The following is a 110,401-nucleotide window of genomic DNA, read 5'->3' as shown; positions in this document are numbered from 1 at the left end:
GAGGAATGCAGCAGGCATGGCGTCAGATGGTGCTGCGCTGACGTCCAGCATCTGGTGAATACAGGCAGCCTCGGAAAAAGAGTCTATAATGGTAAGATTGGAAGGATAAGGAGAACTTATGCTCTCAGATGTGTTTCCATTTTTTCTCCGCTTGCTTCATACCTTTAGTTGCTTGCACAATGACTTGTTTTGACCATGCTTGCTTGCTGTTGTCAGCGTATGTAACCAGCCGTCTCATGAGGCTGCTTGGTACCCTCTTTGGCCCGTGCGTTAACAGCTGCAGAAAAGGCATAGACAACTGACAGCCACCTAAACGGTACCAGCTGGAAATCTCCCTGGTAAGCTTCACATGACTTCACCTCTACTTGTTTGGGCTCTTATTTTAGGCTTGTGTTCTAGTTTGTTGGGTTTTTTCAAAGCATTGTTTTCTCTAATTAAAAAAATGTTGATTACATGCAGTCACCAGCTGTGCCAGCCACAATTTTACAGCAAACAGAGCTCCGTGACAGATATATTCAGATGGATTGGTCACATTTGCCTCTAATAACCCATCAGGCTCCAGCTTTCTTGTTATGTTTTGATAGTCTTTGTGTTTACTGTAATGCTAAAGTAGAGTCGAAGAAAAGCATTATGGACATTCCTTCCATTAATTTGGTCATATTTTAAGTATATTTGTATTTCTGTAGCCATGAGTTTTGTTAACCATGAGTTCTGTTAAATTACGTGTTATTCTAAAAAGTACTTCCTCTTGCTTAATTTAAATCTCTCATCTGATCATTTCACGAGGTACCTTCCCTGTAGGTTATTAGAAGGAACGAATACTCAAATTTTTTCTGTGTTTTCTGTTTTGCTCGTCACTTCATGAATTAATACCCTCTGTGTTACATCAATTTTAAGCTGTACGGTTTTAGGCGATTTCACCTGCCTTCCTGTGGAAATCCCTGCATACCCCCTGTGCTACCCGCAGTGACTTTCCGTACGCACATTGGCAGCTGAAGTGGCCAAAAGTCGATGCTGTTGTAGGCTGTTTGGAGTCTTTTTCTCCATATGTGTTAACATTTGTATTTATCAATCTTCACTTTCTGCTCTGTGCTGTGTAAAGGTACTAGATAACTTTTTTTGGTGCAAAAACTAGTATTAACCATGTACTTCAGTTAATATTTAAAAAAAAAATTATAAATTATCAGAAAGATCCCAAAGTACCTGAAAAATAAAGGAGCAAACTTTGGCAACACTTTGCGCTTTCCCAAGTCGCAGGCGTATACCGAAGTGAAGGATAAAAATATTTCTGAGAACAGTTAGTACAAGGGGCATGTGCAGTGGCAGTTTTCTCTGGAACAACAATCACAATGTACTATTGGATTTTTTAATATTATCCTCTATTTGGAGAGTGATAAATTTAAAACACGGTCAGTCCTGAGAATTTTACTTGTTTGCTTAGCAATTTGAAGAGAATTATAGTTGAAGGCTTCAGCTCTTTGATGGTGTCCCTTGAAATGCAGGCTCCTCGTTTGTCATCTATTCAATCTTTCTTGTCGTTAGATCTTTATTTGTGTATAAAGAAAAAGACGTCCAGTACGGTTCTGTAGAAGAAAAGCCTTAAATACTTTTTTTTTCTGGTAGCATGAACAGAATTAATTTGACAGCAATTACAGAGCCGGGGCTCTGAGTAGGGTGGTACCGAGTGACTCCAGTCCTTTCAAACAGCATTGCTTCACTTTGAGTGGCAAAACAACAGCGTCCGGAGCAAAATGGGTGTGATATTTCTCGTGGGTGGTACAGCCCCCGGTAACTGTAGAATGCCATTTTTTTTTTTGCAGCTCCATACAAACATATCAGAGAAGAAATCGGAGAGGTGGGTGGATGACAGGCTGGCTAGCTCAAGGTCACACTGGGTGTTGTCCCAGAGGGAGAATCCCAGGAACACTGTAACAGCTCACCAGAGAGCTAACTCGTCTCTAACCTCCCATGCTTCTTTACAAGGAGAAAAATGCTGGAGTTTAAATAAAAAGTACTATGTCATATTGATAGTAGAAGTTTAAAAAAGCAATTATGGAAGGCAAGAGCTTGATTTGGATGTTTAGGATGCCTTGTAAAAATGCCAAGAATGCCTTACATAGAATTTAAAGTGAAAGCATATAGTCATGAATTCTCATTTCATATTTTCACGGTTAATATTGTAAAACTAAAGTCAGATCCAGCAAATCCCTGGCAAATTTTTGAGAGGGGGGAAAAAATGATGCTTTTAATGGGAGGAGCATAATTTTAGCACAGCTGCCACAGAAATACACAGGACCAAGCTCTACCCACAGTTGCCTTTGGAGATAGCTTGCTGGTTTTAATGCAGCTGCAGGAGCCACATGAAGAAAATATATGGCATGCTGTTACTAATTTCATTTGTGGAAGATGAGATAAATAGTAATGACTATAAACACCCATTAAATGTAGAATCACCAGTTAAATAACTATGCTGACTAAATTAATACACAAGGAGGTACTTTGTAGTCAGGATGACATTCAGCTGGAATGATGCTTTCTGAAAGGCAATTTCTGCGAGTTTATAATTTTATTGATGCTACCTGAACAACCTTCTGTTTAAATCTAAGTTGTGAGCCTGCAGACCTTTTTCTTCATGCCGAGGTCATTTCCATCCCCCTGTTCTGCTCCTCGCTGCTTCTCTGGCAGTGCCGATCAAAGCGTTTGAGGGATGCTCAGTGAGCAGCCCTTCATTATTTCAACTAGGACCAGTTTTTGGGTCCGGCACACTGCATGGCCTCAGAAACAGCTGCTGCAGCTCAGGGGAGGAATAGGAATAAGTGACTGAGGTTTGGGGGATATAGGAATGAGGACTGCTTAAGCTGCCTTGAAGTAAAATAATGTGCCGTTAATTCATGCTGCCATCTCGTGGCTCATGCTTAGGAAGATTTAAAAATACTGTAAATTGTCAAAACAATCAGAATCTATCATGCAACAGTAGGAAATACCGAAGCTGTTCTTTAAGCAGCCAGTGACACAGATTTTTGTGTGTTTTCCTAGGGGTTACTGTTCCGTTTGAAATCATAAAGTGGATGCCATTTTTTCCTTGGCCTTTCACGGTAGTGTGAATTAAAAGCTGGAGGTGTACAGTGTGTGTTTATTTATATCTTCTGTGATACTATACATATTATGGAGAACAGACATCACATAATGTGCGGTTATAGAAATTTTTATGCTTTTTAACAAATTCATAAACAGAAAATGGCATTTAACATGAAAGTCGGTTTATAGTGTTCATTTATTTATTTAAGGGAGAGACTTCAGGAGGCAATGCCTCCTGGCAGCTCCACAGGCTTATCCAAATCTATCTTCAGGGCCCTCTGAGGCTATACAAATGGTTAGCACTTAACTGTTGGCATTTGTCATTTATAACATTTAATCTAATATTTGATAGACGGTGTGTTGGACTGCGTTGCAGAGCCTGCATGGCCAAATGAGACTTAATTTTTTCCCCCCAGGTTTCTATTTCAGTATTACAGCTTGGCTTCTTCCAGGCTGCCTAACTCAGAGCTTGCCTCTTGAGCAAAGGGAGCGAGCCTTTGGTGACAGTAACCTGAAGTGCCACTAGTAAATGAATAACCACAATTCTCCCTTTGTACGCGTGGGATTAGTTTATATCTCTAAACCTGCAGGACAGATGCTTTTTCTTTTTGCTTTGTCACGATCGCTTAATGTAAGAAATACATGTTATGACTGTGGTAGCCCTTCCTTTCAGTAGTCCCGGTAAGCACGACAAATGAGCAGGTCAGCACTTTCCTTGGTCCTCCTCGTACTATTAATGTACGCGTGGGATAATCGTGGGAACAGAAAGACCTATTGAAAAAATGTCAAGAAGGCCGAGATGTTTAATGCTTTATTTTTTCGTGCTAGTCACTGTTGAAAAGTTCAAGAGAAAGAAGTGCTGACTAGCACTGCCGATGATAATGACAAATAGTGAGATCTCTGCTTAGAATAGAGGAAAAAAACCACATTCAAGAGGGCTCTTGGGAAATCAGGTGGCCTCAAGCTGTCTGGGTGTCAGGAATCTTATTAAAATTTAGCTGAAGTGATTTCAGAATCATTTGTGGTGATTTTTGACAAATTATGGTTGACAGGTGAGGCATCCAACTGCTGTAAAAGTTGTGCAGTACCTGTCTCTAGAAGGAATAAAGAGAGGACCTGGGTAATTACAGATCAGTTTAATTCTCAGTTACAGAAGGAAGAAATCTGAAACAAAAGCAGTCTGGAAGATGTTGGACAAGTAAACCTTGTGGTGTTTTTGGAGAAAAGTCATCTCAAACCAAAGTAATATCGTGTGACAAGGTTGAACGGTCTTACTGCTAGGGGAGAGGCAGTACGTGAAAATATACCAAGTTTTTTTGGCATAGTCATACCTAACGTGACTCTAGAAGAAACTGGGTAAAAAATGGTTAGATGATGCTACCCATGGACAAAAAAACCCATTTAAATGTGTATTTTCAGGTGCTTGTCCCAGGAACATTTATTTCAATTTTGGATGGTGAATAGAAAACATAGTTTCATATATTTATTAACAAACTAGTACAAATTTGGTAGCTGGGAGAATCTGTAGGCTATTGGGAGAGGGATACGGCTGAGATGCAAACCTTGACAAATGGAGAAATGGTCCTGGAAAAACTAGGATGCCATTCAGCGCAGATAAAGGCAAGTTGCTGTATTTAGGAGGGAAAAACAGCTGTGTAGACAGCAGCAGACGACCGGCTGTTCTGACAGCAGAAACTGCTGGTGTTTATACTGGGTCACAAGCTAAACACGAGTCAAGAAACTCGTCCTATTGTGAAAAAGCAAATACCATGCTGGGGTGTAAACAGTCATGCAAACAGCAAAACACTCGCTGCCGTCTCTTCGTTCTGCTCAGCGTGGTGTGGTCTCAGCTACAATACCTGATTTGGGGTTTGGAGCTGTGCCCTCGGAGAGAACCTGCACGCTGCCGTAATTCCCAGTCTGTGCTTCCAGACCGGGAAAGAGCAGTGCAGTTCGCTTGCTGCCTGGTGACTTGGGTGTCGAATGATCCTCTTTGATACAGAAAAGCTGTTTCCTCCTGTCTGCAGGCAGGGAAGGCAGAGACTGATGTGAGAGTTGACCGGGTGAACAAATTGGGTTCTCTTTTTGGTGTTGCGTGTGGTGCTGTCCTGAAGCTTGATTCCTGGCCCATGCAGAGTTGACCTGTTATGCCGATGTGCTTTGACAGTTAGTTCTACATTTGACCGCTCCATCTTGTTTCGTAGGCGTTGATGTTTTCCAAGAGGGAGAGATACTGATACTCAGGTTGTTGTGAAAGTCCATTCTTGTATTTTTTACTTAATCTCATTGCATATTTCTCTCAGATTTAACCTTACAGACCCAGTGGATGATCATGTTCCCAATACTGTATTTTTTTAAGAGCAGAGGGGCTGTTTGCATTGTACCTTTGTTGCAGATCCTGGGCACTGCCTGAAGTTCACGGGACTCCTGGAACTTGCATCCACACTGCCTTTGTAGGCAGTCTGAGCTCAGGATCATCTGGGTCTGGATCAACCTCACTTGCCCATGCAGCTGTGGGGACTCAGGGTCATCTCATCTGCCTGCTGCCAGTCAGACAGTGTCTTTGCAAAAGCAGATGTGGTAGATGGAAAATCCTGAAATATAACCCTCTCTCTGTGGGTCACCTTGTTTGGACATCTTTAGTCATGCATAAGGAGGCTACAAGCAGGATATGCACAACTTGGCTAATAAATATAGCTTCCTGGCTTTAGCACACAGTGAGGACGGGTAGGTTTTAATCAGCTGCTAGACCAAGCGTTAGTACAAGCTGCTAGACCAAATGTTAGCATGCTTCCACCCTCCTCTCCCTAAGACATCCGAAGAGTCTTTGCTGGCCCTGTAGGCATTGCGAGGAGCAGAAGGGTTGGCCTCCAATGCTCCCTGCAGCAGATCCTTAATGGTGCTCAGTTGCTGTCTTCTGCCTCTGTGAGTATTTCCTACAGAATTTTCAATATTGATGTTTTTCCCCTTGAATCTTTGAGCTACTGACTTTCCCTGCTGCAATAATCCTGTAACTTTGTCTTATCTGGCATAGCTCTGTTCAATATCTTTTTTTCACTTGTTGGCAATTTCCTCTGCCTGTTTTAGGGAGCTGGGTTGCATTGAAGTTAGGCGTTGGGCCCTTGGACACCGTTGAACCCCTTGGAGAGGTGGTGGAAGGTTACAGAGAGATGATCACACTATCCCCAGTCTTGGAGGCAGTGTGGGCGAAGGCTCAGCAGGTAGCAGTGTCGACGTCAGGCAAGTGATGGGTTAGGCTGGCAGGGAGGGAGTAGGGTAAAAGCCAGCCCCATCTCACCACCGGTGTTGATTCTGGGGACTGCCCTGCCTGCCTTCCCAGGGGACAGACCTTCCCAACTCATGGCTGCTTAGAAGGGACTTTCTGCTGCCTCACAGTATGGCTCCGGGTTTTGCTGGGCTGCAGTGATAGAAATCTGAAAGACAAATTAACCTGCGGGTGCTTAGTCAGAGCTGGCAAGTGATTTTCGAGGCAGGCAAGCCAGTTCTCAGGGTCAAAATGGCTGGACTGTTTTTATGTGTCTTGGCCGGTGTCATGAGAGCATCTAAACGCAAGTCTGGGCAGTGGAGAGGGATGACTTAGTTCTTGGGCCTTGTGTTCTTTGCCAAATAGTACTTGGGTCACACTGTCTTGCACAGAGGATACAGACATGGATGTCTCCTCTCCAAGTGCACCGCTCTTTAAATAGAGGCTCGGCAGTTTCCCCAGATGTTAGCTCAGCAATGCAAGGCCTAAATAACCACCAGCAGATGGGAGGTCCCCTGTTGTCGTGCACCACAAAGCCAGAATACGACTCCAAAACACATTTTGCAGAGTTGCTGCTCGCGGCAGGTTGGTTTGAGCGAGCGGTGAGCTACAGCCGAAGGAAATGAGAGAGCAGCAGGAACGTTGTTATATCCTTCTCAGTTGTGATTAGGAAGGAGTGTTGGAAGACGATGGCTCACCTCTGAGCTCTGTGTGTTGCTGCTGCAGCAAGGGTAAATGCAGAATTAATAGCAGGGGTTTTTAAGACTTTTTTCCTCCAGAAACGCATTACCAAGAGTGTTGCTCCCAGGGGCATTTACTTTAGGAGAGAGGGAGGTTATCTCAAAAGTCCTTTCCCAAAAGAGTTCTCTGTTACGTGATGTTTTAGCAAGAAAGACCTTCTCCAGAAACTATGCTTTCCCTCAGGACATTGATCTGTTCTGCAGAGCTTTTCCTTGTATGTTTCAGAAAAGTCATTTCTGTCTCCATTTATTCAAAAACAACACTTAATATCGGTTGTAGCCTCCGGTCTGTTGGTCCCCTGTGACGCGCTGGTCTCCCTTGCCTCCCAGGCTGGACTTCAGTCACATGGAATTTACGATACAGCCGTCTGCGGTCGATGCCTTTGTCCAGTACTGCTCCTGGCTTGGACTCTGCTTACAGACATTCAAAGCCCTGGGTCACCGTCCTTTCTGGAAGTCTCATCCCCTGCTGCTTTCGGGTAGGTGTCCAGGAACATTGGCCCCAAGATCGGGGACCAGTGGAACTAGAGGCTACACAAGCATCCCCAATTCAGTGCTTTTTCTCTTGGTTTCCCCATGGGAGTGAATTTGCCTTTTCTGCCGTTTGCAAGCCCAGTTTAGCCAAGAAAGGGCTTTACCAGAGTCCCAGGGTCACAAATTCAAAGCCAGACGAGTAGCAGTATTGTGCTGTTTCCCACCCAGCCCCAGCGCTGCCACTTGATGGTATCTGGAGCTAAAAGACCTCTTAGGGTGTGGGGCATCTGAAAAACACCTGAGTGACTAGCTCTGGGGTTTGTATTTCTGAGGCTGGGTATTGCTGGATTCATGACCTGGTTTAAGTAGGGTAGAATATGTGTGTGTGAGGGGAAGGGGAGAGAAATGTCATGGGCAGACGGAGTGCCGGTGAAGCTGTCTGCCCCTGCAGGGACCAGCGTTCCCAAGATGGATCCAAGCCATCAGTTTTTACAGCCAGGACGAGCTGCTAATTTCAGTAATGGCACTGCCCGGGCTGCCTGCTTTGAAAGATGCTTGGGTTTTGTTTATGCACAAGGGAGTCGTGTTTTGTGAGTGCCCCGTACACCACGGGGGATGTCTGTGTGAGCAAAGGGCCAGCACTAACGCCATCCTGCGTGGCTGTGAATGAATTTGCCCTTTATTCAGCGCTCTCCACCCCTGCTGAGCTGAGAGCCCTGCACCGCTCACAGGCGTGCATAGATGCTGCCATTTGCAGCACTCCTTCAGCCGGGCTTCCACACCCCGGTGCCTCTAATCCCGGACAAAACCGGGGCCGTGGAGCAGCAAACACAACGAGACCTCTATTCTTAGCCTGGAAAGCCTCAAAGCTGGTTCTCTGGGGTGCAGGGCGATGAATATGCAGTTGCTGGAGCTCTCACAAAGCCAAGTGAATAGCAGCGTTTGTCGTTAGCCCTGAATATACACTCCTCTCCCATTGGATCTGTAGCCTTCACTGCAGCTTTTCCCAGTTACATAAATATGGCCTATTTTCCCCTCACGAATTAACATCTTGCTCGCTAAGTTTAGGCTTTCGCACACATGCAAAATAAACCCTCTGATTTTTCACACGCAGCTGGCAATCCTGGCTCACCCGGGAAGAAGCCATCCCCACCCGTATAAAGCCTTCACAGTGGTGACAAACAGTAGCACTGACGGTGTCCCCTTGCGAGTGGCACGACCCTGCGAAGTCCTGGACACTGCATTGCAAATCCGAGGTGCCTTGTCCTTTCTCCCTGGGAAAGTTGGACCCAGGCCGCGTGGCTGGGAGGATGCCGGAGGGTCTGCCTCCCTGGCAGGCTGCACGGTGTCTTGGAGACTGGAAGGTTGGCTTTGGGGCACAGAGCAGATGGCTCCTCATACCCCAGAAAACACAGATGTGGGTATTATTTCCCCCAAAGATGGTTCACCCCCACCCCCCTGAATGTACCGGGAGATTGCACTGCAGAATATCTGCATTAAGAACAGCCCTGCAGAGAACGGATGTCATTTGGAAATCTCCCAGCCCCGGGGTGTAAGAAAGCTGACTTGCATCCACTGATACCCTGGGAGGCTTTATTAGTGATATAAGTAATACAGATGCAGAGGGCTGGGAAACAGAGGTCTGCGCACCCCCTTGCAGTGATAATACTCCCGACTTCAGCATCCAAAAGGGATCCAGCTCCCCAGTGCTGCTGGGGTCTCTCTGTGGTGGGGGAATGGCCGGGATCTTGACATAGCACCAAATCTCAGCTTCTTACTCCTGTTGTGGGGGAAATAAGGATACCTCATTGTAGGTCTTCAAAAGATCATCCCCTGGGCCAATGTATCTGCTGCTACAGTCAGAGAAGCCGTTTGTAGCTATGGATCCACAGCGAGACCTTTTCTGTTCCAGAGCTGATGGCATGCTGTGACTTGAAATATGTTCTGACAGCTCCTGGCTGAGTGACCCATGAGGGAGATGTTTCCTGGAGCTGGGCACCAACGTCCTGAGGCCAGCTGAGCAGGCAGGCGGTTGGGGTGGCGGATTTTGGCTCAGTAGGACTGGGTCCTATCCTGCTCTGCTGTAGACGTGTGTGTGTGATCTCAGGTGAGTCTTGAAGGTGTATTATTGAATATAGTCACTTACAGATAGAGATGGACCTGGCAACATGGTGCACTCTCAGGTTAACTGCTGTGGAGGGTACTGACTTGGAGACTTTCTGTACTTGTAATTCAGTGCATCACAGCTACCGATTTTTATTAAAGGCAACTGTATGGCTTGGTATCCATGCATCTCTGAAGTCACCAGTGGGAAACCTTAGAGTACGGAGCTGTGGTAAACGGGTGACGGGGGTTTCAGGGGAGGGTGTAATACCTTAAGCGTCTGACTTTGCTTTCATTTTAATCCTTGTGACCAAACTGAGCCCCCCAGGTGAGACCCAGCCCCTCTGAGTGTAAGCCACTAGGGCAGAAGAGGGGAAGAGGTGTGGGATCATCCAGAAAGCCGGCAAAGGCGTTAGGCACAAAGCTTCCTTCCAAAGGGGCACGTGCTTCCAAGCATGTGATGCTTTAGAAAAACACATTGTAAAAATCTATGGAGTGAGGAACTGGTGCCCCTTCGGGGAGGATTACGGCTAAATCTCTGAATCCCTGGTGGTTTTGGGTCTGTCACTGCAGCAGATCAGCAGAGTGTCAGGACTGCAGGCAGCCCTGCATGCAGCTTTCTGGGCAACGCGCGAATAGAAGGTGTTATGGCTGGAGTGTCATCCCACACCCTCCAACAGCCCTGCCAGGCCTTTGGACCTGGATTGGCATGACCCAGATAATGGGAAGGGGGGAGAGGCTGAGCTTTAAATGATGCTGGTGCTTTGGGTATGTGCAACCCACTTTCTGTCCATCTTGATGCAATGCCATCGTTAAAAGCCCTGGGTGAGGTTAGCCTTATGCCATCCCTCGGCGCAGCTGAGGAGGGCTGGGGTTGGGGATATTTTTATGTTCAAAGGACAAAAGGAATCATCAAGGAAAAGCTGAACTCTCTATCACTGCAATCCCTTTCTGCCCTCTGGTATGGCCCTTCCTCTCCCAGGTAAAAGCAAACAAAGACAGCAAAGCCCCCGGTGCCCAGGCGGTAGTTTTCCTTGCTCCAGTGGTCCATGAGGTCCTAATCTCTTCCCTTTCCTTTTTCCCCACCGTGCCCCTGGCCAGTAGCGGATGCTGGCGAGTTCTCCACGGGCAGCAGCCAGCCTGTGGCAATAATGAGAGCAAGTCAGGCAGTGCCATCCTATACAAGCCTCTGTCTGCTCTGCGTGTGTGCATCTGCGAGAGCGCGCGCTCTCGCTCTCCCTTCTCCCCCTTCCCTCTCTTTCGTAACCCCCCCTCCTTCCACCAGCTCTTGTTCTTTTCATGAGACGCAGGAAAAGTGGCACAGTGCTGCTGCTCCTCCAGAGATAACTGTGGCCGGGCTGGGTCCTTCGCCCTCCCCGATGCTCCGGGAGTCTGCAGACACTGTTCCTCAGGGTCCCAACCAGCCATGTCCATCAAGCACCAAAAGCCATGTAGCCACCACCCCGCTGCCAGCTGCAAGACAGGTAAGAGCTAGGAGGGCCTTGGTGGGTGAGGAAAGGCCCTGAGATCCTCCGTTTGGTTCCGAGTCCCCGGCGGAAGCGTTTTTACTTGCTCCTGCCCCAGTTTTCTGCGGGGAAGGATGGCTCTGCAAGCAAAGTGGGAGGGGAAGGGTGCTGCTCAGGTGTCACCCCTATTAATGTCATAGCAGAGCTTCCCCCGGTGCGTTAATCTTCCCGTGGCATCTTAAAAATGGTCAAAGGGACACAGACACGGCTTCTAATTAGCAGGCGGGGAAGGAGAGCGGCATACTTCTTACTTTAACCCCAGCCCAGCCCTGGCTGGGCTGATACAGGAGCAGGACTGGTTCTGGGCTGATCTCCGTTTCAATGGGATTAGCGGTGGGCCTTTGATGCTGGGAGAAAACATCAGTCTCTGCTGATGCCTGTAGCTCCGAGATCTTCATGGCCTTTTCTTTTTTTCCCCCCTTCGCTATTGTTGTTATTTTAAAATGGTGGATTGTATTTCCTTCAAATATTTGCGTCCAGGGTATCTGTGACATTGTGACTAACACATGGGCTGAACACTGGGCCTGAGCTAGTTAAAAATAAGACTAATTGGAGCAAAAGGAGAATGTGTTGGAGGCGAGAGAATTGAGCAGAGGTTGTAGCGAAGACTTGCAGAGGGCAGGAGCATGTGCACTCCTTGGGAGAAGAACGGGGGGCTAAACCCGAGGGGCTCGTTTTCCCGCAGCCCTGACTGCGGGGCTGCTGCAACTGGTGGAGACCCCGGCAGAGGCAAGGGCCGTCTCTTCGCTCTTTGATGGGTGGGGGGAATAAGCTGGTAATTTGGCACAGCTAAGAAATACAAGGGACCCATTGTGCTAGCATCTTCTCTCTGCAGCTGACTATCACTGCACCCAATCCCAGAGGAATGCGGTCGCATTCCTCCATCTGGGGAGCTGTACACATTGCATAAAGGGCTGTGCTTTCGCTGTCCTGTTGTGCTGCCCTTCTCTGAGACTTGTTCCTGCAGCCCCAGGCTCCTCCGAAGCAGCGCTGTCTGCACTGGCAGGAGAAGCCTGGCCTCTTGCCCTGCAGTCCTTCCCCGCGGCTCTGGAGACGTTGCCCAGTCCTTAGGGCTTGACCGGCGCAGGCGTTGGCAGAGCTCAGTGTGCATCTCTACCCAGACTGGCAGGACACAGGCAGGGCCAGTCTCCTGAGAAGGGATTGGTGCTGGATGCTGCAGACGTTTTTATGAAAGAACCACCGTCTGCTGGAGAAAGAGGGTGAGCCCATCTAACTCACTTCGTTTATGTTTTAATTAAGGCTAGAGCAGCAGCCTCCAGAGATGAAAGAGAAATCCCAGCTCGCCCATGCGGTTAACTCCGTTTGTATTTCATTCCATTCAACTGCTCACATGTTTGGAGTTAGACACGTGTTCAGGTGTTTTGCTGCAGTGGGAATGACCTCCCAGTGCCACGTTGTGTATCTGTATAGCAGTTAATAGCCCCAGTAAATCCTTGCTGTGGGACCTGGATGCCCTGTAAGCCCAAGTCTTTGAAATAGCAGCAATAACAGCAAAGAAGCACAGACCTTGTCCGTCATAAATGGATTTGTGACTGCAACCCCGAGATCTCGGGGCTGATTTCTAACATTCAATAAATGACCATTTTGCAGTGTTCAGCTCGCAAAATGCAGGCGGCTTGCAAGCACCTTGAGTGATCTCTCGGCAGAAAATTAACCCCATCCGTCAGCAAGCCTCACTCCCTGGCCCGTGTTGAGCACCAGATCTCAGTCAAAATATACAAGGGACGGAGCATCTGCGGTAGGGGATCTTTGTGGAGCTCTGTCTGTCGGGGCGGATCTGTCTCGGCTTCCCAGCCATACACACCAACTGCGTTACAGACGCTGCCATATTGACAGCAGCAGCGATGCTGAAAGCTGGGAGGACTCCAAGGCTGCACAGAGCAGCTCTGTCAACTCCAATCCTTTCTGCCTCCCTGCTCCACGCTAACAGCATCCTCTCCAACGCACACGCAGAGGCACCAACGTGCTTCTTTACGTGTAACTGCTCCTGGGCACAGGAGCATGTTTCCTCAGAGAACAATTATGAAATTGTAATAAAGTGCTTTAAAGGGGAAATTCTTCCCTTTGATTCCTGTCTCGCCCACTGCCCCTCTCAGCCTGGAGCTCTCCACGCTGCTTAGCTGTTGGTTTTGCGTCTTACCTGCCCGGAGGATTGGGGAGGGAGTCGGGAGCGCGCAGGCTGGGGCCAGGAGCCATCTCGCAGCAGAGGCATCTGTTCTGCTGCAGCAATCGCAACGCCCGAGAGCTGCAAACATGTCCAGGAGACACTTTTATCATTGACGCAGGGGAGAATTTAAATAGCTGCCATGCTCTCGAGCTAAGCTAAGAGACAGAACCGTGGATCACACTTTATGTAACTCATTTTTATTTTTAGACACAGTCTTTTATTTTCAAGGGGAGTTCAACTCAGTGGGTGTCTCGTATCTCCTGGCCTGCCTCGTTAGCACATGAGAGGTGGCTTCTTTTATCAACCCCCCATCCAGTATATCAGCTGCTTGGTTTCCTCACCTAGCCCTGAAACTCAAGCTCTCCTTATTTCACCTTTCCGGATTTCCTGCTTGCCTGGGCTGATGTGGAAAATTATTTAAGGTTTAAGGTGAATAGAAAAATTAACCCCTTACAAACATTCTGAGCTACATCGCTGGATGTTTCCTGATGGTACCGGAGCTCCCTTTTTAGAAGGGGGAGCTGTTCTCCTGGCTCTCTTCACAAGTAAGACAAGTCTGTGATTTCTTTTGCTATCCATGTCAGTCGTAATTCCCTCCTGCCGAGACAGTCACCTTGTGCTGGGCTGAGTGTGTTTTCCCCTGGACCCTCAAACAAGCAGGCAGGCAGCCTGGCACAGTGAGCAGGGCATTGCATGTCAGATGTCGGTTACAAACAATTTTCTTCCAGCTTTAATTGCAAACAGCGGTGGAGAACAGCAAGCTCTGGAGATAACTTAATTCCTAATTTGAATTACCTTGGGGTTGGACCCGTATAGGTACCGGTCTGGATTCTGGATAGATTTTGAATGACTGTGTGTCGGAGGAGATCAAATGACACTTCGTGTCATGAGAGATTTGCTGGGATTGTCATTCCAGGTCAAGGGGGGTTGTTCCTTCCAGTCTTCCAGCAAAAAACCAAAGCTCCCTTGGGTCACAGCAGAAGTGAACCATGGCTGGAGGCTTGCGGTTGAGCCAAAGGCAGGCTGTGCAGCGTGCAGGTCACCTGAATTCCCAAAACAGTGACTACTGTGGGAGGCAGCCGGCCCCATGTAATTGGCATTTTGCAGTCACAGAGCCTGCACCACCGAGCATCTTCCAGAGAGACCACAGAGGCAATAGCATCTCATGAAAACGTACCAAAGATTGACTTCAGCTGTGGGGATGTAGCTGCCAAACATCACAGCAGCCTGAAGAAGCACTCTCTTGGTGCTGGGAAAAAACCTCTTGGACTAGCAAGTCATGAAGCGCGCCTTCCAACAAGCTCCTTGCAGCACGGTACTAGAAAAGAGAGACGCTGGCACAGAACCAGGAAAAGTCGCAAAGTAGGAGTGGAGACAACCCCCAAGAAGTTCAAAGCCCTTTTGGTATGGATCACTGTAAATATGACAAGGCCACAAAGTCAGAAATGAGAAGTGGAAGCGACAGCGGCAGGCTCGGCATGACGGCTTGTTAAGCGTAAAATAATGGAATCCCAGAGCGGCAGCAGACCCCCGAGGAAACAAAGTAGGAGTGAGAAGATAGGGAGAAGTCTGCTTAAATGTCAAGGTGAAGGAGTTTATTTAAGGCAAAGCCTCTGGAGGTGTCAGCCAAGCAAATGAGCTAGTTGGTGTAGGCATCCTCTGATCTTCCAGCTCCAAACTGGGAAGGGTGGTTAACTGCCAGCCCCGGGAGGAGCATCCCTGTATCTGGAGAGGCAAAAGCCTCACAGCTACCAGTCAGAGCTGCCTTCCTGGTCCAGATGGATATGTGAGGGCAGCCATACTGGAAGGAACAGATGTCTTCAGGCCACGCAATTTTATCTAGCAGTTGGGTGGCAGAAACTGGGACCAGGCGAAACTGGTGGAGGTGTTTGGTCCAGAAGTTTTTGGGTAAAAACCACTTGAATGATGATCAATGGACAAAACACACAGAATAGGCAGGAAGGCAGTTAAAATAATAGGGAGGGTGAAAAGGACCCTGGAGATGGTGCAGAGAAGCTTAACGTCCCGGGAACAGGCGGGCAAATTCCCTTCTACCCCGCCCAGTGACAGCCAACACTCCCAGCGCTGCACGTGTTCACCGCTTGTGTGTTTGCTGTTAGCAGGTCATGAGGAAATTGCTTTAAAGTATTTCTTGGAGAGATTTAAAATTTTGGATGGGATTCAAGCCTAATATCAGAATGAGTTATTTTATTAAAAGCTTTTAAATAGAAGCTACAGAGTAGTCAGAAGCAGGAGGGCCATTTTAGAAGGAATTTGCTATAAACCTCTTCTCCTACTGCACAGAAGCTTTCTAAAATATTACCCTGTAAAAATATAATTCTCTTTATCTGCAATTTAATTACATTTCCCATAGTGCCTGTGTCAACACAGTTCACTTATTTTTGTTGTCTATTAACTCACACCTGGCCCAGGAACTAGAAGAAAAAAATGTTGATCTTCAGAGTCATTTGTGGGTTGCTCCAGGATCTCAGTGAGGTCACAAAAGGGTGTACTGGTGCACTGGAGAAATAGGGACTGGGGTCTCTGTCCATACTGGTGATGGCTATGAGGTGTCAATATACAAAACTGGTATAAAAGCAGGAGGAGCAGGAGCGCTCGCGTGGTCCTCTCATCTACCCTATCCAGAGTTAGCGGATCAGAATTGTTGGTCTGTTTGAGACTGCAGCAAAGTCCAGTTATCTGAATAATGGACCAGAATTATCTAGGGTTTTGTTGATTGAACATTTTGTTGACCTCCCCCACCTCACAATGCCTGTGTAAATGAGATCTGAGGGATGTCCTGGAAGTGTTATGACAACGGTGTCACTTGTGACATCCTGCAGTTGCCCAGAGAGAACGTGGAAGTGTGGAAATGCATTAAAACAAAAATGACATGTTAGAAGTTAAAACCTTGGTGATGTTGTATTAAATTTGGCTTGGGTTTGGGGCAAGGGCTGAAGCTGACTGTTATTTAACTTGAACAAACCAGACTGTTGTACCAGAGGCGTAAGATGAACCTCAACCTTTGACCTTGGCTGCGAGGAGATTGCATCAGCTGCGGCATTTTTCCAGTGCTTGTCTTCCGATAACTGGAGACATGGTTAATCCGAGTCAGGATGACCTGGGCTTTGCGATGGGAGGATGAGAAGGCGGTGAATATTTCCTTGCCAAGTTGAGCTGTGAAGGAGGGGATCCAAGATGATGGAGAGCTGGGATCACTGCTGCAGTGCGACTAAGCCCTGTGTTTTCGTAGTAAGTTTTGCAGGACTCTGTCTCTCCCCAGGGATGTTGCCTGGTGATAATGTGCTATCTCAAGACATGCTTCCTGCTAGTAGCACCAGGATGTTGGGCCCAGCAGTGTTTTAGCAGAGGAGAGGCGGGTGACTACAAGTTGCCAGCAAAAAGGCAATGACTTGCTTAACTGCAGAAGACTGGTTTTTTATTATTATCATTTTTGTATTTTTTTTTTAGTGAATTGACTTTGTCAGGATCAAAAAAGCAATGGAGATCCCATGGCTTGAGCCCTTGGTCAGTGACCCACCTTAGAGCTTCGGCAGCCTGCGTGACACCCAGGTGTTGTTGCTGATGGCTGAGCTAAGCCCAGAGCTGGGGGGCCGTGCTGCAGCCCCACCACGTCGGTGCCATGGGTTAGGTGGTTGTTAGAGCCACTGGGATGCACTGGACGCCCCATATACATCCTCTGGAGGATGGAGGTGTGGGTGCCGGAGAGAAAAGGGAATCGGAGCCTGTACCGTGGGGCGAGCACGCCGAGGGAGGTTGCAGGGAGCCTGCGGCAGGGCAGGGAGCGAGCAGGACTGCGCACCTCGGGTGAGGGAAGGGGAGATGGATGAAAAGGGCCGGTCACATCACTGACTTGCCAGGTGAATTTTTTTTTTTTTCTGTCATCCCATGCCCTGCAATAAGGTGCTCCATTGTTAACGATTTATTTGGCCCTGCTGACACCTGGGCTCTTTAATTAAACTCTCCCTTCCCTTCTGTCTGTGGCAACGCCTGATGATCTGAGGGCAGCAACCTTCCCTAAACCTCAGAGGAGCCGATTAAAGCGATGCAGGCGGATGCTTTATTCCAACACACCGAGAGCGACAACAGCGAGCGCATTCGCAGGCATCCCCCCCCCCCCCCCCCATGCTCCCTGCCAGCACTTGGCATCCGCCGGCCGTGCGGAGCGGTCCCCCATCTCCGGCGGGGGAGAAGCTGGGGTCTTGCTGCCAGGTGGGCGAGGAGGAGAAGCAGTGAAACGTGCGGCTCAGGTGGGCTCCTCGGCGGGGCCGCCCGCGGGCGGTGGGTGCCGGCCCCGGCCCCGGCCCCGGCCCGGCGGGCTGAGGCTGCGGTGGGGCTGTGGGAGCGCTGCTGGGAGCCGCTGCCGCTCGGGGAGAGGTGGGGAGGGAGGGAGGGAGGGGTGTCGAAGTGTGACTTTGGCCCCGTGCAGGGGGCTGTCTCTGAAGAAGACCGCTCCGCTCTCTCCCCAGAGCCCCTCTGACCGCGCTGGCAGCGCAGACCCACCGGCAGAGAGGAGAGGGCAAAGGCAGTGAGTATCTTCGTCTCTGTGTCTGTCTGTCTGCAGTGCCTCTGTGTTCGGGTTTTTCTGGCTTTCTCTGCATGTGAATGGATGCTCTTAATCTCTTGAAGCCCCGGAGATCTCACGGTGTTTTGGTGGGTGGTTTTTTGTTTTGTTTTGTTTTTTTAACCTTTGTGCTGCTAATTTTTTCTATTGGGATGGCTTCTTTGATCTTTGTTCAGGTGACCTCCTGGGGTGGTTTGATAACCTGAATATCATAATCGCACCCCTCCCTTTCTGTCTCCCAAGGAGAAACCCCCAAAACGCATCCCTGATGAGACTGGCAATTCTCCTTGGCCACCGGGGTCATTTCATAGGAGGGGGAGGTAGGATGAATGATGGAGCGGGGGGCAAAAAACCTCACCATCGACCCCTGCCAGGATGCCTTTGCCAGGCACCACAGATTAGATTTTTAAAGTCGTAACCGCCTGGCTTTATTTGCAACCAGGGGAAATATCCGTGGGTACGTCAGCCTAGCAGTGGGATTGCCTTCACGGGAAATAGAGGTCTCGGTGTCTGTGAAGTCAGATGGACTTTGGGATTACAGGGAAGTTCGGTGCTGCTCAGCTGTGCAGGTTGTTGTTGCGGGGGCTGGCGAGCGGGTGGGAGGGAGGATGAGCAGAAAACTGTTTCGTAACAGTACCCCAAAAAGCAGGCTGCTAGAGGAGGCTGCGAGGGAGAGGGCACCCAGCTCTGCTCCCAGCCGTCACCTTGGAGCAGCAGTGGGAAAGAGGAGTAAGGGCTGCTGGACTCTAGGAAATCATGTGCTGTGGCCCCACATGCGGGTGAGGCTGTTAATGAGGAAATTTAAAGGGGCTTAAGGAATTACAAGGATTGATTTCAGTTAAAGCGCATCGAAGCAGCCGGTCAGGGTAGGGATTAAGGAAATGCACTCACTGGCATGTAGCGCAATCCCAGTTCCATTAATTTAGTTGGGAAGAGGCTTTGTGTGTTTCTAATGTAATCAGGTTTTAAAGGGGATGTTGCAATGGGCAGCCCAAGCTCTGGGATCTCCCCAGGCCCCAGCAGAGCAGGGTCCTGGCTCCTTTGCACACAGTCTCTGCTCTCATCAGTTCCTTTGTCTCCTCCTCAGTTGTTCCTTCTGGGCAAGAGGACATGGAGGTTATCTGCAGCTTGGCCCTATCCTGGCAAATAAGAAACCTTTGCCCTTCGCTCACTGTACAGTCCTGCTCTCTGTCCCATTGGTCTCCCGGCTGGGGGACCTCGCCTTCACTCTCCGATGTGAGATTTGTTCAACCAGCTGCCTGTGTGCCAAGGCTCACGGGGACCCTGCCATCCCCTCTGTCCCTCCCTCCCTCCTTCCCTCCCTCCTTCCCTCCCCTTTGCAGACTATGCATCTCCTTGGTGGCTCCCAGAAGGCTCCCACCACCACAGAGAGGAGATGCTTTCTTTGAGTTATTTCTGTGTGAGTGCTTGAGCCTGTGGTGGTGAAAGGACCAGCATCTGCAGATGCATGAAGTCCTCCTGTTATTTTATTTGCAGTGCCAGCTTTTCCATGATGCCTGGCCAGTAACATCAGCCATGACCTGGAGGGACAGGGACAAGAGGTAGTTTGGTCTTCTTAGCGAGGTCAGCCCGGAGCTCTGCCTGTTGAGGAGAGACCTTCAGAGGTGTTGAATGATGAGTGCGATAACGCCAACTCCTGCTGCTCCGTGGTGAGCTGTGACGCCAAACTCAAACCACTTTAGACCTGAAGCTGGACTTAACCTGCGGTCCTGGTCTTAGAAGGACATGCTGTCTCTCTTCTGTGATCATCCCTCAACTCTGAACGTCTTCCATTGAAAAATCGACCTTCCACGCTAGGAGGCAAGGATCAAATGGGTTGAGAACAACTGGCCCTTCTTTTTTTTGCAAGGATTCTTTGAAATATTTTTAAGTGCCAGGACATGAACCAGTAAATCCCTCCTTTCCACACTCCTGCCTCCTGCAAGCAGCCCCGACTGCTGTCCAAGCCAGCCAGTTAAAGGGTTAACTATAACTGGATGCCTGAATGGCTGCCTTACTGATCCCACGGAGGTAACTGAAAAGACATGATGCATCCCTCACCCCTGCCCATCCTGTCGCTGTCTACCTCGTCCAGCGAGCCTTTCAGCTCGCTGCAGCGTCCCTTCTTCCCTCCTGCCCTTCCCTTGCCTCTCCACCTCCTGCAGACCCAGTTTCTTTCCCTCTCTTTCTCCTGTGTCCTGTCTTGGAAGTCTTCACCTAGAGATCGGTGTTCCATGAGAGACAAGCTCCTTGCTCGTGGCGCAGCATCCCTGTCCCCCATACGCTCTGATTCCCTGCTGCAGTCCCTTGATCTCAGGCATCAGAGAGAAATCTGAGCAGCATTGCGGTAATGCATGTCACACCTCTTGCTGAGAAACTCGTGAGCTTGCTAGAACAAACGGTGCAGGGAAGATAAAGGTTGGGGGCAGGAGGTATCAGGAAAGGTACCAGAAAGATCCTATAGCGGACTCCGTGTCCGTCTGGGCACAGCAGGTCCAGCATGCTCAGCTAGGAACATGACACTTTGCAAACGGTATTTTTGCATTGATGTTCGAGGCTTATGCAGCGGAGCATCCCGAGACCACTGGTCATGGGTCCATATTTTGAGGCTGTGCCACAGCTTCTGCGACTGAAGATCTCCAGGTTTTTGTGCTTGTTAAACGCTGTGAGCTGCCTGTGCTGCGCCAGGGAGACACTCATTGCATTTAATTAACATTTAATTTGCTTTAAGATTACATTAAAATGTGCAATAATAGAAACTCTCCAAAGGGCGGGAGGAGAAGGGGGAAACAGGCGTGCTAAAGATTGGCTCAGTTGCTGGTGCTGAAGTGTTCTGCAAGAATTACATATGGAAGGGAAAAATACTGTGCTTCCCTCTGCAGTCACAGAAAGTATTTGGCATCTGTTTGGCAGCAGGGCTCGGAGAAGGGCTTTCTCCAGCTCAGAAGTGAGTCCAGCAGCTGGGAAGTGGAGACTGAGTCGCTAAATCCTCCTCCCGTGGTCTGGAGGAGAGAATGGCCTTGTTCAATGTCTGGGGAATCTAGTAGAAGAGATGCCCTTGGGCTGGAGAGGCAAATCACAGGCTCTGCCCTTCTAGAGACCGTGTAAAACCATTAACTGGCACCTATACATTTTTGAAAGGAGACGATGCCAGGCCCATATAATGCATGTGTGTGTTGCGTTTCCCTCTCCCTTTGTGTTCCTCCCTGTCCCGGGGTTATGTAATGAAGGATGCTGCGGATGTGCCAGCTATCCCGGGAAGGGGCTGGCAAGGATGCGAGGGGCCAGCAGAGGAACGAAGGCTCTGGGGCTGGTTTGAAATTTAGAGGAAAAAGGCAATAAAGCCATTTTCTGCCTGGGTAAGCCTGTTGGGGAAGAGGCAGTTTTAGCTTGCTTATGTAACCCTGAGTCTAAAGAAGCTGCTTGGGATCCTGGCCGGGTCTCATGGCTCTGCCGCACAGGCTCACCTTGCAGGTGCCTTGCTCCCTTTCTTCTTCCTCCTGCCCTCAAGTCCTGGTACTTATGCTGTTTCTGGTGCTGCTGGATCATGGTGACTGATTTCTGGTATTGCTGCCCTTTGCTCTCCTCCGACACCTGATCAGAGCAGGTCTTTCCAAGAAACCATCCCAAAGCGCAGCCTTTAAAAGCCTTTTTGCCAGTCAGAGCAGCTGAATGACTGGTGTGGGTGAGCCTTTGGCTGCTCTGTGCTGTGTGTCCGTCCTTAGCATCTGCTTGGCATCTTACTGGAGATGTTTCAGGGTCCCTCCCACAGATGAGGGAACCAAGGATACAGGTCTGATGAAGCACAGAGCCATTGAGGTCTTTTGGTTTGGTTTTTTCCTTTTTTTTTTTTTTTTTTTCCTTTTGCCACTCTGGCGAGACTTATAATCGTCATCTTCTTTGGTTTTCCCCTGCTCACACCCCTGCTCCCCCACATCGACCACAGGAACAGAGGGATGAGGACTCGCCTGGGCTGCCTGTCTCACAAATCAGACTCATATAATGATTTCACAGCTATTCTTCCGGACAAGCCCAACCGGGCTTTGAAGTGAGTATAGCTGCAGCATCCCACCCCACTCCCATTTCTGTCCTTCCCCTCCCTACCCACCACCCCCTCTAGTATTATCTTCCTTTTATTGTACTTTGTATAAGCTTTGACTGGTTCTTTTAGCCACAAGGAAGGAGGAAAACAAAACAGCGCTGATACAGCAGGAACAGCCTCAGAAAATACCTGGATCATTGATACGAGCTCTCCCGTGAGACAGGACATGCGTACGGTCCCCACTGCTGTACGTGGGACATGTCTGCATGTATTTGAAGATGTAATTTACCCCTCCGTTGTCACAAATCAAAGTCTGAGCAGTTTACTCTGTATAAGAGGTGACCAGCAATTTCAGGTCACAGTTCCTCTTATCTAAGCCTTGTTATTAAACACTACCAAAAAGTCTGTATTAGTTTGCACAGCACTTAAGGAAGATGCTTCAGACAATCCAGAGTTCTGATTTGAGATGAGTGGGATGGAACTCATCTGATCACAAGTCACTGCATACATCTATGCTAAGAGTCTAACCTTCCCCTTAAAGTCAGGAGAGAGAAATAAACACTTCTGCAGAGGTGGGTTTCATTTCACTTAACTTTTGGCATTTACAATGTAAATGTCTACATCTGAACTTGTTCCCTGGGCCTCTGCTTAGAGTCAATGAGGAAAAATTGGTCCCTTTTTGGGTGTGATTCATCCAGCCTATTTTATCCGCCTACCTGGGGATGTGAGATAAAGAGAGTCAAGTCCCTGCAAGTCCCTTGGTATCTCCTCACTGACTCTCAAGGGAGCCCAGGGTGACTTGCTCACCTGGAGACCTCTACATTGTAGACCTCCAAAATTAGGTGAGAAGAATTCCACCCTTCCTCGGCGTCCTTGTCAAACAGCCCCAGAGGGGTTCAGTGGCCATGGGTTGTCTGTAACTTGCCTCTTCCTTTCTTTACAGAAGACTGTCAACAGAAGAGGCAACAAGATGGGCAGACTCTTTTGATGTCCTTTTGTCCCATAAATGTGAGTAGAGATCAAATTCTACCTTTTTTTTCCCTTTGTACCCTTAATACTGCTTGTAGCTAGGGCAAACAAAGTATTGTGCATCGCATAGCACAGGAATGGCCCCTTGGGTAGCTGCTTACTAGTCACCAGGCAATGGTCACAGTCATGTATAGGCAGGACTTGTCCTCTGGTTGAACGGCGAGGGAGAGAGTTTCTATGGGTTCCCTTCCTGGCTTTGCTCTTGACTGGGTGACCACAACCAATAAAGTCATCAACTCAAGGTCTAGCCTTCTCCAGCTCCTGGGGATGCACTGGAGGCAGGACCCCAAGGCTGTAGCCGTGCATACCGTCCTTTGGCAAGTGCCCGTGGGTCCAGTCTTTCCGCACAAGTGAATGGCAGGTTCTCAGCTTGCTAAAGCCCCCGGGATCCATGGCACCGGCCTGTCTCCCTCCAGCTGCTCTTCCGAGCTGCTGTGCAGCTACGCCGTCTTGAAGCGCAGCCTTTGCTGGGAGTGCTACAACGCAAGGCTGTATGTGGCCCAGTAACCTTGAACAACTTGCTCTGTAGCAGAGAAATCGTGCATGGTAGCCCTCAGCGGGATCTAATTTACAGTTACCAATGCAAACCCGAAAATTTCACATCCCGAAACCTTATGCAAACGTATAATCAGCGCACCTCGCTCCATTGAATAGATCAATCATATCAGTTCTGTTCAGAAAATATTATTCTGCTTCACCAACATTTTCATGCTGAGAGATTATAAACAAGACGGCGAAATTCACAGTATCAGTTCATTAATGTGTTTCTACTGAAGAATAAAACAAGAGCGAGTCAAGGTTGGGGAGAAGTCAATGTGGGCGGTGAACTATTTTATTGCAATAAGGAACTGTCTGGTTTTCTTAGAGATTCAGGTTTTTTCCACGCTTACATTTTAAAATATAAGTGTAGAATTATATTATTATTTTAAATAAAGTGTAATTTTGCTGGATTTCTACTGCGATGACAACAGTTTTGGCAGGGAATTAAGTGACATCTTTAAACAGGCTGGCTGTCCGAGGCAGAAAAAGCAATATATAATTTTAGCAGCAGTATCTTGTTGAGATCATTGCTCTTGCAGCCAGTAGGAAAAAAAAAAAAAGATATGGTGTAGCTGGGTATGGCTAAGAGGGAACATTTCTTTTGTCAAAATTCAAAACAAGAAGGGAAAAATGCACCAAAGAGACTACAGGGTGCCTGAGGGATGGGGAGGGGGGAGGACAGGATATTCACATCACTGTTACAATTCTGTGCTCGAGCCCCAGTTCCACCCTCACCAGTGCAAAAGGCAAAATTGTCCTTATTAGAGATGGACTGCAACAAAAGTGCTTTGGTTACAAAAGCCAGTGAATTTACGCATCTATGTGCTGACATTATACAGACTGTTCCCTCTTCACTTGACTGCTGCGAATGCTAAATCAAACCTTAGTTCAATTATTTCATCCAACAGCCTCCACAAGAGTGTCTGTTTTTATTAATAAATTAGCCTTAAAGAGTGATAAATGAATTATCAAAATTTTTCCTGTCTCCAGAACAGAAAGTAATTCTGATAACTCTCTGGCACCTAATGAAAAATACTCAGTTTCTAATAGCAACAGAAGTTGATCTTTAAAATTTAAATGAATCTTTTTTTTTTTTATCAGCAGTCATGGTGACATTGCCTGGTGATCAGTGACAAAAAAATTTGTTGTTTAATAAACTACTTTCTAAAGGAATATATTACTACTGCTCTGCACCTGAAGTTTCTGGAATTGCTAGCCTGGCAGTCAAAGGTTATAACGATGCAAATACAAAAAGCTCTGTTGAAACAGAAGTGTTATTTCAGTTACACTGGTTTAAAGGAGCGAAGAGCGTATATCAATGAAAGGAATTGTCTTGTAAAATCATTGTGGTTTTGCTTATGCATACTTGTATCCAAAACACAGAAGAATTGTCGAAGATCTGCTATGGAAACAGAACAAAAGCGTGTTGCATTTTTGCTGTTAGAAACATGTGCTGATGTTAGGAAAGGGAGTCTTGTGCCTTACCTGACCGAAATTTCAGAGTAAGAAAAGCAGTGCCTGGCTCGCCTGCATCTGTCTGTAGTAAAGCTGCCAGCTAATATTCTGTTTCTAGTGCCAAGAGAAGGACAGAACCATCTCAGTCTAATTTCTCTGTGACTGCCCAGGTGAACAATATTAGCCAGGGGAAATTTGAATTCATGCTCGGGGGCATGGGCTAAGCACCAGCTGGGCTCAGGGAGGATTTCCCCTGAGGCTTGCAGCATCAGCAGGTAGACCGCTTCTGCTTGACACATCTGTCATAAACTCTTCCTTCGCTAGACGGACAGCTCATCTATTTTGGAAGGGAGATTGTGATGCCAATTGCAGGGGGTTGAGTGGTGCTTTCTGCTGTGGTCAGTTGTTACGGTGGTTTTGGGTCCCTTCCAGCCAACCTATTCTTTGCGGGGGGAAAAAAACCCCGGAGTGCTCAAGTAGGACTCAGGAGCTGGATGTAGCAGCTGAAAATGGGGCAGTCTTTGGGGGTAGTATTGCAAGGGGTTGGCCAGATGCAAAAAAGAGCTGCAAGGAGCAAGACAGTGGATCAGAGCTCCCTAAAAGACTCTCTGAAGCGCCAAGGTGAGCAGGCTGCCCTTGTACACGGAGGAGGCTCGCAGGGCTGCAGCACTCTTTATGGGAAAGGCTTCTACTCTTCCACTTCCTATTTTCCTGAGTCTCCAAAAGGTCTCCAAATGGAAGTGACCTGAACAGGCGTTATGCATTATACAGTCTCTATGGAGGGTGTTGTCATGCTCATTTTTGTCAAATATCCCTTGAAGTGTGATGGCCCTGTGGAGCCCCCCCTTCCCTCTCCCCCCATTGTTTAATGAGTGATCTCTGTAGGTAATATTTGATCCTGACATGCTACTTCTGGCAGCATCTTGAGTGGAGTATTGGAAACCCCTGGGTTTTGGAGCAGTTGCATGTCTCCAGAGATTCCCAGGCTCGGTGACACCCCTCCGTATAGAGTGGTCTGGCTTGGATTAATTCCCCGGTCATTTAAAGAATAATTTGTGTTGACATAAGCAAGAGATTGTGAGTAGGAAGGGCAGAAAGGCTCTCTCTGTCACACCCCCACCTTCCTTTTGCACTGGTATTGGGACTCCAGCATCCCCCAGCCCAGCCCTCTTAGAGTAAGCAACACTGAATGGTAGGATGCAGCGCAGCTCCGTTTCATTGACAGCCCTAGATGAATAGGTCAATGCAGTGATATCTTACTTGGTTTTGTGAATGGGTGAAGCAAACGGACTTGAAACCATAGGGTCAGCCAGTTGATCCCCTTTTTACAGCAGAGCCTTCTCTGCAAGAGACGCAAGCACAGCGTAGCAGTGCTCCCTTGGGTCAGGGCTTCTGAGCATGGCAAGCAACAGGAGAGAGGAGTTTCATCCTGCTTTGCAGCAGGGAATTGAGAGAGCAAGAGACAGATCGTATGTAGTGTGCTTCCTTGGATGCTCAGGGAGCAAAAGCAGTGGGTTTAACATGCTAGATTTTGGCATCTTTTCCCATTTTGTGCCAGTGCGGATTAGCAATGGCTCCCAGGGAAGTGGAGCTCAGTGTGGTCTGTGGAGTGTGTGTGTGTGCACGCATGTGAGTAACAGAGGAGTAATCCCTGCTCTGTACCCGTGCCCAGGAGGTACAGGCTGGTCAGCCAGATGGAGATTTCTTTTGACAGGCTGCTGGAGGGAAATACAAGCAATGGCATGTCTCATTCTGCATCCCTTGCGGGGCTGGACACATGGCTCGTCATTTGTCCAGAATCCAGCAGGACAGTCTGTCCTCAACCCTTAGTCACTTCTCAATGAAGCATCCGATACAAAAAACACTTGCACTGAATTTTCATTTTTATCTCGAGTGATTTTTCCTACACCACACCCCCCCCGCCATGTTTTGTGAACTCTTTGCTCTTCTGCACAAACTTTATTGTCTTCCTCCCCCTTCTGTTGTCTACACATTGCTCCTCTTCCTACACAGCACAGGAATATCGCAACCTACTCCTGGTTCTTTCTAAGCCAGAACAGCATTAGCATTGTGCTGGTGACAGGCAGCTAACATTCACCAAAGCAATGCTAAGCAGCAGTGAGAGCATGTACATATGCTCTAGGGAGCGTTGTGGCCTTGTCTCTTCAGCCCTGGACCCAACATGCTCCATAGAGCTAATCCATTCATTTACCAGCCATAAGGACTCTACCTTTATTTCCTCCGTGAAGTGCCGATTGCCCTGATGGCGTGAAACGCATGCATTAAATACATGATTGTTGATCGCTTTCTTACTCTGACAGTCGCTATTGCTTGGTTATTAAGCTGCTGCCTGAATGATTTAAGCCACTAATCGCAGCTCTTCCTCGTGTTGCTGAAGCCTGCCTTAGTTAAGACCTGTGTTGTGTTTTGTGCTAGTCAGGTCAATCCCTTCCTCCACAGCCCTTAGGATCCGCTCTCCATGGCCTGAAGGACAACATTTGAATGGGATGTCAGGAGCATCTGAGTCCCAGTCCTCACGTAGTCATTCATCTGTCTGGCAGTCCCCATCCAGAAAACACAAATTTTTCTCATTGTCTAATTCACAGGTGACCTGCAGGGTTACAGCTGTATGGTGCGCTGCAAGATCTTGGGATCGGGTAATATACAAATACTTGCCCAATCCTTCCTTCCTGACGATCCTCTTGTGCATTCCTTTGGTCTATTTGAACCAAGGCAGGTTCATTCTGAGCAGGGCATTTTGAAACTTACATTTACACTGCAAAAGTAAAAAGCAAATGTTTTCCCCTTCTCTTTCAGACTCTTGACACTCAGTAGAAGAGCTCAATTTCTTTGCCTTCATCCTATCTGCTCCATCAGTACTGATTTACTCCTTTGGCTTCAAGCAAGGCTCACCACTCTTGAGTCAAATTCCCAAAGAAGTGTCCAGTAGTTGGCTTGAAGGGCTGTGCATCTATACCAGTACATCTCTGCCTTCTTGAATGGCCATGCCTTTAGGCTACACGTGTTAGGGCTATCTTGTGCTGCTGTATCTGAAGACTTCTAATCCTGCTTTTCATTTCTGTGCTTTTTCTGTAACGCATCCCTTTGGAATTGCACTTCTCAGGTGCTCCAGCCGTCTTCCAGAATATTTCAGGAGGCTAACTTAGTAGGTGATGCTCTCCTGCTCATATCGCACTGCAATAAAGTGCTGGTTGCCCCAGCAAAAAAAGCTGCCCAGTTGGGTGGGATGAGCTTTGAAATGCTGATCATTCATGAGTGATGCTTCTTTGATAGCATTCATGTACAGGAGGAGATGAAAGTCAACATCCAGGTCAAATTCCAGCTCAGGTGGTGACAGTCCCCATACCTAATTGCCCTCCCGCCCTTTCAATTAATTTGTCATTGTTCCATGATAACCTTGTGGGCAGCGATTTACTGCTACGCAGTCATCTGGGCTCCCATCGCTGAACTCCTGCTGCCAGGCACAGCTGTAAATGCTGGCAGGCAGTCAAAGGCTAAAGATGAAATCTGTGGAGAGCCAGGCAGCCTCGAGGCAAGGATGACCTCTCCTGCATCCAAGGCTGCCTCTGAAAGGTCCTCCCAGGTCCGGCCTCATCACTTCCAGCTCCTCAAAGGCTGTGAGGAGGGCACGACAGGAATATATAAAGAAGTGGAGAACAGCCAGACACTATTATCAGACACTATTGTTCATCTGTCCTCCATCTAAACTTACTTCAGGATAAAAAGGATCTGATTGACATGAGGGCAGAAGGCAGAGCATATGGAAACCTCCTGGTCGCAGGAGGGACCGGCTGCGGCTGCTCTCTGGGACGGGGCTGAAGCAAAGGCCTTTCTCACCTCATCAGTCATGAAGAAGTCCACTTCTTTTAGCAGATAGTATATTTTGCAGATATTATATTTTGCAGATACGTATTTGCCATGCAAAGATGCTATTTCTGCAAGTGATCCTCTGTCAGTGCTGGGGCTCTGGGGCTGTTGTAGAGAAAAGAGAGGGGAAAAAAAAGACCAGGACAGAGAAAGGGGAGCAAGACCTCTGCAGGGACACACAGCAGACACTGTATAGTTGTAACAGTGCGCTCGGGTGCTGGGTTATTTAACGTCAAATGTCCTAGGAGCTGATGATATATAAAATGACATACATCTCGGGAACTGCTGCTTTCTCCCTTTTGTACTTTCTTCTTTCTGAAACTGGTCAGCCTGCTGTTACGTCCTCTCCTTTTCCTCCTGCAAAGGCTCCCTGCTCTATTCTCAAGTCCTCCGCTTGCTCTCACACAGGCCCTATGAATTTTATAGGCATTAAGGGGGACACAGGTTTTGAAAAATTTTTCTGTCTCCTAGATTTCAGGAAGGGGAGAGCAGCCCTAAACCGTCTCTCTCATTCATCATATTTATCTACCCCCAGAGAGGCTCAAAGCAGCCACGGGCAGCCTGATCCTGACAGGTACCCTGCTCTTGGAGATGCCTTTGGCACTCTCTGCTCTGCAGGCTTCTCCAGGGCTAATGTCACATTATTGCCCGGGCTTGAACGCACAATTTGCCCTGTTAATTGCTCTGCAGTGCTCACGGACAGAAGCCCAGGTTTTGTCCCCAACAGCAGTCCAAAACCTGATCTTCTCCTACAAATGCATTGATTGAGAAGCTGCAGGACGAGTTGGTGTGATACAGCTATTTCTCTCCCTCCCGTGGCTGGCAGGAAGAAGCAAGCGTAGCTGAGACGGGACGTACCCCTTTTACTTGCCGATTGCTGTGCTGCAACAGCTCTTCGCAACGCAGCGTGCCGATGGAGCAGACAGCGGCGCAGAGCCCATTGATGAAGGAGCTTTGAGAAACAGAGAGTGGAGAGGTTTAGCCTGTAGTTTGGTCCTGTCTGGCCTAATATCTTTTTTGCCTTTCCCTTTGAGAATCTGGGAAGCCAGACATCTTCACTGACTTATGTGCAGCCAGAAATAGGATTTAGTTGCGGTTGAACACCAAGGGCTGTCTCTTAGGGCTTGAAGCTGAGGACCTAGAACTGAAAAATATCTCCATGACCTAAGTTATTGTCGGAAACAAGAGAAGCAGGAATAAGATTAGGACGCAAAAGGGAGAAAAAGGGCAGTGTTACATTCCTGCTTCTCCTCGCATACCTGGCACAGGCAAGAAAACAAGGACAAAGCTGTAGGGGAGTTTGGGATGGATCCCGTGCCATGACCAGCCCCTGTCCCCCGTGGGCCTGGCCTTGCTGTGGACATGTGAAAATGACCTGCACCAAGCTTCAGGCATCGCCCCTTGGGCTCCGTCCCAGCTCCCACACCCCCTGCCACGGGAGGAAGGAGGGAAGGCAGCACTGCCGAGATCTCGCACAGCAGAAAGGGGGGAGATGGAGTCCCCACCTTGCAGCGTTGCAGGAGTCCAAGTCCTACAAATCCTCATCAGTCTTTGTTTGTCCCTGCCACACACACAGGCACTTGCTCCCTCACCCTTTTGGGGAGCCTGATCTGGCCAAGTGCATTCCTGATTCTACCAATATTTTTAGCTACTGGCTTGGAAGTAGCCGGTGCTGACTCAGGAGGTTTCCAGTCATGAACTACGAATATTCAGATCCTATAGAAAAAGACCAGGTAAAGTTAGAAACATGTTACTGGAAAAAAAAAATTAGGAGCCAAATTTATCCCAAGGCTAAAGGAAGAAGAAAGGGCATGTGTGAAACCCTCAGCTACTTCAACTCTGCTGGTGCCATTCAGGGAAAGGAAATAAAAAACAATAGCTGTGTCCATAAATACGCCCAGGCAGGGGTTTAAGGGGACACAGATTGCCTAATAAATCTTTCCATATTTCTAATCTGCCCCGGCTGACTCAGATTACATTACTGAAATGTCACAATTGCTAAGCATTAACAAGCGATAAGAACACTTTTACCACCAACTAGACAAGTAGTAATTATGCTGTGTCCTTTCCCTCTCCCCTTTATTGTAGCTGTAACTGTTAGACTCTCCAAGATCCTTCCTCTGTTTAAATAACTAAAAATATGTCACACAGCAATAAAGCAAAGTGACAGAAAGCATACGAGACAAGTCCACAGACGCTATGTTTTATTAAAGGTTTTTCTTAATGACAGATAAGACATTACAAAGTGCTGTATTAACATGCACAAGATGCTGTGGCAAAGAGACCGTATCACTGAAGCTTGACATTTTCAAGAGGAACTTTTCAAAGGTTAGGTGCCTCAATCTCAAAGAAAGCCTTTTGCCATGTTAGCTGGCAAAATGCTTTTTCAGAGCAATAGCAAATGATGTTTGGCTTCATGGCAGCTCACTAGACTCCAGTTGAGGCAATGGTGTAAGTTATGGACACGTCCTGGCATCGCAGACCATGGGAGAAAAATCAAATGGTCTTTGGTAGGCAGGGGTGGATGGAAGGATGTCTATTAAAGAGACTGCTCCCTGCCCTCTTTCTTCTCCCGTTGTAACTCCCCGCGTCTCTCTGGCAGATGGGCTGGCTGCTTTCCGCGCTTTCCTAAAGACTGAGTTCAGCGAGGAAAACCTGGAGTTCTGGCTCGCCTGCGAGGACTTCAAGAAGACACGCTCGGCAGCCAAGCTGGCCTCCAAGGCCCAGCGGATCTTCGAGGAATTCATCGACGTGCAGGCTCCTCGAGAGGTGGGTATGCCCGCACCCCGGGCAGGCAGAGCATCCCTCCAGCGCAGGGAGCAGGTCCATCTCCTCCAGCTGGGACCTGCGGCGTGCCGGGGGTCGGGGAGCTCTCCCTTCCCTCCCAGAGGTGATGGTGAGGAGTGGATAAGGAGGATGGGAATGCCATCCTGCCTGCTACAGCTGCCTCTGCTTGCAGTGACTCATCCCCTGGTGAAGGCAACTACCTTGACGATACTAAATTACTCACAGCCAGTGAGTTCACTGGCAACCACAACCTACATTTCCTAACCTCTACGAGCTTCCTAGGAGTATTTCATCTTGTTCCTCTCATTTACTATCAATCCCCAAGCAGGCTATTGGGCTCATTTCTCATAGGACATTTTGTATAAGAGCATCCCACGAATGACTAACTTGTTGACTCTCCAGGGAGGAGTGTTTATCTGCTGACTAACTCCCAACTCAATCAAACCTCCTAAAAGATGCGAGCAATAACTCAGAGCTGAACAAAAAGTGCAGTCGCAACCCGAAGCCTGGAATTGTTAAGTCCGCTTTCAAGCACTGACAGGCTGATGCGACTGTCAGCTCCTGCGTCGTGATGCCGGGTTGTGTTATTGTATTCATAACGCAACCAGGAGGTTGCTTACTGCACTGGCTCTACCACAGCGGTCCTCCTGCGAGACTGCATGGGTGCTTGTCACCATCCAGGTGCCTGCAAGGGGATCCCCTTAAAAGGGCTCTCTTTACTCCATCTTTTAATTAGGAAGGCTATTGCGAGGCCACTGAGAAGCACCCAGATTTACACCAAGTGGTGGGTGTGTCTCGGGGCACGCTTCAATCCCTGTCATCCTCAATGGGCATCTTCCTGCTCTTACTCATGAAGCTGGCTGAGATTTTCAGGATTGTGGGGCTGAATCTGGATTAGAAACATGAGCTCAAGTTGGATGGGGTCTTTCCTAGAATTTGGTCCTGTTGTCATGATTTTGGCAAGCTAGAACGTGAAATGACCCTTAAGTGACACAGAGAGCTAATCTATATTGCTGTCATCTGAGTTAAGGCAGACAGCTTTACTTTCTAGACTCCTTTAAGTTTGGATGCTGGATTAATAACAACAAATAACATCTTTTCAGCCAGCTTTTAAATAATAACCCTAACAAACACTGACTGCTTTGCCAGGGAAAGAAAACAGGAAAACTCATGTTGTTGGCTTTGCAAACAAACGGCAGTCATAACATGAGGGTGGTTTATTTTTTCAAGTCTGTGCTCGAGATATTGTAACACGAAGCTGTTATGGGAAAAATCAAACCACTTATTTTATAACAGCAGAGTTTAAAAACATTTAATAAGAATGTACTAATAGTTTATACCCAACTAAAAGTTCGTTCACCCTTATACTGGACATGTAGTGAAGAATAATGGGACTAGAGAAACCTTGGTCAACAGGAGAGAGGTTAGGCTGAGTCAGCATTTTTAGAAGATGTGCTACATGAACGCATGTTTAAGAGCCTGAATAAAAGTAATTTGATTTCAGAAGTGCTCAGATCAATATAAATCTAGTTCAACTTTTCCAAATTTGGGGCAGGCTTTGTAACGCTGGATCGCTAAACCCCGCAGAGTTTGGGGGGCTCTTTAGGCATGGACAAGGGTAGGACTTTGGTTCTACAGCTACAGCTGAGACGAAATGAAGCGGGCAAACTGATTACTCAGTACCAAATTCTCTTCTGCTACTTTTCCCAGGTGAACATAGACTTCCAGACACGGGAGCTGACAAGAAGAAATATGCAGGAGCCCTCCCTCTCTTGCTTTGACCAAGCTCAGGGGAAGGTGCACAGCCTGATGGAGAAAGACTCTTACCCCAGGTTCCTGAGATCCAAAATTTACACAGACCTGCTGTCTCAAACCCAGAGGAGGCTCAGCTAGAACAGCGATGGGGCCCTCAGTACCATGTGCTTCCCACAACAGCCAAAACCCATGTCTAAATGTGAAACTTTCTTGGTGTTAAAAGCAGCGGGAATGAGAAAAGAGGGAGAAGGGGAAGAGGAGGCTTCCAGAGCATGATCCAGAATGTAGTACTAGGACTCTTTGAGTTTCTGTGCTTTTTTTGGTTAGTGGTAGCATCTTGCAGTTGTTGCCTCTTTCTAGCACAAATCCATAATCCTCTCTAGTCACGGGGTCATCTGTTGGGAAGGCAGGTTTCCTTTAAAATTACTACTACGTCGGTTTGTGTGTAAATAAAGCCACTGCACCTTGCCATCCTTCCAGACACCTCCCCGGCTCTCACCTCTCCCCTGTGTTTGGAGGGGCCCTAAGGGCAGTTCTGAAACTTGTGAAGCCGAGTCTAGTCCAAAGCATCGTCTCCCACACTGGCTGCTGGGGTCTGGATCCAGAAACTGTGAGGAGGGAGAGAGAAAGCAAAGGCATGTGATTCATGCTGCTTCCCAGAGTGGAAACCGTCAGCGAACTCAGCTCAGCTTTCAATTTTGGTTGCACACCTTACGACACCAGCTGCTACCCTGTCACAGCCCCTTATCTTCCAGGGGTGGAGACTAAGAGTTATTTGCCGTATGACTGTCAAGGAGCTGAGTTTTTCTCATGAGGAAGGTGGTCCCAAAAGCTCTCGCTAGACCTGGTCAGGCAAGTCTTCTAGTGCGAATGATTGTTTTTCATTAATGTTATTTATTTGTACTGTAGTTCAGCCTCAGGACCCCAGTCGTCACTCAGGCTTCATTGTGCTAGGCACCGTACCAAAACCTAACACAAAGAGGCTCCTGGCCGCCAGAGACATTAACAGGCTTGGTGGCTTCTCGGGAACGACCTGCTGGCTCTCAGGAAAGAGTCAAGAGAAGGAATGTCCCATCTGCCCCATGCTGAGATGTAAGAAGAACACAAGACCTGCCTGCTATGGCAGATAGCATTTTTCATGTTGTACCTGACCAGTGCATGGCAGGGAGAGGGAACATGAAAAAAATTGCAGTTACATTTTTGTTATTTACTGATTATTGACTGTTGTTGTAACCTACTGATTGTCCACTGTGGGTTCAATGCCATGTAAAGAACTACTAAAGACACAGACCCTGCTGCATGGTGCTTGCTTAAAAATAGGACACAGGGAAGCGTGCATTGAGCAGGACGAGTGTCCGGGTGTGCAGTGGTGTGTGAAGTGTACTTTGGCCCTATTCCCATAGCCTGGATAGCCGGCTGCAGGAGAAGACTCTGTGCAGATGTTAGTTGTGTAGCACCTCCTCTGTGCTGTGCAGTAATACTTAACATCTGAAGGTCCCATTTCTATGGCATTGCTGTTCCGACTTATCGGCTGTCAGATTCTTGCCATGTTTTCTAGTGGAGAAGCAGACAGCTTGTCTGTGGATTTGAGCCTCAGACCAGCGGACTATTTTCTGAGTTTTGTGAAGGCCTGGAAAGTGACCCCATGGATCTTTTCCTTCTCTCAATCATCCACAGATCAGAGGCTGTAAACCTCTGCTCTAGTTTAGGCTGGCGGGTAGGTTTGATACATCAGAAAGCTGGTGATAAATACTTACGTGTAATGTGGTGTAAGCTAGGTAGACTGAATTCTAAAGCTAAGCACAACGTGTTTGGAATGAGATACAAAAAGCCTGCTTTTGGATATTAAAAGTTACTGTCCATGCATTAGGTAGGAAGCAGGTTTTGAGGCTTTTTGTAAGGATGCTGTGCAGGACATGGCACAAATAGGTTTAGGATCAAGATAGGCATGGTAAGCACGTTTGGTTTATTCTGGAGGTGTATTCCTGTGGTCTCTAAGACACTAAAGCCTAAATACGGTGCAGGTGCAAAATTTATGTTCAGTAGGGAAACCTGCTTTTCAGTACGCGGTTGGTCAGCTCTAGAATTCTCCAGTTGTTTTGTAGGAAAAGATCAGTGAAAGGTGGGCACTGGGAAGTGCCCCAGATTCATCCAAGGAGTCTACAACATACATTGGCTCAACCAGCCGTGAGTTTAGCTGTTCGTGGGCCCACAGCCTTATGGCAAACAAGGTACCTGGCAAAGAAGGTCTAGTGGGACAGGTATCTGGGGAAACTTGTTCAAAGGCAGAAGCAAAGGATATTGAGCCACGCATCCAGTGGCTGTCCCTGGTGGTATCCGGGCTATACCAAGTGGAACAGAGTCACATCGCCTATACAGCTCCCTCCTGCTATAGGTGAAAGGGAAGATGGAGGGCAAATTATCCCACGTTGTGGTGAAACACTCTCAGTGCTTGACCTGCAAGTGAGGATGCAAAGCCACTGACTGTTAGGAGGGGCTGGAAGAACTCCCCTTTCCAAGAAACACTATGCCTACTACATCTGCATAACACGGATGGACTGGGATCTCTCAGGGGCACAGTTTGCTTTGGCTGAAATAGTTCCCCTTGAGATGGGCTGTGGTGCCAGTTGTACCCAGTGTCACTCCGACCGCAACATGGCACAGCGACGGTGATCCAACAGCTGCAACGCAGCAGCTCAGCTTCCCAATGCTGTGGCGTTGAACAAGCTGTGTTGCAAGGGATGAAGGGAGGCCACCTCGCCCAGCCCTGCCTTCCTCCGTTTCAGCCTCCTCTTGACCGCACATGCAAAAAGCATCCCAGTGCTGCCCTGGATGTGAGAGACAGCACCAGCAGGCTTATGCAGTCATTGCTTTTAAAGAGAAGGCAGAAGACCATGCTAACTGCCTTGTGGTGTTTCTCTTAAAGCCGCCGATACACGTTCTGGGTGGGCTGGGATGGTGCTGGCCTCTAGTGCCAGCTGATGTGTCCCAGATGAGACTCTGCAGCACAGTGCCCTGCAGGCACCCATGGCATGAGGGTCCCAGAGGCAACCAGGCCATGAGGAAACGGCAGAACAAGATGTTTTTGTTGAGGGATGAGGAACAGAAACTCAGGAGTGAGGACAATCCCCAGGCTTCCCTGATGGCTACAAAGGCTGGTCCTGTTCGGCGTGTGAGTCCAGAAAGCCCAGGAGGTAACATCTCTCAGCAAGCTCCTCCAGCATCAGTGCTGGCAGCCTTTCAGTTCATGTCAGAATTCATCGAAAAACTTCACAGTAGCCAACACCGTGTAAAAACCAAGCTCCCCTCTCTCCTCCATTGACCTGGGGAATGGTTTTGAGCAGGTACACTCAGAGACGCTGTAGCTGCAGTTGTGACAAGAACTGTATTCATGCTGGCTGATGTAGGAGAAATGTTTTGCCTGTTAAATTGGTGCCAGATGATATCCTCCACGGGAAACATCCTAGAGCATGGAGTGGACCAAAAGTATTGTCTGAGGCATATGAGTCTATCACGGTTATTTTTGTTGCTGCTCTTACAGTTTGTCTCTCTTGAAGGAAAGCAGACTAGTTATTTAAAGTAATTATTTTTTTTAAACAAGAAATTGGCACCAGCTGCTTCTTTTATGCCAAATGTCAGTCTGAAGTGAATTAAAATAGGCAGCTTATAGCTCTTCCCCTTAAACCAGGCGCTGATTAAGGAAATAATGACTGAGCTAAAGCTTCGGAAAGCACTGAGTGATGACTAATCCCCATCAAGGACAAATATCCTATCTTTGATTCATCTCTTACTGATTGGAAAGGGATATTCATAACTTACAAACCCCGTTTCCTCTCTCCACAAGCACACACCTCCAAGATTTTCCTTCTGTTTCAAGTAATGTCAGAGTGTGCCATCACATGAAGAGAGGGGAGAAAAAAAATCGGTTCGCTCAGCTCTTTTTATTCTGTGTGTTTGCTGGCACGTGCCCTGTCAGCTCCCAAGTCCTTTGACAGCAAAAGGGAAGAAGAGTTTACAAATTGCCTTTTCTATAGGCTTCAGATGTTGTTAACTCCAGAAGCAGATGCAGAACCCGAATCTGCTTTGAGTTTCTTTCTCCTGCTTTGGCCCGTCAGCCAGGTTTGGGATGATTTCCATCACTTTTACTGGACTTGTTAATGTACCGATGAGCTCCTGCCCTCCACGCTGGGAAGGTGTGAAGGGCAAAGTCCTGCTCGTCTAAGCAGGGGAGGGAAATAGGTGTGTGTGTCTGCAGGTGTGGGTGGGTGAGAGTGCATGTGAATTCATGTGTATGTTATTTAGTGTCTCCTACTAGAGAAGCTTTTCTGAGACATAGACGTGCATGTTAAAATAGGAGAATTAGGCATAAATGACATAAAATGAGATTCTTAGCCAGTGTTGTGTTTGCCTCATGCGTAAGTTTGACCAGTAATAAGAGACGTAAAATTCTGCTAGGCTTCCAGTTACCCATAAGAGCACATGTATCAAACTGAACTGAATGTTCACTGATAGACACAAAACCAAAATGTTTACAGCATTCAGAGCAATAGCAAAGCATACCTCATGCCAGTCCTGGAGTGCCTCTCACCCATCAGTGCGAGCTCTCCCCTCCCTGGGGGCCTCTTGCTTCTCCCTCCAAACCCCTCTCTCCTTCTCAGTCCTGTCCTCGTGGTCTTCCCTCCTCCTCCTCCTTACAGTTTCCTCCCTGAAGCACTCCTGTCCATACCCACCTTCCTCTCCACCAGCACTGTTTGTCCCCATGTATCTGAGCCTGGGTCTCACATAACCTCCTCCCATGCCCTCCTGTTTGCATACTCTCCATCCCCATCTATCCCTCCTCTCTTCTTTGCCTTTTACTTCCCCAGACACTGGTCTCAGCATCTCTCTCCTACATGCCTCCTACTGTCACTGTAAAGCTCCTAGTAGCTATTCCTTGCCCATTACATAAGAAGAAAATGCTTCACATAATTTATGCATTATCTTTCATTCCTGGGGCTGCTGCAGTCGTCTTCTTCCTTGGTACTGTGTTTTCTCCGGCATCGAAGCGTTCTATCGCAGAACTGGAATTAAAGTACATTTTGCTGCTAGACCAGAATGCTTTTCTCTGCCACGCACCTCTTGGGCTTTGCAGAGGCTCGTCTTGTCCCCAGTATCATGTCGTCTTCTTCCATCCACGCTCCACGTGCTGTGCTTGTGGCAGGGGCTGGCTAGTTGAGAGGGCAGCCGTGCTGCGCGGAGGCAGCGGCTGCTTCAGCAGGGTCACAGCTGTGCTTCCTCTTGGCTTTCTGATATAAAAAGAAGAGTGTAAATAAAGGTGTGTGTGTGTTGTATTTGCTTAGTAAAGTCAGTCGTTCTGCTCTGTGCCTCCTCTTGGTTTTACTGGAGGGATGTATCTCTGATTTGAGACTGCAGTAAACTCAACTGGAGTTCAGGGAACTGAGGGCATGGGAGGGAGGTGGCAAAAGGGGATGAGCTTACTACAGAAAAAAACTCAAAATTTCTGGCAAAAAGGCACAGAAGAAAAGGCACTCCCTTCTTCCGGAGGGACCTGGCATAGCAGGGAGGTATGGGGACCAGCCGTGGTGTGAATTGCTTGTCTTGAGTAGCCCCACAACTTCCAGTTTGCATCATGTGCTGTGTGCCCCAGGCTGGATCTAAAACATGACGGATGAGGAGTTGCTTGGCTTTGCATGCACAGTGTAGATAACGGTGTTATCCTAAGAGAAATGTCTTCACGTTGCTCTATCAGTGCCTGCAGTCACCAGCTAAAAAGCAATGAGGGGAAGGAGGCATCTTGTGTTGTGTTTACTTATGCAGTCCTCTGCGGGATTACCGGTAATGAAGAGAACAGGCTACAAGTACTCCCTGGGGTAGATCCCCCTTCCTTAAAAACCCTATAACCTCTCTCCCCCCTCCTCTATACAAGCAACCCAAATCAGACAGGCAGAGTTCAGATTTTTCTCTACGCTCTCTGGCACATCCATCTTCGGTGGGAGGGCAGTGTCCCACTGGCAGGAAGGGGCCTTGAGGACCCGAATCCAAACCCAAGCACCGAGTAAGGCTGTCTTAACTAATAAAGATGTCTTGTTCCTTGGGAAACATGCTTGCAGGTGGCTCAGAAGAGATTTAGGAGGGCATTACTGTACAGAGTGAACTCAGAAGTGAGCCATCAGATACCTGGGTGGAAAGACCAGCTCTTTTAAGACCTTCCCTATGCCACGTTTTTATTTTAATTAGGTCCTGATGCTGTAACTGCCTCCGCAGTGTCTGGGTGCTGCTGGTGTCGGTAGGTAACGGCAGGAGCTGTTTGGGCAGGACACACCGGCTGTTCAGTCTGATCCCTTCCCGTTCAGGGGAAGGCATGGGCTCGGGTTCGGGTTGACCTTCCCTCTGCATTAGCTGCTCGTTTGCTAGGCTCACCTACCCCTAATGAGGCTGGAGAAGCAACTCAGCCATACCAGATGTCCGACTGGCGATGATACCTCCCCTGAGTCATGTCACCTCATTGTAAAGTGTTACCTATACTGTATAGAGACCGTGAGGACGTAATAAACAGCCTGAGAGTACTTGCTCTGTGCCCGAGTGTCTGAAAAGGTGTGAGTGGAACACGTTTTCCTGCAGAGAGGAAAGTGGGAACTGCGAGCCCGGGGATGGAGAGGTGTCTCCTAGCAGAATTGCTGAGGAGGAAAAGGATGGGAGAAGCTTGTGTCTTCTTGGACGCTGCCGTCATCCTTCTGCATGCTGGTTTCACTGGTGCAGAAATGCTGGATGGGGCAGCGAAGAAGGGACGTGTTAACTCTAAGCAGTCGGTCTCCTCTGTTGAAGCAATTTAGATCCAGTCTCCCTGGAGGCATAGTTTGGGGACATGAGTCAGAAATATTGTCAGTAGGATCTAGGAGACTATAAGGAAGGTAAATCTGAAGAGCTTTCCACCAGTGCATTGCTGTCCTTTTCTGGGTACACCCCGCTGCTGCCTGTGATGGATTGCCCACCCCAAACCCCAAAACCAAGGACCTGAGTGCAAGCAACATCAGGAGCAGCCATTCTTGGAAAAGGCTGCAGCAAGGGTTCCCCGCAGCGAGGGGCTGCTGGTGCCTGCCCAGGGAGTAGCTGTGTTGAGAGCTGAGCAGGAGCAGGAGTGCTGGCCTCAGCCCAGGGAGGCAGGCGGCACGGAGAGCGGTGGTGGCCATTGCAGATGGGTGGTGTAAGAAGTCCTTCATCACAGACAAATTACCTGCTCCCCTGAACCAGATACCTCATTGAAACCATGCATAAATCTGCAGGACCTTCCTGGGGTGGGGGGAAGCCGGGGCTGCAGCAGCGGGTAACCGCTTGTTCAGCCATGCTCCGGGGGGAAAATGGAAAACCAAGCACTTCTCTCCCTGCCAGGAGTGTGGAGGGGAGACACGGGGCTGCTGAACCAGCTGGTCTGCTCTCTCCAGCCCGACCACCTCCATGCACATCCTGCTGTCCTGCAGGGAGAAGTGGCCATGGCTGGGGAGCAAACACTCTTTATCAGCCCATTAAACCCACTGACATGCAGCCAGAAGTGGCCGTGCCGAAGGTGGCACAGCTGGGGCATCAGGCTTTCCCACGGACCTGATGCCACAGGTGGCACAGCTCCCAGCTGCCCCTCTGGCAGCGTTTCGGTCACGCTGCCTTACTGCCAAGCGTGAAAACACGTGCTGGGTCTGCTCCCCGTACCAGGACCAGCGGTGGGAGATGCATGAGCAAGTGCTCCTGGTAAAGGGAGCAGTGCGGATGGATCAAGCATGATCAGGCCATGAGGAACAAACAAATGCTTTCTCCACATATAAAAAGCAGCCCCAGGCTCCAGCAGGCAGTTCGCATCGAGGTCTCAGCTTGATCCATCCTTGGGACATAAACTGGGGAGAGGCGAGTGGGATGAGGCTGGCCAGTCACTGGCAAAGCCCAGGGTGAAGGCTGGCAGTGGGGACGGGGGCAAACAAGTAAGGAATGGGAAAGGCAAGTGTTGGCTCGGCAGGCAGGGAAAGCACGTCTGGGGACCACGGTGTGCATGAGCTAGAGACAAGCAGCGAGAGCCAGACAAGTCAGAGCGACTTGGTGAGTCCCAAGGGCCAGTTTAGGAAGTCTGGAGGAGCCTGGGCTTGCTGGGGAAGTGTCGGGCAGCAGCTGAGGGCAATCCCAGGTGCTAAAGTGGGAAGGGGAGGTGGTAGCTGGGGTAGAGATCAGAGTGAGGGCAGCTGGGGGACATGGCGGGGTGGGTGGTGGTTGGGTGTTAGCAGAAAATTGCATGGTGGGAGGTCTGCTGCAGAGTGGGGTTGAAGCAATCCCACGGGGGGTTGCAGCTCTCCTGGAGAAAGGGCTTCAACGGGGAAGGGCTGAAGCCAAGCAGAGCATCTCCTGAGCAGGTCTGGCAAGTGAGGGAGAGCAGTGACCCGGATCCAGCCTGGCCCTGGGTGCACCGAGGGCACTCCTCACCCGGCGCACAGCCCACCCTCCCTGCCAAAATGTGAGTGTTTGTTATGTGGTCTTCACAGGGTTGCATTTAGAAACAAAAATTAAATGAGCTTGTTTTTCTCTGGAAATCAGTGCAGTGGAATTTATCAGTCCCTCTGTCTTCTTTCTATTCCCCTTTTTTTGCCCTAATTCCCTTCCCTTTTTTTATCATTTCTCCTTTTCATCTGCTACTTCTTCCCTCTAAGCCTGTCTCTGAGCCAAAACAATTTACATGCATCCAAGGAAGGATCTGCCATTAGTGCTGCTCTGTCTCTCCTCTTAGTTAGGATATATTTAGCCATCGTCTTTGGTTGGTTGGGTTTTTTTTTTTTTGCCATTCAGTGGCTTTAAAGAGCAGGTGCCGGGAAAAGAAAGAGAAGATTAAAAATACCTGCTGTCAGATACCTCTCCCTACGCAGATGTGCTCCGGCGCTGTGCAAAGCGAGCACATGAGCAGAGTGGATAACAGCTGCCCCTTGAAAAGCTCATTTGTAATTCTAATTTTTTTTTATTTCAATAATCTCTTTCCGCACTGCTACAAATTTCCAGAGCAGCTATTTCCTCTCGTGCTTCATGTGAACGCAGCGTGCGCTTTTGTTGGGAATCAATTAAACGCCCCGTGGGTTAGTCCGAGGGCCTGTTGTTGCACGCAAGCCGCAGAGGGATGAGCGCTGCTGCCTGCGCGGGCAGCTGCCCGTCCTGCAACGGGCTGGGGGTTACGCTGGGCGTGGAGGCATGGATGGAGTGAGGCTCACCTGCAACCACACGGGCACAGCCTCCCGCAGCAGCCCTTGACCGTCCCTGGCTCATAAGCTCATGGCCAAGACCCAGCTGCAATGTGGCTCCTCGGGGACCCCTTGCAAACGTCCTGCTGATGTCGCAGCCTCGGCAGCTTCCCCGTTCCTCCTGGGCAGCATCGTCAGCTTCCCAGTGATGCCGCGCTCCTGCCTGCACAGCAGCAACCTCCTGTCACGGGTGATCCCCTGCCAGCACCCCTTTCCCCGTCTCCTTTGCCTACATCTCTCCTTAAACACAACCAGAGCTTAACAACAGCATGCTGGTGGAGGAAGGGGCTGTCCAACACGAGCAGTGCCTTTAAGTCTCTCCCTTCTGCTCCTTTGCATTCAGCATCTCCCTGATTTCACGCAGACAGCGCAGGGGGACTCATCGGGTTTCTGGCAGTCTCTGCTGAAGCAATGCAGGGAGCGTACAGTGCTGTCTTCAGGTTTTACCGTTCCTGATTGCCGCCTCTGCGGTTCCCCATCGGTTTAGGAGAAATCAGGTGTCAGGTCCTCGGTGAGCCTGCCTGGCCCACAACTTCTGCGATGCAGCGAGACCCCAGCAGCATGGCTCGCCTTGACTCTTCCTTTCCTCCTCCTCGTCCTCCCCCCCTGCCTCCCCTTCCCACCCGTTTCTGTATCCTCCCTTTCTTATTCCCCTCAAACCATACAAAAATACCTGGTACCAGAAACTCTCCCCAGAGCTTGGCTGTGCTTTGGGAAACATGTGCAAGGGTGCTTTGCACCCTGTCACCAGTCCCTCCTTGTTTTCCTGTTACTTGCCACATTTGTATAGTTTTGGGGCTGAAAACTTTATTTTCCTATTTTTCAAGGTTGCTGGCACTTCACAAATACTAACCCAGAAACAACAGCTGCAATAACCGGGACTGGGAGGTTTTGCGTTTTGCTTCTGATGGGGAAGCCGGTAGCTGTACCCGTGCAAACACCGGGAAAGGACGGCTGCGGATGCAGGTCTCCCACCCCAGGTGCCTCCATGGTCCAGCCATCTCCCAGCCCAAGCACGCAGGGTCCCCCCAAGGTACTCTGCCTGGGTTGCCAGGACCTCCCTGGTGGAAATGAAACCCCGAGAGGGCTGGTCCCCATGGATGGGAGGTGGGCTTCGTGCCGGCAAGGCTGCGGCACGGTTACTGGAAGGGAGCCTGGCCCCAGGCATTGCGACACGGAGGAGTTTTTTGTGTTCCAAAACAAGGACTGATAATACAGGCAACCGAGCTGGAGCCGCGGGAGGCTGCTAAGCTAAATGAGACAGGAAGCACGTAATTAAATTAGATATAGAGCGGCGTAAAGACATCTGAGTACACATACGTCGTTGGGCTCCAGAGGCTATTGCATAACCCTACTGAAAAGCTCTGCATTATAAAATATTGCACCTACCGCATCCCATGCTGGCAAGCTGCCTATCCTTGAACAGCATCTCCCACCCCATCAAAGGGGAGAGCTAAAAAAGCGACCCCAAGGGAGCAAAGCTGCCAGCCGGTTGTTTGCGCAGGGGGCTGGTGGCCGCGGCAGAGCGGGCGGAGGGTCTGTCCTGGCCTTGGCGGGGAGGACGTCACCAGAACAGCCTGATCCCACTCGTGCGCCTGGGCTCAGACCCGCACGCGTGGTGCTGGCACTGCGCCGTGTCCCAGAGCCGCGCACCGGTTCAAACACCCAAGCGTGGGTCTCTGTCGTGAGCATGGCATTTCCTACGGCTTTGTGCATCTTCTGGCTGAGCGACTGTGGTGCCCAGGAAGATACAGCCTTTGATTGAGTCTTTCTCTCCCACTGAGGTTTTATAGGGGTCTCTCCCTCCCATGGGGGCTTGCAGGGACCAAGGCAGGCGTTTCCTCACTTCTGCATTGCCGTCAGCTTTGTCTCACCTGAGCCAAGTGCTTCAAAAGCTGCTAGAGAGTGGACAAGGTAAAACCACACATGCACTTGCCCAACACACTTTATTCTATGGGAAAAAGCAGTGGGGATACAGGGGCTGAAGCAAAGTGGAGGTTTCAGCAGGCTGTAATACCAAGGCAGAGATGTGCAGAGTTTCTCCGCTCCGACTCGCATCACCCATGCTTCTCTCCCACTGACTGTGGCTGTTGCTGCCGTCCCGGCTGTCTTTTTGCTGTACAGTTACATTTCCCCGGCTGCTTCAAGCAGCACATGGCTCCCAGCACAGGGGCTGTCTCAGGGACCATGGACTTATTGCCAGAAGTCATCTGTCCTGTGTGTCTGCAACACGTGCCCAGCCTCCTGGAGGTTTTCTTCTCGGCATAACCTGCCCGGGGGATGCCTCAAAGACTGGGGAGAGTCACCAGAGCATCCTGTGACTTTGCAAATCTGTAGGTGGGAGAACGGGCTGCAGCGCGTGAGCACAGTTTTAAAGGGAAAAAAGGACACAGATGAAGTCCCGCTTAACACCAGGTATGTCCCAAAATGATGAGACAAAACAACACCAGGGCATCGCTGAGCACTGCATCTGTGCAGAAAACCGGGGAGGAGGTGGAGAGGCAGGTAATGGAGGAGAAGGGACATTACCACCCCAGGCCCACGGCTTTTGCTGGCCCACCGCTACAGCTGGGAGGTGAGTGCGAAGGGTATGTGTGCGTGGTCAGTGCGGAAATACCCAGGTGTGACCCCCTCCTGCAGGTCCCAGGAGCCCATACCCACGTCAGCACGGCACTGCTGCTGCAGCACCAGTGCTCCCAGCACGGCAGTGAGCTGGGGTGATGTGGCCAAGCACTTCTCTTACTCTTCCCCTTCTTTCCTGAAATCCACAGCAAGGATCACAACTCTAATCATGGTTTTAAGGCAGAGGGAAGACATGAACAAGGGCTTTCTGTAGCTCCAAACATTTATCTGTAGCTGATTATCTGCTAACCAAGAAGCATTAAACTTGTTTGTTCAAGTGAAAAAAACAGAGCTGTTGGGAAAGAGGCTGCTCTTGTCATTAAAGCCGAGACAGGAGCTAAAAATGTGTCTTTGGTCATTAGTCCTGATGCCTCTTTTCTGGCTAGCCGTGGGCAAGACAATTCAGTGGCTTTTTCTAAGCGGTGGGAGAAAGACAGGAGTCCCTACTACACTTCAAGGGAGGTGAGGTGCTTAGTGCTCCTCCAAAAGCCCCGTCCCGAAATCCTCATGCTTCGGCTCCGCAGGGAAGCCTTTCTCCCCGGCCCGGGGCCAAGATGACTGTGTGCTGCCACCTCCCCTGGCATGGCTTGTCTCCCACAGGCGCAATGCTCCGGCAGTGTCCTGCATGTGATCAATGCAGGCAGCGGGGGTAGGAGACAACCTGGGCTCTGGAAAAATGCCTGTCCTGGCTGTGGAGCTGGTAATAGCAGGGACCAAGTGGGGAGGAAGGAAGGGGATGAGGAGTGGAGACAGCAGCTCTTGGCTTTGCCCTGGGATGGCTGTGGGCAGGGGGGTTTAGGGTCACTCCCCCCCACCATGGTGAGCTGCCTTCCAGAGCCACTGACCAGGGAATTGCAGGGAGGGCAGCTCTCCGGGACCCTGCGGGAGCCCAGCCTTGGCCTGGGGGACCTGTTGGTTGTCACGGACCTCTCTGTTTTTTGCACCGGACCTTGGGGTTCGCTGGTGCACAGTGTCTGACACTGGTTTAACTCTTTCTCTTCATTCTTCTGTTTTGTTGGTTCAATCCTTCCCCTCCAGTTTCCAGCCTCTCCCCTGCTTTTAGTCTCTTCTTTCCATCTTTGGTTCTCATTAGGGTTCACCTTTATCAGATACTTTCCCATGCTTTGCTCAGACTTTCTTCGATGCGCATCCCCTCCCCTTCTCTTCTCCTGCCCTAGGCCCAGCAGAGAATTTGTGATGAAGAAGTGCAACTTCTGCCAGCTCGTGGGGTCAGACATTGGTCCTTATTTATTCCGGCTGTGGACTGGCAGTGTAATCTGGGGGGATGTGGAAACATTACACCCTTCCGCTCTATCTGCAGTGCAAGGAGGGTGTATCGCATTGCTCTGGGGAGTGCAAATCCTTCCCCCGGGCTTTGCATCTGCCCCTGGGATGCTGCCAAAACAACCTGACTCTGCTGGGGACTGGCATCCCCTGCTTAAACCACCTGGGGAAAAGCGTGCTGCTGCGATGCCGCCACGCCAGCCCTTGCAGCGCCGGGAGGATTGGAAGTCCTCGGGCAGCAGGACGGAGCGATGAATTGCCGTGCATGACGGTGTCTGTCCTGTCCCTCTTGCTTTCCCCATCTGCGTACCCGCCCGCCGGCGGTTACTCAGCAGGCTCCGCACGTCGGTGGAAATGAGCCTGTTTTTTCCTGTTATCGAGGAAGCAGTTATGACTGTGATGCTCAAGGACAAGCCTGGGCCTCCCGCTCCCCCTCCCTTAACAGCACAAAAGAAACCTACCTAAGCCGTTATCTTCGCCGGGCGCTGCCAGAGCAGCTTGTGGTTGGCTGGAGGCTGGAGCAATGCCGGGTCCCCCTCCCAGCCCTCCCGCCTCCCACCCGATATAAAGCACGGCTCCTCGCTGCTTTTCCAGCCGACAGCACAGGACCGCGGGTGCAGGTGGTGCCGCAGCTGCCTGTTGCACGCCCCTGCTGCCGCCCTAAGGACCCGATGAGTTGCTGGATGCCTGGGTGCCCAGCTCTCAGCATGTGCCGGGGTTTAGCCGTGCTCCCCATCACTTGCCTGGAAAGGTAAGGGGCTTCGCCACGCCGCAATTCTGGGATGCAGAGGGTTAGCCGGAAAAGATGCACCTAACTTCGGAGCGGCCGGGCCAGCCTCTGCTGCTGCAGCCATGATGTTTCGGTAGAAATTGGGGCTCAGACCGCAAGGAAACACACAGCGAAGGATGGCCCGAGTGATTTGTTTTGGCTGCATCCCCAGGAAGGGAGCACAGAGGTAAAACATGCAGAGGGAGAGGAGGCTGGATAGGGCTGCCCTGCGTGTGTCCGGGCGGACAAACGCACGAGGCTTGTTTCTCTGGCTCTGTCTCTGCAGAACTTGCTTCAGGTTGACAGCAGCAGGACTATTTTTGTCAACACGGTTGACATGTTAAGTGACATGTTGCTCTTCCTGCCAAACATGGCTACAGAGCCCCACGCTGCTGGCTTGACATTTAAACACTTATTTTTGTATGAGTGCCTTGGGATGCCTGAATGAGCTGCAGCACACAAATAGCAGCGGGGCTGCGCGCTGCCTCGGGGGGACCCCGGGGAGAGGAGCCGATTTAGCAGCAGCTCCTGCTGTATTGCCGCAAAGAACTCCCGGCAGGGAGGTGCCTCCGTGCCACCGCCGCAGAGCTGCGGTGACAGGCAGCCGGGTCCCAGGCTCTCGCAGAGGGGGCTCTGGCACAGGAGCATCGTGCTGTCGCCGGGCTCGCTGGGTTTCGAAGGCATGGGGTAGGTGGATGGTGCCACTGAGGAGTGCAGCCGTCTCTGTGGCGTGGCGGCAGGCTCCTGGTGACTCAGCGGCACCCCAAAAAAAAGCGGGGGAGCATCAGCCCTGCTGCAGCAGCCTCGCAGCAGGGAGATGCTCCCGCTCTGCTGAGCAGAAAGCAATCGCTGTGTTTTTCCAGTGTTTTGAGAGCAGGGTAGCACTGCCGGGAGAGGGGGACGGGAAAAGAAGCCAGGTTAGCTCTAGGGAGCAGGGGTGGGGTGGCGGGGGCTCCAGCTGGGCACTCAGCAGCTGCTCTGCTACCTGCCCCAGAGGAAAAAGCTTGCCGTGCTTTATAAATGCATGCGGCGATACCTGGGAAGCAAGCGGGAGGAAATGGTCCCCTGGGTTTAATGTACTGCTGAGCGTGGTTGCCAGGGAGCAGAAAAAGCAAAGGGGGGGGCATTTATATCATACATCAGAAAGCAAAGAAGCAGCTGAAGCTGAGGAGCGAGGACTGCCCCTCCGAGCTGTGTCGGGTCCGTAGGGTGCAGCCCCTGTGAGGTGGGGCAGGGGGGTATGGCGGCAGCAGACCGGTGTTCCCGCAATCCCACCTCTCCCTTTTCTCCCTCCCAGAGCCAAGGATCTGAAGACCCGCTTAGGGATCCTGCTCCATAAACCAGAGCTGGGACACAGGATCGGGACCTCCAGCAAGTTGCAGCTGGGCTCCAGGCAGAGGTAAGCCAAGCAGTGCTATGTCCCAGGTTCAGCCCGGGACAGGTCCCTGTGGACCAGTCTGTCCTGGGGGATGCTCCTGCCCATCTGTACAGCAGAGAGGACAGAATGCAGCTCGCCCTCCCCACAGTCCCACCCCGGCAAGCAGGGAGGCGGATCACTTCCCAACTCCACCAGTTATAAAATCAGACTGGGGAACTGATGCTCTGACATTACGCACAAGCAAGCAGGTCTTTCTTTAGTAACAGGCCAGGAACTCAGAAGGGTCCTGCAATTCCTGGTGTCTCCGACCACTGCCTGGGACCCCCAGGGAATGCAGGCAGCATTAAAAACAAAATACTAAATATTGCTGCTGAAGGCAAGGCGTCTTCTTGCAGAGGAGGCTCTGCTCGGCTTGTACCAGCAGAAAAGGGCTCCTCTGAGTATTCTCTAGAGAAGCTACCTGGCCAAAGCTGCACTATGGATCTGAGGTCTGGTGAGCCATCAGGGAAGGTAAAAGAAAGGGAGAAAGGAAAGAGAGCCCACAGGTAATGGATACCGGGGTCTCACTCTGGTTTCATACCGAGTGCAGCTGCTTCCATTCTTGCACTGTCTCCCATTAACGGGACCGTTTGACTGAAGTGCTCCCATCCTTTGCCGTGGGGCAGGAGAAGTGTTGTCGGCGGGACAGCGAGCCTTACGTCCTTTTGTCTTTTCCAGAGACTCCTCACAAGAGGTACTCGAATGGAGGGAGTCCTTTGACCAGCTCCTGAAGAGTAAAAGTGAGTAGGACCTTGTTTTCTTCTCTTGGTGAAAGCGCGTAGGACGAACATGCTCCCAGTGAGCAAGAGGGCGACTGTACAGCTGCAGCCAGTGTACGAGGAAATCCTGTCTCCTCCTCAGACGAGATGGTTTAGGAATTAGAAAGATGCCCCTTTCCTGCCCTGACAGAGCTGATGCATGGGGCTCATTGCTGGGCTTGTGAAGCTGTTCCCTTTTCTTTTGCCTGGGTGCTTTTTCGGGGGCATAAGTGTGTCTCGCACCGCCTCGCTGCTTCCTTAGGAGAGGAGCATCGTTGTGGGCATCGTCATGCACAGCAGTCTGTCAGGGAGAACGTCACGCCATGCCCTGACGGTCCCTTTCTCCGGACTCAGGAGAAGGCAGCATGTCTGCTTTCGGTGTCCCCCTTTGCACAGCAACGCAGCCGCCTCCCCACAGGCTTTTGTTGCTCAGAAAACAGCATTGTTGCCCTCTGTCTGTCCGTGCCTCCAGGGATGGCTCTTCCACGGGGAGGAATTCAGCTGCTTTACTGACTTAGACGTAGCCACTTGTCCCTCCAATATTTGCTATACCTGTGGTGATGCACAAGGTTCCCATAAGGTGCTGTTTCCCTCTCCCCCACGGAGACAGCACCTCTGGACCCAGAGAGGGGACCTCTTTTTGAGTCCCACACATAATCCCTTCCTTACACTGGGCTTTACAGCAGCTACACAACAGCAGGAGTGCCAAATTTTAACACAGAACTAGTTGTCTGCTTTAAAAGCTATTCCGCAGCAAGAGAAAGTCCTTCCATAGTGTTAGTTTGGGGCAAGGCGTATTTTTTTTCCAGCCTTCCTCACGTGTTGTGATGGCTAGCAAGCATCTCTGACTTTGTAACTTAATATGTCCCCCTAGCCTGGCTCTGAAATCCTTGCTGCAATTACCCTCCCATACTCCTCAGCATCTCGTTTCCCCCTAGATTTCAGCTGAGAAATAAAAATAAAGCCATCGCTGCTTGGTTCCTGCAGGCGTACAGATACCTCAGTGGATTTCTCCTTAGGTAGAATTAGCTCTTTTCCGAAGCTGTAAAGAAAATACTCTGAAGCCTCATTAAGGAAAGGTCAGATAAATAAAACCAGAGGATTTTCCCATGTCTGTGGGAAAGGATTTTATTGGAGTCTAGAGGCCAATTAGTAGCGTCTCAGAGGGTGGAATTTGCCTGGAGCGAAAGGAAATCTGCAGATGTCATGGTCTGAGCTCCCAGGGCAATGCTCGCCAGCAGCGCCGTGCCTGGCAGCCCTCTTCTTCCTCCCCCACCTTCTTCCCCGTTAACTGCTCTTCTCTCCCCTCCCCAGGTGGGGTGACGGCCTTCCACACTTTCCTGAAGACAGAGTTCAGCGAGGAGAACCTTGACTTCTGGCTGGCGTGCGAGGACTTCAAAAAGACCCGGTCAAAAACCAAACTGGCCTCCAAGGCCAACAGGATCTTCGAGGAGTTTGTCCAAAGTGAGGCGCCCAGGGAGGTGAGAGCATTTTCTGCCTCTGTCCTGTGGCATCGAATAGGGTGGGAAAGGAATGAAATATCCTGGTGGGTTTTATTAAAGTGGGTAGATGTGCTCTTGTTCATGAGAGCTTTCATTTCTAACCTCGCGTGGTCTACCAACATGAAGGGATGTAAAGGCTTGCGAGCATCTTCACCCTCATCTGAGCACGAAGAAAAGAGTTTTCTTCCCCCCATGGGAGGGGATTTAAACAAGTTAATGTTTGTGGACGCTGCTTCCTCGCAGGTGAATATCGACCATGAAACCAGGGAGATCACCCGGAAGAACCTCTCAGGTGCCACCTCCGCGTGCTTCAACGAAGCCCAGGCCAAGACCCGCACCTTGATGGAGAAGGACTCCTACCCCCGGTTCCTGAAGTCCGCCTCCTACCAGGACATGACCAAGCAGGCCACCAGCCGCGGCATCAGCAAGCGGTCGCATACCTGACCCGAGCCTGAATCCGCCGTGGGGGGACGAGCCGGGGCACCAGGCAGAGGTTGAGAAACGGTTTGCGAGGGCTGAGGTCCGTGTGGCGGGGTTTCGGCTGAAGTCCTGGCATTTCAGCAGGATCCCTGGGACCTCAAGCACTTCCCGCTTCCCACCGAGCTGCTGGGAAGAGAGGTCCTTCCTCCCCAGAGGAGCGGAGCGGGTGGGAACCCGCTGCCTCCCCTTGCAGCACGGCTGGAGAGCTGCACCACCACGGGGACAAAAAGAAATCGGATTTGAGTTGCAAGCCCGGGAAAAAGAGACCGGATTCCCCTGAGCATCCGTAACCAGAGAGCTCCCGCCTGCTCTCGGGACCCTGCCTCTGACCCGCAGCATCAGCCGCCGGCTGCGGAGCCAGCACAGGAGCCTGCAATTCCCGCAGTACCCCGGGGCACCGCCCCAGACCTGCCTGCAGGGCTCTTCCTATGAGGCAACATCCAGAAAAAAAGTCCAAAGACTACGTGGCATTGTCAGCCGGAGGAACCCTGCGCCTGCCTTGCCCTGATCCCGAGATCCTGCTTCTGCAGTTTCCTATGCATGCTCTGCATCAAAGCTTTACACCTTCTTCCAGTACAGCGTGTCCCTAGCAGTGACGTTTTTATCCCTTGCTTAAGCTACATGACCTTTAGATTGCACCTGATCTTAGGTCACACGCATAACTTCTAATTACTATTATTGTTATTTATTTTATCATTATTATTTTATATATATATTTATTAGAAGAGCACTGCTGAAAGCGTACACACATCCCGTGCTCCGAGGAGCTTGTAAATTAAATTATTTCAGATATCGTAGCACTTAGCATGCCTCCCACCTTTTCTATATAGTAACTTCAGAGAGATGACCAGACAGATCCGTAACATGACCATGGAGCAAGGTATGCGAATAGCAGCAGCGAGAGCTGCGCTCCGGCGGGGCTGCTGGAGGGGTCTGAGGCGGCAGGTTTCCCGTGAGCTCAGAGGACCCTTGATGGCAGTGAAAGGATGCTTTGCAGTCCGTGCTGTTTCCTTTCTCTCCTTAAATAGAGCTTTGTGGACAGCATCTCAGCACAGAGAATTGCACTTTGTCCTAGACAGAGAATAGCGATGTAAAACATGCACTTTGGTGAGTGATCCTATGGAAAATATATTTTTTAAACACGTGGGAGAGGAAGCCTGGGGCTTACCCCTGGTTTAAAATTGGGTTTAGTGTTCCCTTGGCCGGTGAAACCAGTCTGCAGCCACAGCGCTTCACCAGGAACCTGGGGAGCCGAGCGAAACAGCGATGCGCGCTGTGAATTCAGCGTTTCGGGGGGGGTGGCAGGACATTTCATCACCTCAGACCTGTGGGCTGAGCTCTTCAGAAAGCCCTGCTGAGCAGGGATTTCTGGGTCCCGCAGCCGCCCCGGGAAGCTGTGGATCCCATTTGGCAGCAACGGTGCCAGCAGACCATGGGTGGGTGATGGGGAGCCCACGGGTGTCCTGTGCTGGGTCGCGGGGAACATGCCACCAGCATTGTTTCCGACTGATACAGCCAGGGGCTGCCACATGTACCTCCATTTATCCCTAAAGACCAAACCTGGAGGTCCTTATCCCGCTGGTACTCACTCCTTGCTGAGGGAACCATCCTTTGCCCCCCCCAGCATTAGCTGGAGCAGAGGATCGCTCGGGCTTTTCATGGCTGTTTGAGCAGAGCAAGGGACCAAGGACCAGTTTGGGGACGTCATTCTGAGTCCTCTTCCACTTTCCCCATCCCGGTTCTACCTCTGAGCCTCGGTGGGTCCCAGCTGTGTTTACAGGGAGATTTTAGCTGTTTTCTTATTTATTATTTATTTTTACAACTGGAACCACCTTCGTTGTGTTACTGAAGCGAATGACGCACAATGGTCTGTTTTCATTACTAACACAAGATTGTCATTACAAAATAAAATGTAAAGAGGAAAATACTGTGACAACATGGTTTTTTTGGTTGCGGGCTTTCAATTAATTTTTACATTCCAATTTTGGATGACTTGCAAAGCATACTAAAGAAAGCTGCTTGTGTTGGATGGCTCGAGGGGCTTTTACAGTCACTTTAAAAGTTGCAATGCTAGGAACAGGAAAGGAAGGGGAATGCTTGTGAAGAGTAAAGCTTCATGGTATTTGGCTTGTTGAAGAGAACTGAGCAGTTTGCAGCAAGAATGAAAGCAGAAGTTAAGTTTTTAATATACTAATTGCCAGAGTGTTCAGTACTGTTTGTATTGCTCACCATTTTCTGAGCACTTTACAGGACTGCAGCTCCCAATAACCTATTTAATATCAGTAAGACACCGTTGTCTTAAAAGCACAGGTGGATTCAAGTTAGGGCTGCTGTTTGCAAAAACTGCTTTGGAGTTGCTGTCATAAATAATATTTGATTTTTATTGATAACTCAGCTGATGACTGAATTCATTTACAAGGGGGGAGGTATCTGGCTCTAGAGGGGACATTAGAAAACGTCCTACCTCTGTAGCAACATCTGCTGTCTCTGGGGCCTGAGCAGTCCCCTGTGTCCCAACGGGATGCTCCGGGAGGGCAGAGGGGGGGTGCGTGATGTGTGCACCTCCAGGGACGGCGGGAGCACTGGAGGGCTGCCTGCGGCACGAGCGATGCAGGGAGGGGAGCATCCGAGTGTAGCACAGAGATGCTAATGCTCCGAATAAAAACCAAACAAAACATGTTTTTAAGTTGTCGTCTTTCTATTTATTGTGTGTTTTGGAAGCCAAAATTAACTGGCCTGCGTCAGCGGTGGAGAGCGTGAGTGGACTGCCGAGGGGGAGCTGGCATCACAGGTGACTGACGCAGGAGCACTTAGGTCCCAAGGTGTTGCTATTAGCGCAAGGCAGCCTCTGCCATTAAAAAGCCTTTTACAAGCAACTGCGTCTATAACAACACCTTATGTCCCCTCCAATGCAGCCATGCAGAGTCCAAGGATCATCGTTCTTTATAAAATACATCAAATCTTCTCCACCCCTATTCCCGACAGTTGTCATCCACCTAACCGCAGGAAGGCAGTTTAAACTTCCCTTTATCTTTTATTCAGTATTTCATTAAGCGTGGCCTTGTTTTACAAGACAGGTGGTTGGGAACCGCAGCAGTCTGCATGTATATCTGATCTTAGTGCATGTCAGCGGGAAGAAATGAGCTGAAGGGTGTCCAGGAAGTATTTAAATTATCTGGCATGAAAGACTTGGTGAGAGCAGCAAAACAGTCTGGAAGCAGGTAGAAACAAAATCATGATTTTTCTTTTTTTAACTACAGCTTCTAACTGAAAAAAATGAATATTTTGTCTTGCACACCTTGAAGTTAATTTCAAACCAATTCTTCATTAAAAAAATATTTAAATTGGCCAACAAAAAAAGTAAGAAACATTTACAATGAAAATCTTCTTGAGCTTTCTTCAGAAGGAGATTTGGAGCTGCGTCCATTCTTGATGCACCATGCATGGAAACGGATGGCCCAGGCCGAGTATTAGTCTCAGCGGTAGCGCTTAGACTTAACAGCTGATACCGGAGTATCCCATTTGCAGTGTAGTTTCATCTCTACAAGTCTGAGATGCTTCCCAAAGAGAAAACTTGGTCAATAAAACCATGCTTGCGTCCAGTGTGTCCTCTGCGATCGCAGGCAAAATCCAGTGGTAATATAACAAAACCTTTAAAGCCTTGGGGGGATAAAAAAACCCCAACCCACGAAACCACGTTGAGAAAGAGGAGCTGAAGCTTCCCGCAATCGCCTTCGGGCACGGCCGGCTGTGGTTGCTTCCAATAAACCATGACCAAAGTTTCCCAGGGTGGAGGCTGCAAATTTGGAAGCAGCAGAGAAGATTTGAGCTCCGGGGAGCAAACGTGGGGGCTGGCGCTGCCCGCCCCCCCGGGGCATGACACATACTTGCTCCAGGGCCAGGTTTCCATGAGCCAGGATAGGGGGGTGGATTTATTTGGTGGAAAAAAACCACCCGTTTCCCTCTGCCCTGGGACCCGGCATGTTCCCAGCAGCGGCTCGGTGGGGTGGCATCGCTGCTCCGTCGCCCCATCTCCTCCTGCGGCCGGAGGTCCCCACGCTGGCACGACCAAGCAACCTTAGGGCATGTGCATACGTGCATGAGTGGTCCCACAAAAACACATATTTGGGCAGGTGGATGTGCATGTATAGGTGTATGGATGCTGTGCTTTCTGTTGCATGCACCGCAATGGATGCACATGCGTAACAACACACATACGCAGGCAAATTCATACGTGTTTACATGTGCATGTGTGTACATCCATGATTTTTTTCTTTAAAGACAGTTTGCAAATAAATGCTGTAAAATGTTGTTCAAATGTGTTTTTGAAGGAGGCTCGCCAGCAAAGGGGATGCACTGAGCCATTTCAAATACTGCAAACCAGTATTTTCACAGAATTGCACAGAATCACAGAAGGTCTGCCAGCCCCTGTGCCAGCCAACGGGGAAGGAGCAGCTGTATCGCACTGCTTCCCACTCTGCGGCTTTCGCCTTCATGGCCTTGGCCCGAATAAAGCGCCAGAAATCACATGTGACGTGTTTCCATATGGCTCGTGTCCCTCTCGCTACGTGTGCGGCTAAATGCCAAGGTTGCCAAGACGGTCCAGCTGCGCGCAGGGATTCTTACCCCCATGGTGCCTCGGGAACCAAGAAAAAATTAATGATAATATTCATGCTTTCTGACACTGCTGGGGTGCTGAGGGCGGTTCCGGGCTCCACAGCCTTCCTGTCTCTCCAGGGTTGGGTTGCCTGTGCTGGAGGGCAGCTCTGACCCAGTGCAGCTGCAACCTGGGCTCAGCCTGTGGGGAGAAGCCAGGGATGAGAAACAGCTGGGAGAAATGCTGCTGGGGAACCGCCTCCGCTGCTCGGCAAACGCATTTAAGCTCAGGTCCTCAGCCTGGCTCCTTGTTTGACCTGCTTTGGCTGATCTGGGATGCTTTTGCTGGACCTGCTCTGCTCTCCTGGCCCAGGGACTGGGACATGGTGCCCTGCTCGGTGAGGTCCTTGCCTGCCTTGCTGTTGCCCTCACCTCTTCTTCCCAGCCCACAGCTGCTGGTGGATGTGCCGGTCTGGTTTTGTGGTGATGAGGATTGAGCAGCAGCCTTAAAAAGGCTAGCAAATGCAGATTAAAAATGTAAAAATACTTCACAGCAAAGTGAAATGTGGTTGATGCTCCTGCGTGGATAGCATCACCTATCAGCGTTTAAATTGCATCCTTCTGTGGACTATTTTCCAGGGCTGCGTTCCAGCACTGAAAGTCACATCAGTGTGGCCAAGCATATAAACGCTGGGACATTCCCATTTGGAAATATAATAAGGAAGCAAGTGCAGGGAACATGAAGAAAAAAGCCATCCTACTATTCATAGCTACTTTAAAGATTATTTTGACTTTGGCAGGCAGTTTTTGTTGCCGTGTTTTAGCTCATGTTTATTTGTGGCTGGTGGCCAGGGTGTAGATGCTCCAAAATGTTATCTCAGGGGATGGGTTGTAAAACGGGTGTAGCTCTACCAGGATGGAGGAAAAGGAAGATTTGCTTAATTGTGCCCTTGATTTCCCTGTTTCCCTTGATTTACTGGTCTCAGCAGCTCATCTACTGAGTCCCTGTGTGCGTGGGGGCAAGTAAGGACTCTGCAGAACTGCAAATACAGCAGGAACTGCATAGCCCAGAGGCTATAGGAATGGTTGTGGAGAGGAGCTCTATGACTCCCATGATTTAGAAAACCTTTGAGGCCCTTCTATTCCCCATAAACTGCCTGTCACAGGGACTAAGAGTTTAAACTTATGCTTCTCTGGAAAGCAGTTTTTATCAGGGATTAGAGATAGGGAAAGCGTTACCAGCAAACCCTTCTTTGCTGGGGTACAGTCACAGGGTACTTCTGCTACAGCCCTGCCAGTTGCAAACACCTCGTTCCTACCATCCTAGGGTTTGGGTTCCTACCATCCTAGGGTTTTTCATCTTCCCATCATATGATAATGAACTACTTTTAATTAAATCAGCAAGCTGAAGAAGACTTTTGTACTTGGGTGGCTGGGTGACGTGGTATTGTTGCAACGTTGACCTTTTTTTGGACGTTTTAATGCTGGCTCTGAGCCCGTGATGTGCCCCTGCTCTGATTGTTAGTCTCTTTTCCAGCCTGCAAATGGGTAGTTAAACACTGGCAGCTAGAGCCCCCAGCTCTGGTCGAACAGGGAGCGATGCTGTTGAGTTCAGCAGATTTCTGTGAATTAAAATGGGATCTTGACAGCCTTGAGAGTGATTTGAGATTGTTCCCTGGGTTTTCACAGTCTTTGTCCCTGTGGGGCTGTGTCAAGGTCTCCTGTGGCAACACAAACTGCATCCAGAGGCTGTGGGATGTTCCCAGACCTTGCAGATATGCTGCAGGCTGTGGAAAGCAGGATGCTCAATATGACAAAGATGCAAGTCCTGCATAGGCAGGGTTTTTGTGAAAGTTGGCATGCAGATGTGAGCAAGCAATGCTGGCATACATAAGGATTTGGATATGCATGTAAAACATGTGCAGGACTGCATCCACGCACCCCTTCAGGGTGTGCTTTTCTGCATTCGTGCCGTTGTGTTTGTATCCAGCCATGTCTCCGTGTACATATGCAGATGCCCAGTTTGTGCACATACCAACGTGCCGTGGAAAGCCAGGTGTGAATTCATTGTGATTTCAGCCCTCTTTCAAGTGTGATCTCAATCTTGCAGCTGGCAGGGTCCAGCGGAGGTGTCTGGGGAGGTTGCACGGGCTCTGCACGCTGGTGAGCTCATCTTATGTTACAGGGCAGTGTGGGAAACTGGGTGGCACGTCACAGCCTGGGTTCCTTCACGTATTTCCTGCGCACACTTTGCAAGCAGACGGGAAGGGCTGGAGGACTGGGCTCCCCCCGGTCACACTGTCTTTACAGAGAGCTGCCTACAAGGAGGCTGGTGCCTGGGCTGCGGGCAGCTGCCTGCTTGCCAGCGTGGGTGCAGGTAGGAACACGCCGGCTGTGGCATAAAGGGACCCGGAGCTCGGCAGTTCCCTGGGTGGAATTTAGCAGCGTGGCTAGTTTCCTCATGTGGATGGATTTACCAAAAGGTGAGGAAAAACTTAAAATAAAAAAACCCCACCAAACCCAAACTCTCACCCCCCCAAAAAACCCCCAAACCCCTGCTCCCCCAAAACCCCAGCACTGGTGCATTTAATGTCTCTATGCCTTCAGCTCCTGAACCACTGCTCAGCCTACGTTTGTAAACAGCGTCTATGTGTGGGGGACTGTACGAGGAGAGCTCTTTGCTCATGACCTCTCTGCTGTGTGCTGAAAAAAAAGTCACCAAACACCCCCCCAAAAACCCCAGCATCCCCCTGCAAGTGGATAAAATGCTCCCAGGGCTGCTCCTTCCTGCTGAGAAGCAAATACTGTCTGGGGATACTTGCTGGGAAGCAGCTGTGAAAAGCCGCTGGTGAGAAAAGCTGCTCCCTGGCTTTGAAGGCATTTAAAGCAGTGGCTGCGTTTCTGGCGGGGCAGAGGGGACCCCTTCCTCGCCTTCCCGTGGTGGGTGGTGGCGGGTGACGCCGGGCAGGCTTGCGTGACTTTGCACATTGGCTGGTGCCCGTGATGCGCAGACGCAAAGCGGCTCCTGGCCGAAAGCTAGTGGGACGGGACAGAAACGTTTGAACGTTTCCTGGGGTAGGGTGCTTGCGGCTCTGCTGCTCGGCGGAGGAGGAGGAAGGTGCACAGCCCCTGCCTTCTCCCTCCCTGGGCTTCTGCCTTCCCAACGGGGGCAAGGAATTTGAGCCCCACCGTGCCCAGGGGATGCTGTGCTGCTTTTCCAGTCAGGAAAGTAACATTTTAATTTTTTTATCTGTGGCAAAAGGCATAGAAATTACTACAAGGAAATGAAATGCATCTAAATCAATGAAATAGGGTATTCATTTCCTGCTGGGCAGGGGGAGAAACCATCCATAAAAGGTCCTTGGCTTTCCTGAGGGTAAATTCATGTGAATTTATACTTTGGCTTTATACCTTCAGACTTCTCTGTCCCTTTTCTGATTTGCTTCGATAATTTATTTCCAGTTCAGCTTGTCAGACAGTGACTCCTGAAAGCACTGATCACTTGAACCAGCCTTAGCAGTCAGGAAAATGGGTATTGGAGTTCCAGCTTTTCTAGGTACTAGATAGATATAGATAGACCAGGTCCTACCTGATTAACCTCTTAATGTCGTGAAAAGCTTAGGAAAGGCTTCTGGCCTTCTAATTGCCTATGGAAGCAGGAGGGATTAAGGTTGGCTTTCCGTCTCATTCCAGGTATTGGAACAGGGACTGTCCAGGACCGTGCATGTGGCTGCCATCCAAAACTGAAGGGGAATGCCCATCTCTGCTTCCCTGCTCTGTTCTCCACCTGAAAACATCCCTGGGGGCTGGCTTATTAGGTAACCTGTAATAAGTCTGAGGTAACGCCCTGGGTTCTCCCCCGTCCCGTCACGCAGATGCCCCAGGGGATGCCTGCCTGGGCTGCGATTAGTGCTGAGACCAGGCAAGCAAACACGGTGGGTGCGTATGTCTGGGTAAGTGCTAAAGCCGTGCTTCTCGCCAGGCTATAGTTCTGTCGGCTGGCACTGGCGTTGCTGTCCTTAGTTTTCCCTCACATAGACCTGCAGGACATCAAATGTAAATGGCGAGGTTTCACAGTCTAATAAAACAAGATTTTCTGTTTATTAATTAGGTGAAGACCACGAAGCCCTTAGAATAGCAGCCTATCCTACTTCGTGTGTTTTGTCAGCCGAACCCAGAGCATCCCCCACAACAAAGGCACTGAGCATTGCACCTCTCCCATCCTTCAGTGGGATCCCTGAGCTCAGGTAAGGAACATCAGAGGTACGGAGCCCTCCTGACCATCATGGAGCCCACAGCTCACAGACAGCAGGAGGCATCTACCCCTTCCAGCACGGAAACAGCAGAAGACCTTGCCTCCAAGTTAAATGCTGCTGTCAGGAACAATAATAAAGATGATGTGCTGGAGCTGCTGGAGAAAGGGGCAGATGTGAACTCCAAAGCCGAAAGTGGCTGGACACCGCTGCAGAGTGCTGTGCAAGCTAATGAGGAGGACATGGTCCGGCTTCTGCTGGACAAGGGTGCTTGTCCGCGTGCCAGGAAGGACAATGGTGGCACTGCATTTACTGAGGCAGCGATAACAGGAAATGTGAATATACTGGAGCTCCTCCTTGATTGTGGGTTAAATATTAATGACCATGACGACAACGGCTTCACAGCTTTCATGGAGGCTGCATGGTATGGGAATGAGGAAGCCTTGAAATTCCTGTATAGCAAAGGAGCAAATGTGAATTTGAGGAGGGCAGTTAGTGAGGAGAAAGCAAAACTGCATAAAGGAGGTGCGACAGCACTGATGGATGCTTGTAGGAGGGGCTACTTCTCGGTTGTAAAAACTCTCATCCAAGAGATGGGGGCTGACGTGAACATTTGTGACAACAAAGATAGGAATGCCTTGATCCATGCCCTCAAGGAGGGCTGTGCCAAGGAAAGATACGAGTCAGCCGTCTCCATAGGCCACTTCCTGCTGGAACACGGTGTTGATGTGAACAGCAAAAATGAATGTGGGAAGACTGCTCTCATCCTGGCTGTTGAAATGCAGAGCCTAGATTTGGTGAAAGCTTTCTTGGAGAAGAGTGAAATAGATATTGATGATGCTGATGAAGAGGGCAACACAGCACTGATGGTAGCTGTAGAGAAAAAGAATTACAATATAGCAAAGTTGTTGTGTGAAAAAGGAGCAAGGACTGATATTGGGAACCTTATTGCTGTTGCAAATAGGAACCGTGCTCATGACATAGCACGTCTTCTTCGCCAGTATCATGCCAAGTTTGTTCCAGAAACCCTCGAAGATTGGGAGCCAAACAGCAAATGCTGGAAGGACCAGCTGAAAAAACTTTATAAAATATATCGCCCTATGATTGGCAAACTGAAGACATTTCAATATATCCAGCAGAGAATTCAGAACACTTCCCAGGGTGGCATCTACCTGGGGCTCCATGGTGGGACAGAGGTAGCAGTAAGAATAAGCCGCAGTACAGAGGGTGACAAAGAGAAAAGGTTCTTCGAACAATGTGGTAACTGTGAACATCTTCTGAAGCTCTTCCAGTTTGAGAAGGCAAGAGGCTACACATACTTGTGCTTCCCCCTCTGGGAGAAAAACCTTGAAGAACATCTGCAGGAACTAGAAGACCAAATGGATTACAAAGATGCTCTGAGGATGATCTTCCAGGCAGTGAGAGAGCTGCACTCCCTTGGATTTGCTCACCAGGATCTGCATCCCCGCAATTTTGTCATAGGTTATCTTTTGCTTTCTCAATGTTTTAATTTTGCTTTCCTGTTGCCTGTGGTTTAGAGAAGATGCTTCATAGCTGTCTATAAAAAAAACAGATATGTAACACCATTGCAGATGTCTTTATGCAGAATGAGGTGTCTGTGGCATTAGCTCTCCTCTTTGAATAAGTATAGGTATGTTCACAGACAGCCACAGAGGAGTGAACAGAACAGCTTTACATGTCTCATTAGATATGCCCTCCTTTCCAGGGCTTTGCAGACAGATCAACCCATAGCAGATCTCTTCAGAGATTTGTTTTCTATAGAAGGGGCCATCCAGAAGTCAGTGACAGTCTGTATCAAGGTTTCCCACCATTATTTGTTAACAATTTATCTTATTTCCTCAGATTTAGGTGGCAAAATTTACTTGGCAGACTTTGATAATAAAAGAAAGTTGATTGAAGGCAAGAAAGAACCTGTAAACTCAGATTTAGAGGTAACTTCCCTGTGAATCAATGTACGGTTTCAAACTTCAGGTTCTCTCTGATATTTTCTGTTGCTGTGAATCCTAGGGGAAGCCTTTCTGCATCCTCAACTAGAAAACACTTTGATTTTTGGGAAAGCCCGTATAACAATAGACGCTGCACGAGAATGATAGTGATTAGGATGCAAGGCTGCGGCTGGTGCAGGGATATCCACAGATACCCTGTGAGCATGATTATGGTGCCTGTCTCCTCTGTCTGTGCACACAGCTTCAAAGTTTGTGTCTGCATGTATTTGTATACTTCTGCCCACCTATAGGTGCATGTGCGCGTTCACGTATGCAGTCTGCTCATTTTCGAGTATTAGTCCTCTTCCATTTGGTAAGAAGTTTTATGTATCTGGCACGTGAGCTGTGATGTGTTTCTTTGCAGGCCCTCAGCAGGCTGGTGCTGTATGTTTTAAGAGGGGGTAGGAAACCCCTTCAGCAAGTCAGTACCAAGGACTTGGCTGCTGATTCCCCAGATTACAAGGAGGCTCTGGACCTTGTAAGTAGCCTGGTCTCTCACGATGAACGAGGCTTGGAAGGTTTGAGCAAACATCCCTATTTCTGGAGCAAACAGACGTAAGTCATGGGAGTACAAAGGAAAAGCTTTCGGCACGGGAGTTGCCTGTAGTGCTGGGAACAGCTGTGTCCTGTTGCAGCTGATGAAGCTCCTCGTTCCACAGCAGGTTCAACTTCCTGAAGAGTATATGGAATAAAATCAAAGATCTCCGCAACCGAAAAGCTGTCTTTCAAGCTCCTAATGCTACTGAACGTTTTCCTTACCCGTCGTGGACCAAGGAGGTAATCCTCTTCTCTTTGGATGGATATGAGGTTTGAGGTAGACTTTCAGGCAGAAGCTTTTCCTGAGTGTTTCACAGGCCCTATTTAAAACCGTCACCGGAACAAGTAGCCCCACGCAAATACAGATAACTGGGGGAAACAATTAAATTTAAGCCACGTAGTCAAAATACACCAGGCTAAAGATGTTGATGCTAAAGGGATCTTCTGTTGACTAGGGTGGTAGAAGGGGATGGTTGTTATAGAATTAGCTGGCAAATCTTCAAGGGTGTCTATTGGTGACCCCTTAAGACAAGGGCATCTGGCCCTTGTGGCCATCAAATTTCTGGCAAAAATGTTTTGTTAGATTGGCTCAAAAGCAGTGAGACCAGGCCTGCTTTTGCAGGTAGCATCCTGGAAAGACATGCTGCATCATTTGAGGTCTGACGGTCTCAGTTCAGCATGGCAGTCCGTGTGGCCCTCTCAGCAGTGGCACAGTTGAATCAAGACTCCTGAGTCTCTCCTGCCCTCCAGGCGTGCATGAAAATCTCCTGTGCCATGCTGAGAGTCCTAATATGAATACCATGCCTTGGCAAGGCAGGAGGGGAAACACTTTGCAGAATCATGGGGGCTGTATGGCACGTGCCCTGCAGAGTGAACTCTTCTGCTCATGTTGGGAAATACACTTTTAAGGGTCACAAGATTTATTTGTGCAAGACGAAGTCCCCGCAGAAAGGCAGCGGCTGTGATGAGTGGAGGTTAGATGTGCCGCTTTCGTGGTGTGTGAAAGGCAGAGAATAATCTACGTGCTTTTTTTCAGATTGACAAAGACATTCTGAGTATCATGCAAAATCCCGGGAAAGGAAAATCATTCAAATATAACAACAACGTCACCGACCTGCTGAGGCTCATCAGAAACCTGGATGAACACCCAAATATCAGGTACATATTCACATCCTTGCCCCTGCCACAGCTGCATTACGGGGAGCATCTGGGTATCTGCAAATGTCAGAGAGTTTGAGAGCAAAATCTTCTCCAGAAGGGTGAACACAACCAGGATGTGGGAGATAGTCCATTAAAGCTCATCTCATTAGAGCTGCTATCTCCTCTGGCAGTGCAACAGTGTGTGAAAGATTGTGCGTCACGGCAGCAAGCAGTCTGGAGTCAGCCCTCAAAATCACCTTCCTGAGGGTAAGAAAAGGAAGTTAGCTCACAGGATTAGACCTTGGATTTAGAAGCAAAATCTGACTCCCAGATCATCTCCCACATCACTCCCAGAACATCCTCAACCAGAGCCTTCCACTCCAGAGGGATAGCAGCAGCCAAAGTGCTTTGACATATGGATCAGGAAGCACCAGTCCTGTTAGAAGATCCTGTTAGGAGGTCTTGACTCCTAACGAGCTGCCAGAGTCTCCAACCCTCTATAGTCATGGGCACTTACATGTGAGGTTAGAGGTGGTGTTAGCTCCCAGTGATGGTTTCACTGAGGCTGGTGGCCAGCACTGCTCTTCAGTGAAGATGCAGGTGGGATTAGGCAGATGGAGGTGCTGGAAGAATAGGGAAAAAAATGGATTGAGGCGCTTAGGGAAGGTATAGAAAAGTTGCAGCTCCAGGATTTCTTAGGAAACCTTCCCCTGTTATCAGAAAGCCTCTGGAATAGCTTTTTCTCTGCAAGGGAGGAACCAGGGTATCCTGGGCACTTGACTTCTTGGGAAAGCTTTAAAAATCCATTTTGGTTTTGTTCTCTTTCAGGATCAGCAACAAAATAGGAGATCACGCTGACTATTTCTTGAAGCTTTTTCCAGAACTTACCATTTATGTCTATAACAGTTTACGCCAGAATCCTGAATACAGTCACTTTGCAGACATTCAGGACCCTTCTCTGTAGGATGTCATTGCCTCACATCCCATGTCTGAACCCACCATCACTGCCTCCTTTTGTTCCCTATTTCTTCATCTGCAAAAGAGTTGAAGAAAGTGGGTAAGGAGATGGGAGAGAGCACATGCAGGGACTGAGCATGGAGGACTTAGACTAAGAAATGAAAGATGCTTCAGAAGTGTTTGGTGTAACCACCACGGGCTTTGAAAAGGAACCAAGCTGAGTGCCAGCCCAGGTCCCCCATGACTACCTCTGTCCCTCTGGGCTTATCTGCCTCTGTGAGGTGGAGATCAAGGCCCTGATCCTTATGGAGTCTTGTGTCCTTATGGAGATGTGGGACATCCCCCATATACCCAACGCATCTGGGAGGCAGAAGAAGAGCTTAGCCATTGCTAGATACCATAGGACTCTCTGATAAAGGAAAAGGAGCTTGAGCTCCCTGCTAGGGCCAATATTCCCTACAGCTTGCACAGAGGAACTGCTCATCTACCCCTAGAAAGACAGGGATTCTCTCTTGTCAGTCTTTTTGAAACACAGCAGCCAAAAAATGAGATGCCTAAGCGATGGTCTGGCTGCAGAGTTGCCCTTGGCCCGTTATGATCTGGTAGAGGTGAACACAGGCCAGCCTGCTGGGACCTGAAGGACTTCTTTTGGGGAACGCAGGAGATGTTTCCAGGAGGAACGGACGTAAGGAGCACGATGCCACAAATCTCTGCTACTATGCGTAGTTCTGACTCACCTGAAAAAGGTCGCTGACGTCAAAGGGACTGCAGGGACCGGTTCCTCCCGGAAAGGACAAGCTCTGCCATGGCAGGCTGGGTCTGCAAGGCAGGGCTACGCACAAGCAATCCCTGTCTCCAAAACAGTGCTGCTGGTGGTGCATCGCTGTCCTCCTGCCAGGCTCGCCTCCCTTGCACAGCGCTGGTGCTCATACATCCGTAGCATGCAGCCAGCTCAGAGCTTTGATATTGGAGGCTGGGTGGCACAAACTCATTTCCGAAATCCTACGGCATGCAATGGGTGTCTGATTGTCCAAGGGCTTGCTTCAGCTAGTGCTCTGATTTTCACAATGATTATATGTTGTTTACAGAAATATTTTTCAGCTGTTGAAAAGGTTTTTAATTTTTCTCAAACAGAGATTGTTGTTCTTTCAACCAGCCTGTGGAGAACCAAACCTGGAATAAATTTGCCTGGAAAACTGACTCTACACTCATTTATGAATGAGGTTCCCCCATCCCCTTTGCACAGAAAGAGGTAGTCTGTAGCACTATAAAACACCAAAAAGGCTGGGATTTTTGGCCTCCCTGTGGAGGTGCCTCTTGGTTGTTCAGGTAAGGTGGTGTACGGTTTTGTCACTGCTCAGATGAATTGCTTCTGGCCCATATGGGTGTCTGATGGGAAAAGATGTTGGGAAGCACTGAAGGCTTCCTGTCCTCAGAAGAAAGCTGTCTCTTGTGAAATAATGGGCTGAATGGTGGGGGTTTTCGCATTGCTTTTGTGGAGTGAGGGTGAGGATTTCGTGGAGGAGTTGAGGTGTGAAAATGAGCATCAATGCTTGCACGTGCATGTTTGTGTAAACATGTAGAACTCTGGGAGTGGATGTGTTTGACCCATCTCGTCTACAAATGGGTGGCTGCCAGAAAGCATCATTGAGACCTGCGCGTCTGTTTAGCTGAGTGTGATTATAGATGTATGTACCTGCAAACCAGCTGGCATTGCTGTGCATGAGTTTGATTGCAGACTGCCATGCACGTGCTCACGGCTCATGAGGTCTGTGTGCCAGCCTGCATAGTGGTCCTGGCTCAGAGCAAAGGTCCTTCTGATGGTCTTGGGAACTTTTTAAAATACATAAATGTGACAACAAGAAAGCTTGGCTCTGCAACTGTTGGTGAAATGCCACTAGAGAAAATGCAACCAGGAGAATGATGACTCCTCTTGTGTCAATATTTTTATTTTTTCCTTTCCTTCCTGCTCATTTTTTCTTGCTCACTGTGTCTTTCTCGTGCTCAGAATGCAGAAGGACACCCAGAGATGCGTGTCCAGGTCTCAGCAGTGTGGGGAGCAGGGGTGCTATGGGGAGCACGGTGGCTCCATGCTGTAGCAGCACGTTTCTGCTCTTGCATGAGGAGAGGTGAAGCCATGGGCTGGGCTCCTTCAGCCTCTTGTAAAACGCCACGTTTCCAGCTTGCTTTGACCTTTGCGTCGTCTTGCATCACTCTGCTGTTTTGCTAAAGGGCTGTGACTTGGCAAGCCTTAAAAGGCTGTGGAAAGGCCTTCCTGCAAGCAGAGAGCACTCAAGGTTGTCCAAACCAGAGCAATGATTAAACCCGTGGAGGCTGTGACTTGTCTCTCTGGGGCAATCAGGCTGCTGGGAAGAATTTCCAGGGAAGGCTCGTGTGGTCTGCAGGGCCATGTCCTGCTTTCTGAGAAGCCAGAGATGCCGGCAGACTGGTGTCAGAGGAGAAATTTGATCCACGCATGGCATCTGCAAAGTTAATGGCTCACAGAGCGTCACGCCACTAGAAGAGGGGGGGATGCAGTACTGGGACCAACGCTGAGGAAAATACCAGGCTGCCTCTCCTCCCGGCAGGGCCGGGGAGGATGGGCGAGTGCCCAGCGAGAGGCCAGGCAGGATGGATAACCAGCGGCAAGGACAGCTGGACAGTATTGCAACTGAGTGGTATGGCAGTGCCTGATGTCGCAGCCTGGGGGTAAAGGTGTCCTGGGGAGCTGGGGGCAGAGCCAGCTGCCAGAGCTAGTGCTGCTTAATGTGCTGATGACTCCCAGCATCAGTGCCCATCTGGGAGGTGCTGCCTGCCTTTGCCTGGTACAGGCGGGCTTGTAGACCACGCATGGTGTCCAAGGGCATGCTGATTTGGCCCTACACGCTTCATTCCCCTGCTGTCATGCCTGTATGTTGTGCATTTGCTGTGCCTCTGCCTTTTTGCTCCGCTACAGCTCGGTCACCCCAGGGGTAACTGGCTTGACCCCATGCGATGGCATCAGGTGCTCCCCATCCTGTCACTTGTGCGCTGAGGACATGCTTGTGTGCACAGGGATGGCCCCAGGCCCCCAGGTCAATGTGTCTCATCTGCTGCACTGGGGAAAAAAAAAAAGTCCGCAGAAGCAGTGGAGTGAAGATCGCTTTTAGCTGTGTTTTTGCTGTGATGAGCTTCAGGCGCATCCATGAAGCCTTCTAGGGACCGGGCTCAGCTGGGCTCAGACTGCGGAGCCCGAAGTGTTAGTGCAAGGCACACAAAAATGCAGCTAGCTTTTGGGGCTGAAAGCTTTTGGGGCAAAATCAAGTTACAGCACAAGGGCAATTTTGAGGAGCTGGTCACAGGCCAGACTGTAGGAAGCTGATGCCACTCCTAAGTGCCTCATTTATAGAAATGTTGTTGGACTTTGGGTTTGTTTGGGTTTTTTTGATCCTCCAGAAGCAAAATATTGATAATCGTAACTGACAAATATGAAACACATCATCATCTGCCTCAAATACACCTATGTTATTGCCAGGATGCAGTCTTCTAGGATTTGAGGGTTAAAAAGTAGCTAAAAATAGCTCAAAAGTTAGAAAGCTGGGAGCTATCAGAGGCAAGACGTGATAAAGGCCATGGTCTTTTCTTCATGAGGCCCAAAGAACATTTGGGATTTCTGCAGCTTTCTGGTGACTTGGCAAAGCCACTCTGACTCAGTTTCACCTGGCGAAAGTGAAGGTCTTTGATATGATTTGGTTAGTGCTTTGTCTACTGGCTTTTAAAAAAGCATGCCAAGGCCCCGAGTCAGGCATGAGCTGATTTTGATTGGAAAATCAGAAAGGCTCTGGCAAGAGAGGCACCATCTCACCACCCAGGGAGAGCTGAGTAGTAAAATAGGTGGGATCTCTTAGCCTTGCCACCCACAGGAGTTATTTAACTTGTGTGGAAAGCACGGAGGGGTGAGGAGCTGAGACAAGGCTGTAAACCATGCTGAGCAGAGGAAAGCAGTCCCAGTCCCTGGTGAGGAGCAGGACTCCCTGCCCATCAGGGCTCTGGGGATGGGTGGTCTTTGAGGACCCCCATCTTCAGGCAAAGTACTTGCTGTGACTGCTTTCTGGCTTTAAGCACCTTCCAAATGTCTTGGGAAAGACCTCAAAGGTGGTGTCGTGCTGTGCGCCCAGCGTGATTTATTTACACTGTTTCTGGGTCCCAGCTACGGGCAATGCAGTTTTCTACAGATACACGTGAGGAAAGAGACTGTCATGTGGACAAGGGTATCTCCTTGGGTGGAACACATCGTGGCATGTCCCTGCCATGGTTGCAGACGTGCAAGCTGCTGTGCTGGGCTACCAGGCAGGCTGGAGGATGCTGAGAGTTGCTTTATTTTTAGGTCTTATTGCTGATTAAGTGCAAACTATGCAGTGTGTCCAGGCTGCTCAGCTTTCTTGGAGCGCACCCCTGCCCTGCTCAGTGTGGACAGTAGGTTGGGAGGTCTGTTCTTCCTTGGAGGTCTGCCCTTCCCTCAGTGCCTGCAGGGAAGGGAGAGATGTTGCATCAGTGGCCGCTGCTGATGGATGCAGGGTGCGGGTGATCAAGGATGAACAGCACCACTGCTCCTGGGGGGATGTTCAGGGCATGGAGAGATGCAGCAGCCGGGGATTTTCTGTGAATGTTACTGGAAATGGTGGGGGTGACCAGCATCCTGCACAGACCCCACCCAGTTGGCCTTTGGGTTTTAAGGGGAGTCATCGGTCTGCTGCTCCACATGCTTGTGCTGGTGTGGTTCGGGGGAGGTAGACTGCCTCTGCGACCACCTACCTGCTCTGCAGGACAGGAGGCAGACTTGCTGAATGAGAGCCTTTTCTCAAGACTTTTATCTGGATCTGAGAAAAACAACATGCACAAACTTCCCATCGTGGACCGATGCAGGGAGCCCTAAAGCCTAGCTCCTATCCCAGCAGCTAGAGCAGGAACGGTCCTTTCAGCACTGGGTCACCTTTTTGCTCCTCCAATGGCTCCATTTTCTTCCGGGGCTGCGGCAGCAGGATCTGGATCCCTTTCAGGAGCATGAAGACAATGATGGTGTGATTGCCTGGCGAGGGAGAAGAGATGAAGCGGTACTGTGCGGCAAGCGCTCTGTTGGCAGATGAGGGAGGACAGCAGGATTTGTTGCCCCTTTGAATCCCATGGGGCTTGTACGAAGGTCAAGCAAGGACATGAGTTACCCAGATCTCCTTGACTGCAAAGCTGTTTGGGGGCTGCAGGGCAGGGGTGACATGTCCCACCCTGGCTTTGCTGCATGGTTGAGGTGTCCTGGGTGGCAGATGGGAGGCTTGCAAGGAAACGGCGTTTGGAGAGACGGGGACAGGCGTGTGCACAGCTGCCCCCACGCACAGATGTGCTCTCAGCTTTGTGCCCGCATGGGTGGCTTCTCCCAAGAGGAGCACCGTGTCCATGCCCATGAAGTGGGGTGCAGGCAGCACGTCCAGTCTCAGCAGGACCGGCCCCTCTGCTCTGTGCAAAGGCACAGGCAGTGCCACAGTGACGCCTGGTGATGGAGACGGAGTCATGCCTGGCACCTTCCCAGCCGTGCACCCACCGCCTCTGCGCAAAGCAGCAGCCCTCAAAATAAGAGAAAAGCAAGACGTGGGCGATAGGAGGTTTTCTCTGGAATTACAGGTATTTTCCCTAGCGATTTTAGTGGCCTTTTAAAGGCAACATAACCCATTTTTCCCAGCTGAAAAGCAAGCTTTTTATCTAAAGGTCAGAAAAGCAAGATCCTTACATAAAGGGCATTGGTGAAAGTGTGATAAGGTGCAAAAAAGTGTCCTGAGCAAAAGGTGGCACGGGCACCAGCGCAGTCAGAAACGGCAGCTATTTTTGGGTTGCACACTGATTTGGTTTGCTCCTCTCCGACAGTCGGGGTGCTGCAGTCAGGGCTGCCTGCGGGTTGGCAGGCGATGCAGAGCAGGAGCCAGCCTGCGCTGCACCCCGTGGGTACAGCTCTGCCCTACCAAGGCGTGACGGCGTCTGCCCTTCCTACTCAACCAGGCTGAACGTGCCAGCCTGGGGCAGGAGAAATGAGACAGCTCGGCTGCGGAGCCATAGCTCAAGCACCTGCCTGTCGGTATCAAAATCTTACAACTCTGCTGATTTTTAACCAGAACTTGACAGTGATTAATGACAAGGAGCAGAACATCAGCTTGCTGACACCCACTCGACCGTCAAAGCAAGATTAGTATGTGCCTATTTTGGTTTCCCCTTTAATCAAAAATCAATTAGACAATTACCAAATGAATATTCAGCCAGGGAGCCAGGTTGTCAGGCAGACTGACAGCGCTTAGCACCACTTTCTTTGTGTTTTTCAGTTTAGAGTTATTCTGTGTATTGAAACTAAACAAGTGGATTAGGATGGGAAAAAAAAATCTTTCTCTTTCTCTGGAGATGTCCTAGTGAGTGTGACCTCAAATCCTGATGAAACTTTTTCTCCATTCCAGATATTCAAAGCATCCTCAATGTAATGCCACTGAGCCTGGTGTTTGGCTGCATGGTTCTTCTCCTTTTCCTGCTCCCATCTGCCTTTCAACCCGAAAGATTAGTTGCTTTATTTCTGTCTTAGGGTGTGTGTGAGAGTATTTTTAACTTGGTTTTCAAAGTAAACAAGAGTTACACAACAGCTTTTTGCTCATGAAGTCTCTGCACCCACTTCCTTATTCCCCAAAGAAATTTCTAAAATCCCACTGGGCAATTTTGACTGAATTTGAGGGGAAGGAATGGTTTCAAAGATGCTTCATTTTCCAATAGGCCTGCACCACATATAACCTTGAAGCTAGGTGAAGCGGCTGTGTGAAGGAAGGAGTTTGGCTCTTTTAAGGGCAACCCTGTGGGACACCGAAAACCCAGGTTTGGACATCTCTGCGTTGGAAGAACAAGCCTGAGGACAAATGTGGAGCAGGGAGACAGGCATTCCGCTTACTTGGACTGTAAATGTCAGATGACTCGGAGGTTTTTGTACTTGGCGAAGAGATTGGCACCCTGTCCTTTGTAGAGGCTCAAAAGCTCCTCATCACTTTCCAGCTGCAGAACCTGTGTGAGAAATACTGAAGATAGCAAACCTCCAGGCAGACATCTACAGCTGAGCTCCTGGGGAAAGTCTCATCTGCATTTTCATCATGTCAGAGGAACTGACGGCCGGAGAAAGAGGCTGGCACCCACAGAGCCTCCCGTACCTTGGGAGAGAGGGGATATGTACCTTCTCCAGAAGTGCATCAGGATGGGGAATATGATGGCCTCGGCCCTGTGGTAGAGGACACGATTCAGTAGCCCCTTGGAAGATAAACTCCAGATTAAATCTCTTTCTTCTTCAGAGATGTTTACCTGGCCACTGAAGAGACCTTACTTAACCAAAGCAGTTTGTGGCACTCCTGGTGGGCCCTAGAGGCATGTTTCTCCCCCTGACCCCACCCTGCATTTCAGCAGTCTCTGAGAAGAGATACTAGTTAGGTCCTGGACAACTGTCCCAGGTACAAGGACAGGATCTCCCCTGGATTTCTGTGAAAAGCACTGTGCTGTGCTTTCCAAAGGGAAGATAGGCAGAGCCATGGCTACTGTAGGGGAAGAGGTGTGCAGTGGGGAGGGGATGATGGTGACGTTGACCTCTGGAGAGTGAAAGGACTGATCTGGTGGAGTGCAGCACCCATCTTCGTGCTTCAGCCCTGGCATTCCTCCAGAAGGTAGGGGATTTCACCATCTCCTTCTCCATGCACTTGTTTTCAATCCATCTGGGTTAAGTGCTACCATGGGTCTGGTGGTGGATCAGTTCCCATCCCATGGAGCCCAAGTGGAGGTCCCAAGCTCCAGAGCATGATCTGAAACTTCACAGGATGCTTGGCTGGAGCAGATCCAAACCTCTGCCTGGTTCCTCTTTCTCCACAACTGCTCGCAGCTGCGATGCAATGGTCTTGAGCAATGAGGAGACAGCAGCCTTCAGCCTTCCTGGGTGGGTCCCAGCATCTTACCCACAATTTGGGGGAATATCAGAGTTCAGGAAGAGTTTGCTGATAATGGTGACTTTCCTTTTGAGAACGGCAACTTCCTTTTCTGATTGCATGTTGCGGGCTGCCAGAGCTTCAACCGAATCAGCCAGCCTGGAAAACCTGCAAAGACATGTGGGGTCTTGCTCTGGGACAAGTGCACTTGACTGCTAGGCTACACAGTCGTGTTCTTGCTTAGCTCTGCATTTACCAGGCCAGAAAAAGCAATCCACAAGGTGTGGAATAGTGAAACAGGAGGGATGAAAACCCACTTCCCTCTTCTACTGCCTTTGTGGTCATGGCATTCACCTGGGGGTGCCTAAACCCAGGACTGTCTTGGGGAGGGAGGAGAGGGGGTGACTGGAGTCTAGCCATACTTTCCTCCTCATTTCCTAGTTCCTGCTGGAGAAAGTCCTCAAACTCTGCGTGGTGTTTGCCATTGTCCATCTCCCCGCGGAGATGCTCTTGACGGTGTCGTGAATGGCATACCAGGCCCACTGCTGCAGAGACACAGCACAGCTCGCGTCAGCCAGCGGCTGCAGTGGTGGGGCTTGCTGCCAGAGTCCTCCTGTTTGGACCCACCACTATAAGCTGGAGCACCAGAGCTCAGCCTTGGCAGTGGGATTTGTCACCCAGCCATCATCTTTGCTTTCTGGTATTTCTGAGTTTCACCGGGGGCCATAGGTGATAGTGTGAATCACTTGGCCAATCCTTACCAAATCTGGTGGGATCTGCACGGAGCAGGACTCCAGAGCCTGTAGGAGTGAGGCTGTACCTATCAGCTGCCTTTTTGCAACTCTCCAAGTCTGACCCCCTCACCCCATTTATGTGAGCACTGCTTGACCCGCAGCATCTCCTCTCCTTCTTGCCTGGACAACATCCCCAGCCTGCCAGCAGAAAGGGTCTTCCCTTACCAGCTTGTCTGTCATGAAGTTCCCCATCCCATGCTGCAAACAAAGGTTAGACTTATGTGTATCGCTCGGTGGGAACAGGTCCTGGTACTCTTTAAACATGCCGGATGCAAGATCAGAGAGAGAGCATCAAGGGAGCCAGACGCATGAGGAGGGCAGTGGTTTGGTGGGAGGGTACCTAAGTCGGGGGAGAAGCTGACAGGGATAGCCCTGGGGTGGGGGTCCCACTGGACTTCTGTTCCTGGAAGAAGTTGGAGAAAGAGACAGTGGGCTGGATCCCCTCCCCTGGGCTCTGTTCTTGCATGTAGGCAGGCTTGGGAGTGTCCATCCTGCTTTCCATTGCCTTCTGGACATCTTTGCTGTCATCAACGTGAAGGGGCCGACTGCTTCGGCCTCATTTATTTCTTTGATTATTGAAGTGTGGCAGTCCAACTGCTCCTCTGGAAGAGAAGTGCCCCTTCCAGCCACCCCTGAGGCACCATAACATCTCTTTCTACCCTCACATCTGCAAGTGGCACCCTGTCCCATCTCTGCCTGCCCTGTCTGCTGTATGCTGAATTTGGTTGTCTCATCCCTTTTCCTTTCTCTAGCGTGCTAATTGCATACTTTGGGAGTGAAGCTGCAACTCCAAGAGCATCTAAAGGAGACAAGATAGGGAAGAACTATTTCTGCTACTGCAGGAATTGCGTGTTGCAGGTCTCGGTCAGTAGATCCTGCCAAAGAAGTAGACCACCTTCCTAGAAATATAAGTGGCAGTGGAAGGCCTCAGCAAATAAATGCTCCACCAGACGGGAAAGGAGAATTGGCAGGTCCCTGCAAGAGGATATGAAATCCGCAACCAGCATCCAGCTCAGGGAAAAGAGTCTTTCATCAAGAATGGAACAAAGTGCAGGGTGGGAAGGTGGCTACCATCTGGGATTTCAGCACAGAAATAATTTCTGAGAATGCTGTTAATGAGGAAGCTCTTTGTCTTGAGGTTGGTCTCTGCGACTAGCTTCTCCACGGCCATCCAGAAATGCACTGGTTCATCTGCATTGCGCTCCTCGAGGAACTGCTTCAAGAACTGCAGGTGGGCAGGGTTGTGCAGTACTTTCACAAAGTGCCTGTAGAGGAGGAGACAGCGGGAGACATGATCTCTGTGCCACCAGTGACCTGGAAAATAGCCAGGACCTCTATGCTTGCTTCTCCAACGAGAGAGATGCCTGAAGACGAGCTAGAAACATGGATGAGTAGTGTGTGGGATCTGTGAAGCAGATGGGCCAGTAAAGGTACTGGTGGAGCACAGCCTCCCTTGTCTGTCTTGCCCATCCACCAAGCCTTTGGGAATCCAGGAGGGGATTCTCCTGACAAACTGTGTTTTTCTGCCATAGGTGCACCTGCCTAACAGGTTTGCTGCCATGTATCCAAAGGAACTGATCTCAGCCTGAAGAGGAGGCTTCACCCACGGAGTCAAGGAGGAGGCAGTACTTTGGGTCTGTGATGGAGACCTCAGAACCTGCAAATGGAGCAGGGCAGCCCCGCAGAGACCAGGGGAGGGAGGCAGGAAAGGATGGGGCACCTGGAAAGGCTAGTGGGAGGAAGAGGTTGGGCTCCCCTCTGGCACTTGCTGAGAATGAGCAATAATTTGCCATTGGATGGCAGAGGACTTCATGGGTTTGGCCATGGAGAGGACATTCTGGAAGTGGAAAACCCTTGCCACTTGCTACTGGTAGATCAGGAAATTGTCAACAGATGTAAAGCCAGTGGACAGCCACATTGAAAAGAATCAGCAGAGCTTTGGAAAACCAGAGCTGGGAGTGGACTGGGATTTTGGATCATTTATGAGGTTAGCAAGGACAGCCACATTGAAAAGATTCAGCAGAGCTTTGGAAAACCAGAGCTGGGAGTGGACTGGGATTTTGGATCGTTTACGAGGTTAGCAAGCCCTTATTTGAAGATCAGTGGACTGGGTCAAACATTTTCTTTGTCTAAGCGTGGCTGCTGAGACTGATTTCCACAATAAACAATAAGAGCTGCTGCTACTCAGGACTTGTGTCCTGGTTACCATTTATATCCCAAAGTGGAGCTGCAAGGACTCTTGTCTGGAGTATTCCCAGGAGGTGAGACATGAGCCACATGGACATTCTCATGGTCAGCAAGGATGGAGACTTAAGTGTGGTCACAGGGTGGTTTTAAGCGACTTTTTTTGAATGTGAGAGTTGCCCAGCTGTCATACAGGGGGGGTGCCAGGGAGTGATTGAGGATGAAGTGCATGAGATATGCACAAGATGTGAGGAGTAAATCTGAACTATGGGGTTGGAGGTGTGTTAAAACATTTTTCTCCTTTTGCCAGTAACTCTACAGTTCAGACCCACAGGCAACCCATGCCCACATCTGAGAGGGCCCAATGATGAAGCAGGGAGCAGGAAGGCACTGGGAAAAATCTGCTTCCTGAAAGAAGTGGAAGTAGCAAAAAACAGCAAAGCCCTGTGCTGCATTTCTCAGGTATGACCGAGGCCCCACAAGCTACCTAAGGGTTGCTAGAGGTGACTGCTGTCACTCTCAGGGCACCGGCAGGTGCCCAGAAACTCGACGTCATTCTCAAAAGATGATGTGAGAAGACAAAGCCTAGGTGTTACACCAGCGTGGCTAGTCCCAGCGTCCACAGGAGAAGGTCAAGGTGTGGAAGTGGGATGACAGTGGCTGTCGCTGGCTTTGGGTTTCAGTCACTTTGCTGCAGCCTCCATTTGATCTGGTGACCCAGGCCAGTGCAGGGATGTGGCATTTGGCGATTCTGGTACTGGCAGGAGGGAATTTGGCCCATAAGTCATTGCCAAAGCCTGGATTACAGCTGATGGCTCCTAGATACCTTGTCCCAACCCACTCTGTGATGTCCATGCGCTGCCAGCAATACAGCAATGCACTAAAGCCTGTGCATTAGGGCCATTGGTCACCATGGGTGCACGAAATATGCTTTATCATCCTGAGCCAACATCAGCCCTGGCAGAAATTCAGAGCCTTCTCTTACCAGTCCTGCACAGGAGAGGTTCCACCTCTGCCTGGATGGAGCCCCCTTTCTGGAGATCCCGAGTGGCAACTAATCGCCAGTGCTTGGAGGAGAGACCTTCCAAGTTCCTCGTGGCATGCAAGGCCTGGCTCAGCTTCAAGGACGTGTTTATCCTCCGGGACAGGAGGAAACATTCATCTTTCCCAACAGCCTGGCTTTGAGTCTCTGGCATCGGGACATCGCTCTGCAGAGACTACGGCGAGAAGAGCAGAGGGTGATTGCACAGAGCACATACCCCATCTGAGAAGCAGCTCCTGCACTGCGCCTGATGGGCTAGCTCCACGTTGTACTGTGCCTTAGGGTACAAACCTACCCGAGTTAGATCTCTGCTTTAACTTTAAACCGTCTGGAAGAAATCTACGTGAGCACGAAGCTCAGCATAGACCTTAAACCTACCCGTGCAGCTGCTTAAAGCTGGCTCACATCTGCCTGCAGCTGGGATGTACCAGGGATATGCAGCAGGTCCCCCCGGTACTCCAGACAACGGCTTGCCAGCAAAGGCAGCAGCTTTCCTGAAGGTGTTAACATCCACCCAGGAGGGCTGGAAACAACCCTGAAGGTGTCCCCGGCAGACAGGTAACTTCGTGTGCCTTTTTGGATGGCTGCTATCCTTGAAACTGGCTCTGGCTGGTGCCCTGGGAATGCCTCCCTCGCCCCCCGCTGAGACCCTCCCGCAGGCTTTGGCCCTCCCCACCGACGAGCAGTTTGCACAGCTCGCCTCGCAGCAGGGTCAGAGTGGCTGGTTTCTGACCGAGATACCAAAAATAACCCTGCTAAATCCCCGAGCAGTTCCCCTGACATCAGTGCAGCAAGACACAGGATGAGTTTGGCTTAGGGGACGGTGCCCGCAGAGAGTGTGTCCTCGACACCTGCTGAAGTGCTAATTGTGCTCCCAGACCAGGACTGTGCTCTGAGGGGTAATTTCCTTGACAAGAGGTGCTTAAAAACCTGGGCAGCTAATTAACGTATGAGCAAGAGCATTTAATGAACCAGGGTCAGGACTGCCAATTGACTTTTCCTCTCACTGAGATGCTGGCACCTCTGTGAGCCAGGTTGTTGGGGTCACTAGCCCTGACAGCCTCTCCTTATCATTTCTAGGATCAGCTGCTGATTTTACACTGCAGTTTGGGGAAAAGCCTAACAGTTGGTTTCAAGAACACCGTCTGCAGCGAGCAAAATTGCCTGCATATGTTGTAAAGGGACCCAAGCAGGTGGGATGCTCGGGGGTTTCTCTCTGTGAGGAGGTTTCCTGGTGTAAGGCTAGCATTTAGGGTGTTAATAAACATGAGGTATTAGTGGGATTTCCGCTGCCAGGAGGGATAATAGTCTGGGAAGATGAGTGCTTGTGGGACTCTGCTTTCTTAAATCATTCCTTTACACAGTGGAAAAAATATGTGGAAAACTTGAGCGCGGTTGAATCACAGGCTAAAAGGCTGCATGCCCTCTTCCCCCAGCATGTTGGCCAGGTGCTGGTGCTGGGACAGGGACATACGCATGTGTGTCTGCACCATGAGTCACATGAATAGCAGTATTCACTGTGGGCAAGGAAAAAAGGGGGAGAGTCAATTCCCAGAAGTGTTTTGTCCATGAGGCAGTTACCCAGTGCACTGTCTGCTGCTGCTCGCACCCCCGCCTACCCTGGAAGATTGCTTTTAAGTCTCCTTGCTTTTGGGCCGGGTCGTGGCCTGTCTCAGGGGAGCTGTTGCAGGGCACGCCTGCAGCGCTGCTGACTTACGGGATGCTGCCGTGGAAGAGCTGAGGATCATTGCTCCGGGCAGCTGAGGCAGGGCAGGGTCTACCATATCACCCTGCGGCAGCATTGGCCGGGGGACACCATGGGATGCTGGACCACCGCAGCTAATGCTGGATTTCTCCTCCCGCCCTCTCTCCAACTTTTCACATCCCCACTGGCACCTGCGCGCCCCACGAGGATGCCTGTGTCCCCTGTGCATCCCCTTTACCATGAACTGGAGGAACATCCTGTCATCATCAGTCAGAAATTCCTTGTGGAAGAAGCAGAGCACCTGAGGAGGAGCAAAGGTGGGTTTGTCCCACGCCGGTGCTCCAGCAGCAACTGGCACCCCCCCAGCTCCACCATTCCCTAAGGTCGCAACGGTGACGCCGTGGGCAGGTTACACCTCACTGAGATGCCTAGGACAGCTCTGCTGGGAGCTGTACAGCTGGGTTGGTCCATTGGGCTGCTCAGAGGCTGCCCAGAAATGCTCGGGATGTAAATGTGTTTTACTCATGTTGTGCTGGAACCAGCGACTCAGATGCAAAAGGACAGCCACCATCCTGCCATCACCTGGCCCTTGGCATGTGCAGCTAACAACCGAGGTGACCAGCTGCTGAACGACTGCTCGCCTCTGCTCCGCTGCCCAGCAAACCAGCGAGGATGCTCCTCTCCACTGGCCTGGCACATCTTGGTCACTGGTTCCAGTGCAAGGTGGCTTGTGACTGTAAGGTTTCCCCTTCCTTTTCATCTTCCATTTTCAAAATATCTCTTTTCTTAAACAAGCCCACAGCCCTCACCCCAGCCCAGGGGTGCCAATGCCAGCTGTACCTCCCAGCCTGACCACCAGCAGCACTGCTCTGTACCTTGCAAATCTCCTTCCGGGCTCTGAATATCCAGGGGGAGAATTCTCCAGACATCAGACGGTCCCGCAAGCTCGTAAGAGTCCTGGTCTCCAGGGGAAGCTGCTGAATGGTGCCCTCCTCCAGGTAGCTCTTGCATATCTTCTCCCCGATCAAATGACGCAGGAAGAAACTGTTTTCTCTGCTGGGGTCCAGCACCATGGGCAGAAATTCCTCCAGGTCATGCCACAGATCCAGGAGACAAGTCTCCACAGACGGGTCCTGGCGCTTCAAGAAGTCCCTGAAGGGCCATCCTGCACAGCTCTCAGCCTTAAGGGCCCAGGGAAGGAAACTCAAGGTCTTGACCAGCTTTTTCAGGGATGGCAGCTAGACAAGGGGTGTAGAGGAACGCAAGTTAGAGAGGACTTTCTCTTTGCAGAGGTCTTCCAGACGAAGGACCTGCTCTGCATTGGGTCTAGGTCTTTTGGGAGAGGTTGCTCCTCCTTTGCCTCCAAAGGCAGTGTTTGCAGGATGCTCTGACTGCTGAGGAATTGGTCCCAAAGCATCTTTGTCCAGACGCGATTCCTTTGTGCTCCCCGCTGGCCCCGGCTGCTTTTCTGAAAACTGAGCATCTACATTCCTTGGGTGTCTCTTCCCTCCTTGACCAGAGTCCAGATCTCTGCTTTGGACTTCTTGCTGCAGCAGGGCCCTGACAAACCCTGGCTCCTTTTAATATGCATCATGAAGAGATTCTCCGAAAAGCCTGAGGGCTCCTGCAAGTTGGCCCATAATAAACATGCCCAATATTCCTGCAGCAGAGGCTGACAAGATTTCTCTTCTTCCATGCCCATCTTGCAGTGGAATAAGAATTTAGGGAGCCAGTAACTCTGAATCATAAAAAGGGCCCGTTCCTGCATCTTGCTTAGGATCTCCCTCCTGGTGCTGATGGGCTGAACGTGCCAGCCTTTTGGCAGCGACCCTGAAATGGATGCAGGGGGTTACCATGGGGAGATGGCTCCATGCAGACTGTTCCCCAGCCAAGCAAAGCTTGGGAGCATCTCCCTGGGAGCATCCAGGAAAGGCCATCTCTCTGGAAGGGCACTGTCCCCAGCTCCCATGTTTCTTACCAACGATGGTCCTGCAGAGAGTGATGATGCTGGAGCCTTTGCGCAGGTGAGTTGCTTTCGGCCTGTGGAGCAAGGACAGGTAGAGGTCCCTCTGCCTCGTGTCTGACTCGTCAAGCCCCAGGAGCCTTTCGGTGGTGAGCCAGAAGTTGGTCAGTTCCTCTCCTATGGATCAGACAAGGGATGGAAGTTGGAGGGAGTCCCTGAAAGCCCTGCTGATGAGAGAAGAAGCCTGTGTTTTAAAAAAAAAAGAAAGAAGGAAAGATTGCCTGGATAAACCAAGGGAACAGTGTAGAGAAGAGCTAGGGTTATTCATCTCTCTGGCATGCAGTGCCCATACTGCTGCTGGCTCATCTTCCAGAGTTCCACCTGGGATCGCAGTGTCTCCTGTCCCACCGGTGCTTACCCATGCCCCCAGCTCTGTGCCCATGTCCCACCGGGCAGCTCACCCACGGCTGGCTGGGAAGAGGCTGCAGAGCACCCCGTGCTCACCTGCCATTCCTTGGACGAAGGCCCGAAAGTGCCACATGCCCTGGCTCCCGCTGACACACTTCTCCAGCAGCCACTGGTCAGCACTTTGCCAGTTCAGCAGTTTTGCTGTCAGAGGGAGAGTGCAGAGCATGGCATCGGGGAGTGCATGCAGGAGCAGTCCCCCAAGAAAGCCCTCCGGACCCCACCAGCATCCTCCCAGCCTCCCTGAGAGAGGCTGGCAGAGGGCAGCAGTGCTGTGAGCCAGAAGACCAGCAAATTGCACTGAAATGGGAGTTTCAGACAGGTCGTGGGTTGCACGTGTGGTGTTTGCAAGGACAACCCGCTCATGTTGGTGACCGTCTGTCCAGCTATGATGCCTCTTCCCCTTGCAAATGTCCATCTTTTTTGCTTGAGTTTGGTGCTTGCCCTCAACTTCCTTCAGCTTGAGGTTCAACCCGACTGGAGAAGAAGCAGCAATGCGTTCAGAAACAGCACGGGAGCAAGCCTCGATGAATTGCTTATTTTTCTGAAACTAAAATCTGCATTCCAGCTGCCATAGCTTGCTTTCCAGCCGCCTTCTCTTGTGGTGACACGCAGGCTGACAAAGCAGTTGGCTGGGCTGAGATGGCTCATTTTAGGGGTAAACTGAGCACAATTCAGACTTGCTGCCAGTTGGCCAGACCACGGCATAGGCCTGTTTTCCCAGAGCAGGATGCATCAGATGAGCAGCATATTGCAATACAGTGTGAGAGCTCTGGGCACCCTGCATAGCAGCAAACCTGAAATGCCAGGACCCCAGTTTCCCATGCCTGAGGATGCTCTCCAGCCCCGTTCCACCTATGAACCACACAGTAAACCCTGCTAAGCTGCTATTTCAGCTCAACTCCATGGAGGCAGTGAGCCTGCACTAACAGGGCTGTAGAGTAAAGCCCCACTCATCCCATGGAAACCCTGGGATCTGCTGCATCCCTAAAAATGGGACAGGCAATGCCTTTTTAATCCAGAGCAGAGGCATGACCACACTGGGCAGGCACCAGGCGGTGACAGCCCCGGCGAGAGGAAGCCCTGCTGCGGCACCAAAGCCGCTCCAGTTTCCTCCATGCCACGATGACTCACCTGCTTCCCCCGACGGAATGAAACCCAGGAGCTTCTGGCAGAGGACGAGGTGGAGGCACAAGCTGGATTTGCAGAAGTGAGGCAGGCGGTGCTTTTCCAGCCAAGCCAGTGAAGTCGGGGGGCTGGGATCCTGCATTTCACCCCCGGCGCCCAAGGAGAGGATTAGGCTGTGAGCAAGGAGCCGTCTCTTGCCTGGGGATTAGGGTGAGTAACGGGCCGCTGCTATGGGGGAAGGAGGCAGGGGAAGGTGCCCTGTTGCTAGATGGCAATTCAAGCCATCCCCATGCTGAGAAAGAAGGGGGATACCCGAGCTATAGTCCCTGCCTGCATCCCCACGAGCTCTGCCTGCAAACCTGGGAGACACGGCACTGCATGGCTGCCTGCGAGGCTGCCTCTCCTTACAGCCTGCCTGCTTTCCCCGAGCCCAGGCAGGAAGGCACGGCAACTTTCTGGCAGCACCGAGAGGAGCAGGTTCCCATAGCAAACGGCGCTCGTGGCTGTGGGGAAGGGGGACATCCGTGGGGAGGGCTCAGCCAGTTTGAGGATTAACAGGACCTTGGCTCCTGGTGAATTCAGGAGGAATACAGGAAACAAGGGGCTGACGTTCGTGTCCTCCTTCCCTGCCACCACATATGCTCTCCTTAACTCCAGATATCGATGTTTACTGAGTGCTGCATGGACCCTATACGCTGCCCATGCACCAGGATTTTAAATGGCTTGTGCTCCTCCCAGAGCTCAAAAGCAAAATGATGCCTGGGTTTGAAATAGTCCCCAGCTGCACAAACAGGAGATCCAGAGAGTGGCCTTGGCAAAGAGAAACCAGCTCCTTCCCTCCCCTGCCCTGTGCCCTTCCTCCCTCCTCCTCACCCTCCTCGCAAGGGGCATTTTCTCACCAGGTGGCTTGGCAGCTCTGGCCAGAGGTCCCACCGGCCCGTGCTGCTGATGTAAATGGGTGTCTGGCCAAAAACCTGTATTGAGAGGAAAGGGGAGAGCTGAAAGAGATGGAGGGTGGCAGGGGAGACCAGAGTCCAGCTGTTCTATTAGCCCTCACTAGGGAGAAGGGCATCGTCTTTTCTTTCAGAGCTCTATCTCCAAGCTGAGGTCCTCAGGTTTCCCTCGTTTTCCAGCCTGAGTGTGGTGTATTCCCAATTTTCCTGGGGCCTCTAACACCGCAGAAGCTGAAAGTTCACCTGAGAAGAGCTCAGAAAGGTGCCGGACTTTATGGTGTGGAGTGGACTTACAGGAAGATTCAGAAATGTGTTGCAAAAGTCAACAAAAACGCCATCTCTCAGCAGAAGCCCCATTTCTGTGGAGGCTATGGCTGCTACAAGGGGGAGAAGAGAAAGTTACCTGGGCTTTGTGTTGCCAAGTGTGACATAAACGTGAACCAAAAAATGAGTTTTGAGAGGCTGGACCAGAACAGCTCTAGGGGATGTGTGGTACGGGCTCGTCCTGTGCACACACAGGAGGATTTGGTCCTGGGACAGTCCATGAAATTTGGGTCCCAGTGCACCCATGTGCTCTGGGTGGGTGGCGCAGGGTGTTTGGAAAGCACCAGGTTCAGCTGCACGCAGGAGCTGGGAAGTTCGAATGGCAGCTTCCTAAAGGGCAAAGGTACAGGGTACCTGGGGGCTGGGCACAAATGCGGTGGCATCCGTGGGGCAGGAGAAAGGAGGTGCTGTGGCTGGAGGGGACGAGCTGTGCTCCTCCACCTTACCCAGACAGCAGGCATAACCCTGCTATCACGGAGAGGAACTGTGTGCTGTCCTCTGGTGCTGCTGCTCCAGCCCCACTGCCTTGGTGCCCTCTGAGTCCTCTTGCTCAGGTTCTGGTAGCAAATTCCCCCAAATTAGCAGGCACCATCAGGCTGGGGGCTGGTTGTGGCTCTGGGTAGAGTGACAGTCACTGCAGACCCCCCACCCCATCCACCCAGGATATCGAGGTAGTGTGCCAGTAGTGCCCAACACCTCCTGCTATCCGGTAAAGTTCTATTCGTGTCTGAAACATCTGGATGCAAGGGGGTGGGCTGGCATCAGCCCACTGATGGGTGGATGCCCTTGGAAATGTCCACTCGCATGAAGGTACAGCTGTGTCACAGGGAGGACCCATGTTTCAGAAGCCTAATGTTGCTTTTTCCCCACTGTCCCCTTTGGGGTGTGCTTAGAGGGGCTGAAGCCTCCAGCAAAGGTAACTCACTAGTGGCCGTCATACTGCTGTGTTCCAGGGATGTGTTCTAGAGTGCCACACTGCTTATGACACACGTCTGGTGGGTCTTCAGGAGCCATAGGGCTCTTGGGGACCGCACGGCTCTCAGCACCTCCCTCTTTGCTGTCCTTCAGGGAAATGTCACTTTTCTAATCACCAGCCCTGCAAACGCACTTGGGCAGTCCTGAAGTGAAACCCATCCTCTCTCCCCACTTGGGCAAACTTCTTGCCTTCAAACCAGGTTCTTGGTAGCACCTCAGTACCGTGCGTGGTTGCTGTCAGCACGTCTGCTCAGGTGGTAACGGAAATTTCACAGGAGACCCTGCTATGTCTGCTCCAGATGGAGCAACCCCACATTCCTTATTAGCTGTCCTGCTTCATCAGATTTGGGACTGAGACCCAACCTTGGAGATCCTCCAGTGGGAAGAGGAGAAAGAAAGAAGGAAATACAACTCTTTTGCGGTAGCACTGACCTGTTTCCCTGGCAGGAGGTGGACTCTGCTCCCAAGGTGGGTATTTGATCCCCCAGGCTGGGGAATCCGCCGTGGTGTCAGACCTGGCAGGGCTGCTAGTGCCCTCCAGGTTTTGGGCACCGTCGTGCCTGGGGTCTCTGATGTGCCTTGTAGCAGGGAAGTGGGTATGCTTGTCTGTAGCTCTGTGCTGTCGGTGGGCGTGGGAAGGGTTTTGTGGCCTCTCCTGCACCGGACATCTCTTCTGTGCTTGCCTGAGGGGGGGCTGCAGGACGGACTCTGCCAACCTTCTGTTTCTAAGAAGCCCTGAGCTTTCTCAGTCTGGCCGTTAACCAAACGCAGTTGCGTTATGTTGAGTCTCACGTCCCCTTCTGTCGCTACGGCTGCAGTCCCTATAACCGTCACCTGCGCAACAGGTTAAAACACACGTAAGGGTGTGCAGCCTCCCCGGAGCCACCTCTGTGCAGAGCGGGTGTGGGCAGCCGTGGGGCAGGACGGCTGCTGCACCCCACAGTGTCCCCAGGAGCGGGGCCACCTCACGAGGTGGCGCTGTCAAATCAGAAATGCGAAGCTGTCCCCAGCAGCAACAGGGCTCTGCGTCTAGCCCCTGCCTCCTGACTCCACAGCCGCAATTAGTACAGGGACAACTCCCAGTTAATTGTGGGACTGGTGCTGGGGACCCCAGGGTGACAGTCCTGGGCTGCTGGCACCGGCTTCCTCCGTCACCCCAAGCGAGTGAGCTCATTTCTTTGCACATCACTGCGCTGCCCTGTGCAAAGAGGATAGCTGTTGTGCGGTACCAGGCCAGAAGGGACATGACAGACTCATGAAAGCATGTTAGAGATCATGCCTGAACTGCCCGTGCACACACGTGTGCCCTGGGGAGGTCACGTCCCGCCACGCTGCAAAGCACCGGCGACACTGCATTAATTCAAATGCTTGGAACTGTTGCTTTGAACAGCGGTGGGTGGTGTGTGCGTCCTCGTGGTGCACGTGGGATGCGCGTCCTCGTGGTGACAACAGAGCCATGAGCCACAAAATATCTGCTTATTCTAGTGGTGCCAGGCAGAGCTGCCGGAAGGAGTTACGGGAGACCCTGGGCACGAGCAGCTCCGATCACAAAATCATAAGGATTTGTGCTGCTAAGCCCAAGAGACAAGAGGAGAGGGCGTAGGGATGAGCTGGCGTGGTGGCTGTCTCACATATGAAAGATTCAAAAGCCCTTGGGGAAAGGATGCAACTATCAAAAAAATGTATTTTCCAGTTAGAAACTGAGCAGATGCCCAGTGAGCTCCTCAGAGGCTGGTGTAGCTCCGCTGGTGCCCGTCCAGCTCTGGGCTGACCTCAGCGGGACTGTGCCGGATTCTGCCAGGAAAGGACCAAGGCTGTGAGCAGGAACAGGTCAACACGGTTCCTGTGGGAATGCACGGGGCCATTTCCATGCAGTCTCTCCCCAAGAGGAGACCCCAAGAGGTCTGGCAGGACGAAGCCCCGCTCAGCCCGGCTGCAGCTCCCCGGGGTTTGCTCGGTGTGTGCACGGGCACATCTGCCCTGTTTGTCTTGCCGCAATGGCTCCCTGCAAAAGAAGCTCACACGAGCTGTGTGGCTATTAAGAAGAAAAAAAAAAAAAGGCTTAAAAAAAATAGATGGACGCTTGAGCACAGTCCAGATTTAGAAGGGGGCTCGGAGAGGAGCGCAGAGTGGCCGGACTCTTTGTACAAAGATAAGAGCAGGGTTGCAACACCAAACACGTCAGAAGGGCTTCGCTCCCCCTCTGTCCGAGCCCAAATTACCCGCGTCCTCCGTCCCCCCGGCATGGGGAGCAGCCCACCCTTGGCAGACCTGAGGCCACCTCCACCAGCGGCAGAGCCTCCCGCTCCCAGGTGGCAGAGGGGACGGGGCTGGGTTTCTTATCCTTGCCCAACATAAACTGGCATGGCTCGCCGCGGCAGCGAAGTCCAAGGCTGCCTGACCGCAGGGTCAGCCTCGATGCCTGCGGTCGCTGGCCGCTCGCAGCCCAACCTGCCCCTTTCGGTGCCGCGGGGAGGGTGGGGGTTGTTTCCCCCACAGCTGCGGTCGGTACCACCGACCCACGGCAACCCCGAACACCTCGGCATTGCTTTTGGTCTCAGGTGATGGTCCGCAGCCCCTGCAAACTGGGAAACTCCAGCACGAGGGAGCAGTGCAAGAACCTTGCTGCACAAACCTGCTCTCCCTCTAGCACAAGTGTCATATGCCCAGAGTGAGCTTGTGGGGCAAGACTGGCTTTTTTTCCCCCATACAGCCCCAGCCTGTTCTCATATAAATAGTTTAGGACACCTCAAAGACTGCGTCAGCAACGGGTTTGATCCTTTTGGGCCCATAGCATCTTAAAACTGGAATTGTCTGAGGTCTCAGGTATGGCAGTTCAGCTGTAAATATTCATTCCTTTCTTGACTATATTAGGATTATTTTTTTTTTAAATGTGATTTTCATGCTCAGTCTCCTGGGTGCGTAAGACTTGTTTACTCAGCGAGGACATCTCTGGTATTTCCTTACATTAATTAGAAGTATTTTTGAGCCTATTGCCATCTGTCTTTAGTTTCCTTGCTTGGGATTTACGGTGAAGGCTGGGCTCTGACCCGTTACACCTGACAGCCCCTGCAGCAAGCTCTGCGTTTGCTCGCCTCTTCTCCAGCTCACGTGAAATCTCTCGTGTAACCTTATACGTGTAGCTGGGTCTGTTGACTTCACCAGTCCAGGTTAAGCATGTACTGTGACAGGACGGGGACCTAATTCAGCCGTAGGGAGGGGACACGTCCAACAGCACTTTGCTAGTTACCTTTTATAATTTACAACGTTGGGCCTGGATCCTACCACTGAATCCACTTGGGCAGCACACTGAGTATTTCTGCACTCTCACTTACGGAGCTGCGGAGTGTATTAAGCTGAAATTAATCTGCCAGCCACAGCTAACATGGCCCTGACCTAGCTGGGAGTGCATTTAGCAGCATGAACATTGCTAATAAAAAAAAAAAAGACAAAAAAAAAAAAAAAACCCAACCCTGCCAATGCACACTGTGACCAATTTCCAACTGCAGGGAAAGGCATGCGCTGAGCGCTCCCTGGGATATTCTCCACCCTTATACAGAGCGAACCGAGCCAAGCAATTTCGAGGTCTCAAATCCCGCCTGCCCCTGACGTTCTCATCTTCCAGCTTCTCCCGGTTGCTTTTGAAGGCGAGCACGTGCTTCTCGGCGGCGGCCCCTGCTCGCTGAAGACGCTTGGCCTCTGTGCAAGGTCTGCACGCGCGGAGGCAGAGCCGGCGAGAGGTAGGTGCTGCCCGCCGGGGTTGCTGCCCGACCGGCCCGGAGCTGGCAGCGGCGATGCCCCTTCTGAGAAGAGCCCTCCCCGGGGGGAGCCGGGGAAGGGGGCTGCTGGGGGAAGAAGCAATGCCACGGTTTCCTGCGAGGGGTGGCAAGGTGGGCATCGGGCACGGCGACTGGCACCGGCGTGGCTGAGAAAGGGGTGGAGAGGGAGGTGCAAGCAACCGGGAGGGGGGGGCTTGCTTAAGGCTTTCCTGGCTGCTGTGTTCCCAAGGCCCCTCTTCCTCTAAATGCGTCACGGGTGGGTATTGCAGCCGAGCTGCATGGGGAGGGAGCTTTTTTTCTTTGCGTGCGCCTCCGCACGTTTTTATGTATTAATGTGCTTTCCTAAATTGCCCTTCTGTGCAGCCCAGGTAATCTGCTCTGCCTCCGAAAGCCCTCTGGTCACCAGCCCTCGGCTACCCTTGACCCTGGCAGCATCTTCAAAGGGAGCATGGGCCTGCTGCGGAGCGTGCAATGTTTGCTCACTTATCGGGCGAGCAGCTACCGCCTCCCTGCCTTGGGGGGTTTCATCAGCCTCCCCCAGCGCTCCAGGGGAGACCGGTCGGCCACCGCAGCTTGCACAAGGTCAGTCCCCCCGGCGTCCCCCGCCCCGCGGCGGGCTCCCTGTCCTCAGTTGGTGACTGCTGCTCAAGTCTTACCAGGGCAACTCATTCGTTAAGCGCTTGCTCGTCTCGCTAAGGCGTTAGGTCCATTTTCCCAGCCCTTGCTAATCATGAGTAAAAGGGGCTGTGTCTCCAGTTCCTCCAGCCCCGTGAGTCCCTCCGGAGCCCAGGTCCCAGTGGCAGTGGGCACAGTGTGGTGGGTCCAAGCAGAGGCAGCTGTGCCCGGCGGTGGGCAGAGATGGAGGTGCTGCACCATCAGGACATCCAGCCCATGCCTGGTCGCACTCGGGTGCGTTTCAGTTCCTTACGCAGGACCTCGCAGCCCAAAGCGTTTTCCTAGATGGGTCTAAAAATGGTGTATCTGAATTTGGGAACGTTGGGCACCGGGAGAGGAGAGATGCTCGTCCCTCCTCCCTCCCAGCTGTGCCATTGCTGGAGGCTGGGGCATTTTGAGTGCGTCAGGCCTCCTGCTAGGATCTAACCGGTCACAACAAAATGGACCATTCCTCCTCCCTCTGTGGTATCTCTGTTTAAAAAAGAAATCATTAATTTCTATTTAAGAATTTTTTTTTAGTGCTGGTAAAAGGCAAATGGGTACCTGGGCCTGGTGAACCACGTCTGCACCCTGCTGGGGCTGAGATCCTGGGGGTGGCCAGCTCTCCGGCTGCAAGATCCGCAGTGAGGGGCCACCCTTCGAGATGGCCCCAGGAGCTGGGAAAGAGTCCCAGCACTGCAGGAGCAAAGCCAGCGGTCACCTGCCCCAGGGCCTGAGCCACAGAGAAGTTTCATAACCTGCCTTTTTAACCCTTGAATTCCACTCCCCTTTTTTTTTTCCCCTCCCTGTGGTGTGACATTTCTGCATTTTAAGGCATGCCCAAATTCATGAGCCTGCACTTTCAGGGGGTCCCAGCAGCCAGGCAGGGGTGCAAGGCCCCTGTGGCAAGAGCAAACTGCACAGGGCAGTTGGGGTCATGAGGACAGGGATGAAGGGGACATGAGGACAGGGATGGGTCACAGCAGCCCCAGCAAGGCATGGTGGGGAGGGAAGCCATGGCGCCTTGCTGCTGCTTGGCTCCTGGCCGGGGTCAGAAAAAGAGATGCCAGTGTGGTAACGGGCTGGGCACGCATAAGAGCGGGCGCGTCTCATGCTAACCAGGAGAGACTCGACCATCCTGGTCCCCAGACCTCTCCTGGAGAGACCGAGGACCTCGCTGCGTGCTGTCCCTGCCCGGTTTGCATCGCTGCCTTGGAGGCAGAAGGCTGCAAAGCCCAGCCCTGACCGACCCTCCCAGCTCACCAGGCGCTTTCCAACCCTGGCAATTCTCGCAGGATATAAACCACGCCGGAGGGAAGTGCCGGGGCAGGCGAATAAAGGTGTTCCCACGGATTAATAGGAGGAAGAAAGAAAAACATGTGCCAGTTGGGACTCGCCCCTGGAGCGGCCCATTGTCTCTGGCAGGCTCGCTGCGCATTTAGAGCGGGGGCCCTTTGAAGGCTGATTTAAATCCACTCCTGGGAGGTGTCACCTGTTGGCACCGTGCCTTCCCCAGCTCCCCGATGAGGTTTTTGTCTCGTTGAACGCTGGCGACAATAAGGGTCACTGGAGCACGCAGCTGGGCGAAGGCACAGGCTGAGCCTGTTTCCCAAAAAAACCCCGGCAGCCCGCGAGGGGAGGAGGGGAAGGCAGGCGGTAAACAAGTTGCCGTGAGCCGGGCGAGACGGCAAAGGGATGCTGCTCCCCCCGCCGGCTTCCCGGGAGAGGGCGCTGGCCCCGCGGCTGCGGCGCCCGGCTCTTCTCCGCTGGCTCGTAAACATGTTGTGCAGGGCGAGGGCATGGGCACGGGACTGCCAGCAACCCTCCCCCGGGGCAGGGAGCGACATCCTCCCACCCCGGCCATGAAAGCCTTGCCCACGCTGGGGGTCTCTCTCAGGCAGGGGTTTGCTAGCCGGCATGTAGTTATCGATGGAGAGGAGATGTTGACATTGCAAGCTGCCTTTGCTCCCCGCTTCCCTTCGGGGCTGCCTGGAGCTCAGCGGGTGAAAAGAGGAGCTGCCCGGCCCCGAGGCTGGGATGGCAGGAGGGTCACCCCACACGCCGCAGTGGCTTCCACCCTGGCCTTGTTTGCAGCCACCTCTGGTGGCCAAAGTTTCTGGGAAATTTGCAGGTAGCAAGCACATTTCCAAGAATGTGGAGCTGTCAGTGTCCCGATTAAAAAAACCCTCTCTGCAAACCTAGGGAAAAGGGTTGGGCAGGGCTTTACGTTGCCCGTGGCTTGACAGGTCCCCTTTATGGGAGTTATTTTGGGTCTCTCCTGGCCTGACTGGGTCTCGCCACCAGCTTCTGCCTCCTTTTTCTTCAGCTGAGCCGTTAAGATTCAGGTGGCTGCATTCAGGTGACCACAGCTGAACTTGGTCTGAATATGAGATCCTGAGCTAATTTCTATGGCTAAAACACAGCATTCGTTTCTGTGTTGAAACCTTTGCTCTATACATAGGGTGCAGGAAGGGGGGTAGTGCAGTTTCTGTTGCAAAGCTTGGGGGCTTTGCCTTGCCCAAGCAATTGGAGGAGATGAAAAGCACCTGAATTTCACCTTAGTCCTGGACTAAGCCTCAGGGGATTAACACACACACTTGTGGCTGCTGCAAGGTGGTGGTAAAGAATGAGCTGGCTTGTCCCCAGGGGGGACAACCAGCTCTTGAGATGGGCAATAAATCAAGGCGAGGCCTCAGCCAGCACTTCCACCTCCTCCTGGCTGAGGATCCAGGAGGATCCAGAGGCTGTGTCTTAAGATTTTTTTTTTTAGTGCTGGTGAAAGGCAAATGGGTACCTGGGCTTGGTGGACCAGGTCTGGTAGGGTGGCTGTGATGGTCAGGAGGGTCCAGCTTCTGGAGGGATAGCAATTTTGGTGCCACCTCCCCGAGGTCAGCATGGGGCAGCTCAGGATCCTCTCACCCCGAGGCAGGCGTGTGGGCGACGTGTGCTTGCCCTGCAACCTGCGTGTGCACGCAGGCGTGTGCGCACAGGCGGCAGCGCTTTCTGCTAGCGCTGGCATCGCTCTCCCTCCCCTCGGGTCCGGGCTGGGAGGTGCAGAGGGCTGAGCAGGAGCGGGGATGGGACAGCGAGAGAGCTGCTGGGGTGGAAAAATACTGGGCAGTGCCTGCAGTTCGCTGGGTGCCCCTTGCCACCCATCTGCCTCTGAAGCGGGTGCTCCCGCACCCATGGTGGGGCTGGATTTCTCCTTCCTCGCGTGACAGTGACCGGTCCTGTGCCCTGCAGCGAGGGTCTTGGCTGCAAATCCAGGTGCTGGAGGCTGTTGCCTGCTGCACGGGGCAAAGCGGGGTGTTGAGCAGGCATGGCCGGTTCCCCCAGCCCCAAACATGTGCACCGAGCCAGGGCCTGGGCCCAGGGCTTGGGGGGGGCTCCAGCTCCTCCCTCGCTTCCCCCGCTGCCTTGTTTACCCAGGGCGGCTGATTTCCATCCCTGTGAGTTATGCAAAGGCAGCCGCTAATGTAAACGCCGCGGAGAGCCCTGGATCTGCTCCCGCCGCCGCTTGCCCAGAACTATGCGAGATGAGGGGTTGTTTTTGTCGGGCTGGGGTGGGGTGGGGGGGTTGCAAAATGGACCCAAAACCCCCGGCCCCCCCTTCCCTCAGCTTTCGGGAGAAGCGGGGGACTTCCCCCCGCCTTTCCCCGCGACGGGGGGCAGGGGCATTCCGGCCGCCGTGCCGCCGCTCCTGCCGGAGGAGGTGGAGGAGGCGGGGCGGCGGCCCCCCCGTCCTGCCCCCGGCCCCGTCCTGCCCCCGGCCCGGCCCTGCCCCCGGCCCGGCCCTGCCCCCGGCCCGCCAGCCGCTGCCCAATCAGTGCGGCGGGGCCGGCGCTGCGGCGCCATAAAGCGGCGGCGGGCGCGGCCCCGGGAGCCGAGCGTGGGAGCCCCGCGCCCGCCCGCAGCCGCCACCGCCGAGCCCAGGTAATGGCCCCGCGGGGGACGGGGGGGGCCCGCGCCCGCCACCACCCGCGCCTTCCCCGCCGCAGCCCCTCGGGGCGGGGGGCGGCTGCTGGCAGCCGGCGGACAGACCTTCCGGGGGAGAGTTCCTGCTTCGCTTTATTTTTGGTTTTGGGGGGGCGGGCGGGCGGCTGGAGTTGTCCCTTGAAAACAGCTGCTTTTTGCAGTTTTTTTCTTCCCAAGGCTCTTTCGCCGCTTGCTTAAACACGCGTGCCTCCCTCCCTGCCAGGAGATGCACGCGCGGGTGGCGCCTCTCGCCGTGGAGCGGGGCCCGGGGGGCCCCCCCGGGGCCAGCGGAGCCCCGCCATAGCGGGGTGGGCTGGGGAGGTCTGCTCGGGGCAGCCCCAGCCTCCCTGCAGAGAGGGGTCGGGTGTTGGAGTGACTTCCCGAGTCGCTTCCCATTTCCAAATGGGTGGCGGTTCCCCGCTCCCGCAGACACGCGTGGCCCGCGGCTGCCGTGGTGCTGCCGCACGTGGGCCGGCTGTCCGTGGCGGGCCGGCTCCAGGCTGCGGGGGCTCGGCCGGGGTGCTGCAGGTCCCAGCCGGGGAGCAGAGCCCCGGCAGCCTCCCCGTGGCTGCCTGGAGGCTGCTGCCTGCTTGCGGGGGGGGGGGGGGGGGGTTGCTTCTCTGCCTGTTGCTCGCTTTTGCGTTGCTTCCTGCCCTAGACGGCGCTTGTATAACTTCAGACGGGCTGGTGTGAGGAGGCAGCTGGGCTGGCAAGCTCTCCTCGCTGAGACAAGTATATTAAGAAAGCCCCAGCTAAGCTTTCCTTGTGCCTTGCTCTGGAGGAGTGGTGAGTGGGGGGGTGAAAAGTTCACGCGGGGCTGAGGAGCACTTTTGAAGGCTGTTGCTTGGTGGATAGGACCTAGTTTATTGGCAGGATGTGGGCAGGAGTTTGGGTATTCATGGGATGCTTTGAAGGCGTTGCTTCTGGAGCAGGGCTCTCCTAGCTGCCTGCATCTGCCAGAGCTGCTGTGCTTTCTGCCTGCAGAACGGGATGGGACAGCTGGAGATGGCAGCCAGCCCCAAGACCAAGCTGTCTCATGCTCCTCCCCAGCTGAAAAATCTGGGAGTGCAAGGAAGGGCTAACGGTTGGGGTTGGTTTTTGTATCCTCCCTGCAGGAACCCCCTCGTCCGGTCTGCAGCCATGGCCACCTCGGCGAGCTCCCACCTGAGCAAAGCCATCAAGCACATGTACATGAAGCTGCCACAGGGGGAGAAGGTCCAGGCCATGTACATCTGGATCGATGGGACGGGAGAGCACCTCCGCTGCAAAACCCGCACGCTGGACCACGAGCCCAAGAGCCTTGAAGGTGAGAGGGCAGGACCAGGATTCACAGCCCCTCGCCAGGTGGAGGAAGCAGCCGGGCATGGCTCCGGGGAAGGGATGCCGTTTCTTCCTTTTCATGGCAGAGGGATTTGGGGAAGATGCTGCTCCTCACCCCCTCCCAGTTACCCCCTTCCCCAGATATCCCGGGGGGGGGGGGATGTTCCCAGCTCTCCAGATGCGGAGTTTCAGTGAGATGCCTGGGGTTGGGAACCAGCCCCTGGCGCTGCCCCTGCTGCGGAGGGGGCTGTTGGCAGGGGCTGGGGGCTGTTGGCAGGGGCTGGGGGCTGTTGGCAGGGGCTCGGCGGCCCATTGACTCTCAAGTACTCGGTTTGGCCGGAAGTAGTTTGGCAGAAGAAAGTGGAGGGGAAAGAATGGAGCTATCCGGTGTAATTAAGAGCTTGTGTCCCTCAGAACAAACAGTCCCAGCTTACACAATAATAGCATTAGGATTTTCCCCAGGTTGCCATGGTGCTGGCTGGAGACAGTTATGAAATGAAAACACTGTGTGTGACTGAGCAGAATTATCTCTTTTTTTCTTTTTTTTTTTTCCTTTTTCCTCTCCTTTCCCCTTTTCCCTCTAAGGGAGTGGTTGGCACAGCTCCTTTGAAATTTTTGTGCTTCCCATCCTCCCACTTTCCCCCCAGGACATGGAGGAGATAACGTTGCCCGGGTGGAGTTCACTGCTGCTCCTGCTGTGCTTTGACCTGGAGGGCAGTGTGCAGCCAGGAGGGGTGGGCAAGGGGGCCCGGCTGGCCATACTCCTCCTCCATATGAGACTCCACCTGTATGTGATTTGCTTTCCCACCTTCTCTGGGCCATGCCACAGCAGTGAAGGTATTTTATGGCTCCCCTCATTCCTACAGCTTGAAGATATCTCATGCTCTGCCCTCTCCCATCTTGCCTAGCCACCCCTGCGAGGAGACTGGGCGCTCCGCTCATCTTGGTGGTTGTTGCAACATGGGAAACGTCCTCAGTGCCGCTCAGTTCGCTTGGTCTTGGCCGGCAGCCCAGCTCCTCGTGTTTCCCAGGGTGGTTGGGGAATTGCACTCCCCTGTTTTCTGCTTGTTTTGGGTTTTTTTTTGGTTTTGCTTCCCCCATTTGGAACAAAATCAGCTGAGCTGGGATTAAACCCATTGTAGGTCTGTTCTCTATAAGCATCTTCACCTCTGTAATACTGGAGGGTGGCAGGGAGCCCATTCTCCTGGTGACCCAGGACCCTGGGTCACCGTGGCTTGTTCCTCTCTCCGCTCCAGATCTCCCCGAGTGGAATTTCGATGGCTCTAGCACCTTCCAGGCTGAAGGCTCCAACAGTGACATGTACCTGCGACCTGCTGCTATGTTTCGGGACCCTTTTCGCAAGGATCCCAATAAACTAGTTCTCTGTGAGGTCTTCAAATACAACCGCCAGTCTGCAGGTGAATGGACATTCTCGTGGTGGAGGTGGCATTTCTGGGGAGGGGAAGGGGAGACCTGTCCAAATGCTGTTTGTACCCTTAGCATCATGCATGGCACGGAAATAATTCCTGCCCTGAAAGTAAAAGGCAAACAAAAAAAATAGTGCTGGTGGTGGAGAGAGGGCTGGTCCTGGGATTCTTCACCAACACTCCTGGGACTCAAACTGTAAATAAAGTGGAAAAGGGGAATGGAGGTGGAGATGCTAATAAGCCTCATGCTGCTTTTCTGTTCTAGATTCAAATCTCCGACACACCTGCAGGCGGATTATGGATATGGTGTCCAACCAGCACCCCTGGTTTGGGATGGAGCAAGAGTACACTCTTCTGGGGACAGATGGACATCCATTTGGCTGGCCTTCCAATGGCTTCCCTGGACCCCAAGGTAACCTCTCGGGAGTCTGCGCTGGAACAAGGCAGGAGTCCGCGTTTGAACTGTAAGGCGTGTGACACAGCTTCAGGCGAGCCAAGAGATTCGAGGTGTTTCTAGAGCTGAAGGTGGACAATAGCAAGCAGGATACTAGCTAAAACTAACTCGGGAAATTAAGATTGTTACGGAAAGGTGGTGATTGGCTGCATCCAAATTTGTGTTCAGGTTGTTAGTCTGCAAGTGACTTAAACTCATGCCCAGCGTGACAGAGCACAAGCTCAGGCTATCAGAGGAACTCGCTCTCCATCTCTGCTCTGCTAGTGCTTCCATGAAAAACAGATTTTGGGGCTTTCCCACACCTCCTGAGCCTTTGGGAGTTCTTCCCTGCGTGGGCTCTGTCTTCACTGCATTTGAGCTTTTTTCCTTCTGGAAACTCACGTTCACCTGTGCTGTTGCAGGTCCGTACTACTGCGGTGTAGGGGCAGACAAAGCCTATGGCAGAGACATTGTGGAGGCCCACTACCGAGCGTGCCTTTATGCTGGTGTGAAAATTGGAGGAACCAATGCAGAAGTGATGCCAGCCCAGGTAAATTGTTCGAGGTACCTCAGGGGATGAGATGGTACAGAAAAATCCTGCCTGCTCTGAGCTGTGTAGTTCTACCAACGATCAGAGCGTAAGGGGGTGGGAAGTGCTTCACTGAGAGTGTCTCTGCACCACTGAGCCAGTTGACTCCTCCTCCTTGTAGTGGGAATTCCAGGTGGGACCATGCGAAGGGATTGAGATGGGGGATCACCTCTGGATTGCACGCTTCATCCTCCATCGGGTGTGCGAAGACTTCGGTGTCATCGTGTCCTTTGATCCCAAACCCATCCCTGGGAACTGGAACGGTGCTGGCTGTCACACCAACTTCAGCACCAAGAACATGAGGGAAGATGGAGGGCTCAAGTAAGTTTTTTTGAGATGGGCCAGTAGCATCTGTTTGCTAGGCAGCAGGCTGGACTTGTGGCAGTGAGCTTTTTGCAGAGCTTTTGCCACGTGGGAGACATCACTTGTGCTTCGCATTATGTTTGAGCCTTTCTTCTGGATATATATTTTTTGGGGTTTGTACAATGATATACTCCCATCTTTCGTGCTGGGTGGGGAATTCAGCCAGCAGTACAGCTCCTTCACTCCATCAGTGCTGACAGAAGTAGGGGTGGCCAAGATGCAGCTATTCACAACAGGCTGTCCAGTTCTTGATCCGCCAGTGCTGGAAACAGACAAACAAATAAACTCAGCATAGGCCTTTATTTTTTATAACCATGATGAAAGAGAAAGACCATTTGCTTCTGTCTAGGCCAGGCTGTGGAAGCAAATGCCATGTTTTCTTAAACACGAAGATCCTGCAAATGTAAAGCCTGAGTTCCCACATGGGACTGATGTGCAGGCAGGGACCTTACAGCACTGCTGGGTTACGGTGGAGGTCTGTGAAGGGATACTTCCTGGCAGCTGCGTTTTCTTGCCTTAATTTTAGTGATGCCCTGAGATAATAAGCCAACCGCTGACCATGTCAGCTTCCCAAATAGAAACTTCTGTGTTAAGAAGTACGCCCTCTGAGAGCAGATTCCCCCATGGTAATGTGCCTGTGGGATTTGGCTGTGGGTCAAACTGGTGGTGTCCCACACACAGCACTCCCAAGGGACCCTGTGGGATTTGGCCATGGGTATCCTTTTCCAAGAACCAGCCTGAGTCAGAAGTAGGAGTGGAGGGAAGCCCTGTGTTGAGATGATCAGAAAAGTGGGTTGTAGGGCATGGGCTTTTTCATGAAGGGTCTTGGGGACAGTGATGAACCTGTTGTTGCTTGGATGCAACAGTCAAGAGTGGCTCAGCTCATACTGCCCATCAGACACTCACCGTGTCTTCCCCTCTTCCTTGCTCCCTTCGCAGGCACATTGAAGAGGCCATCGAGAAGCTGAGCAAGCGTCACCAGTACCACATCCGTGCCTACGACCCCAAAGGGGGGCTGGACAATGCCAGGCGCCTGACAGGTTTCCATGAGACGTCCAACATCCACGAGTTCTCTGCTGGCGTGGCCAACCGCGGTGCCAGCATCCGCATCCCCAGGAACGTGGGCCACGAGAAGAAGGGCTACTTTGAGGACCGCCGTCCCTCCGCCAACTGTGATCCTTATGCTGTGACAGAGGCCCTCGTCCGCACGTGTCTCCTCAACGAAACTGGAGACGAGCCTTTTGAGTACAAGAACTAAGCGGACTGCGCCCACAGACACCGCCTTCCCCCCGCACTTCCCGCACCCCTAAACTTCCCTTCTAGATGTAATCCCGAGGGTACAAGATAACACGTTTTGTGTCTCAGTAACTCTTGTTGTCTTGAGGTGGGGAGGAGGGCAAATTTAGTTTTATCAATGTCTGTTTGTCATTGACTCTTCAGAAGACAAGAGGAGGAGAGGGTGTTAGAGAACTTTTAACCACTTTTATTTTTTGTCTAATTCATGTGTACATCTGATGGGATCCAGTGGCTTCCAGGGACAGACTGCACACAGAAAAAGCCAGTAAGCGAGTGGAAAGCTTAAAAATATAGCTGACTCCCCCCAAGAGTCAAATTTGGGGTGTTAGCCCCACTGCTGGCTCTCTGCAGGCTAATGGTTCTCTAAGGTTGGTGCCCTTCTGCAGAGAAGGGAAGATGGGAGCTGTGATGGAGCCCTGCGCACTCCTGCCTGTATGGTGCGATGGGGAGATCTCCACCCTCTGGCCACTCTGAGGTTTCTGGGAATCTTCTGGCATTGAGCTCAGCATAGGAGCGTTGAGGAGAACTTCTGGTTCTGTCACTGGAAGTCAACTGGTCTCTGGTTCATAACACAGAGTGAAGTAGTATTTTTCTATTTAAATATAAAAACAAAAAAAATTATATATGAAAGTGTTTTTTTTTTTTAAAAAAAGAGATGATGTTCCAATGACTTGCCCAGCTAGAGCAGGCAGAGCTCCTGAGGTTGCTGTTGGAGGGCTTCCAGGCGGGACTGAGGGTGTGCTTGGAGGGCTCGGTGGAGGAGACTTGGATGAGATTTGTTTCAGCAAGGAGTGGAGTTTGCAGGAGGCGGTTCCCAGACCCGGGAAGCCCGCAGAAGCATTTATCACTGTAACTCGAGCAGCTGCAACGCGCTTATGAGCGTGTTAGATCAACAGGAGGAAGGTGTCCCGAACTAGGAGTTGACCGGTCAACTTAACCGTGTTCTGGACAGAGCTGTGGGTGTTTTACCTTTCCAGCAGGGCTAGCATGTCACTAAAGCAGGGCTTTTGATAAAGGAGGAAAAAAAAAGGTTTAGATTTTTTTTTTTTCATAATGTTCTTAGTTTCTAAAACTGAATGGTTTTACAGAGACCGTTGATGTCACTGTTGTGTCCTGGCTGTCAGGCTGCCTGCTGTGATGGGGGCTAGGAGAAGGGAGAGGCCACCCGTCCCTCCCGGCCAGCCCTGGCACCTCCCAGCTCATGCAGGGGGGTTCAAACGTTCCAGGATTTTACACTTGGGTATCTTAGATGGTGCCAGTTATATTCTGTTGCATTTGGACTTCTTCCGACATAGGTTTTTTTTTTATAAAAAAAGAAAAAAAAGAACAAAACCTTAATTCTGACTTCTGCCTCCTTTCTGTGATTCATCCTGGCAGCTTCTCTTGTATGCATGTTGCCTTCACTGTTTGAAGGGAATTTGACCCTGATAGTGGGTAGGTTTTGGCTTTTCACTTTTGGGGTGAGGGTCTTGCAATCCATGTGTGTTCCCCAGAAAATTGGGTTTTGTTGGTGGCTATAGATTCTCTGGTGGGTGATGGTCTACCTGTGACTGGAGTAGGGTTCTCTCTGTATGGGAAAGGGACTGGGTTTGTGAGTGTCCATAGGGAGGGTTATGGGGTAAGCACAGGTGTTTGTGCATCTCCCCAGCCTCTTCCACACAGGTTCTACAGGATGTAGAAATCCCACAGAAAATAAAATTCCAGCGAAATTAATGAAAAAAGGGGCTTGGTGGAAGAGGACCCTTTCCCCGTCTCCCTAGGGAGAAAATGCTGCTCATCCACCTTTGGTATAAACCCAGGCATTTAGAAAAGTAAGCAAGGTAGTAGAAACATATTGCATTGCTCTCCAAGTCCTTTATTTAGTTTGTGGTGCTATTTCCTACCTCCCCAAGAGGTACTTTCTTCAGGGGTGGATGCTTTAACCAGTCCCACCTTTAAATATGGATTAACCACACACAAGCATGCTGATGAGGCTGCTCTTGCCACCACATTTTTATGGACCAAGTGGTCTTTTGCATCTCCCTTCAGGGGAACGTTCAAGGCAGCACTTTCCTCACCACGGTCCCAAAATTACCCTATCTCCCTGTACCTGGGTGGTGGAGCATCACTGGAGCAGAAGCGAAGTGGACGCTATGTCCTTTCTTCCGATCGCAACGTGACCACGAGGACTTTGGCCTCTGTCTGGGCTGGAGCAGGGGTACTGCAGCCAGAAGAAACCCACGCCGCTCTGGAGTAACTCATGCGCCCAGAGACAGTTGGGGTTTCTGCTGATTTGGGTGCAAGAGATGCAGCTGCTATTCTTTCTGCTTTCCAAGAAAATGTTGCAGAGAAAAAACGGATTTCACCTAAATTAAGGAAACTTCTGCAAGGACATTTGCACATGATGAGGGACAAGACACCGTAATGCTTTATTTGAGATTCATGTACCTCCAAACACTGTGCATCCTCAAGGCTGGAGCCCCATCCCTCCAGAGACCCTTTTCTCCTGGGGAACGAAGGAACTGGGAAAAGTGGGCACGGCTTAGTTTTAGCCACCAAGCATCACCAGCAGCCAAGGCAGTAGCCCATGAGAAGCCAGGTTTTGTCCTGGGGCTAAACACCACCTCCCTGTGCCTCGCAGAGCCTCATCAATGCAGAGATGCGGACTACCATTTGTGTCCCCCTGCAGAGGATGCCAAGAGAATGCCATCTTCGCACTGGCCATCAGGGTGATAACAGGAGCAGGCTTCAGTCCTTTGCTTCTCCAGCTGCCGTGAACACAAATTTAGGACAGGAGCTTGATGCTTAATGGTTCCTGTTGTTCTCAGCTGAGAAAGCATTTATCCACTCACTTCACAATTACCCAACTGAAAACAAGGTCAAAACAACAAACACTGTGCTGCAAAATGGCTTTTCAGATTATTATTAAATTATTGAAAATATATGTTAAAAAAATTATAATGAGTTAGAAGGGAAAATCCTTCCTTTCCTCTAGATGCTGTTTTCTGACTTTTTGCCAGAAGTCTCCTTTGCAGTCACCTAAGCACCATTTCCCAACTATACAGGGTAAAGAGGCCTCCTCTTAAGACTGTGGAGCTCTTGCAAATTGAGCCTGAAACCTTCAGGAGCTGTATTTACTGCTTATGTATTTATATAAAGCATTTTGACTTTTAATCTTAGCCTCTCAAGGAGGAAGCGAATCCCTTTTTTCGGTTTACTCGTGTATCCTTAAAATGTGAACAGTGATATAGAAACATTCACTGAATGCAAGAAAATACAAGTGTCGGTCCCAAAGGGTTTGCTAGGCACATCGGAGCATGAGGAACCACCCCGAATGAGGCAGTCAAAAATAGCACCAGCTTTTTTGAAGTGCCTGTTGGTTGCACTCCCTTTTAATCAAACGCCAGCTTCGAAGACAAGGCTGCTCCAAAACGATTAATATATCTGCTCACACGCCAGGCTTTCCCCCCTAACTGAATTTTAAGGCCATCAAAATAAGATTAGCCACAGCTCCCTTCAAATACAGCCTGTGGCAGATGAGCTAATCAAGATCACACTTGCAGCGTCCTTTAACACTGGGCTGTGCCAGCCCAATTACCGTGAGGACATGAGGGCTTTCCTCTTCCTGAAAAGCCTGATGGATCAGGTGTGTCTGGTTGGGTTTCTTTTACCCTTTTTGGTAGATCAGCCTTTGCATCCTTATGCAGCCTCTGGTTGTGACCACCTCTCCCTTCCTGAACACAACCTCTGGAGGAGAAATCAGCCAGTCGTAGGTGGGTAAGGTTTTGCTGAGCTGTCTTTTGGATGCTATTACCTGGGAGGGAGAGAGGCACTTCTTGTTGCTGGGCAAAATTATTTTTATTTCTCCAAGTCTGGGTTTTTACCTTTCCCTGGGATGTTGATATTGGCCCGTGTGACTGTCCTGCATCTTTCTGCCCATGGAGGATGGGAAGGGATGGTCCCAGGAAGGGAGCCAGGCACAGACTGCTGAGGGGGTGATTTGCAGAGCTCTGTAAGACCCTCTGTTTGTGCTTGAACCTCATGCTACCAGAGCAGCCCTGCTTTGCTCTCTTGAAATGCCTCCTGGAGGTCCAGCAGCTCCTCTGGTGTGGTGTTCAGAGGAGTCCTGGCTGAGATCTACGCTTGCTGTTCGTTGGCTGCATTGTGAGCTGGTGCAGAACCATAGAAGAGGGGCTGGAGGTCCTTTGCCCTCTTGAAAGAGGCCAGGGCACCCTCTGGAAAGGTGCTGGAGCCCAGCCCACTGGGAACAGGTCAAATGTGGCCGGTTGGTGGTTTCTTGTGTGACCCAGATGAGAAAGCTGGTGGAGCTGGGAGGGGAATCCTGCTGTCACAGACATCAGTGATTCAGCTTCAGCTGAGCCGGGATTTCATCCCACTTGTTCAGTTGCTGATTAAACTGAGGACAGATGCTTAGGAAACAAGTGGGACCTCTTGAAAGGGAAGATCTCCTTGGGTCTGCCTGGCTTCCCTGGCCAGCTGGATGCAGGATCAGGACTGGGGCGGTTCGTGAGCGAGTCCTCCACCCTCGAACGGTTCTCCTGGCTATTCGGCTGGGACTGACCACCTACGTGCCGTGCCCCGTTTCACCGTGCTGGCTCTTGTGGCTTTTAAATTGAGTCCTGACTCTGTTTGCTTGCTGATAAAGAGGCCAGTCCATCTGTAGGATTTGAGGTATAGAGAGATGAATAGCATCTCCTGAGGCCATGGAGATTATGGGGACTATCAGTTACTGAGTAATGACCCATCTGAATGCCCGAAGGTGTCACTTGGTAATTGCTTGGTTCATGAAGAAACGGTGATCTCAGTTTGCTCCTTGTGACTCTGCGCTGAGCCACTGCTGGGTGTTTTGGGACTGCCCCCCTCTCTTGTGCAATGACTTTTGATGAGAACATGCAGAGAAGGACTCTGGGCAGCCCCAGTCCTGTTGTGCTCCACTCTGAAGCGTCTCCAGGGTCTCCATCCCCAGTGGGAGATGATGTGGACCAGAGCCTCTCCCAGCTCCTCCTGGAGGTGTCTGGCCTGCGTTTGGAAGGAATGAGATCTGGGGCTGGGTGTTTCTTGCGGGTTAGCCCCCAAAACCTGCTGTGGCCTTGCACACAGAGCATGCATGGGTTGACCTCCATGAGAGTCTGCCTGGCTGGGGAGAAACCCAAGGACAGAGGGAGAAATTTGGGATAAAATCCATGTTCTGTGACTCCAGAATGAGCACTAGTGCTGCAGGTCTTCACAGTCTTGTAGGAGGACTGGGGCCTTTGCCTCTGCTAAGCCTTCTCCCTCACTGCTCTTTTCCTCCCTTCCCTGGTGAGATGGTGCAAGACTGCTGTGTGCGCTGGGGTAGCAGTGCAGGGGGGCAGCTCAGGCTTTACCTCTGCCAAAAAACAGGGTTTTTTCCTTTTTTTCCTCTCCATCCTGGCCTGCCCACAGGCTGGCACGGCTGGACTATTTTGCTTTCATAAGCTGCATTATGTAACCTGTGTCTTGAGTGGGGATGCGGTGCCAACTTGGACTCCGCAGCGGGAAGGAGCCGCATTCCTCTGCTGCTGGGTTTAATCCCTGCCTCCAGCCACAGTTGATTTGCTGGGAGGAATCGGAGGGCTGTGCCAAGGTTTCTAATCCCTTGCCCCAGGTGGAGCCAATTCGTTTGTGCAGGAGCCCTGCTTTCCTTTGTCAACAGGTTGTGCCCATGACTCCTCTTAGCAAGCCCTTTCCTTGGCTGCTGGGAGGGTTAGCCCAGGCATGCACACCACACCTTGGGACCTTCCTTTCTTCCCCTTGTTTGTTGAACTCCCTGTGCTCCGTGGCTTAGGTTGCACTTGCTCAGACAGGCTGGTGGGGTAGAAAAATGGAAGTGGAGACTTCTGCAATTTTAGCCCAAAAAACAGTGGTAAAGGTGGACTGCCAGGCTGGCGTGGAAAGTGGGTAGGCTGCAGAGCCTGAGGAAGACTACGCTGATGCCAACAGCTTCTTCATCTGTCCCGTCAGTGACCGCCTTCCCAGGGTGCCATGTCTGCAGGATATGACCCTTGTCCCACCAAGGATCTGGGGGATCTCTGGAGATCCTGCACCCAAGGATCCTGTGGCACCAGCCTGGCTGGGTGTAGGGTGCAGGACAGCAATGGGTGCTTGGCAAGGTGTATGCTGGCTTCCCCAGCAGCCTGAGCAAGCTGCCTTCAGCCCCTGTGCTCAGGATTGATGATTTTCAGGACCTCATTTGGCTAGGCATGAGCCACGCGCGTTCAGAAGGAAAGATCCTCTTCCTCCATTCGGGTTTTAGATGAAGCTGACAGCAGCAATGCCTTGCTGTGTATTTTCACGTTCTGTGGGTGGATGAGGCACTAGACTCCACAGTTTTTTCTGGCAGCTTTCCCCAGTGCCAAATATGATGTTGAAATGAGAATTATTAATCAGATACAGGTTTGGGCTGCTTTTTCTCATCACAAAGCCGGGTGGCTCAAGCCCATCCGTATGGCTCGTGGAGATGCTGAGCCGCTGGCTGAATTGCCCAGCTGCTTCTGTCCTGAGCCAGAGCTTGGCCAAAATGCCTAAAATACTGGGAAAGCAGTTCTTATTCAGGATTCTCCTCCCCTACTGAGCTGAACCTGTAGGATTCTGGAAAGCATGCTGGCCAGCAGGTATTTGGTAAAATGCTAAGATCAACATTTGCTTCAACCACAAAAAGCAATCTGCTCAATGCCCCTCTGTGTTTAGGGGATCCTGAGCAAGCCACCAAGTTCGAGGTGGGAATAGCTGTGCCCAGGGCTATGTTGTCTGGATGCCGTTTCCATTTAGGAAGCTGCCCGGGAACAGCTGGGCTTAGAGATGGGCTTAGCCTGTCTTTGAAACTGGAAGGCCAGGGCTTCAGCTGGCTGAATCACTGAAAACTATGCGCTTGCTCTGAAATACAAGATATTTTCAGACTATTTTCCACCCAGACAGATAACACATGCAGGGTGATTAACTGGTTCCATTTTTTCCACCTCTCCTTGTGGCTGGCTCTCCTGGCAAGATCTCCATCTACTCTTTAAAATGCTTTCACCGGAACATGGATGCCTTTTCTGGCAAACAACCGTGCCAGTGATCAGCGGGTGACACTGTCACCATGGGCTGTAGACCTATGAGGAAGCATTTCATTAAGAGAAGAGATTGCTTTGGTGTGGAAGCTTTTTATCTGTAATCTCTCTAGGATGAAGAAAGCTGCTCGTGAAGCTGGCTGGGGAAGGAGGTGGTCTCTGGCAGGGCTGTCCTCCGCACCAGTTTGGGGATGTGCCCCGTGTACCAGAGCAGGAGCCAGGAACACTCCATGGATGGTCTTTTGGAACCAAAGAGCATCCTAAAGACTTGTGTCATGCTAGCAGTCTGTGCCATGGAGATGTCCTCGTCAGAGTGAGGTGTTTCATCTGGGTCGTTGGGCCTCTGTTTTCATGGGGAGGGAAAAGAGAGTTGGCAACAGTGCTATTTTACTCTCAAAGTGTGAGTTGTAATGCTCATGCATGGCAAGCCCTACTCACACCAGCTTCTCTGCACAGGGTAGAATATAGCTCAGAAACATCAAGGGATAAAGGGCAGTATCCAGCACCCTACAGAAGGTGTCTGCTTGGCTTATATAGGCAACGGAGAGCAGAAGGGGTTGAATACAGCCTGTGAATGATGTACTGCAACACCCCTGTGTACAGGGAGACGGGCTTTGGCACGGCAGGAGCAGAAGTGCTCGAGTCACTCCTGTGAGGCACCCATGGCTCCAAAGCACCCGGGAAGGAGTTGGCCACGCAATTTGAGCCTGTGCATGGGTAGGCATGAGTCTGCATGGTTCCTCTTGAAATAAGACAGCCCTTCCCCATGTTGTGTCTTGCAAAGAGGCAGCCTGGGCTTGCTGGGGGAGCTTGTGCTGGAGAAGGTCGTGCAGCTTGTAAGACGGGAGCTTCTGCTGGAAGATCTGGTCTTGGTAAAACAGAAATCTCTGTGAAAAGCTTGTGGTGGGGGAAAGGTGGTGATGCCATGTGGGTCCTGCAGAGCACCTGCAAGACCAGGGTGAATGGGTTTCTAACGGGCCATAGCTGAACTGGATCGCTCCCAGGGCACCTGTGCAAACAGCGTGTGACCCTGGTGTCATGGAACATCTTGGGTGGGAGCTAGTGACAGCTTAGCCCGAAGAGCTCCAACCCAGCGGTTCCCCCTGCTCGTCTCCCCCCTCCTATCCAGCCAGTGGGTTGGGTTGTTTTTTTCTTTGGCCATTTGTTATATTCTGGAAATGAGAAAACATGCGACCTTTCTCAGTAAGAAAACCCTCTTGGTTGTTTTTTTTTTTGGCTGTACCCATGTCCTTGTCAGAGCCCTTTTCTGTTATATTCACAGATTTTGTTCTTAGTCCTGAGGAACTAAATCAACCTTTGCTGTCAGAGGCACTGTGTCTATCATCCTGCTGCTATCGGAGCTTTTCCTCTGCTTTGCACCTCCCTCTGCCCTTCCTTGAAAGAATAAATGTCTCTGTCCCAGCTGTGCCAGTCCCAGTACCTGTGCTGGCTGGTTCCAGCTTGCCATGTCCGCGGGGACTGAGGTTGCTCCTCCAGAGCAGCGTGGATGTCCCCTCGACACAGCGGCAAGTAGAAATAGCAGTGATGGGAGCAGTGGGAGTGAGAGGAAGGCACTGAATAAATCATGCCTGTGGATGGCTTTTTCTGCCTGATTTGGTTTCTCTTTACTAGGAGCTGCACAGGGTTTATTGCACTGCACATTTCTGCTCCGTCTCTAGGTTTGGTTGGGTGTGCTGGGCTTGTGACTCATTTGCATGGGTGCGCTTTTCCAGCGCTGTTGACATCTGCTGATCTCAGATTGCTTTCCAACCATTAAACCCTATGTGGCAAGAGAGAATTGAAGGAGGGGAAGATACTTCATTAAGTTTTACTCCACCCTGCATCCTTCCCATCTCTTTCCCCTTGCGAGGACAGGGAGGAATATTGTTTTGCTTGCCCTAGGGGAAAATAAGATTCTATTTAATTGCCTACCACCATGCAGCATGGCTGTTGGAGTCAGGACCTAAAGGATGCTGTGCTTGGCTGTCACCGCATGGCACTTCAGGCAGGATGGTGCATCCTGAATTGCAGCCTAGCCTGTGTTGAGGCTGCTGCTCCGACTGAAGTAGAGTAGGATTCGGACAAGATGCATTCCTCCTTGCTGCCTGGATTACTGCCCTGAGCAGCTGAGTCCCCGGTGTTGGTCACGGCGGGCCCTGGCTCCTGTTTCTGCCTTTGCTAGGGCAGGGCCACCAGAGTCACCTAACCAGCCTTCTGGGCAGGCTCCCAGTTCAACCTCCTGCTTGCCTTCCTCCCGTGGCTCGCGGGACGCTCACGCAGCGGCCAGCCCGGTCCCTGCCCCGGGTGGCTGCGGTTCCCTGCGGGGGTGGCTGGGCACAGGGAGGTTCCCAGATGAGGAGGACCGGGAATTGCTGAGTAACAAGGCCAGGCAAAGGGTGAGCTCGCTTCTGCAGTCTGTCGTCAGTGGGAGCGATGAAATGATTAACTTGGTGGGGAGGTGAGGGAAGCGTGGCCGCCTGGAAGCAGTCTTTCGCCCACTACTGGAGCCGGTGCTTGTGAGCAACCAGTTGTACGCTGTGGTTTTAACCGGCGCCGGCACACAGTGTTCAACCCTTGCTTCGGCTCCTCCTAACCACGCATCTCCAAGTCAGCAGCAACCCTCAGCTCCTCACGCCCAGCTGTGTGCGAGGCGGGCTGAGCCCCAGGCATCCCCCCTGCTTCCAGTTGCAGTTCCAGAAATCGGCCTCCTCAGGGTGAATTGTGCCCTAGAAAGGCAAACCTTTGCGGTTTTGGGGTGGGTTTTTTTTTGGAGTCCGGTGCTATTTTGCAGGTGGCATAGCAGAATACTGCTCTGCAAAGCAGATCTGTGTTTAAAAGCAAAAGCGAGGCTTTAGGACACATGTTTTTAGCATCCCAAATATATTGAGATCAAAGGCAGTTTGCAAGGAAAATTATGGTTATTTCTACCCCCCAGGGTGCCAGCGCAGCTTGGGATCTGAACAGCCACGTGGTGCACAACCCCACTGGGTCCCTGCTTGGCTCCTGCTGCTCTCCTGGGCATGGGACAGGGATGGGGACAGGCAGGAGCCGGCTGCCTCAGGAGCTCGTTCTGGTGGGGCAGGCACGAGCTTCCACCCTAGCCTAGCTCACAGTTTCCAGACCTCCTGACAGTGCTGAGAGCAGCCAAGCAAGACTCAGGCAGCAAAGTGCTCCACTGATGGGTGTCTACTTTCCTTTCCAATCCCCCAGCTGATGTTTTATAGGACCTGCAGATATTTAATATCCAAGGACTTTTTTTTTCCAGGGTGGGCTTCTAAGCAGGGAGCTGAGAGCGTGAACAAAGAACATGATGATATTCTAAAAGTGGTCATATTTTGCTGTAGCTAAATCTAGCCCTTGTGCCAAATGGAGATTTATTTCTCAATGGGATCATCTGCAGGAAGACAGACGGTGCTTGCTGGGCAGTAGTAGCGTTGTTGTGGCTGCTGGGCTGGTTTCAGGTGATGGGCAAGGCAGCGTTTGTCAGGAGAGGTAATGCTTCTGTTACATGCATTGGATTGCTGGAAGAAAAACAGGCAACCCGCTGGCACAAGGGAAAGAAAAAAAGATATGTGTAAACAGAGACATGGCCAGCTTCAGACTAGGTACATGCTCCTGGTCTGTCCTTGGTTTGATGATTTCTTGCTCCATCTCAGACCTAAGATAGATTTGGGCCAGCATGTCTTTGGGGTTTTCCTAGCTGTCTCACTAGAAGATAATTCCTTTCCCTACAGACTTTAAGGATTTGACACCTGTAGTTTATCCATCTTAACTTTCCTATGTAAACAAGGCTGAAAGAGAGAAGATAAAAGGTGTACGGTGCTTTTCAGAGCTTCCCACGCCGTGGCACTGGGGAAGGGGTGTACTGGGTGGGAGGTGAGGCTCTCGGGGAGACGGGCGGAGATGGGGATGGGAATCTGCTCCAGGAGGATTAATGCAAACACCTGGTCGAGCAGGTAGTGGCCAAATCCTGCCTCGATCGCTCCTGGCTCCCCTGCTCCGCTCCCGGGTTGGTGTCTGGGGAAACCGGGGGTGATGAACCCAATCCCGCTTGGTGACGCAGCATCTGGGAAACGCTGCTGGAGGTTTTCTGTGAAAAGATGACTCCACCTTCTAGGTGTCACACCAGGGCTGGGGTGAAGCAGCAAGCAGGCAGGAGAAACAAAGGTGCCTTTGTCGTGGTTCCCCTGCTCTGCAGAGCTGCCTGGCCCCACGCCAGCAAGGTGCCTGGCTCACTACCGAGACGAGAGGTTTGGGGGAGGCTGGCTGAGCAGCCACGAGCTGCACAGAGCCAAAATTTGGTGGTAGTTGCTCTCTCGCCTGGAGATGCAGCCTTCCTCCCAGCAGCAGCATAATGGGGCTCGGATGGGGTAACCCCTGAAACTGCTGGCGGGGCCAGCACCTTCCCTCCCAGCCCACCTCGATATGGCAGATGCGGGATGATACGGATGATAGGGGATGGTGGTCTCTCGAGGTACATCTGTGCAATGCCCGGGGGGGGTGCAGGCGTGCCCATGTAGTGCAGCGTGAGTGGGTGCCACTGGGAACGGGGCGAGCGTCAGTGCGTGGGTCCGCGGCGGGTGGGCGCGTTGCCAGCTCAGCGCTGCCTCTAATCGCCGGTGCTCTGACCTCGGCTAGAGATGCCCTTGCTCCAGCCTGTACCAAACCAACCTCTGCCACACAGCCTCCCCCTCACCGGGCTGAAGGGAAAGCCCATGGACCCACGTGCGCGGGTGTCAGGACTGCATCCTTTCCTCTGGAAGGGGAGGAGGGGAGTCCCTCCAGGTCTGCGATGCCAAATTCTGCCCAGGGGATGGAAAACTCCCATCCCCTGGGATCTCCAAGCAGCTTGTTCCACCAGCATGAAACCCATTTAAAATCCATCCCCTTTTTGGGGGTAGGAGAGGATGCATTGATCCTTAAACATGTTTTTTCTCCGGTTCATCACCGCAGGGC

The 110,401-nt window shown here is 51.3% G+C and overlaps 5 protein-coding genes and 1 long non-coding RNA gene across 6 annotated transcripts; 4 read left to right on the top strand and 2 right to left on the bottom strand.

Annotated features, from left to right (window-relative positions):
* Positions 1-9,128: 9,128 nt before the first annotated feature.
* On the bottom strand, positions 9,129-13,445 carry LOC132317587 (uncharacterized). The gene is made up of 2 exons (XR_009484114.1): positions 13,348-13,445; positions 9,129-9,337 (listed from the first exon to the last, which is right to left on the bottom strand). It is a non-coding gene; the product is annotated as an uncharacterized LOC132317587 (long non-coding RNA).
* Positions 13,446-19,964: 6,519 nt separating this feature from the next.
* Positions 19,965-33,593, top strand: RGS8 (regulator of G protein signaling 8). Its single transcript, XM_009810183.2, has 5 exons — positions 19,965-19,990; positions 21,906-22,007; positions 22,945-23,009; positions 31,516-31,682; positions 33,411-33,593. Exons 1-5 carry the CDS (start codon positions 19,965-19,967, stop codon positions 33,591-33,593), a joined length of 543 nt encoding a protein of 180 aa, XP_009808485.1.
* Positions 33,594-47,260: 13,667 nt separating this feature from the next.
* Positions 47,261-51,922, top strand: RGS16 (regulator of G protein signaling 16). Its single transcript, XM_009810184.2, has 5 exons — positions 47,261-47,378; positions 48,694-48,795; positions 49,492-49,553; positions 50,886-51,052; positions 51,317-51,922. The coding sequence occupies exons 1-5, from the start codon at positions 47,299-47,301 to the stop codon at positions 51,515-51,517; spliced, it is 612 nt and encodes a 203-aa protein (XP_009808486.2). The 5' UTR covers positions 47,261-47,298; the 3' UTR covers positions 51,518-51,922.
* An 8,326-nt stretch (positions 51,923-60,248) lies between these two features.
* Positions 60,249-65,633, top strand: RNASEL (ribonuclease L). Its single transcript, XM_009818974.2, has 6 exons — positions 60,249-61,884; positions 62,266-62,354; positions 62,773-62,963; positions 63,068-63,185; positions 63,982-64,103; positions 64,914-65,633. The coding sequence occupies exons 1-6, from the start codon at positions 60,435-60,437 to the stop codon at positions 65,047-65,049; spliced, it is 2,106 nt and encodes a 701-aa protein (XP_009817276.2). The 5' UTR covers positions 60,249-60,434; the 3' UTR covers positions 65,050-65,633.
* A 3,821-nt stretch (positions 65,634-69,454) lies between these two features.
* RGSL1 (regulator of G protein signaling like 1) lies at positions 69,455-84,502 on the bottom strand. Its single transcript, XM_059822144.1, is given in 23 exon segments — positions 69,455-69,547; positions 69,837-69,901; positions 70,015-70,074; positions 71,995-72,104; positions 72,271-72,402; positions 73,037-73,174; positions 73,263-73,386; positions 73,429-73,509; positions 73,512-73,551; positions 73,966-74,062; positions 74,300-74,402; positions 74,872-75,065; positions 75,430-75,457; positions 76,970-77,201; positions 78,970-79,032; positions 79,607-80,202; positions 80,205-80,561; positions 80,710-80,871; positions 81,199-81,303; positions 82,294-82,423; positions 83,187-83,261; positions 83,535-83,617; positions 84,490-84,502. Coding segments are annotated over 23 exon segments (3,081 nt in total).
* An 8,373-nt stretch (positions 84,503-92,875) lies between these two features.
* On the top strand, positions 92,876-99,713 carry GLUL (glutamate-ammonia ligase). The gene is made up of 7 exons (XM_059821961.1): positions 92,876-92,905; positions 94,063-94,253; positions 95,524-95,685; positions 95,960-96,106; positions 96,550-96,677; positions 96,838-97,037; positions 98,019-99,713. The coding sequence occupies exons 2-7, from the start codon at positions 94,088-94,090 to the stop codon at positions 98,335-98,337; spliced, it is 1,122 nt and encodes a 373-aa protein (XP_059677944.1). The 5' UTR covers positions 92,876-92,905; positions 94,063-94,087; the 3' UTR covers positions 98,338-99,713.
* The last annotated feature ends 10,688 nt before the right edge of the window (positions 99,714-110,401 follow it).

The sequence above is a fragment of the Gavia stellata genome, chromosome 10 (assembly GCF_030936135.1).
Source record: "Gavia stellata isolate bGavSte3 chromosome 10, bGavSte3.hap2, whole genome shotgun sequence".
NCBI classification, from domain to species: domain Eukaryota; kingdom Metazoa; phylum Chordata; class Aves; order Gaviiformes; family Gaviidae; genus Gavia; species Gavia stellata.
Note: the sequence above shows the minus strand (reverse complement) of the source record. Positions and strands in the feature narration are given on the sequence as shown.

What these genes read in the sequence shown, in the direction of transcription:
- RNASEL (XM_009818974.2), top strand. Translation starts at nt 60,435, where the DNA reads ATGGAGCCCACAGCTCACAGACAGCAGGAGGCATCTACCCCTTCCAGC. An exon ending in TCCCCGCAATTTTGTCATAG is followed by an intron (nt 61,885 to 62,265) that starts GTTATCTTTTGC and finishes TTATTTCCTCAG; the next exon opens with ATTTAGGTGGCAAAATTTAC. An exon ending in CTGTAAACTCAGATTTAGAG is followed by an intron (nt 62,355 to 62,772) that starts GTAACTTCCCTG and finishes GTTTCTTTGCAG; the next exon opens with GCCCTCAGCAGGCTGGTGCT.
- GLUL (XM_059821961.1), top strand. Translation starts at nt 94,088, where the DNA reads ATGGCCACCTCGGCGAGCTCCCACCTGAGCAAAGCCATCAAGCACATG. An exon ending in ATACAACCGCCAGTCTGCAG is followed by an intron (nt 95,686 to 95,959) that starts GTGAATGGACAT and finishes TTTCTGTTCTAG; the next exon opens with ATTCAAATCTCCGACACACC. An exon ending in TGGCTTCCCTGGACCCCAAG is followed by an intron (nt 96,107 to 96,549) that starts GTAACCTCTCGG and finishes GTGCTGTTGCAG; the next exon opens with GTCCGTACTACTGCGGTGTA.
- RGS16 (XM_009810184.2), top strand. Translation starts at nt 47,299, where the DNA reads ATGAGTTGCTGGATGCCTGGGTGCCCAGCTCTCAGCATGTGCCGGGGT. An exon ending in CAGCTGGGCTCCAGGCAGAG is followed by an intron (nt 48,796 to 49,491) that starts GTAAGCCAAGCA and finishes TGTCTTTTCCAG; the next exon opens with AGACTCCTCACAAGAGGTAC. An exon ending in CCAGCTCCTGAAGAGTAAAA is followed by an intron (nt 49,554 to 50,885) that starts GTGAGTAGGACC and finishes TCCCCTCCCCAG; the next exon opens with GTGGGGTGACGGCCTTCCAC.
- RGS8 (XM_009810183.2), top strand. Translation starts at nt 19,965, where the DNA reads ATGGCTGCCTTACTGATCCCACGGAG. An exon ending in AAGCCCAACCGGGCTTTGAA is followed by an intron (nt 22,008 to 22,944) that starts GTGAGTATAGCT and finishes CTTTCTTTACAG; the next exon opens with AAGACTGTCAACAGAAGAGG. An exon ending in TGTCCTTTTGTCCCATAAAT is followed by an intron (nt 23,010 to 31,515) that starts GTGAGTAGAGAT and finishes TCTCTCTGGCAG; the next exon opens with ATGGGCTGGCTGCTTTCCGC.